Here is a 144179-nt window from a genome sequence, read left to right on the forward strand (position 1 = left end):
TATAGCTTTGGCGAATATCCCAATTATGGGTGTGGACCATAAATACTTCTTCCCTAATTGGTTTTGTCACTTGACTAATAAGTCATTGACAATTACATAAATGGTTTTGTTAGAATAATTAAACTTTTTTTAACCATCAATCAGCCAACAAACTAGTAGAAGAATAAAAAGGAAAATTTAAAGAAAAAGAGGAATATTAGTTGTTGTTAATTAAAAAGAAAAAATATAGAGAATTAATTTTAATTTATTATTAATATTAGCCAATTTTTTTATTTTAAAAATTTTAAATTCTTAGAGAATTTAAGATTTAGAATTTAGAATTTATAATTTAAATTTAGAGTTAAGAATTTATGATTTAACATCTAGAATTTAAGAAAAATAAAATAATTTCAAAAAAATTAATTGACATTAATTAAAAATAGTTGACAAATAAATATTATTTCTAAGAAAATGATTTTCAATTTTTTCTCAAATATTTTCACTAACGTATCATGATTTGAATAAAATTTTGAGTTGCATTGTGTTATTTTTGCAAATACAGAAGGAATTAAAGAAAAATAAAATATTGATGTGTGTTGACAAATTCTTGATTGTTGAAGGAAGGAAGGGTAGGAAATAGAGAAAGGACAAGAAAAGGGACATAGTACACGTCGTCGAATATAACGTCGGTGTGGGCCGCCCTGCTCCTTTGGATTTGCCAAAGGAATGAAGCGCTTGTCCCTAACCCTTTCCCCCTTCTTCGGCTCCTTCTCTTTATCATAATCTCTTCTATATTTGTACTTTTCAGTGAACAACTACAATAATAATCTTGATTTTCTTTTCTTTGTTATTGTCTTACTTGTTAGTGTTGCAAGTGTGAGGAGTGTTGAAGTTAGTCCCACATCTAAGAAAGCATGGAAGAGTGAGGAGTTTATAAGATGAGAGACCCATTAACTTGACACCTTAAGGTTTTGAGTTGGATGTGGCGTCATCTCATCTTATGTTCTCTCACTTGATTCCTCCCCGAATCTCCCCGATTGTCGAGAACTCCCCACGGTTGGCCCAACATTACTTCTATGGAGATACTACTACATGCCTACATGCATATTTTCTAACAAACTGGCTAATTAATTTAATTTGGTTCTATTATATTGGTACATATTATTTTTTGGTAGATCTATTTTATATTTCCTATTTTTCATATATAAAAAGTCTAGGAGCCAACAGTTTCGTTGAATTTTAGCCCCTAGCATTGCTCAAAGAAAAATATAGGGAAACAGTATATGGTAACTTTTCTTTTTCACTTGTGATTTTTGTAGGAATGTAGTGTGTTTTTATTTTATTAGACTAATTTTAAAGTTTATTATATTGTTCACATTTGTTTACGAAAATCATTATTTACATAGCAAAACCGAACATAAAATTGGGGCAATGGATCATGCATTCGTTATATGTATATATACATTGAGACATGTATATAGAATCTTTTGTTGGAAAAATTTTACTCTCTTCATAGAACTTGCTGAATGAATCAAATAAAAATGTCAAGACTTGTTGGTTACTCTCACGATATACTACCAAATCAGCATGAAAGTTTTATGAATTCCCATGCATCATGCTCCAGAGGTTTTTGGCTATCATAAGGTCTAAAGAGTTCACATAGCATCGTTCTTACCAATTGTTTCATGGTATGGAATTTGGTTTATCGTTTAGGGCTTTTTTTTTTCACTGTTTCAAACTTTAAAACACAAGTACCTTCTATATATGTAAGTTAAACCATCAATATAAAATGTAAGTTTGACTTAATTTCCAAGAAATTAAAATAAACGTGAACTAGAGGATTGTATAAAACAAGAAATGAATGATAACATTAGTTAAATATTTTATGAACATCATATTCAGCAAGCTAGGGTGTGTGTTTTCGGTGATTGAGTGATGATGCTGTGATGCCACCTAGAAAGGGAAGAACATATATTTATTAAGGCACCTACTCTGAATGAAGATACTAAAAATATTTTTTTATGAAGATTCTTGTGTTAAAAGTGTATTTTGTTTGTTTAGTTACACTTTAAAAAAAATTAACACTTTTATAATACATCAAAATCAAACCATACAATTTATGATCTGATGGTAAAAGAAAAAAAAAACATATTCATATGAAGATAATAGTAAAATCTTCATGATAGTATCCACTATTTATTAATAAATCCCACTAGAAATCAAACATTTCATTAACCAACTTTACAAATTTAAACATTTTTAAAATTTTTTTAATTCTTATATGTACCATCTTTATTTTTACCTCTTTTTTCTTTGTCCTCTGATCTCATCACCATTCTTAACAACATAACAACCTCACCCATTATCCCTATAGGTCACCCATTATGATCACTCACTCTAAATTCTAGACTTTAAATTATAAATCTTAAATTTTAAATTTTAAATTATAAATCTTAAATAAACATTAAAATTTTAAACTTTGTCTAATTCTTAAAATTTAAATCCTAAATTCTAAATTTTAAATTCTAAATCTTAAATTTTAAATAAATTATAAATTCTAAATATTAAACCTAAACTCTAAATCTTAAATATTCTAAAAGGTGAGAATCAAAAAAATATTATTAACATAAAGAAATAAGTTAATATTAACTAACAGAATATTGATTTTTCAGTAAACTTTCTTTGTTAATTTGTAAAGTGGAAAAATCCAAACCGTTATCTTCTAATTTATTTATTTAAATTTGATTACTTTTGTCGGCTTTTATTCTATGATATAGTTCTTTTTAATAATATAAATATAGGGTAATTTATACAAATAAATCATCTTGGAAACAATTTTGCGCAAATGTCCTAAATAAAGTTGCACTACATATTTGTCCTCTTTATTATAATGTAAATGGTGGGACTAAGCAAGGTTTTACATTTTTTCATAATTTCTATTAGGAGAAACAATTTACTATTACTTTTGAATACCATAAAACCTATTAAAACTTATGATTTAGTATTTTTTTTTTGGAGGCCCAAAAATCCATCCTAAACCCATGGTTAGCAACAACCACGAGCAACCACAAAATCCTAAATATCAGTAGCTTGGTGAAGAAGAGATCAAAGTATAAAGGGAGAGAAAAAATGAGCAGAGAGAACAAAAAAAAAAGAAAAAAACCACTACATTATAATTGTGAAAAATTGGTTACATGTGGGTACAATGCTGATATCTATAGCAGTTGAGTGATTTACAAAAGGTGTGATGATACAAGTTAATTGAGAATGTAACTAAGGCTGAGCTGGCATAATTACTTACTAATTAGAAAAAGCTTTATATAAACTGACATGTCTCTTCAAAATAAGGGTCTTTTATGACTCTGTATTAAAGACTCTTAATAAGCTTCTGAATTTAAGAAAAGCTACAGTTGAGAGAGGTTTAGTTAATGTGTTAGCTAATTAATCTTGAGTTGGGATATGTTGAACAAAATTTTGTTTTTTTTTTTTATTTTTTATTATATAGTCTCAAACAAAGGATTAATTAAAGGCAAAGTATTTAGACTTGTTATGAAAAATTGAGTTAGTAAAGAGAAAAATTGCACTTTGATTGTCATAGTACACCATAGATTTGGTAGAGCATGAAATTCTAATTTCAATAAGTAGCTTTTGCAGCTAAACAATTTTTAGTAACAACATATGCTATTTCTCTAAATTCAGCTTATGTACTACTTTTTGATGCTGTCGTTTGCTTTCTGCTAGTCCATGAAACTAAATTAGAACTAAGATAATCATCAGTGTTACTGGCCCAATCAGAGTCACAAAAGTCATAGATTCTAAAACTTGTGAACATACTGAACCTTAAACCATATTGTGTAGTGTCTACTAAATACCTAAGAATTCTTTTGACTGCTTTTCAATGGGACTCAAGACAGTTATGGAGGAACTATGCTACCTTATTCACAGAAAAAGAGATCTCAAGCCTTGTGATTGTGACATATTGTAGACCACCTACTCTGGAGCTACACAAACTAGAATTGTTAAATAGACCATCTCCAAAGGCAGACACCTTCAGTAAGGAGGTCATAGGGCGTAGCCACAGGCTTTGCATTACACATTTCAGCTCTTCTTAAAAGATTCTTAATGTACTTTGTTTGATTGAGAGTCACTATTCTATCAGGAGTTTTTACTACTTCAATGCCAAGAAAGTAGTTCATTTCACCCAGCTCCTTCAAGGAAAAGGTGTTGTGAAGTTGAATCATGAGTTTTTTAATTTTACTTTCTAAATCACCAGTTACAAGGATGTCATCTACATACACTAGGATGTATGTACCCGAATAGGAGATAAACTTTGTGAATAAGAAGATATCTGATTGAGTGCTTGTGAAACCAAAATTTTGAAGTGCAGAGCTGAGTTTTGTGAACTGGGCTCGAGGGACTTGCTTGAGTCCATAAAGTGGCCTCTAAAATTTGTAGATTTGATGAGTGTTTGAGAATGTGAAACCTTCTGGCTGCTGTATGTAAACATTTTCACGAAGATCCCCATTAAGGAACGCAATGTTAAAGTCAAGTTGATAAATCTTTCAACCTCTTGCAAGAGCCACACTGAGCATAACTTGAACTGTTCCAGGCTGTACCACAGCACTGAAGATCTTGTCATAGTCAACCCCTTGTTTTTGGTGAAAACTCTTGGCTACAAGCCTTGCCTTGTACTTTTGGATTGTGATATCAATGTTCTTCTTTATCCTGAAATCCCATCTACAGTCTATATGCTCAGAGTGCAAAGGGGATCAACTAGCTTTCAAGTGTATTTCTTGATTAATGTTGAATATTCCTCCTCCATAGCCTTTCTCCATTGTGGAGTTGCAAGAGCTTCAACAATTGGCTTTAGCAGGTTATTGACAAAACTTGGTTCCAGATTCACTACAACAGTGAATACTTTTGGCTTGAATATTCCATTTTTGCTTTTGATTTGCATGTGGTGCCTATTCTAAGCAACAATTAAAGTAGGGGTAGGTCTGCTGGGCTGAGAAGGTGATAGTTGTGGTGCAGTAGCATCAAAAGACTGAATGTTTAGCCCAATTACAACCTGCAATAGAACAGTTTCAAGAGAATTTATATTTTCAATATTATCAGTTCTTGTTTCAGCAATATTAGTGACTTCAACAGGTGTAAAAGATAATGAGATAGATACAGTATTAATATTAGTGGAAGGTATATCATGAATGTCTATGCAATGAGGGTGAAAGGTGTAGGTAACTGGAGGTGCAATGTTTGATTGTTGAGGTTGGTTGGTTTGTATTTGGTTATGGAAGAATGTTAGATAAGAAAACTCTTGTTTACAAAAATGACATTTCTGATGATGTATACTACCTGATGGGGATAGACACTTATAGCCCTTGTGGTTAGAAGTGTGGCCTAAGAAGATGCATTTTGTCGATCTGTGGTCAAACTTGTGTCTATTGTATGGTCGTTAGGTATAGCACAAACAATCGAAATGCTTTAATGTAGTATAGTTTGGTGTGGTATTAAAGAGTACTTCTAGTGGGATTTTAAGGTTCAACACTGGTGTAGGAAGTCTATTGATCAGATATGTTGAGGTCAGAATTACTTCATCCCAAAAGAAGAAAGGTGTTAAAGAGATATTCTTTCCCATTATCTATTTGAAGAGCTTTGATTTTGTGGCCAGTTTTGTTTTCTATCAGGGCTTTGTATTTAAAAAAGGCTGAAAAGGTTTGGTTTTGGTTTTTAGTAGGTAAGTGCAGGTGTATCTATTGGATGCATCAATGAAGCATGCATAGTATCTAAAGCCTGACTTGCTAGGTTATAGTGAAGGGCTCTAGAGATTAGAGAACACTAATTCTAAAAGTTGTGTGTATTTGGCTTGAGATGGAGAAAAAGAGAGTTGGTGAATTTTGTTGATGATGCAAGGATCACATGGAGCAGAGATTTTGGTGGTTTGAGAGAATGTAATTTTTTATTACCGATTATGGTTTTGGTGATGCTATGAGAAGGGTGGCCAAGTATCTTATGTCAAAGGACAAAGGTCACTGTGGGATTGAATTTTGAGGTTGAGATAGGTGGCAATTTGTTACTTTTTTTAGCATTTGATACATCAGATGTACTAGTGTGAGACTGATTTGTACTGGAGCTGGTATCAATATTAGTTAGAGCATCAAATGTGACATTTGTAAGTAGGCAAGAAATTTATTTGCAGTAGCAATATCAGAATGTACAATTACATCAGTGGGAGCACCAGAATGCACAATTACATTATATGAAGGCAAATTTACAGAAAATTCAGAATGCAAATTTACATGAGAATCAGAATTAGAATGCAAATTTACACAAGAATTTTTAATTACACTACACACATTGTTGTCAAATTCAGCTTGCAAATTTACACAAGAATCATCAATTGCACTGCACACATTGCTGTCAAATTAAGCTTGGCTTCTTTTACTATTCTTACTATTATTTTGCTTTTCTTTTTCTTGATTTTCTATCACTCTTTTGTTTTGTACTTTATTTTCTGTGCTTACAATGTTTGCATACACTCTCTTTTTCTGCTCAGCACCAAACACTTGAGCTTTATCATATTTTTAGATTGATCTTGAAATCTATATATCATCAAGCTTTATCAAATTTTAGATTGGTCTTGATATCTGTGTATCATCAAACCTATATAGACTATTGCTAAGCCTACCTTGGAGTAGAATCTTCTTGGATTCCTAGCATTTTACAACGCATAGATAAGACAAGAATTCAAAGAACACTCTATTGTTTAGTGCAAACTTTGAGACACTTACTAAATTCTTTGAGATAGTTGGTATATGAAGTGAATTTTGATGTTTGAAAAATTTTTTGGACATAGACGCATGCATGATAGAACTCCCAATATTAGCAATACTCATACCTTTATCATTACCTCCAAACATTTTATCAAAGGTGATGTGGAGTGAGGCTCCCGAGTCCAGATACCACCCCTGGTCAGAACAGTTATTAGTTGCAAGAAAGGCTTGAGGAGGGCCTTGACTGTTATTGCTTGGTTGCTAAATCGATTGATATGAAGGTTGAGAATGTTGAGTTTGCTGATGGAAGCTAACATTAGGTGGAGGAGGGCCATTGTTGGAGTTTTGCAATTGGGGATTTCGGTAATTCTAGTTGAACCTGTGAAAGCACTGCATGACTGTGTAACCGATTCTACCACATAATTGGCATTGTGGCCTACTCCCTTGCCACCAAACCTGCCTCCTCTTAAGCTTCTTCCTTTACCTCTTTTGCTGAGTTGCCCTCTGCCATAGTCTCTGTAGTTTTTATAGGCTTTCTCTGCTAAATATTCACTTCTGCCTTTGCTTGCATCCAGTTTTTTGTGAGCTAGGTATGCATGAACCATTATCAAATCAGTCTTTCCCAAACCTCTCACTTACTTCTTCTTGCACAAGAAGTTGTGACTTAAACTCACTGATAGTCATATGATCTATTATGGAATTAACCATGGTGATGAAGGCACTGAATTCTTCGTCTAAACCCTATAAAGCAGCTTTGATATGCTCCTCCTTTGATAGTGGAGTGCCAAGAGCTGATAAGAAGTTTGCTACCTTGTTAATCTTGGAAATGTATTCAATGTTGCACCTTGTTTCTTGATCATCTTTAGTTGAGCTTTTAGCATTCTTATCTTCAACTTGAGTTTGGCGGTGAAATACAAATCCATTACTTCCCAGATTTCATGTGCATATTCATACTTTACTAGCTTGTTCACAAAGACTTCATTTATGGCAAAAAGCATCCAAGCTACCAAACATTCATCTCGTTGTTTCCACTCTTCAAATTCTTATGACACTTTTCCTTTAACTCTATCTTGATCCACTATAAGAAAAACCCTGAGCACAGTCGGAATTACCGTAAAAAAAATGAATAAAATTTGACGAAATAAACCTCGCTAGTAATAGGATATCGGCGGATTTTTTGCATCTGACAGTAATTTCTGTCAGATTTAACGACGAAATATGGGTAGTAAGAAAATCGAATCTGTTGAGCGTTGCCATCGAAAATTTTTTGATAGTAATATTGATGCCATCTCACACATCTCCGCACCATCTTATCGGCGGATTAATCCAACGGTAATGCCGACGTAAATTTTTTTATATTTTTTCAAAAAAAATTGATTGGGCTATTACCGTCGGTATATTCTGATGGTAATTTCGACGGTAGTCTTTTTTAGTTTTTTAATAACCTTTTTCATGTCCATCTATAATGTACCTTGATAATTAATAATTGCAACAGTACTTTAAACCTGATGTGAAATATCAAACATATAAATTAAAAATATGGAATGATGGTAATTGAAATATTTGAAACAATGGTAATTATGTTACACTCTTCTCAAAGTTTGGTAAAGAAATGCATATCATAGAATTATATTTACATTAATCCTATTCTGATTCTTCATCTTCATCATCTTCTTCCTCTGGTTCACTATCCTCATCTTTTGAGGTAGTTTCCTAATTATCGAACTCGTCTTCCTCTTCTTTGTCGCCATCGACCCCGTCTTCTTATTGAAGATCGTCGTCCTGTAGCTGTAGTGCGTCGGCATCTATTCCAAGGTCAATGATGTCATCATTCATAACAGCCGACGTAAGGGTGATCGGTTCAACTGTATCAACCACCATTTTCGAAGGAGTTTGGTCATCAATCTGGTAAGGTTCCTGACCCTCTGTCCTATCATTAGACTCGACGTGGTCTCTTGGCTTAGTCTTAATCACAACCACCTAACTAGACTTGAATAAACTAGGATAAGGCAAATAATATAGCTGTCGTGCATGTTGAGGCAGAATAAAAGGATCGTAGTACCTATATTTCCTGGTTACATTAACTTCGGTGATATCATAGTCCTTGTACTTTTGTTTTTCTTGTCGTGAACTTGGATCGTACCATTCACATTTAAATCCGCACACCTTGTACATAGTATGACAGAAATACTCTTAATTCAATTATGTTGTGCAACATACCAAACCAATCAGAATGACCCCCACCTAAATTCCCATGAACCCAAACTCTGGTGTTATCTATTTTTTTTTCTAATCGACCACTATAAAGAATGAAACTGATATCCGTTAACATTATATATCGGGTAGCTAGTGCCCTTATTTATTGGGCCCCAACTAAGTGTAACTAGTTCCAATTCTGTTGTATTAGTTAGATGCACGCTGACGTATTCTCTAATCCAATGTAGAAAATTATTCAATGAGGTATGGGGATTTGCCTCTTGGAATAACCTATATGATTGAATAGGATAAAGAAGTCTTAATTAAATTAAGAAGTTAGTATCTTACTGATTGCAATATCTACGAAGACTTAAAAAACTCACCTGAGGTAGGGTGAAATCTGATCACAATTAAGCAACACATGCAAATGTGCAGTATCGATTTCCTTCTGCTCTAACCAGTAGTCACTCCCGCACCCATTATAGCTCCTTTGGGAGCAAAGATTGGATATGTTCCACTTGACGAGAATTCTCCCCTCTCATCATTCCTTAAAACCCTTGTTCTATGTGACTCAATATGTGGCTAAAAATAAATGAGCAAAATGCGGATGTTTTCTGAGCTAGGAATGCTTCACAGATACTGTCCTCAATCTGAGCTCTATTCTTCATGGTGCGCTTAAATGAACCAATCATCCTCTCAAATGGGTACATCTACCAAAACTGGACCAATCCACATAGTATTGTTTTGTACGGTAGATGGATTGCTAAGTGTCCCATAACGTCAAAAAAGGATGGAGGGAATATCCTCTCTAGCATACAAAGTATGATGGAAATATTTTTGTCCGTGACTATGAGATCTTTAATGCTAAGTTTCGTAGCACATAACTCCCTAAAGAAATTATTTACTTATGTGAGGGATTTTCAGATGTTGGTTAGAAGTTCTTTGAATGCAACAGGAACTAAAGACTCCATGAAGATGTGACAATCATGACTCTTCAGCCCAGTAAGCCTCCCCTGTGACACGTTTGCACACCTGCTCAAGTTAGAAGCGTAACCATCAGAAACCTCAATCATCTAATCCACTTACAAACATTTTGTCTCTGGTCCTTCGTTAGAGCGAACACCGCCTTTGGTTTAGCCACCGTCCGTTATCAAGTCTCCTTAAGTTTAGATTTGGCCGCCTATAAATGTCCAACAAATCTAACCTAGCCTTATTGTTATCCTTTATTCGCTCATCGTCCATTACTGTGTGCATAATATTATCGAACATGTTTTTCGATGTGCATCATATCAAGACAATGTCAAACCAAGTTGTCTTTCCAATAAGGAAACTCCCAGGATATACTCTGTTTAGTCCAATTATGCTTCCTGCCATATCCAGAAAGTCTCATACTTGCCCAGTTATCAACGATTCTTGGGATTTTGCTAACACGATGCCAAACTTGCCTACCACCCAACCTCATGGGTGGCTTTTATTGTTCAATTGCATTTCATTTTGAACAAGTCCTTGTTGTGTCAAAAAGGATGATCTATGTCAAAAAATCTTCGATAGCAATCAAACCACGAATTCTTATCGTCATTCAGCAACCAAAAGCCTTTGTATCCTCCATACAAATGAGACATGACATTCTGCCCCGAGTGGACCAACCTGACAGTATCTCGTATGTAGAAAAGTCGTTAATAGTTCACATCAATGTAGCACACAGTTAGAAGTTTGTCTTCGTCGAAATATCATACGTTTCTACACTATGGATCCACAACTCCTTTAACTCATCTACCAAGTGATGCAAGAAGACATCTATTTTGAATTATTAGATTAAATATTAGAAGTTATATATTGAATTTTCAAATAATTTTTTTAAAAAAATTAAAATTTAAGTTTACCATCGAATTTACCGTTAACTATTAATTTAATTATTAATAATAAATAATATATTACTATTGGATTTATCAGAAAAAAATTCTATGGTAACAAGCTACAGAATTTCACAGTTAAAGGTTTATATTAGCTAGTAATTAGCGGCAGACAAAAAAATCTGACAGTAAATAGTTACCGGTGAGGTTTATTCCGCCGCTAAATCCAACGATAAACAAGTTACCGGTGGATTTTTTTAAAAAAAATCTAATGATAAATCTGACGGTACTCAACATTTTTGTTGTAGTGAAATGCTGGCACCCCTTTGAAAATCCAATCCTATATCGTTCCATTGTTGGGGCAGTGTGCAACCATTACAAGACCTGATATTAGTTTTTAGGTGAATAAGCTAAGTCAGTTCATGTCTCAACCATGCCAAGAACATTGGCTTGTAGGGAAAAGAGTGCTCAGGTATTTATTGGTAGGTACTGCTAACTTCACTTTGTAATTTCATAAATGCACTTATTTAAGATTCTCTACCTTTTCAAACTCAAATTAGGCCAATGATCTGGATGACAGCAAGTCTACAACCGAATTTCGCATATACTATAGTTCGAATGGTGTCTTGAAAATACAACAAACAACCTATAGTGAAGTTCAACTAATCAAGCTGAGTATAAAGCTTTGGCAGCAGTGTTCATGGAGCTCATTTAAATCCAAAACCTTCTAGTTGAACTGCATCAATCCTGTTTTGCTCTCTCCCACTATTTTTTTGTGACAATATCTCTGCTGTGTTGTTGGCTTACAATCTAATTTTACATAATCAAACTAAGCACTTTGAGTTAGATTTATACTTTGTTCGAGATAAAGTGATAAAAAAATCTATTGCTATCACGCACATTCCATCATCTGAACAAGTCGTCGATGTGCTCACAAAGTCGTTGCTATTAGCTAGTTTTGACAAATTTAAAAGCAAATTCAGGCTAGCAGAAAAACCACTATGAACTTGGGGGGTAATAGCATATAATTATTTTAAAAGAAGAGTAACTAATAAAATTAGTTATCGTAGTTATTTAGATATTAGTGCTTTAGCACTTGTATATAAATAGACTCCACATTGTATAGTTCAATCAATGAATAACATTTTTACACAAGATTACTCTTCTCTGTTAATAGTCTTCTGTTAAAAAAGTTAGTTGTTTTCCTTCACAAGGAGCTATTCCATTAATTGTAATTATAGGTAGATCGATGATATGTTGGGAGAGTTAGAGGAGGTGGGTTAGGGTAAAATCTTGTTGCAAGTAAATTGGTCAAAAATACAATAAACTGATAAAAAAAATAGATAAACTAGTCGAGGTTTTTTTTATTAATTAATCAATTTAAAATAATAAAATATGTTAAGAAATATATTTCATATTTAAATATATTATATTGTTATATCAAATTCAACTCTAATTAATTTTTTAAAATATTTAAATCTTTGAACTCTTAATTTTTCCATTATAATGATTGATTTGTTTGTCAAAATCTTGCTTATAATAATGTGGCAAAGCTCAAACTCACACTTTATTAGCGTTAGTTATAGTTTGTTTTATGTTTTGGTTTGACGTTCTTAAACAGATTCTCTATGGCATTTGTTCTATATAATGGACTTTCTGAATGGAATGGCCTACTCAAAGTGATAGTTCAAATCAGCAGACATGATCCTGTATTATTGGACTATCTTTCAATAATTATGGCCAAGTCAAACTGGTTTAATTAGAATTATTTGAATTTTTCATCTCTGTCTCTACATATATACATTATTAAGAGGTTTAATTACTCTATTGATTCTTATAATTTTACGAAATTTTCAATTAGGTCCATATATTTTTTTTTCTTTTAATTAGGTTTTTGCACTAATTTTTTTTTTAATTAGGTTCCTTTTAATAGTAATTGGTTTAATTATATAAGGACTCCATTAAGAAAAAAAAGTTGGTGCAGGGAGTTTAGTGGCCGAGCTTAAAAAATTTTTTTGGAAAGGCCAAAAATCTTAATAAAAATTATATAATAGTATTTATATTAAAATAAAATTTATAAATATAATTATTTTATTTTTAAATTTATTATTAATATGTAGAATTATATATGGTTAAGATTAATAAAAAATAATTCTGATTTTAATTAATAAATTTTTTTGTTTAGATTAATAAGCCAATTTGATTTTAAATAAAAAATCAATTATAAAAAAATCAGTTTTTACATGGAAAAAAAATTAATTTTTGCATATAAAAATTTATTTTTATTTAAAAAATTAATTTTTTATCTAAAAATTGATTTTTCTTTTTAAAAATTGATTTTTTATTTAAATTATATACAATTAATTTTATTTTTGATAATATTTATTTCTCAAAAATTTTATGATTAATTATTTTTATTATTACTTTTATTACAAATTAAATAATATAATACAACAAAATAAAATCTTAAATTTTTAATAAAATAAAAATATCAAAATTTATTAATGTAAATAGTGTTATACTATAATGGCATTAAATTTGTAAAATTGATTTAAAAATAAAATAATAATTTTTTATTAATAACTAATATTACTATTAGTTATATTATAATTTTTATTATTTTAGAAATAAAATAATGCATGAAACTATATGAGTAGCTAAATATAATTTAGTGTTAATTTTATCATGATATTTAATTTGTAACATTGAATTAAAGATATGTCATTTGTTGTTGATTTAAATATATGCTATTTGTTATGTCAAATAGGATAGGATAAAAAGTTTGAAAGAATGATAAAGATGGACATAAAATTTAAATACATAAGTTGAAAGTATATAAATTTAATCAACAAACTAATTTTATTTTTTTAGAATAGAATTACTAATACTTTTACAAAAATTTGGGGGGCCATGGCCCCCTTCCCTAACAAAGCTCCGCCAATGGCAGGACCAAATAAAAGAAAAAAAAAAGTATAAGAACTAAATTAAAAATAAAATTTGGTATAAAGACTCAATTAAAAAAAAAAGTATAAGAATCTAATTAAAAATTTTACGAAATTATATGAACCAACAGAATAATTAAATTAAACCTTATTAAAATGACCTATTCTAAAGGATGAGGAAGCAAGAGAGACATTTTGTATTCCTGTCTCTACCTCTCCTAATTATGCTCTTTGTTTCTCCCACTTTGAATTTGGAATATTTATATGGAAATTGATTATGGCGGGTGCGTTTATTTTTTATTTCTTGTCTTTTTTGAAATTTTGTATTTCTATTTTTTTTATTTTTATATAGATATAATAAAATACTGTTTTTGGACAAAAACTATGGAACAAATTATTACAAAAAAATATTAATGGGAATTTAATTCATACAGTTGACCCATTTAGTAGGTCTTGAAAAATGAGGTTAAATCAAAATTTCTTAAAAATTTTGCACATTTAATTAACTCATCGCTATCAAATTATTCACGCAGTATCAATGTTGCAAGCTAGGGATTTTCAAACAAAGAAAAATAATGTTTCTCAAATTAGAAAAATAATAATTCCATTTCTATTTTTAATAATATCACTCTACATATGATTTTTTTTTTACCTTATATGTTATATAATTTGTGAAAAAATAACAGTGATGACCTTATATCCATTTCCCTCAATCTAATGAGCCAAAGTAGTTAAACACTTGATTTAGAGTGAAATTGAAAATATTGAACCTAATTAAAGAATTAAATATGATTAATAGAATGAAGAACACAACGACAACAATTTATCCCAATTTAATTCTAATGTAGAATTTACATATAATCTGCACTTAAAGGGAGACTTTTCAAAAATCAACAAACCAATTACCAACAAATCACAAAGGAATAGTTTTTATAAGAGCCTTTCTAATATCACAAAAGGGAAAAAAAATAACCAATGAATAATTTTCTCAAGAATTTTTCAAGCTAATAAGAACACCATAAATGCCACACTACAAGAAAATACCCATTTAGGTACATTTGAAAAGTGTAGCCAAAAGTGAAAAAAAATGATGCCTTAGGCTACGGCTACGCTTTTTGGGCTACGGCTACGCTTTTTGGAGTGATTCCTATTCGGCCGTTGCCTATTCTCAAAGGCTACGCTTTTCTGCACCAAGGGCTACGCTTTTAGCTTTTGAGAATAGGCTACGCTTTTCAAGTGATGCTGTCTAGGACCAAAAGCTACGCTTTTCAGCTTTCATTTTTCTAGAATAGGCTACGCTTTTCAACACTACTGCATCACTTATAAAGCGTAGCCACATTGTATACCATAGTTACTTTTTATAAGTGTAGCCTTAGGTCCCCTTTTTTTTTGTATACTATAGCTACTCTATATAAGGGTAGCCTTAGGTCCCTCATTGTTTTTTTTTTAATTATATATATATATATATATACATATGTATATATATATATATATATATATATATATATATATATATATATATACATATATATATATATATAATTCTAATAATTTTTTGTACAACATAATATTTAATAATATGATTATATATATAATTATGTATTTTTAATTAAATAAATTAAATATTATAAAATAAAATAAATACACAATTATATTAAACTAAAAAATATTCTAGCAAAAGACAGCAAATACATTCTAAAGATTCACAAACACTGTAATGTTACAATATATTAGTACATAAATCAATGGATCCAACTATCCAATTGAACAATCATTCAATAATAGAGTAAAAAAAATGAAACATGTCTAAACTACTACTTTCCATGTATCAATGAATATAAAGAGCATTACAAATTATTGTTGTATTTTGATACTCTGGATTCGCACAATGCTTGCTCCTCTATTTCAGGATATCTCGAATCTTTCTTGGCGGTACTTTTATTTGATGCTGCTGCAGCCATCTGTCAAAAGAATCACTAGTTGAGTTCTACAAGAACAATATCAAAAAAGTTAGTTTAGTTCATACCTCTTCAGATCGCGCTATCATACTTGGAGGACTAACAGCTAAATAAGCATAAGCCATTAACTCCAATGGCCAACCAGTAATCTGTATTGGAAAACATTGAGATCTGACCAAAAATAGAACAAAATAAGTTGGTAACAATTAAAGTTAAAAGTATTCATCGGAATAATATCTTAAAGGCATATCAGATAATATAAAGTCATCAAGAGAGAGTAAGAAACGAAAGGTTATGGGCTTATGGCCATTATGAAAACAGAAGCTATATCATTAAATAAATAAAATTCTACTCCAATGATGCCATACTGGTGAAAAATATCATGATCAAATAAAGCTTTAATCAATTAATAGCTTATCATTTTGTTTGGAACTTGTTTGCTTTGTGCTACTTTATCCTAAATAACAAATTCCAATCTTTCAATCTATGTTTACCTGCTCACCTAGTTGATACGGCTGATCTGTAGTAAAGACAATTCTCTTTGATAAATTATCATAATCCAAAAAGTTATCCACCTAAACCAATGAAAAGAAACTGGAGTTAGAAAATTTCATGGGCAAAATCATAATAAGGAAATTTTTTTGGAATAGACCGTACATACTCCTAATATTATAAATCGTACCCTCAAAACAGTTAAATAGAGCAGGTAGAACAACCCTCAATACTAAACCACCAAGCAACCCCATTTATTAGGATGACCAACCAAAAGACAGATCCAAGCCAACACTTGTGCATTTTAAGTAATTCAGAAAAAAGGGAAAAAAGCCACACACACACACACACACACACACACACACACACATATCCTTCAGAAAATCAGAACCCAGATTTCATAACCATAATAAAAAAAAACTATATGAGAATTATATGGGAGCATAACAGCAATAAAAAAATGTCTATGTATAGATTCTGTTAGGAGGAAGAGGTCATTTGTATGACCAAAAGAAGAAAAAAAATGCTTGCAACTGTATTTCCATTTCTGTTGTTATTGAACATAGATCAAATTTGATATCTGCCTTTTGCATGTACAAAGCAAATGCTTGCAAGTTATGGATATCTGTCATTATGATATGCTAAACTCCAGGATATTGAACCTATTATATACAAAAGAAATCATAATTGAAAAGTTCACTCCCTCTCAATTACAAACACAACATTTTGCAATCTTGATGTTAATATTCTCATCCCAACTATAAGCAGCGTATTGTAACACTGTCATAGCAAAATTATTTACCAATTCATATCATTTTCTGAAATCAATTCCACTAAATACTCCACAAAACCAGTAGATACAAGGAATATAGGATAACTTGATGTAACATTTGTACCTCAGAAGATGAAGAATCGAAGACCCAACCTCCTTCATCAGTATCTAGAGATGCCAGATTACCTTCTTTATTCAGAACAAGCAAACCATGTCCTATTATACAATAAAGGGGTCAACTTATGATAAGAACAAACAACAAAAGTTCTTTTAATTTTTGGACAGAAATTGCAATAAATTGAAATAGCAAAAAAATTGTTGTAAGCATAAGAACATTAGTAGAAATGGAAATTAAGAAGAGAAGACGAAAAAATGAATGAAAGTCATCACAAAGGCAATGCAAAATGAATAACAAAATACAATGTAAAATATATATCAGTATAACTCCATTGCAATTTGCAAATATAATAATGAGGGGATTCCTTGTCCACAAGCTTTGTGACTGATTTTCATTATTACACTATGAAAGTACTATCATTAAGGGGAAAGGAGAATGTAAAGGACTTCAAAAGCCCCAAATATTCCCTAAAGGCAATGCAAAATGCCTTCGTGATTGAATACCTGCCCACCAAGGAGAATTAAGGAGCTTCAGTGAAAGAAAAAAAAAACAAGTCTGAAGGTATAAATATGGAAGAAATAATTGCTTTCCTAAGTAAACATTGTGCTACTTGGTAATCATAAAGGCCTCAACTCAAAATTTGAAGTAGCATGTACTATACCCTGCATCAGGCCTTTTAACTTTGCAAAATTGTCTGCATTCTCCTGCAAAGGCATCAAAGTACCAGTGCGAATAATAATATGCATCCAAGTTACATTATCAAATTAAATCAATAATTGAAAAGTAGGATGATGCGTATCAAATATTTTTTAAAGCAGCCCAGACATCTTCTACCATAACGCTTTGTTTAATTCATCAAAAATAAATTCTGGAACGAAGAGTTTGACAATTTGCAGAAAGCAAGATAGAGACATTGAAATACCTGTGACATTGTTTCTCCAAAGAGACTCCAATTTTTCTCTATCTGATTATGGCAGAATGATTAACAGAAGAAGAAATTTTCAAATTAGCACACACAGCACACTGCATTGTTGTGATACTCTCTAAATAGAAATTGTCATAGAATAGAATAAAGAGAAGAATTCTATATATCTCATACCTCATCATCACTATCACAATCATACTCACCTTCAAACTGAAACGTGAGAGCGAGTTAGAGAATGAGAAAGAACAGGTTAAAACTTAAAATATTGTAAATTCACTCCAGCAAGTTATGATCAAATAATCAGAGTAGCATCATGAAGGTCAAGTTATGACTAGGTAAACCAATCTATCAATAAATATTTCATGATATCCATGGTACATGCATGCCATTCAGCGTGTAATTTAATCCATAATAATCAGTTTATCCTAAGAAAGTAATCCAGCTTCCTCAAGAATAACACTAATAACAAATACCAAACCTGTTGGTACTTGGTTTCCAATTAGAGAATAACACTAATAACAACTAACAAACCCTAACAAATCAAGATGCAAAATAATAAATCAAAATGCAAAATAAAAAAGCAAACCCTAACATAGTAAGAAGCAGAAATTACACAAGATTGTAAAACCCCAAATATCAGAACAACAAATCCTCAACAAAATTGCAAACCAGAAGTTTCATACACACCATTGATCTCTGTTCAGTGCTTATGTCTCGGTTCATCGTCACTACCATCTCAGTTCTCCATCGCGGTTCGTCATCACCAAGGCCAACTTGTCGTTCTTCACGGAGAACAAAGAATGAGCGGTTTTGACCCAGACCAACTGAGTGGTTACGAGAGGGATAGAGAGATTATGAGACAATAGAATGTTGAGCCGGAGTGGTGAGTGGTTCCGGTCACATCTTCGCATCTCCACCCCATATCAGTCACCGTCGCACCTCTTTCTCGCCGCAGCTTAGTTCCCGTCGCAGCTCGCCTCGCCTCCTCTGTTCTGTTGCTCTCTACCGGTCGTGGTTCCGTTACTCAATGCCTCCCTGCCATTAGCCGTCGTCTGTCCAGTGCCAGCGCTGTAAATGAGTGTTTGAGAGATTAGAGTGTTTGGTTTTAGAGAAAAAGGGGCAAGGGTTTTTCAAGAGGATTAAAAGGGGAAATGATTTTTACTTTTTAGAGACATTAGAATGGTTTTAGATAATTAGAAGGGGAAAGGGAAAGGGTTTCTGTGCGATGGTGCAGTGAGAGGGTTTATGCGCGATGGTGGGTGGTCAGTGGCGATAGTGAGTGTGGTGAGAGGGTTTCTTCACGGGTCAGTGCAAGGATGAAGGGGCTTTGGAGGGGAGTGATGACCTAGGAGGGAATTGACAAAATTTTCGCTAAGTGTAGGTTTCCTTTCGCGTAAAAGAGGAAAAAAAGTTACCAAGTGATAAGTATTTTGCTCAGGATACATTAGGCATCATTTTTTAAGTGCACCCAAAACTTAAAAAATAGGCTACTCTTTAAAAGCGTCTCCTTTGATACGAAAAGTGAACCTATAGATATCAACCTACGGCTACGCTTTATAAGTGATTTCTATAATACCTAAGGCTACGCTTTTTAAATGATGTCGCATTTGTGTATCCTTTTCTCTTATAAAAAGGCAACACGGAGAAAAGTGTAGGCTACGCTTTTCAAATGTAGCTTAAAAAAAGTGTGGCTGAATGGGTATTTTTCTTGTAGTGCCAATTTTACAATATATATATATATATATATATATATATATATATATATATATATATATATATATATATATATATTGGAGCCATAGCTTGGGAGTCATAGAGAGTCATAATGTATTTTTTGGCACTTTTTAATACATTTATTTTTTTTAGTTTGTATTTTCTAATTATTATTAAAATAAATAAATAATTTTAGATAGAATAAATATATAATTATAAATATTATATATATAAAATTATAAATATTAAATTAAATAAATTAACTTTGTGTTATTGTCTCCCTTTCATCACTAAAAAAAAAAACAACTCATGTTGACTTTTTTGGGTGTTTCCCCTCAACACTCTTAACCCTTTTTATTAGAGAAAATTTTCTTACAAGTGTAACATTCCCACCAAGAACAATTCTTTGCTCGAGTCCACACTAGGTAGGATGTTATTTCTTCAAACTCTGGTATTAATTATAAGCAGTCTAACGAGTCCTAAATTTAAAGCTAATCATCCATGTAAAACACACATAACAAAAACACTTTTTTATTATACCAGAAAACATCTACAAGAGTGAGTAACAAATGAAAGTAGACTGACAGACTCTTCATTATTCATATTTACATAAGCTTTATAATCCAGTAGGCAACGATTTTGCATGACCCTTCGTGGATCACCTCTTCTTAGTAGCTTTAATAACTAGAGCTATGCACACATTTATATTTCAATAAATATTGTTATATTTTTAGAATAAAAACATTATAAACTTAATTAATTTATTAGAAAATAATAACAAGCCATAAAATAAATTTTAATATTTAAGAATTCAAAAGATAATTACCAAAGTTGTGATAATGTTATACTAATATAATTATTATTAAAAGATTTATCATGATTCATAGTTTATTAACTTTTTTTAGACATACACTACTTGTAAACTTCCATCTATTTTATTGTATTCTCAAGCAAAATATAATAATAATTCATGCAATAATGATCATGAATATGTTATCCTATATTAACATATAACGTCAAGGATAACATAAAAATTCTTATTTCTAAAAGCATAAATGCATTTTCCTAAAAAATAAGAAATTAATTTTATAAGAAATGAATTTTAAGTCTTTTATTTACCTGTCTTGCATAAAAAAAATAATCAAGCATTTTTTATTATATTTAAATTTTAAAAATTAAGATGACCACGAGTCCACAACAACAACAACCACTATAAGAGAGACGAAGAGTTGCGATGAAAAATTACCGGCAGTTTTTGGAACCATCGCGAATTAACATAATAGCGGCAATTCTGACCATGTTTTCATGCTTAGTTGAAAACTGATGAGGATAGCGACAGTTTGGTGTTCCAACCGCAGTAAATAAAAAAAAATTCACAAACATGTATGCAAGCGTACGCATATATATTATCTATTATCCATTATTATTAGGTGAAAATTCAAGTGCAGTGGACTTCATGTGAAGTTGATAGTTGAGAGCCGTTAAATGATTTGATTGATTTGACTAAATTTTCATCTAACGGCTCTCAACTATCAACTTTACATGAAGTCGACTGCACCTGAGTTTTTACCTTATTATTAATAAATGAAATTATTCAATAGATAAATATTTTATTTATAATCTAACTTTTATTTCTAAAATACATCAACTTATTGTCTATTAGTTAAATTTCTTTATAAACCAATACTTATATTTGTTTACAAAATTTAAGTTTCAACATACAATAATGACATGTTTTTCAAATAATAATATTATGACAATTAAGATCATATACAAATAAATATTGTAAATAGTATTTGTTCCATAAATTGTACAGTTAAATAAACTTTACTAAAATCAATCATTTTAAGATAAGACCATTATAAATATTGTAAATAGTATTTGCAGCATAAATTGTACAGTTAAATAAACTTTACTAAATTCGTTGGATAACATTACTTGTAAGACATGCCTAATTTAAATGCTGAAGTTGTGGACAATATTATAGTAATTAGTAAGGAGTGTTTGGAATGTTAAAACATTTAACTTATTTCAAAAAAATGTTTTTAAATACAAGAATGTGACTGAGTTAATAGAATAAAATAATTAATCAACTTATAAACAAAATAATTTTATAATTATTTATGCAGTCAAATGTGATAAAATATTATTAAATCTTCAGTTTAATAATTTAATTAATAAAATGTTTAATTGATAATTTATTTAAATTAAATGGATACAAAAAAATTAATTAGACAAAAAAAAATTGCACAACATAAAATGACAATCTTGAAATCATAAGTTGACGTAGACAAATGTACAACTGATATGAGTGAATAAATTAAATTGACATACATAATGGTTATCAAATTAAGAAATGGAGCTGTTATGATTTTTAATAGCATCAATCCCAACACTCAGAGAGCTACAAAAGCCCATCGATCAGTTCATATGAATTATCAAATTGCACTTCAAGATATACCGAAGAATGAATAGTAAAATCGCACTTTCGGAATCACAGTGGATGATAATTAATTCGACATTTAATATAGCCCAACAAGAGCTGTTTCTTTGTTTGTTTGTATGTGTGTGTGTGTTTTTTTTTAAAAAATATTTGCAATGGTGGAACACGGGTGGGTGATGTTATTTTCATACTGTACATGCTTTAAATGCCACGCTTTTGATAAATAAATGACACAAATAATGCTATCGATAGTAAGCAAATGAACACAAATTATTTTCAACAATGAGATTTTAACAAAATCTTATCCACAAACAAATCTCCCCAGCCCCCACGCTTTCTCTGTTTCCTTTACAAGAACGGGACCAAAAACAATTAAATCCTTTACCACAGCTAATTTGAATCATTAAATACATTACACCATATAATAAAATTTCAATTTTTTTATTAAAAAGATTCTTTTGTTTAGAGAGAGAAAGTGTGTTATGCATGAAATTTCATCAATATACTTAGGATTGGAGTATAATTTATAATGTATTGATACATTTAATCTTGTCCCATTATTAAATTTCATACGAACAATTAACATATTAAAGGTATAATAATATTTGACTTTAGTACATAAGTAAAATTGACCTTCCAACGATCACTAATATAAATTATTTTTTTAGGTTTGAATAAGTGATGTTTGAGATTTTGTACAAAAAAAAAAAAATGAAAAAAAGGTGTTACAAAATAATTTTGGTTATATTTTTTTAATACCTAAAAATAAAGATGGGACGATATTAAATCCGTTTAAAATTTTTTGAGAGAAGCTTTAAAATGTTAGCTAGAGAAGTAAATTAATAGTTTAGTCTAATAATAATGTTGTTGTGTATATGTAAGGGAAAGGGACCATAGGAGTAAATTAAAATTTAGATTCACCTATTAAATGGCCTTGTGTAAAACGACACTTCGAATGCAATGGGGGCAGTGTCTTTCTCTTTCCCTTTCCCTGCTCGGAAGTGAAAGTGCACAAGAACGACATGAATGCCCTTTAGCCTTAACTTCACCCTCCGTTCCTCCCGCTTTATTCATGAATGCCTTACCCTTTGATTTCATTTCATGTAAGCAACAGTCGTAATATACACAGATGGATAATGAACTCAATCAATGAGAGTAGTAGTGTGGCTTTAATGCCTTCCACGCAAAGGTACATAGTCTCATTTATTTTCACATTGGGCTTTCATGGTTGATTTCCCAAAATATTGTGTTTTTTTTTTTAATTAAATTTCTAGAATACTGTGGATTGTTATGTAAAAAGACATTTTGCAGGACATTTTGATCTTTTTTTCAAATATAAATAAATCGTTATGGCCGATTTTACTTTATAATATTTTAACAAAAATGTTAGTAATTTTCTAAAATTAATTTTTTTAAATTTTAAAGACATTGAACTTGTTCTAAGATATTTTATTATTGTTTGAAATTTTTTTATTTTTTACATACTGAGACCGATTTTCATGTCTATTCACTCCTTCACTCATTCTTCTTTCTGCCAATGTCTTCATCGTTTCTTCCGCCACTGTTCTCCCACTCTCCTTTGTAAGGTCTAAATGTAAAAGCCTAGCAGTGAAAACAACACAAATATCCAACACAAGAATAATATGAAAGCACTCACAACATAGTATAGCAGCAACTATGAACAAACAAATATAGCAAGTAAAGCAATAATAAGAATACACCGAGATTTTAACATGGAAAATCCCCTCAATGTGAGGTAAAAATCATGAGTCGTCCAAACCAATGAAATAGCTGCACTATAATCAAATGAGGTACAAGAGAGTCTCAAATAAAATACAAAAACGTGCATATAAGTTATAACCAGCCAAAATATCAAAGCAGCAAAACTTACAAATGAGAAACAAGATAAAAAAAATACCCAAAAATAGAGCCGTTGTTCGAAACCTATTTCTCTTTCTACGGACCTTTAATCAACATCTTCACCATCCAGAATGAAGAACAAGATGAGAAGAACACGCAGTTTAAATTTTAAGTCGATCCAACGGTGAACGAATGAGAAAATATTATTTAAAATTTACTGCTTTGCATAAAAATAAAAATTCTGTTTTTTTCTCTTCTATCTCACTTTGATGGCTACACTCTCTACCTCTCAATGACCCCAAAATCTTATTAGGATTGTGATACAATGGGAGAAAAAGAAACACCCTAAAAATTGGGCTTAGGTCTCATAAAGAGAGGAAAAAACCCAACAAACCTCTCCCTTTTCGACTAGGTGGAAGCCCTCATCATTCCGGCGATCAAACAACATGTTTCAAGCTTATCTTTTGACAATGCTTTTGTCATCATATCAGCACCATTGTCATCAGTGTGAACTTTCTCAAGTTCTAACAACTTGGAATCTAACACATTCTGTATCTAGTGATACCTAACATCAATTGTTTAGATCTTGCATGAAAAGTAGAATTCTTGGCAAGATGAATAGCATTTTGATTATCACACAACAACACATAACGGTTTTTCTTGAAACCAAGTGCTACAAGAAACTTCTTCATCCACAACAAATCTTTACATGTTTCAATTGCTACAATAAACTCTACCTCTATAGTAGAAAGTGCAACACACTTCTATAACCTTGACTGCCATGAAATAGCTCCTCCTGCAAACTTGACCAAATAACCTGAAGTAGACTTTCAAGAATCAATATCTCCTGCCATATCTGCATCAGTAAAGCCAACTAGCAAACGTTTCTCACCACCAAAACTCAAACTCAAGTTAGTTGTACCTTTGAGATATCTCATAATCCATTTAACAACATTCCAATGTTCTTTACCTGGATTAGGGAGAAAATAACTCACAGTACCAACCACATGAGCAATGTCTAGTCTAGTACACACCATAGCATACATCAAGCTTCCAACAGTTGAGGCATAAGGAATTTCATTCATTGCTTATTTCTCCTCATCAGTGGTTGGACACTACTTGGTGCTCAACTTAAAATGAGGAGTAAAAGAACTGGCAACACATTTGGCATCATTCATGCCAAACCTTTGAAGCACATTCTTTATGTACTTCTCATGTGACAAATAAAGCTTCTTGGAATCTCTATAATGAGTAATAGTCATGCCTAAAATCTGTTTGCCAGGACCCAAGTTCTTCATAGTAAAGAACTTACTCAACTGTTTGCTAGGACCCAAGTTTTTTCAAATTATTAAACCTCAAAACATTCTTGCCCACAATCAAAATATCATCCACATAAAGTAAAAGAATGATAAAATTATCATCAGAAAATTTTTGCACAAATACACAATGATCTGAAGTTGTCTTACGGTAATCATGCTTCTCCATAACAGATTCAAACTTCTTGTACCACTGTCTTGGAGCTTGCTTCAACCTATAAAGACTCTTCTTAAACTTGCACACAAAATCTTCCTTTCCTTTAACAACAAAATCCTCCGGTTTCTCCATGTAGATTTCTTAGTCCAAATCACCATGAAGAAAAGATGTCTTCACATCCATTTGCTCAATCTCCATATCAAGAGAAGCTGTTAATCCAAGCATAGCACGAATGGATGACATCCTCATAACAGGAGACAAAATCTCCTTATAATCAACACCTTTTCTCTGACTAAAACCTCTAACAACCAATCTAGCTTTATACTGAGGCTTAGAATTGTGTTCTTCATTCTTGATTCTAAATGCCTATTTGTTGTTCAAAACTCGCATACCTTCGGTAGCTTCACCAACTCATAGGTATCATTCTCAAGTAAGGAGTTCATTTCTTCTTGCATAGCTTCAAACCATTGAGCTTTTCTTTCATCTTCAACATCCTCTTCAAAGTATTCAAGTTCTCTTCCATCACTTAACAAAACAAACTCATGTGGAGAATACCTTGACGAAGGCTTCCTCTCTCTTGTAGACCTTCTGAGTGCAATTGCAGGAATTTTCAAAGCTGGTTCTTCATCTTGATCATCATCAACAACTTCATCAAGTATTGGATCAATTGTTCCATCTTCACCTGCACCTGTATCATGCTCATTATTTTGAGCTTTAACTCCACTATCTTCTACCATAGGCATAGAGAGAGTAATATTCAAGTCAGAAAAATCATCACTAGGCTAAACTATTGGCTTATCCGCATTATCAACACCCTTCAATATTTGGTCTTCAACAAAGATAACATCTCTACTCCGAATCACATTCTTGTTAACAAGATCATAAAATCTGTAACCAATCTCATCCATGCCATAGCCAATAAAAATACACTGCCTAGTCTTTACGTCAAACTTGGATCTCTCATCTTTGGGAATATGAACAAAAGCTTTAGATCTAAAGACTCTTAAATGATCATAAGAAACATCTTTACCTGACCATACCTTCTCTGACACTTCAAATTGCAAAGGAACACATGGTGTCCAGTTCAATACATGAACAATAGTGCTCAAAGCTTCACCCCAAAAGGATTTTGTCAATCCAGACTGTGACAATAAGCACATAACTCTTTCAACCAATATTCTGTTCATTCTTTCAGCCAAGCCATTCAATTGAGGAGTCTTCGGAGGAGTCTTCTGATGTCTTATACTATGCTCTTTACAGTAAGCATCAAATAGACCTGAGTACTCACCACCATTGTCAGTACGAATGCATTTCAACTTTTTTCCAGTTTTTCTTTCAACAGAAGCTTGAAATTACTTGAACACATTTAAAACTTGATCTTTGGTCTTCAAAGTATAAACCCATAATTTCCTAGAATGGTCATCAATAAAGGTTATAAAATATATAGACCCTCCGGCTTCCTTGAAGGTGGATGACTCTTGAAAGAAACCCTATTTTATTTTCTAGCAAAGCAATGATTGCACTTTTGCAAAGCAACCTTGCAACCAAATAAAAGAATCCTTTTGGATAACATATTCATGCCTTTCTCACTCATATGACATAATCTCTTATGCCATAAAGAGTAGAGTGCCGTGTACCTCTAGCAGCATTAACAACATCTTTCAAAATCTTTGATTGAGTTAAATAAAGAGTAGAGTGTCGTGTACCTCTAGCAATAACCGTGGAACCTTTAGTGAGCTTCCAACTATCACGAGAGAATGAGCTATCCAAGTATTCATCACACAACGTATCAACAGAAAGTAAATTCAACCAAATATCTGGAATATGCTTCACACGCTTCAAAGTCAACTTGGTACCGTTGGAGGTTTCTAAGCAAATATGTCCAACACCGGCACATTTTGCAATACCTTGATGAGCCATTTCCACATCACCAAAATCACCAGTAGTATAAGATGTAAACAAATCCCTCCTAGATGTAACATGAATAGAATCACCATTATCAATCACCCAACTAGTGCTATTAAAAAAAAGGTTAACAAATTCAAACTCCTCAACAAGAAGAAAATCATCATGAGTTACATAAACCTTGTCTTCATTGCTACCACCATCTTTATTTGTGCTCTTGCCTTTACTTGCCTGACTTTCTCCTTTTTTAGCTGCCAAAAAAATTTCTTTACACGTCTCTTTTGACCACAATGATGACACTCAATATTTTTATACTTTCTTCGAGACTTACTTCTGCTTTGATCTTTACTTTTAGGACCTCAATTTTTATTTCTCCCCCTAGACTCAGAAACAAAAATATCTGAATGTGTAGTTGATGTACCTTGTGACTTTCTTCTCATTTTTTTATTCAAAATACTGCTCTTGGTAAGATCCATAGAGATTACACCATCAGGAGCAGAATTGGACAATGACATTCTGAGAATTTTTCACGAGTCCAGTAAAGAGCCAAGAAGTAACAATCCTTGAACATCTTCATCAAACTTGATACCCATGGAAGATAAATGATTCATTATTCTTTGAAAGTTATTCAAGTGATCTGTCATTGATGTCCCATCTGTATATTTCAAAGCCAACAACTGCTTGATCAAAAACATCTTGTTATTCCTAGTTTTTTGAGTATACAACTATTCAAGTTTAATCCAAAGGGTCCGAGCATGTGTCTCTCTAATAATATAGTTCAACACATCATCGTCAACTCACTGCCTAATATATCCACAAACTTGTCTATGCAACAAAGTCCAATCGTCATCAGATTTATCGTTAGGCTTCTGTGTACCAAAAATTGGTTGATGAAAATTCTTAACATAAAGCAAATCTTCCATCTTTGACTTTCATAAATTATAATTAGGAAAGAGTAATCATCCTACTAGTATTAGTATTAGCTTCCATTGTTCACAGAATTATAAGCCTAGAAAAATACAAACAAGCTCTGATGCCAGTATCTAAGAGCCTAGCAGTGAAAACAACACAAATATCCAATACAAGAACAATATAGAAGCACTCACAATACAGTATAGCAGCAACTATGAACAAGCAAATATAACAAGTAAAGCAATAACAAGAACACACAGAGATTTTAACGTGAAAAATCTCCTCAATGTGAGAGGTAAAAATTACAAGTCGTCCAGACTAATGAAATAGCTCCACTATAATCAAATGAGGTACAAGAGAGTCTCAAACAAGGTACAAAAATGTGCATATAATCCGTCAAAATATCAAAGCACTAAAACTTACAAATGAGAAGCAAGAAGATGAAAAATACCAAAAAATAGAGCTGTTGTTCGAAGACTATTTCTCTTTTTGCAGATCTTCAATCAATATCTCTACCATCCAGAATGAAGAATAAGATGAGAGGAACATACAGTTTAAATTTCAAGTCAATACAACGGAACCAATGAGAAAATACTATTTGAAATTTACTGCTTTGCATAAAAATGAAAATTCTATTTTTCCTCTTTCATCTCACTTTGATGGCTACAGTCTACTTCTCAATGATCTCAAAATCTTATTAAGATTGTGACACAATAGACGCAAAAGAGACACCTAAAAATTTACTTATATTAATTTTTTATTTGTTTAATGTTGATAGTAATTAATTATAGCAGGAGTATATAAAGAGTACATAAGGTTAACTACAAAATATTTTTGTTGAGAATAGAAGAAAAATTGGTTCTTATTATTTTAAAAATTTTAAAATGAATTAAAACAAAAAATTAAAAAAAAATTATAGTTAACCTTATGTACTCCTCATGTACTCTAAGTAATAAGGATAACATTAACTACGGGAGAAATTGCAAAAGCATTACGAGTTTTTATGTTGATGGACAATTTGTGGCCTTGATTTCATTCAATGAAAAAGAAATAACAAATCTTGACGCAGTCAATTTTACCTTCGATAATTAAATAGCAAATTCACTCTCCACAAATATTAGGATGCTTAAAATTGTTAATAATAATTTTCTAAAATAAAATTTTTTAAATTTTAAAGAAATTAAACTCGTTACAATATATTTTATTATTGTTTGAAATTTTCTAATTTTTTTGCATAATGAAATTATTGAGACCGATTTTTATGTCCATACACTCTTTTGTTCATTCCTCTTTCACGGCCTTCCTCATTTACGTTTCCACTCTCTTTTTTGAGGTCTAAACACACATGTGAATGTTGATTTCAACCTTTAAAAATTTTGGATGGTTTATAATTTCTGCTAAAAAACATGAAATAAGACTGCTATTTATATTATTTTTTATTAGTTTAATATTGATGATAATTAATTATAGTAAGAATACATAAAGAGTACATAAAGTTAACTATAATATATTTTTTTGAGAGTGAAAAAAAATTAGTTCTTATTATTTTAAAAATTTCAAAATGAATTAAAACAAAAAATTAAAAAAAAATATTTTGTGGTTAATCTTATGTACTCTTTATATATTCCTAGTATAATTAATTATCATTAACATTAAACTAGTAAAAAAATAATCTAAGTAATAAGGACAACATCAACTACTGCAGAGATGACAAAAGCATTACGAATTTCTATGTTGATGGACAATTTGTGACCTTAGTTTTTTCCACCGAAAAGAAAATTGCAAATCTTGATTGTGCCAAGCTTGCCTTGGATAATTAGTAAGATATCAACTTCACTCCCTAAAAATACTAGAATGCTTAAAAATGTTTAGCAGTCTGGTAGGATAAGTGGCTAGGAGATTTTAGCCTCTGAGTAAATTTTTGAGACTCTTTCTCATATCAAGTAACAAGAATGAAGTGATTGCAAATTGTGGTTGTTGGAATGGTCTATTATGGAACTGGAACCTTCGATGGAGGTAGGGCTGGCAATGGGTAGGGTACGGTAGGGTTTGAACTCTATCCTAATCCTATTCGCAGGTTGAAAATTTTTTTAAACTCTACCCTACCCGCGGGTTGAGAATCTCTCAACCCTAACCCTACCCGCACCCTAAAGTTCTAAACCCAACCCTACCTGTAGAAAAATAAAAAATTTTCAAGTAAATATAAAATTCAACCATTCTAAATTTTATACATATTAATAAAATAGAAAATAAAAAACTAAGTTCAAATTAAAATTAAAAATAATAAAATATTAAAGAAATCCAACATAAAATTACAAATAATATGATTATCAACTAACTTAGTGATTATTTCAAGTTTTTATAAGAAAAAGATTGTGAGTTCAAACTCACTTTCTTTACTACATATATATATATATTAGGGGTGCGGGTAGGGTAGGTAAGGGTATACCCTAAACCCGTACCTTACCCTATCCGCAGTGGGTAAGGTAGACAACCCTACCCGAACGGGTTAGTCCGGATTGGGTACCCGCGGGTAGGGTATATATTGCCAGTCCTAGATGGAGGAGAAGTTTTTTTTAGTGAGAGTGTAAACACTGTGAGAAATTATATTTTTGTTTGTAAAATATTTTCTTAAATGTAGGCACAGAGAATAAAGCAATGTGGACATTCACAACAGATGGAAGCTTCACTATCAAATCAATGATAAATGTTGTAGAGGAAAAATCCTTGATTTTGTCGAATCTAAACACTTCTTTGATAATATTTGGAGAGAAGCCGTTCCACCAAGGATGAAAATGATGGCGTGGTTTGCGATTTTAGGAAGGTTGAACACAAAGAAAAGGTTAATAAGGTTGAATATTATAAGAGAGAGTGAGACTACTTATGGGCTATGTGAAAGACATGAAGAAGATGAAAATCATTTCTTTATTCATTGCAAGTTGGTGAAATTTCTGTGAGCAAAAGCATTCCAAAAGGAGGGATACAGTGGGTTAAACCAGCAGAGCTAAAACAATTTTTAGAGGTTTGGTGCGATCAAGAAGCGACTATGTGCGGAAGGAGGAGATGGATCAATCTTTGGTTTGCGATTATTTGGATGGTTTGGAGGAAGAGAAATCAAAAGATATTACATAATAAAATAGATCAAGTGGAGGATATTTGGGAGGAAATAAAATATTATTGAAAAGAGTGGGATGGTTATATCAAAGGGAGGAATCAAGAGAGAGTACAGATGGAAAAAACAAGTATGAAGAGAGATATTACCCAAAGGAATAACTAAAATAGTTTGTGTTGATTTTATCTATGAAAAACAATTGGTAGCAATTGGAGGATATCTTACAAATGCAAATAATTATTTGGTGGCTTTTCTTTGTGAGTTTTGTGATGCAGATAATTTGGTAGTTGTTGAAATTTAGGGATGAAAAATGTGATACAATTTATTTTGGAAGAGTCAATTGATAAAATTGAAGACCTACAAATTTTGTCAAATAATCCAAATTTAGTGCATTAGGCATCGAGGAAAGACTACAAACAATGAAATTTTAACTTTGAAAGAAATAAATTCTTGAATTTGTGGTATAATTTAGAAAATTTATGGATTTATTTTGCAAAATTGATTGATTTCAAGCACTTCAATACTTGGAGAAACTTTGTAAAATCTGAAGATTGTCAAAAAATTTATTGGTGTGACCGTTCCAGATAAAATAGTTGCTGCTAGCAATACAGATTTCTTTAGATTGTGTGTGGTTCTATTATCTTTTTGTCTTGATAGTCATGTCGAAGGGACTTTAGAGATTGGGACAAGGCATCTCTTCTTTAGTGGAATGGGTAGTATTTTATTTAGAGCTGTGGTGGTTTGAGTTTGATAGAAAGTGTTTTGTTTTAGGTGTTGTTTTGTGCATAATACCTACTTTTTTATACATTGGTTATGGTTGTGTTGTTTGTTTAGCATCTATAATGATGCCATCTCTCCCTTTGTGGTCGAGAACCTGGCAAGAAATTGATGAAAAAATGTTAGCAGTAAATTTCTAAAATTAAATTTTTTAAATTTTAAAGAAATTGAACTCGTTCCAAAATATTTTATTATTATTTGAAATGTTTTACATAATGAAATTATTGAGACCGATTTTCATATCTACCCACTCCTTCTCCATCACTCTTTCTACCACTCTACTGCCTTCATTGCTTCTTCCGTCACTGCTCTTCCACTCTCCTTAATAAGGTCGAAACATATATGTGAATATTGATTTTAATCTTTAAAAATTTTAGATGATTTATAATCTCTACTAAAGAATACATAAGGTTAACTACAAAATATTTTTTTATGGAGTGAAAGAAAAATGAGTTTTTATTATTTTAGAAATTATAAAATGAATTAAAATAAAAAATAAAAAAATATTTTGTAATTAATCTTATGTACTCTTAATATAATTCTTATGTATTCGTAACATTAAACTAATAAAAAAATAGTCTAGATAATAAGAACAACATCAACCACAGGAGTAATGGCAAAAGCATTACGAGTTTCTATTTTGATGGATAATTTATGGTCTTAGCTTCCTTCAATGTGAAGAATATTACAAATCTTAACGCTGTGAAAATATGCCTTGGATAATTAAGATAGCAACTTCACTCCCTATAAATACTAAGATGCTTGAATTTTCTATTCGTATGGTGTTATGCAGATTTTTTGCAAAGTTGAATCAAAACATTTATTTGCTGCAACAAAGAATCTAAGTGAAATTGATTTGAAAATTAAAATACTTCAAAAGTAAATAAATTTGACTAAAAGTTTTTAAAAACTGCTTTTTGAAGATTTATTCTACACTTGGACAGTTATAACTCTATTATGAGAGAGTATGTAAAGATTTTTAAAGTTGGTTTTGATCTGCACATAAAACTCAGAATATGTAATTGCTTCTAAAGTGATTTCAATCTGTATTTAAATGTTGATCGAAGTCTAAAGTTGTCAAATACTGACCGGTCAAAGAATTCAATAATGTCTTGTTGAAAATATTATTTTTTATATAACAAATGTCTCTAAGTACTTATTTTTTGACTAGAAGAAAAAAAAATAAATACATAATATTATTCAATATTTTCGAGAATTTTAGAGTCATCAACTATTTCTCTAATAACCATTTTCATCATCAAATATCACATGCTCCTCTCTGTTAAAGATACTTTTTGATAGCTTGATTAACTTGACAATCATTTTTAATTAATTGTTTGATCAACTTTTACTGTTATCTTGTATAAACTTTCATAAATAATTTTACGTAGTGCATGACAAAATGTTAGTGAAGCATCATGTCATCATTGAAGAACCAAAAATAATAAAATGGATAAATATGATCCCAGGTTTTAACCATATTTTTCTATTTTCTTTTAATTTATCGAAAAAAATTATCTTCGATATAACAAATGCCCCAAGTATTATATTTTTAACTAGAAGAACAAAAGCATAAAAACTTATCATTATTGAATATTATTTTTGACAAACTCATACTCAACCATTTCTCTTTCTTTCTTCTTTTCTTCTTTTATATTTTCAATTTATCAAACTCTTTCAGCCAGATGAACAAGGTCAGGGATATGCACGTTAACTAACTTTCAACGCATATTAAAGCCAAGATCTTTGATGGCTACTTTGACGACCTTGCTTTCAAGAATCGACATATAACATCGATTGCGAGCATTTTTTTAATGGAATTATATAGTCATCTATCGATTCATCATTATCTCTTTTTAAAGCAAATAAGTCTGTTAAAGTTACTATCAATTCTCTTCTGTAAAGTTGACTATGAAAAGCATTTTTCAATTGAGCTCATGTTAAAATGATAAAATCGAATTGGACCTTAAATTCAAAAATCATATAAAAGCATTTTCTGTTAAAAAAAAAGGAAAAATTTTCATTTCCAAATCTTTATTATTTGCTAAATTTTCAAGTTCGACCAAGTATCGAGCAATAGGCTCGACAGTTGATTCTCCTGCTTCTCCAGTAAATTTCATCGTAATTTTGGGATTTTTTATCCCACTTGACACTTCATCCATTTGAATTGAGTTTGAAAATATAGACACAAAATAAGGTCGATTTATAAAGCTGATGAGCGGATAATTTATACGCTTTTTGGCATTGTTTTTAATATGTTTTTAGTATGTTTTAGTTAGTTTTTATTATATTTTTATTAGTTTTTAGTTAAAATTTACTTTTCTGGACTTTACTATGAGTTTGTGTGTTTTTCTGTGATTTCAAGTATTTTCTGGCTGAAATTGAGGGACCTGAGCAAAAATCTGATTCAGAGACTGAAAAGGACTGCAGATGCTATTGGATTCTGACCTCCTTGCACTCGAAGTGGATTTTCTGGAGCTATAGAAGACCAGTTGGCGCGCTCTCAACGGCGTTGGAAAGTAGACATCCTGGGCTTTCCAGAAATGTATAATAGTCCATACTTTGCCCGAGATTTGATGGTCCAAACCGGCATCCCAAATCAGCTCAAGAATGCCCGACGTTAAATGCCGGAACTGGCACAAGAATGGGAGTTAAACGCCCAAACTGGCACAAAAGCTGGCGTTTAACTCCAAGAAAAGTCTCTATACATGAAAGCTTCAATGCTCAGCCCAAGCACATACCAAGTGGGCCCGAAAGTGGATTTTTATGTCATTTACTCATCTCTGTAAATTCTAGGCTACTAGTTCTCTACATATAGGACCTTTTACTATTGTATTCTCATCGGGGTAGCTATCTTTGAGTAGTCTTATGCTATCTTAGATCATGGGGCTGGCCTCACGGCCATGCCTGAACCTTGTTCTTATGTATTTTCAACGGTGGAGTTTCTACACACCATAGATTAAAGTGTGGAGCTCTGCTGTACCTCGAGTATTAATGCAATTACTATTGTTCTTCTATTCAATTCAGCTTGTTCTTATTCTAAGATATTCATTCGTACCCAAGAACATGATGAATGTGATGATTATGTGACGCTCATCATCATTCTCACTTATGAACGCGTGCCTGACAACCACTCCCGTTCTACAAGCAAACAAGGCTTGAATGTTTATCTCTTGGATTCTTTAATCGGGATCTTCGTGGTATAAGCTAGAATTGATGGCGGCATTCAGGAGAATCCGGAAGGTCTAAACCTTGTCTGCGGTATTCTGAGTAGGATTCAATGATTGAATGACTGTGACGAGCCTCAAACTCCTGAAGGCTGGGCGTTAGTGACAGACGCAAAAGAATCAATGGATTCTATTCCAACCTGATTGAGAACCGACAGATGATTAGTCGTGCCGTGACAGGGTGCGTTGAACATTTTCACTGAGAGAACGGGATTGTAGCCACTGACAACGGTGATGCCCAACATACAGCTTGCCATGAAAAGGAGTAAGAAGGATTGGATGAAGACAGTAGGAAAGCAGAGAGACGGAAGGGACAAAGCATCTCCATTCGCTTATCTGAAATTCTCACCAATGAATTACATAAGTATTTCTATCCTTGTTTTATGCTTTATTCATATATCACCCATACCCATTTGAATCTGCCTGACTGAGATTTACAAGATGACCATAGCTTGCTTCATACCAACAATCTCCGTGGGATCGACCCTTACTCGCGTAAGGTTTATTACTTGGACGACCCAGTGCACTTGCTGGTTAGTTGTGCGAAATTGTGATAAATAGTTGAGATTGCAATTGAGCGTACCATGTTGATGGCGCCATTGATGATCACAATTTCGTGCACCAAGTTTTTGGCGCTGTTGCCGGGGAATTAAATGTCCTAACTACAGTTTCGCATTTGTTCCCTGCAATAACAGTGCCAAGTTTTGATCCGGCAACAACACCAAGTTTTTGGCGCCGTTGCCGGGGATTGTTGAGTTTGGACAACTGATGGTTCATCTTGTTGCTTAGATTAGGTATTTTTCAGAGTTCTTAAGAATGAATTCTAGTGTTTCAAGGTGATGTTCTTATCATCACCAAAGCTGATTGATTCTCATCAATTTAGCTCTTGAATGCAATGTCTTGCTGAAGCTTGGCTAGCCATGTCTAATTTCTTTAGACTAAAGCTTTAGACTAACATTGCATGATTCCTGGAATTCTCATTAAGAAGTTTGATATCTTTATTTTCTTTTCCACTTAATTTTCGAAAAATACAAAAAAAAATTACAAATTCATAAAAAACCAAAAATATTTTCATGTTTCTTGTTGAGCCTAGAGTCTCATGTTAAGTTTGGTGTCAATTGCATGTTTCTGTTCTTCTTGCATTCATTCATGTATCTTAAGTGATCTTCAAGTTGTTCTTGTTGATTTCCTTGCTCTGATCTTTAAATTCTCTTGACTTGAGTGTTTTGTTGTTTCTCATATGCATTCTCATTTGTTAGTGTCAATAGTATACAAACTTCTAAGTTTGGTGTCTTGCATACACTTTTATTTGATTTCAGTTGCATTTTGATTATTAAAAATCCAAAAATTTTTTAATTTGTGTCTTTTCAAGTCAACAATACAGAGAATTGAAGATTCAGAACATACAGCAGAGGAATTACACAGAAAAAGTTGGACATTCAAAACACCCAGTGAAGAAGGGCAAACTGGCGTTTAAACGCCAGCCAGGGTGCCTGGCTGGGCGTTTAACGCCCAAAAGGGTAGTGTTTTGGGCGTTTAACGCCAGGATGGCACAAGAGGGAAGATTTTGTTTTTAATGCAAATTTTTTTTTAGGTTTTCAAAATTTTTCAAAATCAAATCTTTTTCAAATCATATCTTTTCAATCATATGTTTTCAAAATCAATTTCTTTCCATTTTCAAAGATACTTGCTAACAATTAATGATTTGATTCAGCAATTCAAGTATGTTGCCTTTCTGTTGAGAAAGGTTAAATGTCTGAATCATATCTTTCTTGTTAGGCAGGTTATTAATTTTAAAATCAAATCTTTTTTTTAATTGTTTTTCAAATCATATCTTTTTAATCACATCTTTTTCAAAATAGTTCTCAATCATATCTTTTTAATTTCTAATTTCAAAATCTCTTTCAAAAAATCACTTGATTTCTTTTCCACTCTTAGTTTTCGAAAATCAATTAGTAATTTTTAAAATGATTTAAAAATTTTATTGAATTTTCGAAAATTTCTTCCCCTCTTCTCACATCCTTCTATTTATGGACTAACAATCCTCCTTAATGCACAATTCAAACTCCATCTTTCTTGATAAGTTTGAATTCTCTACTTCTTCCTTCTATTTTTCTTTTCCTCTGACACCTCAAGGAATCTCTATACTGTGACATAGAGGACTCCATATTTTCTTGTTCTCTTCTCTTTCATATGAGCAGGAGCAAAGACAAAAGCATTTTTGTTGAGGCTGACCCTGAACCTGAAAGGACCTTGAAGCGAAAGCTAAGAGAAGCTAAGGCACAACTCTCTGTAGAGGACCTAACAGAAATCTTCAAAGAAGAAGAACCCATGGCAGCCGAAAACAACAACAATGTCAACAATGCAAGGAAGGTGCTGGGTGACTTTACTGCACCTACTCCCGACTTCTATGGGAGAAGCATCTCTATCCCTGCCATTGGAGCAAACAATTTTGAGCTTAAGCCTCAATTAGTTTCTCTAATGCAACAGAATTGCAAGTTCCATGGACTTTCATTGGAAGATCCTCATCAGTTTTTAGCTGAATTCTTGCAAATCTGTGACACTGTCAAGACCAATGGGGTTGACCCTGAAGTCTACAGACTTATGCTATTCCCTTTTGCTATAAGAGACAGAGCTAGGATATGGTTGGACTCACAACCTAAAGAAAGCCTGAACTCTTGGGAAAAACTAGTCAATGCCTTCTTGGCAAAGTTCTTTCCACCTCAAAAATTGAGTAAGCTTAGAGTGGAAGTCCAAATCTTCAGACAGAAGGAAGGAGAATCCCTCTATGAAGCTTGGGAAAGATACAAACAATTGATCAGAAAGTGTCCCTCTGACATACTTTCTGAATGGAGCATCATAGGTATTTTCTATGATGGTCTGTCTGAACTGTCCAAGATGTCATTGGATAGTTCTGCTGGAGGATCTCTTCATCTGAAGAAGACGCCTGCAGAAGCTCAAGAACTAATTGAAATGGTTGCAAATAACCAATTCATGTACACTTCTGAAAGGAATCCTGTGAACAATGGGACAAATCAGAAGAAAGGAGTTCTTGAGATTGACACTCTGAATGCCATACTGGCTCAAAACAAGATATTGACTCAGCAAGTCAATTTGATTTCTCAAAGTCTGTCTGGAATGCAAGCTGCGCCAGGTAGTACTAAGGACGCTTCATCTGAAGAAGAAGCTTATGATCCTGAGAACCCTTCAATGGAAGAGGTGAATTACATTGGAGAACCCTATGGAAACACCTATAATTCTTCATGGAGAAATCATCCAAATCTCTCATAGAAGGATCAACAGAGACCTCAACAAGGTTTCAACAACAATAATGGTGGAAGAAACAGGTAGCAATGGCAAGCCTTTTCCTTTATCTTCTCAGCAACAGACAGAGAATTCTAAGCAGAACCTTTCTGACTTAGCAACCATGGTCTCTGATCTAATCAAAACCACTCAAAGTTTCATGACTGAAACAAGGTCCTCCATTAGGAATTTGGAGGCACAAGTGGGTCAGCTGAGCAAGAAAATTACTGAACTCCCTCCTAGTACTCTTCCAAGCAATACAGAAGAGAATCCAAAAGGAGAATGCAAGGCCATTAACATGATTCACATGGCCAAACTAGGAGAGGAGGAAGAGGCAGTGAACGCCACTGAGGAAGACCTCAATGGACGTCCACTGACCTCCAATGAGTTCCCTAATGAGGAACCATGGGAATCTGAGGCTCATAATGAGACCATAGAGATTCCATTGGATTTACTTCTGCCATTCATGAGCTCTGATGAGTATTCTTCCTCTGAAGAGGATGAGTATGTCACTGAAGAGCAAGTTGCTAAATACCTTGGAGCAATCATGAAGCTAAATGACAAGTTATTTGGTAATGAGACTTGGGAGGATGAACCCCCTTTGCTCACCAAAGAACTGGATGACTTGTCTAGGCAGAGATTACCTCAAAAGAGACAGGATCCTGGGAAGTTTTCAATACCTTGTACCATTGATGATTGGATTTTTGATGGTTTAGAATTTCACAAATGAATTCTCGTTGCAAGTATAGTTCCTAAACCAAACAATAATCTTCTCATACAAAAAGTTGTTTGTCACTAAAACAAACCCCTAAATTTATAAACCGAAGTATTGAACCTCGGGTCGTTCTCCCTAGGAATTACAATAAAGTGTCTTGTTATTGGTTAGAAATGTGTTTTGGGGTTTTGGATAAGAAGCATGAAAGTAAATGGCAATGAAAATAAACTAACAACTATAAAAGGCTCTTGGCAAGGTATGAAAATTAGAAGTCCTATCCTAGTTATCCTTCTCAATTGTGATGAGAATTGTTCATTGCTACCACTTAGTTAACCCTTACTAAATAAAGGAAAGTCAAGTGGATGAATTGACTTGAGCCACAAGTCCTAGCCAACTCCCAAGGAAAGACTAGCTTTAGTGCACTCCAAACCAATTAGCAATCTCTCCAATTACCAATCAACAAAGGAATTAGATAACTCAAGTATCACTAATTACTCCACCTAGGCCAAGAGGAACAAAATCTAACTAATAGCTATAAGAAACATTTTATCAAACACATAGAGTGCAATAGAAGTAAACAACATAAATTGCAAGAATTAAAGAGAGATCTAACTACAAAGGCAAGAGATCAACAATAGAAAAGCAAAGAAGAACAATTATTATGAATTACCTCTTATTGAATTGAAAGAAAATGGAAGGAACAATAGTAGATCTATAACAAAGTATAGGAACAACATAAAGGAAATCACAATAAAAGAATGGAAGAAGAATGAATGTAACAACAAAGAATTGAAAGGTAAAAGTAGAAGAAAGCAAAGATTAAAATCTAGATCTAAGAACTAAACTTAATCCTAATCCTAATTCTAGAGAGAAGTGAGAGCTTCTCTCTCTAGAAACTAACTCTAAAACTAAACTATGCTAAATGGTAACTAACATATGTTTCCCTCTTCACTCCTTGGGTTAAATAGCATCAGAAAATGAGTTGGATTGGGCCCACAAGGCTTTAAAATTCGCTGGCCACATTTTGCTTTAAGTGAACCAGGTGGCAGCAACGGCGCGTGCGCGCCACCATACTTGTAGCAACTATGGCAAATCTTATATTGTTTTGAAGCTCCGGATGTTAGCTTTCTAACCCAACTAAAACCACATCATTTGGACCTCTGTAGCTCAAGTTATGGTCGTTTAAGTGCGAAGAGGTCGGCTTGACAGCTTTCCGGTTCTTTCATTTCTTCATGAGTTCTCCAACTTTTCATGCTTCTTTCTTCATTCCCTTGATCCAATCTTTGCCTCCTAAACCTTAAATCACTTAACAAACATATCAAGGCATCTAATGGAATCAAGGAGAATTAGATTTAGCTATTTTAAGACCTAAAAAGCATGTTTTCACTCTTAAGCACAATTAAAGGAGAAGTTATAAAACCATGCTATTTCAATGGATAAATGTGGGTAAAAGGTTATAAAATCCCCTAAAATCAATACAAGATAAACCCTACAAATGAGGTTTATCAACCATAGGTACCATGACCTTTAAGAAGGCTCTGTGTGACTTAGGGTCAAGTATAAACCTCATGCCTCTCTCTGTAATGGAGAAGCTAGGGATCTTTGAGGTGCAAGCTGTAAGAATCTCACTAGAGATGGCAGAAAATTCAAGAAAACAAGCTTATGGACTTGTAGAGGATGTTTTGGTAAAGATTAAAAACCACTACGTCCCTGCTGATTTTATAGTCCTAGAGACTAGGAAGTGCATGGATGAATCCATCATCTTTGGCAGACCCTTCCTAACCACAGCAAAGGCTGTGATTGATGTTGACAGAGGAGAATTGATCATTCAAGTGAATGAAGAATCCCTTGTGTTTAAGGCTCAAGGATATCCCTCTGTTACCATGGAGAGGAAGCATGAAAAGCTTCTCTCAAAATAGAGTCAAACAGAACCCCCACAGTCAAACTCTAAGTTTGGTGTTGGGAGGCCTCAACCAAATTCTAAGTTTGGTGTTGAACCCCCACATTCAAACTCTAAGTTTGGTGTTGGGAGGTTCCAACATTGCTCTGAGTATCTGTGAGGCTCCATGAGAGCCCACTGTCAAGCTATTGACATTAAAGAAGCGTTTGTTGGGAGGCAACCCAATGTTATATTTATCTAATTTTCCTTTGTTATTTTATGTTTTCTGTAGGTTGATGATCATGAGAAGTCACAAAATCAATTGAAAAAGCAAAAACAGAATGAAAAACAGAAAGAAAAATAGCACACCCTGGAGGAAGACCCTGCTGGCGTTTAAACGCCAGTAAGGGCAGCAAATGGGCATTTAACGCCCAGTCTGGCACCATTTTGGGCGTTTAACGCCAGAAAGGGGCACCAGACTGGCGTTAAACACCAGGAAAGGGCAAGAAGTTGGCGTTAAACGCCAGAAATGGGCACCAGCTCGGCGTTTAACACCAGAATTGGTATAAAGAGCAATTTTGCTCGCCACTTGGTGCAGGGATGAATTATCCTTGACACCTCAGGATCTGTGGACCCCACAGGATCTCCACCTACCCCACCACTCTCTCTCTTCTTCACCCATTCACCAATCACCTCAACACCTTTTTTCCAAAAACCCTTCACCTATCAAATCCCATCTTTCTCTTCACCACTCACATCCATCCTTCATAAAACACCACCTACCTCACCATTCAAATTCAAACCACTTTCTCTCCCAAACCCACCCTTTGGCCGAACCACAAAGTCATCTCCATCTCCTTTATTTCTTCTTCTTCTACTCTCTTCTTTCTTCTTTTGCTCGAGGACGAGAAAACCTTTTAAGTTTGGTGTGGTAAAAGCATTGCTTTTTGTTTTTCCATAACCATTTATGGCATCCAAGGCCGGAGAAACCTCTAGAAAGAGGAAAGGGAAGGCAAAAGCTTCCACCTCCGAGTCATGGGAGATGGAGAGATTCATCTCAAGGGTGTATCAAGACCATTTCTATGAAGTTATGGCCTTGAAGAAGGTGATCCCCGAGGTTCTTTTCAAACTCAAAAAGAGTGAATACCCGGAGATCCGACATGAGATCTGAAGAAGAGGTTGGGAAGTTCTCACCAACCCTACTCAACAAGTCAGAATCTTAATGGTTCAAGAGTTCTATGCCAATGCATGGATCACCAAGAATCATGATCAAAGTGTGAACCCGGACCCAAAGAATTGGCTTACAATGGTTCAGGGGAAATACTTAGATTTTAGTCCAGAAAATGTAAGGTTGGCATTCAACTTGCCCATGATGCAAGGAGATGAACATCCTTATACTAGAAGGGTCAACTTTGATCAAAGGTTGGACCAAGTCCTCATAGACATCTGTGAAGAGGGCGCTCAATGGAAGAGAGATTCAAGAGGGAAGCCGGTTCAACTGAGAAGGCATGACCTTAAACCCGTGGCTAGGGGATGGTTGGAGTTTATCCAATGCTCAATCATTCCCACTAGCAACCGGTCCGAAGTCACTATAGACTGGGCCATCATGATTCATAGCATCATGATTGGAGAAGAAGTAGAAGTTCATGAGGTTATAGCCCAAGAACTTTATAAGGTGGCGGACAAGTCCTCTACCTTGGCAAGGTTAGCCTTTCCTCATCTCATTTGTCACCTCTGTTATTCAGTTGGAGTTGACATAGAGGGAGACATCCCCATTGATGAGGACAAGCCCATCACTAAGAAAAAGATGGAGCAAACAAGAGATCCCACTCATCATGAAATCCCTGAGATACCTCAAGGGATGCACTTTCCTCCACAAAACTATTGGGAGCAAATCAACACCTCCCTAGGAGAATTGAGTTCCAACATGGGACAACTAAGGGTGGAGCACCAAGAACATTCCATCCTCCTCCATGAAATTAGAGAGGATCAAAGAATCATGAGAGAGGAGCAACAAAGGCAAGGAAGAGACATTGAGGAGCTCAAGCACTCCATAAGATCTTCAAGAGGAAGAACAAGCCGCCATCACTAAGGTGGACCCGTTCTTTAATCTCCTTGTTCCTTATTTTTCGAAAATTATGCTTATGTTTACCAATGTTTGTGTCTTATGATCATTAGTGTCTTAGTGTATATGCCTTAAAGTTATGAATGCCCTATGAATCCATCACCTTTCTTAAATGAAAAATGTTCTTAATTGAAAAAGAGAAGAATTGCATGAATTTTAAATTTTATAACAGATTAATTATTTTGATGTGGTGGCAATACTTTTGTTTTCTGAATGTATGCTTGAACAGTGCATATGTCTTTTAAATTTGTGGTTCATGAATGTTGGCTCTTGAAAGAATGATGAAAAAGGAGACATGTTACTGAGGATCTGAAAAATCATAAAAATGATTCTTGAAGCAAGAAAAAGCAGTGAATATTCAAAAAAAAAGGAGAAAAACGAAAAAAAAGACGAAAAAAAGGGAAAAAGAAAAAGAAAAAGAAAAAAAAATAAAGTTTTGATCCAAGGCAAAAAGAGTGTGCTTAAGAACCTTGGACACCTCTAATTGGGGACTCTAGCAAAGCTGAGTCACAATCTGAAAAGGTTCACCCAATTATGTGTCTGTGGCATGTATGTATCCAGTGGTAATACTGGAAGACATAGTACTTTGGGCCACGGCCAAGACTCATAAAGTAGCTGTGTTCAAGAATCATTATACTTAACTAGAAGAATCAATAACACTATCTGGATTCTAAGTTCCTATAGAAGCCAATCATTCTGAATTTCAAAGAATAGAGTGAGATGCCAAAACTATTCAGAGGCAAAAAGCTAAAAGCCCCGCTCATCTAATTAATACTGATCTTCATAGATGTTTTTGGAATTCATTGCATATTCTCTTCTTTTTATCTTATTTGGTTTTCAGTTGCTTGGGGACAAGCAACAATTTAAGTTTGGTGTTCTGATGAGCGGATAATTTATACGCTTTTTGGCATTGTTTTTAGTATGTTTTAGTTAGTTTTTATTATATTTTTATTAGTTTTTAGTTAAAATTCACTTTTCTGGACTTTACTATGAGTTTGTGTGTTTTTCTGTGATTTCAGGTATTTTCTGGCTGAAATTGAGGGACCTGAGCAAAAATCTGATTCAGAGACTGAAAAGGACTGCAGATGTTGTTGGATTCTGACCTCCCTGCACTCGAAGTAGATTTTCTGGAGCTACAGAAGCCCAATTGGCGCGCTCTCAGCGGCATTGGAAAGTAGACATCCTGGGCTTTCCAGTAATGTATAATAATTCATACTTTGCCCGAGATTTGATGGCCCAAACCGGTGTTCCAAATCAGCTCAAGAATGTCCGGCGTTAAACGCCGAAACTGGCACAAGAATGGGAGTTAAACGCCCAAACTGGCACAAAAGCTGGCGTTTAACTCCAAGAAAAGTCTCTACACATGAAAGCTTCAATGCTCAGTCTAAGCACACACCAAGTGGGCCCGGAAGTAGATTTTTTGTCATTTACTCATCTCTGTAAACCCTAGGCTACTGGTTCTCTACATATAGGACCTTTTACTATTGTATTCTCATCGGGGTAGCTATCTTTGAGTAGTCTTATGCTATCTTAGATCATGGGGCTGGCCTCACGGCCATGCCTGAACCTTGTTCTTATGTATTTTCAACGGTGGAGTTTCTACACACCATAGATTAAGGTGTGGAGCTCTGCTGTACCTCGAGTATTAATGCAATTACTATTGTTCTTCTATTCAATTCAGCTTGTTCTTATTCTAAGATATTCATTCGTACCCAAGAACATGATGAATGTGATGATTATGTGACGCTCATCATCATTCTCACTTATGAACGCGTGCCTGACAACCACTCCCGTTCTACAAGCAAACAAGGCTTGAATGTTTATCTCTTGGATTCTTTAATCGGGATCTTCGTGGTATAAGCTAGAATTGATGGCGGCATTCAGGAGAATCCGGAAGGTCTAAACCTTGTCTGTGGTATTCTGAGTAGGATTCAATGATTGAATGACTATGACGAGCTTCAAACTCCTGAAGGCTGGGCGTTAGTGACAGACGCAAAAGAATCAATGGATTCTATTCCAACCTGATTGAGAACCGACAGATGATTAGTCGTGCCGTGACAGGGTGCGTTGAACATTTTCACTGAGAGAACGGGATTGTAGCCACTGACAACGGTGATGCCCAACATACAGCTTGCCATGAAAAGGAGTAAGAAGGATTGGATGAAGACAGTAGGAAAGCAGAGAGACGGAAGGGACAAAGCATCTCCATTCGCTTATCTGAAATTCTCACCAATGAATTACATAAGTATTTCTATCCTTGTTTTATGCTTTATTCATATATCACCCATACCCATTTGAATCTGCCTGACTGAGATTTACAAGATGACCATAGCTTGCTTCATACCAACAATCTCCGTGGGATCGACCCTTACTCGCGTAAGGTTTATTACTTGGACGACCCAGTGCACTTGCTGGTTAGTTGTGCGAAGTTGTGATAAATAGTTGATATTGCAATTGAGCGTACCATGTTGATGGCGCCATTGATGATCACAATTTCGTGCACCAAAAGCCTACATTTATCCCTACTCGATTGAGGACATCTTTCTCATCAGTATTTTGACCCGTTGAACAATGTGAGGAATAACCTCGTCACTACCATAACAGAATTTAAGATGGTAGGCATTTGTTGTGTTAGCAAATTTACCAAATTATAATTGCTTTCATCTGTGTTGTCGAAAGGAAATCATCGATCTTATACTATTTGATGTCGAACCACCTTGATAATTCCGACTCATGTCAAGAAAAAGAATGATGGTTGGTTATTTATTGCAACTGGGGCATCTCCAAATTGACTTGGAGGCACATAATTTTTCCTACTAATCGACTCTATGTTATCACTAGGAACTTCTTTAACCATGTTAATAATTATATCATTGCGCAACAACATGCAATAATGATAAAAAATATTATGCATGACACTATAAAGACAAATAATTTTGACACAATCAACAAAAAACTGTCCCATCAAATGTGCTAATTTCTTATGCAATTTTTTTGCAAATTTAAATTTATTTGCTGTAAGAAAAATTTAGGTTGGTTCGATATCTAATAATTGGGAACAAAATCTACTTCTCTTTTGTAGATATCAGTTTTACCATGTATCAAAGTCTTTTATTTTTTGTCAGGATCAAAAAGCAAATATTTTTTTATATTTTTTTTAAATAAAATCAAAATAAAATTGACTTGCAAATTGAAATACTTCAAAAGTAAATAAACTTGATTAAAACATAAAGTTTGTTGCAAATTAAAATAAAAGACAATAAAAACAAACTTTGAATATAAAATGACTAAACTTGAACTTGTTGGAAGAATAAATTACATAAATAAAAATTACAAAAATTGTAAAGAAGAAAGTATAAAAGATGTGGAAAGAACCTGTACTACAGAAAAAGAACTCATAATAGACTTAGAAAGTCGCTAGAGATATGAATGTCTGTGAGTGTTTTTTGAAGAATAATTCCAACCTTTTATTCTAATCATAAAACTCCTATTTATAGAGAATTTTAATAATTAAAAATTACAATTATATCTAATAACTTTCAAAAACTGCTGGTAGAAGATTTGTTCCACACACTTGGACAGTTGTAATTCCATTATGAGAGAGTATGTAACTGCGTAACCGTTTTTAAAGTTGGTTATAATCTGCACTTAGAACTCTAAATATGTAACCGTTTTCAAAGTGATTCCAATCTGTATTTGGAAGTTGATCGAAGTCTAAACTTGTCGAATACTGACCTGTCAAAGGTATTTTTGATATAACACCTAGAATGGATGGTTTCTTTGAGATTGAATAGCAAAACATGATTTAAATGAACTTTGTGATTAAAACTAAAGACAACATAATAACACACACCTGGTAAGTACACTTGCATTGCAAATGCCATCTAAGAAGCTCATTCTATGATTCCGGCCAATCTCTGTATATTGAAATGATCACCCTCTGCTTTACAAGCCAAACCTTTCTATAGGATGCTTTGTAGCCAAAGGGGATCTCAACAGATCCTTGAAAAACCCTTATGCTAATGGTCGGATCGGATTTCACCTACCATTGTGAAGATCACTTGAGCTATTACTTTCGAGTCAAACCTTCTACGATCTTGCCCCGCCGATGTTGGCAAACAAGAATGAGGACCATAATATCTCTTCAGCTCCTATTTTTCCAGCCTTTGGGATGTGAAACACGTATGCTTCATTGACAACCTGCTCCAAACTGAGTGCACTGAACTAAATACTTCAAATGGTCATTCTTTAATATCTTATACCCTACGGCTCTCCTGACGATATACGTCTTTATTGCCATAAGAACTTCTTCATTATTCTCAAATTGTTGCACAACTATAACTCATTGATCGGATCATTGATGATTGGATTTTTTGACGGTTTAGAATTTCTCAAATATAATCTCGTCGAAGTATAGTCTCTAAACCAACAATAATCCTTTCATACAAAAAGTTGTTTGTCACTAGTACAAACCCCTAAAATTTATAAACCGAAGTATTCAAACCTCGGGTCGTTCTCCCTAGGAATTACAATAAAGTGTCTTGTTATTGGTTAGAAATGTGTTTTGGGGTTTTGGATAAGAAGCATGAAAGTAAATGGCAATGAAAGCAAACTAATAACTATAAAAGGCTCTTGGCAAGGTATGAAAATTAGAAGTCCTATCCTAGTTATCCTTCTCAATTATGATGAGAATTGTTCATTGCTACCACTTAGTTAACCCTTACTAGATAAAGGAAAGTCAAGTGGATGAATTGACTTGAGCCACAAGTTCTAGCCAACTCCCAAGGAAAGACTAGCTTTAGTGCACTCCAAGCCAATTAGCAATCTCTCCAATTATCAATCAATAAAAGAATTAGATAACTCAAGTGTAACTAATGACTCTACCTAGGCCAAGAGGAACAAAATCTACACTAAAACTAAAAGAAACATTTTAACAAACACATAGAGTGCAATAAAAGTAAACAACATAAATTGCAAGAATTAAAGAGAGATCTAACTACAAAAACAAGAGATCAACAATATAAAAGCAAAGAAGGCACATTTAGTATGAATTACCTCTTATTGAATTGGAAGAATGTAGAAGGAACAATACTAGATCTACAACAAAATATAAGAACAACATAAAGGAAATTACAACAAAAGAGTAGAAGAAGATGAATGTAACAACAAAGAATTGAAAGGTAGAAGTAGAAGAAAGCAAGGATTAAAACCTAGATCTAAGAACTAATCCTAATCCTAATCCTAGAGAGAAGTGAGAGCTTCTCTCTCTAGAAACTAACTCTAACTAATAAACTAAACTAATGGTTAAAAGTCCCTAAAGTATGTTCATTCCCCCTTCAATCCTTGGTTTAAATAGCATCAGAAATGAGTTGGATTAGACCTACAAGACTTCTAAAATCGCTGGCCCACGGATTGCATTTGAACTAGGTGGCACAACGATGCATACGCGTATAGTGCGCGTACGCGTCCCTATCTTCGGTGCAACTAGGGAAAACCTTATATCGTTGCGAAGCCCCGGATGTTAGCTTTCTAACCCAACTGGAACCGCATCATTTGGATCTCTGTAGCTCAAGTTATGGTCGTTTAAGTGCGAAGAGGTCGGCTTGACAGCTTTCCGGTTCTTTCATTTCTTCATGAGTTCTCCAACTTTTCATGCTTCTTTCTTCATTCCCTTGATCCAATCTTTGCCTTCTAAATCTGAAATCACTTAGCAAACATATCAAGGCATCTAATGGAATCAAGGAGAATTAAAGTTAGCTATTTTAAGACCTAAAAAGCATGTTTTCACTCTTAAGCACAATTAAAGGAGAATATACAAAACCATGCTATTTCATTGAATAAATGTGGGTAAAAGGTGATAAAATCCCCTAAATTCAATACAAGATAAACCGTCAAATTGGGGTTTGTCAACCTCCCCACACTTAAACCAAGCATGTCCTCATGCTTAAGCCAAGAGAAAGCAAAGGGCATCAACATTTATTTAATGTAACCTATATATGCATCCTATCTACATGAATGCAACTAGATGCAAAATGGTTGTACCTTCTTGGTTAAAAATAAATCAATCCTCCAAGTCATACATGCACAAGTAGGGTCAAGATCATATAACGATTCATGAATCCTACCAATTCAAATATAAAAATTGAAGTTCAAATAGACTTGCAAGAAGAACGCTCGTGAAAGCCGGGAATCAAGAAATTGAGCATCGAACCCTCACCGGAAGTGTTTGCACTCTAGTCACTCGGTGTTTGGGGTTGATTCACTCAATTCTCCCCTAATCATGCTTCCCAAGATTTGTTTTTCATCTAACAATCAACAATTATTCAATGCACGCATACAATTATCATGAGGTCTTTTCCTTAGGTTGTAATGGGGCTAGGGTTAAGGTAGGGTCATATTTGGCTAGTGGACTTAGGATTTGAATCTTTGATTAACTGAAACTTTTCCACCTAACCTATATAATGACCTATGCAATTAAGTACTAATCTAACTACCCATTTCTCACTTTTTCACATACTCATGCATTTTCTTTTCATTTCACAACACTTATGCATTGATTCTTATTGAGCTTCACTTTGGGGCATTTTGTCCCCTTTATTGCTCTTCTTTTTTTTCTTTCTTTTTCTATATACATTTTTTCTTTTCTTTTCTTTTTTTCTTTTTCACTTTTATTTCTTTTTCTTTCAAACTATACACAAGAACATCAATGCATAAGGTCTATACATTTAATCAATACATGAGTATGTACCAATTCCCCAATATAAAAATACAAAACACAAACACCCTTTTATCCCAACCAATGTCCCAAAGTTTTCCCACACTTGGATGACACTCACACTCACTAGCCTAAGCCAATCAAAGATCCAAATAAGGACTTTTATTATTTTTTTTTCGCTTTAAGGCTTGTAATGTGCTAAATTAAGAACAAAGTGGGTTAATCGTAGGCTCAAATTTGGCTAACAAAGGAAGATAAAAGGTAAGGCCATTTGGGTAAGTGAGCTAATGAAATGATGGCCTCAATCATATAAATGCATGAATACACAAAATAATGGACATATAGATTCAAACAAATCAAAGATTACAATCATAGAAAGAGAATAATGCACACAAGAAGGAAAAATAAGTGGTTATAAGATGTAACCACATCATTAGGCTCAAATCTCACAAGCTTGTGTTCTTAGCTCAAAAACCATGTTCCAAAATACATTCTTTCAAGCAACTTCAACAAAGTATATTTTTTCAAATTGGTAGGGTGCCCTAAAACGGTTTCTTGGAAAAGAAATTATCACCCTAACCGAGTAGTCCTAACAAAAAGAAGTGGTAAAAATATGTACAAATTCTAACTAACATGCAGCCTATCATGCAATGCAATAGCAAATCTAACAAAGAAAATAAAAATTGGTGTTGAAAAGGAAATTGTTACCCATGGAGATCGGTCGAACGACCTCCCCACACTTGAAGATTGCACCGTCCTCGGTGCATGCAAAGAAGAGCAAGGTGGATGGGTTGCTATAGTTGATGAGCTCCTTCAAAAGGTTGTGCGGATGACTTGTTTGTTGCCCCCATTTAAAAGCTTTTCCTTTCTCCTCCGTATTGGTGGCCAACCTAAAAGGAAAGAAAAAGAAAGAAAGTTAAGCCTATAACAAGGATATCAAAGCAAATAGAATATAGGCGAGGGCTAATGCCAAATAAGAGTAAGGTTCTCACTACATGTTAGCTACGCATGTAAGTGAGAAAACAATATAAGCTAATGGCATATTAACTAACACTTGATGCAAGAGTAAAGTTAAAGCATGAAAAACATATTGAGCATCAAGAGCAAATAAGAATTGACACAAACAAGATTAGTGATAAGCATGAGGGCATTTGGTCCCAACCTAACTCAATGATGATGAAGCACAAAAACAAAGGATAATGAGTTAGGAAGGAAGGACTAAAGCACTACCTTGTGTGTGGAACAAACATTTCAATTAATGTTAAACAGGTCACAAAGCACCAAGATAAAGCAAGAGAGTCTCAATAATTGAGTATAAGAATCCAACACCATTATTGAAATGACACTTAGAAAAAAAAAACTGAAAACATGCTGTAGAAACAAAATGAAAATGGAAAGAGTAAAAGTATGCAAATGCAATGAACAAAAGAAAATGGAAGATGAGAAAAAAAAACTTTTTTTTTACCGACGTGTGCGCGTCATGCGTGCTTACGCGTCAATGTGCATATTGATTGAAGGACGCGTACGCGCCAGGTGCGCGCACGCGTGCATCGAGTTAGGCCGGAGGCATAATGTCGGCCCAAGTCTGGCACAACTCTCGGGTAAAAGTACCAGGAGTGTGGATCGTGCAATCGACGCGCGCGCGCACAGTGTGCGTCCGCGTGCATTGCCAATTTAAGATCATGTGCGCGTACGTGCCAAGTGCGCGCACGCGTGCATAGACTTATGCCTTAGGCCCAATGTTCGCACAGTGCAGGCCTAACTCTCGGGTTTTTGGCTGGAGTCGAATTTTTTTGCATTCACGCGTACGCGTACAGTGCGTATCCGCGTGGGTGGTAGAAAAAATGCTCAGGTGCACGTACGCGTTAGGTGCGCGCACGCGTGGATGGTGTTCTGTTTTTCAAAAAATATTTTTCTAAGTTCTTACACCAATCCAAGCCTTTCAATCCTCCAAACAGCTACCAAAACGCCCTAGAACCTTATTCAACATACTATACTACTAACTAAACTTGATAAAACAATAAAAATAAGAAATTAAACTAATTCTACCAATATTTACAAAAGATAAAAATGAAAATGAGAATCTACCTATAATGGCAACTCAATTCACTTATTAACAAACTAAAAGAGTATGGAAAGAGTTTACCATGGTGGGGTGTCTCCCACCTAGCACTTTTATTTATTGTCCTTAAGTTGGACTTATGGGGAGCTTCTTATCAAGGTGGCTTGTGCTTGTATTCATCTTGGAACTCCCACCAATGCTTGGTTCTCCATTGTGCCCCAAGATTTCTCATGGATTGAGCCAAGTGTTGATGGAGTTCTTCACAAGCTTGGGGCTCCCAAAGTTGATCCTCTTCTTGTGATCTGGGGTCCCACACTTTGTTTTTACACCCGTCTTGAGGTTGATCATCATTATTAGTCCAACCGGGTGGTGAGTAAGGTGAATTCTCTATGAAGTGCCCAACAATCCTTCTAGACCCATCTATTTGAGCACTACTCCATCCTTTATATCTCATGTTTGATGCATCAACCATAATGAGCCTTGATTTGCAACGCCCACCACAAAACCTTTTCCGCTTACGCTTCATCCCACAAACTTCCCTAAGTTGGCCATCCGTTTCAAGCAAACCGTATTCAAGTGGGATAATAAAGCTAATAGAAATGAATTTCACCCACTCAAATGAAGGTGTAGATGGCAACCTAGGCAAAGATGCTTCCAAAGATCTTGACAAAGCATAGCCAACCCTCGTTCTTCTATTTCTAGGGACTTCCACCTCTTCACAAGATCTCTTAATCTCAATCCTTTGTTTAACAATTTTATCTAAACCTTTTCCTTTACTCAAATCATAATAGGGAGGGTGAGAAAAATTTACCCCCTTAACGCTTTCAAATCCAACCGGAGAAGGTTGTTCATGCTCAAAGGATTCTTCACCACTAAGACTTGATGCTTGATCTTCATCACCAAGGGAACTCAATCCTTGCTCTATCCCATCCAAGTCTTCATATGGAATATGCCTTGGAAGGTGTGCACTTTCCTTCCAAGCATCAATTTCAATCATCTTGGAGGGGTTTTCTTCAACTCTATGTTCCCATGGAGGCTCCGCATCTCCTAAGTCTTCTACCACTTCTTCCTTGTTTTCAACAATTAAAGCTTCCTCCAATTGTTCCAATACAAAGCAACTTCCCTCATTTCCCACCGGAGTTTCCAATCTCTCCTTCATTCTATGTTCTCTATTTGATTCTCCACATGTAGCCATGAGAGTTTCTTGAGTGTTCAAGCATTGGGAGGCTAATTGATTTGTTACCGCATCCAAGGCGGCCATGAAATTTTGCACATCCCTTTTCATCTCTTCTTGCCCTTGAACAAGAACACCAAGGGTTTCATCCATTAGAGATTGGGGTGGTTGGAAGGATTCATCATTTTGGGGGAAGGGTTCATAGTAGGAAGGTGGTTCTTCTTGGTAGAGTTGTGGTGGTTCAATGTTTTTCATTCTTTCCACTTGTTGCACAACACACTCCATGGTTGCTTGAAATTGATCCAATGCTTCCTTGAGATGATCCCTTGACTCTTGTTCCTCTTGGATAATATGATTAGGATCATGTGGCTCTTGGATCAATGGATATGAGTATTCTTCCATGGGAGGTTGCGGTGGAAAGTAGTATTCATCTTGTGGTTGAAAATTTTCGTATATTGGAGGTGGTTCATCTTGGTAATAATATGGAGGGGGTGGCTCTTGAAAACATTGATGGTGGAATGGTGGTGGCTCTATGTGTGGTTCATATGGCTCATATGGTTGTTGGTAGGATGGATATGAGTTAGGGTCATATGAAGGTGGTTGGTAAGAAGGGGCTTGTGAGTATGGTTGAGAGTTATGTTGAGGATATGGTTCATAGGCATATGGTGGTGGTTCTTGAAAGTCACAAGGTGATTGACCATAGCCATTGGATTGATATGCATCATAGAATGGCTCTTCTTCATAGTGCATTGGTGGAGGTTGTTGCCATGAAAATTGATCATATGCATATGGCTCCTCCCACCTTTGGTTATCCCATCCTTGATACATCTCTTCATTATAGTCCTCATTTTCTACAACATGTTGATAACCAAACTCAAAGCCAAGGTAAGAATTCATGATAGCAAGAGAGGGCAAAAAACAAAAAATAGGAACAAATAAAGAGAACAAACTAAAAGCTAACAAAGAGGCAAAAAGCAAACATATTCACAATATTCACATATATACAATAACCAATAACACAACACCATTGCAATTCCCCGGCAACGGCGCCATTTTGATGATTGGATTTTTTGACGGTTTAGAATTTCTCAAATATAATCTCGTCGAAGTATAGTCTCTAAACCAACAATAATCCTTTCATACAAAAAGTTGTTTGCCACTAGTACAAACCCCTAAAATTTATAAACCGAAGTATTCAAACCTCGGGTCGTTCTCCCTAGGAATTACAATAAAGTGTCTTGTTATTGGTTAGAAATGTGTTTTGGGGTTTTGGATAAGAAGCATGAAAGTAAATGGCAATGAAAGCAAACTAATAACTATAAAAGGCTCTTGGCAAGGTATGAAAATTAGAAGTCCTATCCTAGTTATCCTTCTCAATTGTGATGAGAATTGTTCATTGCTACCACTTAGTTAACCCTTACTAGATAAAGGAAAGTCAAGTGGATGAATTGACTTGAGCCACAAGTTCTAGCCAACTCCCAAGGAAAGACTAGCTTTAGTGCACTCCAAGCCAATTAGCAATCTCTCCAATTATCAATCAATAAAGGAATTAGATAACTCAAGTGTCACTAATGACTCTACCTAGGCCAAAAGGAACAAAATCTACACTAAAACTAAAAGAGACATTTTAACAAACACATAGAGTGCAATAAAAGTAAACAACATAAATTGCAAGAATTAAAGAGAGATCTAACTACAAAAACAAGAGATCAACAATAGAAAAGCAAAGAAGACACATTTAGTATGAATTACCTCTTATTGAATTGGAAGAATGTAGAAGGAACAATACTAGATCTACAACAAAATATAAGAACAACATAAAGGAAATTACAACAAAAGAGTAGAAAAAGATGAATGTAACAACAAAGAATTGAAAGGTAGAAGTAGAAGAAAGCAAGGATTAAAACCTAGATCTAAGAACTAATCCTAATCCTAATCCTAGAGAGAAGTGAGAGCTTCTCTCTCTAGAAACTAACAATAACTAATAAACTAAACTAATGGTTAAAAGTCCCTAAAGTATGTTCATTCCCCCTTCAATCCTTGGCTTAAATAGCATCAGAAATGAGTTGGATTGGGCCCACAAGGCTTCTAAAATCGCTGGCCCACGGATTGCATTAAGTGAACTAGGTGGCACAACGACGCGTACGCGTATAGTGCGCGTACGCATCCTTATCTTCGGTGCAACTAGGGAAAATCTTATATCGTTGCGAAGCCCCGGATGTTAGCTTTCTAACCCAACTAGAACCACATCATTTGGATCTTTGTAGCTCAAGTTATGGTCGTTTAAGTGCGAAGAGGTCGCCTTGACAGCTTTCCGGTTCTTTCATTTCTTCATGAGTTCTCCAACTTTTCATGCTTCTTTCTTCATTCCCTTGATCCAATCTTTGCCTTCTAAATCTGAAATCACTTAGCAAACATATCAAGGCATCTAATGGAATTAAGGAGAATTAAAGTTAGCTATTTTAAGACCTAAAAAGCATGTTTTCACTCTTAAGCACAATTAAAGGAGAATATACAAAACCATGCTATTTCATTGAATAAATGTGGGTAAAAGGTGATAAAATCCCCTAAATTCAATACAAGATAAACCGTTAAATTGGGGTTTGTCAATCATCATCTGGACCTCCCTGACCAAAAGACCAATCCTGGTCCATTGCATCCAGATTCAATATGATAAAGTGAGTCGGATGATGTAACACTTTACCACGCTGAGCTTTATGCCTAGGTCGTAAATTAAAGGTAGTAAGACGCTACGACCTATAAAAATAAAATATATACGTATAAATATAACAAAGATAATATATCTAGGAGCCTTAAAGAAAAACGTTAAGCAAAAATCAAGACCAGACAAAACGTCACACTCGAAAAGCGTTAAGCATAAAAGAAACAGATAATTGCGTAAGGAATCATAGGATACATATGATATAGAGTGCCAAAGATACAAATAGCGAGCTCCAGACTCGACCTGTGAAGCAAAGGCCAGCTAGAGTATAGATATGCATATAAATATATATAAAACCCAACCATATGCAAAAGAACAAATCCTAGTTCTCCAAAGTCATCCTCTAAGAGGGACAAAACATGTTTTTATACAAAATCGAAGAAGGTACATATATAGCTAAGTACATAATATAAAAGGTCCAAAATACAAGTCTTTGCTTCGAAGAAAGCAAACCTAGCAGGTTCAGTGAGGCGCGTCATGTCCTGCATTTGAAAAATAACAAATACGTATGGAATGAGAACCGAGGGTTCTCAGTATGGTAACGGTGCCCACATAACTAACACATAAGATTCCGGGAAAGCCAGAGGTGATCTTAGAACTTCCGATATTTTATTCAAACTTATAAAACACAAACTAAACCAGAAATTTAGGCGAATAGCTAAGGATTTTCCTTCTAATCTAACACTCTCCTTTCTGACTCATCCGAACCTCCCAATCACCGGTAGAACCACCCTCGGCATTAACTCCTTTCTCCCGAGGAATTTCTCAGTTACAATCACAAATAATGCATAAAAGAAATTCACACATAGAAAACAGATACAACAAGTAAAACAAGTAGCTGGTAGGCATATATATAAGCACTTAGGCATTCCAAAGCGAAACACGCCAAACAAATGCATAAATGCATACGATGTATGCCTGTCCTATGGCTGATGAGTCTCATCTGTCGGTTATAAAGCCAACTTGATATGTTCTGGTATCTAACCGTGGACAATCCCTGCATGCGTGTATCCCCAAGCTCAAAGTAATATCCATGGAGTCAAACTCCAAACTCAATAATATAATATTCCATGGAGTCAAACTCCAAGTTCAAAGAATCATAATCATTCACAATCATTCATTACATATATATCCATAGGGGAGAGCTCGTTCGGAAAGGAATAAGTGACCGGCCACCCTTACGACGCAGGGTCAATAGAATATTGGGTCTCAACCTGGAGCAAGTGGTGGCAAGCCACTGCATCTATCCAGGAAAACCCATATCTCAGATATTTTTGAAGTGTATAAGCCATATGCCCATCAAATTTCAATCATCCAATCATCATACATTACGTATTCAGCCATCAATCATAGCATATATAATATCTTAGCACTTCCTTAATCATCATCATCCACTTTACCTCTTCCTTCACCAACAAGTTATCTTCTTCAACAGTTCTACTCACACTCCATTACCCAAAAATCACCTACCAGGCTTTAAACAAGAGTTATAAAGGTTTAAAAAGTTAGAGAAATGGTTTAAAACCATAAAATTCACATTTTCGGAAAACATATGGCCGCGTACGCATCCTTGGAAAAATTTTTCATCCTGCGTACGCACCACCTTGCCGCGTACGTGGGCTTAGCAGCAGAGGCAAAAAGCTGCTAAGTCCAAAATTTCCTATTTTGCACACCTAACTTTAGACGCGCATAATTTTTTTGTTTTAAAATATTTTTCCTTCGTTCTTCGAACGGAATAAATTTCACGGACCCAATTTTTATTTAAAATAAGTTTGACAAAAATTGAGGATCCGAAAGCCGACTTATAGACCACCAAAGTTGGTCAAAAAACAAGTTTTCCTAAAATATTATCAAACCTCAACTTTCAAAACATTCCAATCTGAAACCTTTCAAAACTTACCAAAATTGCAATAAACCAAGTTCAATCATATCTCAACCCTTCTCATTCATCTTATAACACTCTAATTCACCATTTTCATCAAGTTCTAATTCAATAATTCACATTCAATACAACTTACATATAATCCTCAAAATACATTATTAATACTAAAAATCACTATTGCACTAGTAACATCATCTCCCACACCAATAACCATCAAGCCAACCATACACATCAACTTAACATATCAAACACCAAATACACAATTCAACCTATCCTAGGTCATCTAGCCCAAGTTTTCACGTTACATTATATTTTAATTATGAAAAATCGAAACCATACCTTAGCCAATTTCTCCCTAAGTTCAAAATGCCACAATTCAAACTTCTAAGACACCAAGTCACACCCAATAATTCTTGCCATCAAAGATTTGTCCCAAGAGCTCCAATTTGTCACTTCAACTCCAATTCAACATAAACTCAAGCTAGTTCATACAATTTACTCAAATTAGTACTAGGGCACACCAAATTGGACAAACCACAAGGATTTAGAGTTTTCTTACCTTATTCATTGATGATTGGGGCAAAATCCAATAATTATCTAGTGTTAGATGTATCTAAACCACCAAAATTATCAAAATTACTCAAAATTCATACTAAAATCCAAATTCAGAAAGGGAGAAGAAACTGGGCATAATTTACAAAGTTTCTTACCATTTTGTTCGGATAGAAATAAAGAGGACACCAAAGCGAATATGTGGTCACAAACGGCTCGTCAATCGAAACTCCGAATTGAAAGTTATGGTCGATAGAATGAAGCTTATATACATGGGTAAGTGTGTGGGCTTGGGCCCAGTTCACCCGATTCAGTTTGTTGGTCTAATTTTGGGCCAAAATCTTTAAAATTAGTGATAAAATTCATATTTTTAATATTTTTACTCCTCTAAACTATAAAATTTTATTTTCTAATTTCTCTGCATGATAGTTAATTTATTAGATAATTATTTATTAATTTTGCAGGATCTACAAATGATCATCTGATTGGAAAATAGCAAGCTAAGTCAGTACGAGTTGCGAGTTTGTGAATTAGTTCATCTCAACATCGTCCTCCTCCTCTTCATCATCAAGTATATTAACTGGTTCAGCTTCTACCTCCTCACTATCGGATACAGGGTTAACTAGATATAAATCAATCATTAGATCTCCAATAATTGTAGAACCCTCATGGCTTTTAACATCTGCTTGCCGTATGTCCTCTGACTGTATATTCCGATCTTCATGATTTGGCCCATCATTGCTATTCTGAGTGGCATGTTTAGATTAATGTCTAATCCCATAATATTCTTTTTCAAGGTCCCACCTGACTAGGTGTCATCAATTGAAGAACTCCCCTCACACAGATTAACTAGATAAACAACAATTCCAAAATATGGATTATGGAAAAATAATTTTTCCAGCCCCTGATTAAGTTTACGTTATCATCATCACCTAGTCAATACCTATGACAAACAAATAAAAATAACATTATCAAACAGCAAAAAAAAAAAATTATTAATTAATTGATATTTATTTAAATAATACCTTTTATAATAAAAGTATTATCTGTTTCTACTAGATATTTGTAGTAAATTTGTTTACCAGCTTTCTGTATTGCTAATAAATAGTATGCAGAATAAGATCACTCAACGTTGTCAAATATCTCATATTTGGGAGCACGTCAATAAATATAAGATGAGGAGAATTAAATATAACAAATTCATTATGATCTATTAATATTTTTCCATCATAATAAATTGTTAATACTAATGTTTGAGCCATTTTACAAATACAAAAAGTAAAAGATAGAAGTAAAAGAAATAAAAAAGTGAATTTTTAGACGGTAGTATGAATGAATTCACTCACACCTGCTGTATATATATATGATTGGAATTTGTGACATGGTGTGCAAGATACAATTAGTCTAATATTTAGGCAAATTGAAGTGATCGCCTAATACCTAAACAAACTGAATAACCTGTAATGCAGTTTGCCTATACATCAGGCGAACTAAAAAAAAAAAAAAAACACTAAAATTTACCGCTAAACTAAAGCCTCAGCTGCACAAAAGTTGGTTCAAGCTTACCGTTATTGCACCAAAAATTTATTGCATCAAAACAGATAAGTGAAGAAAAATGTGATATCCATAACCCTTTTTCAGTTTTCATTAACTCCACAGCCCACCTTTTTTATGAGCCTAACTTGTGGGAGTTTTTTACTCATCTGGCATCTCTCTATTTAAGGTGCTACTACATACAATCTCACCCCAAAAACACAAACAGAAATAGAGAATCTAATTACCCTTTTCTCTTTCCTACTCATAAACTCCACATCATGCCAAATAACATTCACATGTCTTTGTTTCTTCTGAAAAAGATAAAAATTATTCACAACTTTTCTTGCTTCATCTTCATGTTGGTTCTCCACTAACACCCTTAGCTACCTGCCCCCTCTCATCTTCATTCGTTCTTACTAATCTGCTAAGTTTATTTTTTATTATTTATCTTTTTTCTCTGAAAGCAAAGTTATAAGCTGCTGGTGCTGGTTCTGTAAATTGTCAATCAAATTTCTCCAAAATTTGGTGCCATGAATCCCATAACACTCTTGGTTATTCTTCTACCTTTGTTTGCGCAGTTCTTGGGAGTTGAGCCTTCAAGGCCCAAGCTTCCAGGAAAATCAAGATCATCAGTGAAGTCACTAACCTCCCAAATCAGTGTTATGGGTTTTGTTTATTGTGATATATGTTCTAACAACACCTTTTCCAGACACAGCTACTTCTTGTCAGGTATAACCAAAACCTTTCACTTGCATTCTTTTTTTCCAGTTTTCTTTTTGACTTACTAAAAGAATGGAAAGCTTAGAGCAAAGATTTAGTTATTTTAGTGTGACCTTTGTGTGTGACTATGATTTCAATAACAATGTTAATGTACTAGTAGTGTATTTGTTAGATAGATATTAACTACTATCTGGTTAAACTTTGATTGAAATTACTACCATTATCATCATTTAGTAATTATTGAATATGACACTTTTTTTTATATATATATTTCTTTTAGTGTATGCATATTTTTTAATTCTCCAAAGAGAATTGTCTTTATGTGACCTCAAGGTTACGAGTTCAAGTAGTGAAAACAGCTATCGATGTAATTATCAAGTTAGGGTGCGCATACGACACCCTTTGTGTGCGGCCCCCTTTTTAAACCTGCGTTAAGGCAGGATGTTTGTGCATTGGGCTGTCTTTTTTATATATTTTAATTCTGTGAATAGAAGAATAAAAGTGAGAATGGCAGGTGCTGAGGTGAAAATAGATTGCATGTTCAAAGCAGTGTCATCAAAGACAGAGGAACAGGTTTCAGTCTCAGCAAACAGAACAACAAACAAGTATGGTCTTTATAGGTTGGAAATCCCTTCAGTTGAAGGTGTGAAATGTGCACAAGACTCTGAAGTTTTTGTGTCTAATTGCAAGGCAACTTTGATTGGAAGCTCAACCTCTTCATGCAATGTTCCTGGTTACAGAACCACTTCTGATCAGATTTCAATCAAAGCTAAGAGATCCAATCGCTGCATATATAGCCTCAATGCTTTGAATTTCAGACCTTCCAAGAGGGACATCAATTTGTGTGGTCATTAATTAATTAATATATTATATAGTATGCTCCAAGATTTGGTGTTACACAAGTAGAAAAGCCTAGTAATATATTTGACTACTTGTGTAATGCAATTTCCAAGAAACTAAAGTTTCATCATGTGTTCTTTATTTCTTCTTCTTTTTTTTTTTTTCTTCTCTCCCTCTCTCTCTTTTGATTGTTTTAATGCATTTTATTTGTTTGGTTATGAAGCAATTTACACTATTTTCTTATAATAATGTTGTGCTTAAAGCATATCATGCATGAAGATTTACTTGTAGACAATAGTTTGAAAGGAGAAGGGTAACCTGTTAAATTTAGACATATATATATAACTTGAATTTAACTTTAATATACTATTTGTATAAAATAATATTATACATATATCTAATTATATAAGTTATAATGTTACGTCAATAAAAATAACTACTTTTTTTTATATTGATTGCATATAAAATAATTTTACTATTAGTCTATCATAGGAGTGTACATGGCCTGGCCCTACTCAGACACGAAAGGGCTAGTTTGGTGTCAAGTCTAGGGCTGGTACGAGTTTTAAAAATAGACCCGGTCATTATTTAGGAGCAGGTCTGGATCAAGACGAATCCGACTTCACCAGGTATATGTGCACCATAAAGAAACTAAAAAAGGTATATATATTTTAAATTAATTCAATATTATGTTATTTAATTATAAGTTTATTGTTTTATTTTTAATCACACTTGTTGAATTAGAAAATAAATCAAAGAAGCATCAAATTAGAATTTATAGACGGGGCCTTAGGCCCCGTTTAGTATAAAAAAAAGAATTTATAGACAAATTCAAGTTTAAATATGGATACCAATTTATCGGTAACAAGTTTTTATTTTATAAATAAGTACATCATAAATAAATTTTTTTATAAATAAGTTTCTTTATAAATTATTGTTAAAGTCTTAAAGGTTCAGTTTTCACTCGGTTGGACCCGGTATAATTGTGACCCGAAAATGTTTAGGTTTCATCGAGTCTAAAATCGAGTATCCGATTTCACCCGGCCCATATACACCATAGTCTATCAAAATTAAACTCTTTAAACTCATCTCATGTGAAATTGTAAAAGCAAAAGTATAAATAATATTTGGTTAATGTTGTGGTATATTATTTTCCCAAATAAAAAATAGACATTTAGCAAAATAATCTGGAAGATCTTCAGTACTGTACACACGAGTTCAATTGGACATAAATTATTTTCCAAAAAATTATCTAAATATCAGAATGTTTGGTCCATTATAGAAGGACCCTTTGAGCATGATGCAAATTGGCATCTAAATGACAAAAGAGTATGTCAGATACTCATCACAAATTATCTCTCTGGTCCTTTTATTTGATCCACAGTAGAAGGTTTCTGCCACTAAAAGGTTGTTCCTGGTTTGCATCAATAGGCAATAGCTCACAATTTCTGCAAGTAGGTTGGTGTGGTCTAATCAATTAAATAAGAACAGTTAAAGAAAGGAAAGTAAAATAACTTTTAAATTGGCAAGATAAGAAATGAAATAAGGATTTCGGATTTCCTATAAATATGATCCTCATTGTGTGTTTCTCATTTATGGTGATGACAAAATAAAAGAATAAAATGTGGAGCAATTGCACAAACCTTGAACTAATTGAGTAGAAATTCTAACAAGTACAGATAATTAGTTGAGTTATACTGTTCATGTGTTGGGCATGATGGGAATAGCTCACAAGCCTATGTTTAGACTTTAGAATGAAAAATCTATCTGATTAGTCAGCCATAAAACCCTTAAATAAAGTTTAGATTCGTGACGGATTATTCTTTAGTTTATTTAAAAAATATTGTGATTCGCGACGAATTCATCTTTAGTTTATCTGAGAAATATTGTGAATAATCCAACCAGACGCACTCAATCCATTTAAGGGACTTATTTTTTTTGGACATGTATTTTTTATTTCCATTTGTCTTAAAAGAAGGAAAAAAGTTAAAAAATGTGTTGGACCAGTTTGATCACTTGTAATGTCCAACCGTATTTGGGCCCTCTAATTTTCTAATACGATTTGAACATTGAGTTAGATTTCTAAAATAAGAAAAATGAAGCAATTTTGAAAAGAGAATGGTGTTTTAAAATTTTAAGCGTTGGTCCTGTTTCTATGTCAAATCTCAAATGCTTCATAAAAATCTTGAAATCATTGTTCCCTCTTAAAAAGCTGGAAGTAGTTGCAAGTTATACTGTAACAGGAAGCAAAAGAGCACATGCTTCTATGCTAAAGTTGTACTTACTAATTAATGAATGAACTTTGAAGAAGAAATTTACATAGCCAGTGAAAGGGAGGTTTGAATTAAGCTCATTTTTAATGTTTAAAATAATTTAAGGTTATTATTAAATTATTTTTTTATTTATTATATATGTGTAAAAATTGTTGAGTTAAGAAATTAACTAAATTAATTAGTGATTATAAACATTATTTTTGGCAAAATAAATAATTAGTGTTGATTAATTAATTAATGAGTATATGTTGCTAATTATTTATTATTATGTTGCAGGCCTTAATTAAGTTGAGCAGCCCAAATAAAATGGAAAATAAAACAAGAGGTGGTAGGCTGAAAGCAAAAATTGAGAGCCCAAGGAAAAGTAAAGAAAGAAGCCAAAGAAATCATAACGGGCCAAGCATATCACAAACTGATCCAAGCCCGAGTTGATTTTAGTTCCCTCCAAACTTGATCTCACACCACAAGCAACGTTTTTCTCCTCTCTGACCATGTCAAATCACAAGCTTCAGAAAAGTAAGAAAGAGAAAAAGAGAGAGCTTCTTCCATAAGCTTTTCACCAAAGAAGAGAGAAAGAGAAAGATTAAGCTAGAAAGGCAGAGATCAAATCACTCAGTTCAAACCAAATCAAGCTTAGGTTAGAGGTAACCCATTTCCTCTTGCATGCATCAAATCTTCATCTCTTCTTCCCAACACTCTGCTCTATCTGAAATGGGATAGAATGGAAAGATGATTTCTGTTCTTCTCTGCTGTGTATCTACGGTCTTAAACAAGACTTGGGGACCAAGTTAGTTTTCAAGGGCTCAGATCAAGTTGACCATTGGAAGATTTCTATGGTTGCTGTTTTATGGCTTTCGGCCAAGATGAGGAAGTCAGAAGGAGAGTTTCTACTCTGATGATTAAGGAGAAAAAGTGAATCTGTGGGTTAGTGAAGCTCAAAGCTCAAGCTGTTGACCTTGGAAGAGGAACCCAGCAACATGCAAGGAGATAAAAGAAGCTTGATGATTCATTCAGAAAGCAAGGAGAAAAAACCAGAGAGTGAGAACAGTGTTTTGTTAAGAAGATCCTCTACTTGGATAATGCTTTCTTTCAAAGAAGCATTCGGCCAATACTGAAGAACTGCATCTGAGGTTTGCGAATCTGGTTTTGCAAATAGCAAAGAGGCTGCTGATGAAGTTAATCTCCTTCATGTTTTACTGATTGTAATGAACTTTTCTAAGTTTATCTTTCTGTAATTTCTTGAGAGAAAAGGCATTGTGAGAAAGTTCAAGTAAAAGCCATGAGTGGAAAAAGGCTGAGTGATACACTTGAGAGAAAAGCCTAGAGTTATTTTCTGATTTCTTTAGGTTGGTTAAGTGTCTTGTATCTTGTACCTGTTTGGTATCCCTTTCTTAGTTGGGTTAGCACTAAGAGTGAATAGTTAAGTATTAGCATAGCCAATGACAAGTTAGGTTAGAACTTGAGTGTGAAAGGATTGGATCAATCCTGTGAAATTGGTGTATGTAATACTGTTAACTATAGTAAAATTCTTCCATAGTTGTGGAAGAGACTGGATGTAGGTTGCATAGCACAAGGCAACCGAACCAGGATACATGCTGGTGTTAGCTTTTCTCTTCTCTGCTGAGTTCTGTTTTCTGATATTCTTGAGACAAAAATAAATTGTCTCATAAATTTCCGCTGCTGAGTTCAAACAGAACCTGAATTGAAAGTTTGTTTAAAAGGGTAATAACTACAACAAAAAGGGAAGGCATAGATTCAACCCCCCTTCTCTAAGCCTACCACATCCTTCAATTGGTATCAGAGCTAAGGTCTCAAGAATCAAGCTTAACCGCTTAGAGTAAAGATCCAATGGCGAACAACTTGGGCACAACCACAGTTGCCTACACCCTCTGAAGGCCAGTTAAACAACCGGCCACCTTTCTTCAACGGAAAGAACTACTCCTACTGGAAAGAAAGGATAAGGATTTTCATTCAATCCATTGACTACAACATATGGAAGATTGTCATGAGCGGTCCAAAGATCCCAACAAAAATAAGTGCTGATGGAGTGGTGACTCCAAAAGAATAAGCTGAATGGAATGAGGACGACAAGAAGAAGATAGAGCTGAATGCTAAAGCAATCAACCTTCTTCACTGTGCTATCAGCTTTGAAGAGTACCGGAAGGTGTCTAGATGCAAGACAGCCAAAGAAATCTGGAAAAAACTCCAGGTTACACACGAAGGCACCAAACAAGTAAAAGAAACAAAGATTGATATGCTTCGAAAAGAGTACGAGATGTTTAGCATGAAGGATGGAGAAAGCATTGATGAAACGTTTGAGAGATTCTCAATCATAATCAACAACCTTGATGCTATGGGTACAAACTATGCAGAACAAACCTTGGTGAGAAAACTCCTTAGAAGCCTCACAAAAGAATGAGAAAACACTGCCACTGTCCTAACCGAGAGTAACAACATAAGTCCCATAACCTATGTGAGCTGAGAGGAAAACTCCTTGCCTATGAAGCCACACACACAAACACAGACTCAAAGAAAAAGGGAATAGCCCTCAAGTCACAAATAGAACCGAAAGAGAGTGAGTCTAGTGATGGTATTTCAGATGACGAGCTTTTGTTTTTTGCTAGGAGATTTAGAAGAATGATGAAGAACAAGGACAAATACAAAGGTTCAAGTTCAAAGGAGCACAAGATCGACTTGAGCAAAGTGACGTGCCATCACTGCAAAGAGGCTGGACACTTCAAGCTAAACTGTCCAAAGCTCAAAAAGGATGACAAAGGAAAGAAGTAAAGGAAGAGAGTACTCATGGCAGTTTGGGAGGATCTTGAGAATGACTCAAATGAAGAAGAAGAATCTGAAGGAGATGACAAAGACTGCTTCATGGCTGGAAACAACAATCTTGATGAGATTTTCCTAGCATCCAAGAACAAAAAGGACATGTGGTACATGGATAGTAGATGTTCAAGGCACATGACGGGAAGGTCAACCTACTTCATCAAACTAAATAAGTATGATGGAGGTTTTGTGACCTTTGGAGATGATGGTAAAGGTAAAATCATTGCTGTTGAAAAAGTAGGTAATGAGCAATCTACTTTCATTGATGATGTACTTTTGGTATGTGGTTTAAAGCACAATCTTTTGAGTATAAGTCAGCTGTGTAATTTAGGATATTTAGTTATTTTCAAAAGGCTTGAATGATGTGTTGTTAATGAAAAGACAAATGAAGTGATGTTTGTTGCCAAGCGTTTCAATAATATGTATGGACTTACTCTTGATGAACTAAAGGATCAAAATGTAGCTTGTCTTCACTCTAAAGAATCTGAAAAGTGGTTATGGCACAAGAGATTGGGCCATGCAAGTATGTTTCAAATAAACAAACTTGTAAAGAAAGAATTAGTAAGAGGTCTTCCCTTGATAAAGTTTGACAAAGACATCACTTGTGATGCTTGCCAAATGGGAAAACAAACAAAAAGTTCTTTTAAACCAAAGGAAGACATCTCTACTAAAAGACCACTTGAGTTGCTACACATTGATTTATTTGGTCCAACAAGAACTCAAAGCCTAGGTGGTAAACATTATGGTTTAGTGATTGTGGATGACTATACTAGGTTTGGTTGGGTTTTATTTCTTGCACACAAAAATGAAGCCTTTTTGGTGTTTGAACCTTTTTGCAAGAAAATTCAAAATAAAAAGGATTTGAAAATCTCTTCTTTAAGAAGTGATCATGGAACTTAATTTGAAAATAATTTGTTTGAATCTTTTTGTGAGGAATTTGAAATATCTCACAACTTCTCTTGTCCAAGAACACCACAATAAAATGGTGTTGTAGAAAGAAGAAATAGAAGCATACAAGGGATGACAAGAGCTATGCTTTGTGAGAGTAATGTTCCAAAATTTATTTGGGCTGAAGCGGTTAACACAGCTTGCCACATTTTAAATAGAACAATCATAAGGAAATTTTTGAAGAAAACCCCTTATGAACTTTGGAAAGGGTACCCACCAAACTTAGACTACTTACACATCTTTGGATACAAATGTTTTGTTTTAAATAACAAAAAAAATCTAGAAAAATTTGATCCAAAGGCTTATGAGTGTTTGCTTGTAGGATATTCCACAACTAGTAAAGTATATAGAGTTTACCATCAAGATGTTAGAATTATTGAGGAGTCCATACATGTTACATTCTGTGATACTAACTTGGTACAAAGCATTTTGGAAGATTGTGATGCAGGAAATCAAGCTCAAAAGGAAGTTGAAACTGTGCAAAATCAAGAGAAAGGACATTCTGGTAAAAATGAACCAGAAACTGCAACTGTTGAAAATTCTAGAGACAATTCCATTTTGTCTCATGAATCTGAAGGAAATCCTGAAGCCAGCAGCACCCAGAATCCCTTGGTATCTCAATCTGCATCCAAGTCCACCAGACCTCGTGAATGGAGATTCTTGAAGAATTATCCTGAGAAATTTGTCATTGGGGACGTCTCTCATGGAGTGCAAACAAGGTCTTCCACTAGAAAGGCAAATGAAGGATCAAACATTTCTCTTCTTTCACAAATTGAGCCTCAAAACGTCAAGGAAGCACTCAGTGATCCTTCTTGGGTTAAAGCTATGGAGGATGAGCTTCTTGAGTTTGAAAAGAACCAAGTATGGACTTTGGTTCCAAGGCCAAGTAGAAAGAAAGTGACCGGCACCAAGTGAATTTTTCGGAACAAGTTGGGAGAAGATGGTAGCATTGCAAGAAACAAGGCAAGGCTAGTGGCACAAGGATATGACCAAGAAGAAGGAATAGACTTTGATGAATCCTTTGCCCCTGTTGCCCAAATGGAAGGCATAAGACTTCTCTTAGCTTATGCTGCATATTGTGGTTTTAAATTATATCAAATGGATGTGAAATGTGCATTTTTAAATGGAGTGATAGATAGAGAAGTGTATGTGGAGCAACCTCCTGGTTTTGAAAATAAAGAGCATTTTGACCATGTTTTCAAATTATCTAAAGCTCTTTATGGTTTAAGACAAGCTCCTAGAGCTTAGTATGAGAGACTTAGCTCTTTTCTTTTGAAAAATAGTTTTCATAGAGGCACCACTGACACAACTCTATTTATCAAGAATTCTAATGATTCTTTTATTCTAGTCCAAATATATGTTGATGACATTATTTTTGGATCAGCAAATGAATCCATTTGTTCTTAATTTGGAAAACTCATGACAAGTGAATTTGACATGAGTATGATGGGAGAATTTAATTTTTTCCTTGGGCTACAAATTAAACAAACTGAAAATGGTATTTTCATTCATCAAGAGAAGTATGCTAAGGAATTAGTTAAGAAATTTGGTATGAAAAATGCCAAACCCATGGGAACTCCCATGCACCCTAATTCTACATTATAAGGGAGAAACTGAGAAAGATGTAGATGAGACTAGGTATAGAGGAATGATTGGTTCTCTTATGTACTTAACATCCTCTAGACTTGACATTGTGCAAAGTGTTGGATTGTGTTCAAGGTTCCAATCCAAACCTAAAGAGTCACATTTTTCAGCAGTTAAAAGGATCATTAGATATGTTCATGGCACATCTAATCTTAGTCTTTGGTATCCTAAGATTGATGATTTTTCTGTAGTTGGTTATTGTGATGCAGATTTTGTTGGTGATAGAGTTGATAGAAGGAGCGCTTCAGGCCTATGTTGTTTTCTTAGGAAGTTCTTAAATGTTTGGTCAAGTAAGAAGCAACCAACAGTGGCCTTATCCACTGCAGAGGCTGAGTATATAGCTGCTTCTTCTTGTTGTTCTTAGCTTTTATGGTTAAAAACACAGCTTACTGATTACAAATTAAATGCTAAAAATATTCCCTTGATGTGTGATAATATGAGTGCCATCAATATTTCTAAAAATCCAGTTTTGCACTCTAGGACTAAGCATATTGAAGTGAAATTTCACTTAATAAGAGAACATGTCCAAAAGGGGGATATTAGTATCCAATTTGTTAAATCTGAGGAGCAATTAGCAGACATTTTCACAAAATCATTAGCTGAGGACAGATTCTGCATACTTAGGACTTGTCTAGGAATTTTGAGTTATGATCCTTTATTTGAAAAATGCTTATGTATTTGCTGGAGCTTTTTGTCTCGTAAACAGGTATGAGACAATTCTAGGCAGGTGATGAATGTTTCCCTCAAGTTAGCGTGTTCTGGGCTTGTTTCAAGTGAATAATTGATCTGGACCAACCTCAAATCAGATCTGAGTAGCCCTATGTGTTTCACTAAAATCACATCACCTCAAGGCCCAAATATGAATGATACATTTTTGTTTGGTTGATATTTTTGTTGGGCTGTGTGCCTTAATTTTTTTTAAATGTTTATGATCCAAAGATTTTTCAGTTTGATTTTTTGGTTTTTCAAAATTTAAAATTAATTTCCTGTTTTTAATTTTAAATCAAATCAAATTTTCTTTTATGAGTTCAGGTCTTTTCATGTCATTTCAAAAGGTGATGCAGTTGCATGGTTTTGGAAATCCACTTTTGGGTACGGTTACCAACACTCCTTCTCTTCCCTCCATAACTTCTCCTCAAACCCTTCAATTTCTTCCCTCTCACTCCACTGCCTCTCTTCCTTCAAAAGCCTAAATCTAACCAAAATGGGGAAGAAAGTTATTGCTAAAAGAGAACCGCGTGAGAAAATACATAAACTTTCAGGATATCCTAGACCATCAACTCGTTCTCAAGACACCACTTTTACTCCCTCACCTTCTCCTCCTACCTCTCCTCCTCGCACTACTCCCATGGCGCGGACCAAGACTACGCCAAGGTACCCTGCCCCTGCCAAGCCGACACCACCACCGAAGGCCACAACTTCCAAGCCAGGCTCCTCAAAACCTGGTTCTGCGAAGCCTAGCTCCTCCAAGGGCAAACATCTGGCGCCTGAGGAACCTGTTCCTGAACCAACTCAACCCAAATCCAGGTCGGTTTCAGTGCACTCACAAAGAGGTAACCCTCATCGCCCTCTCAAATCTGTTAGAGAACCAGACACTGATCCTTTTGCTCACAAATCACACTTCATGACATCTCACTCAAACTATAACCCTCATCGTTTCAAATCAGCCATGAACCACGATTTTTATGATGGAGTTATTAAGTATCGTACTCTGTGTCCCTCTTTTCTTGTGGATTTACCTAGCTTGAAAAAGAAAGGTTTCCCTTTTTGTTGAAAATTTGGAATTTTTAGACTGGAATCACCTTTTCAAAATCAAAAAACCTGTATATCCTCAGTTAGTCAAAGAATTTTATGCAAACATGACTTATCATGAAGGAAGTGTGCATTCTTATGTTAAGGGCAGAGACATAATCTTGAATAATGAAACTATCAGTGATTCCTTGAAGTACACTGATGTTGGGCCATGTGCTTATACATCTGTGAAGTGGGATGAAAGTGTTGGTATCTCTTACCATGATGCTTTGGCTCACATTTGTGAACATGTTTCCTTAATTGATGGCATCACACCCACTCACAATGCCCTAGGATATGAACGTGCTCAATTGCATCGTATTGTCAACCACATCTTAATTCCTCAAAGTGGTTCATATCAAAGGGTTTCTTACACAGACACACTTATTTTGTATGCCCTAATCACTAAAACAGAAATCTCTTTTGCCTATTTGATGGCTAGATACATGTTTGATTCTGTTAGAAGTGTGAAAGATAAAGCACTACCTTATGGCATATTTTTAACTTGCATATTTGAGAATTTTGGTGTTGACCTGTCAAATGAGGATTATGAAAACATACATTCATATCTAAAAGGGGGTGGTTCAGTGAAACAGCAAAAAGGACCAACTCGATCTGAGAGAGTGGTTCTAGATGATGATGATGAAGAGTTCATTCCAGATGACTCTCCTCCTCCTTCCACCGAAGGTACTTCCATTTCCACTGGGAAGAAATCAGCTCTGCTAAATGTGGTCAAGGATGTCGCTCAAGAATTTGTTTCCCAATCAAATCACATGATTGCCATGAGTAAGGAACAAAGGAAGCTAGCTAGCAAGCATGAGAACTTCCTGAAGAAATCAAGGGATAGGGTGGCTGTGCTCATGACCTTCATTGATAACCTTCAAAATGATGAAGACATTGCCACTGATGTTGAAGAGGAAGATGCTTCGGAGGGGAATGGTTCTGATGCCTAGGATTTGTCTCATAAAAAACTGCTACAACTGCTCTCCTTTTGTCTTATGAACTCTATTTTATTTTGCTACTGTTTGGCCTACTTTTGTTGTCTCAGATTACTGTAATAACTTTGGATACTGATGCACTTATGATAGTATAGTTAGTCTTTTGGACTGTGCACTAACCTCTTGATGAGCGGATAATTTATACGCTTTTTGGCATTATTTTTAGTATGTTTTTAGTATATTTAGTTGAGTTTTTAGTATATTTTTATTAGTTTTTAGTTAAAATTCACTTTTCTGGACTTTACTATGAGTTTGTGTGTTTTTCTGTGATTTCAGGTATTTTCTGGCTGAAATTGAGGGACCTGAGCAAAAATCTGATTCAGAGACTGAAAAGGACTGCAGATGCTGTTGGATTCTGACCTCCCTGCACTCGAAGTGGCTTTTCTGGAGCTACAGAAGCCCAATTGGCGCGCTCTCAACGGCGTTGGAAAGTAGACATCCTGGGCTTTCCAGCAATATATGATAGTCCATACTTTGCCCAAGATTTGATGGCCCAAACCGGCGTTCAAAGTCACCTTCAGAATTCCCAGCGTTAAACGCCGGAACTGGCACCAAAGTGGGAGTTAAACGCCCAAACTGGCACAAAAGCTGGCGTTTAACTCCAAGAAGAGTCTCTACATAAAAATGCTTCAATGCTCAGCCCAAGCACACACCAAGTGGGCCCGGAAGTAGATTTTTATGTCTTTTACTCATCTTTGTAATTCTTAAGCTACTAGTTCCCTATAAATAGGACCCTTTACTATTGTATTTTTCATCTTGAGATCTTTGAATCTTTTGATCATTGGGAGGCTGGCCTCACGGCCATGCCTAGACCTTGTTTTTATGTATTTTCAACGGTGGAGTTTCTACACACCATAGATTAAGGTGTGGAGCTCTGCTGTACCTCGAGTATTAATGCAATTACTATTGTTCTTCTATTCAATTCAGCTTGTTCTTGTTCCAAGATATCACTTGTTCTTCAACTTGATGAATGTGATGATCCGTGACACTCATCATCATTCTCACCTATGAACGTGTGACTGACAACCACCTCCGTTCTACCTTAGATTGGGTGAATATCTCTTGGATTCCTGATACACGATGCATGGTTGATCGCCTGACAACCGAGCGCTCGCCTGACAAACGAGCCAGCCATTCCGTGAGATCAGAGTCTTTGTGGTATAGGCTAGAACTGATGGCGGCATTCAAGAGAATCCGGAAGGTCTAACCTTGTCTGTGGTATTCTGAGTAGGATTCAATGATTGAATGACTGTGACGTGCTTCAAACTCGCGATTGTGGGGCGTTAGTGACAGACACAAAAGAATCACTGGATTCTATTCCGACATGATCGAGAACCGACAGCTGGATAGCCGTGCCGTGACAGGGTGCGTTGAACATTTCCACTGAGAGGATGGGATGTAGCCACTGACAACGGTGAAACCCTTGCATAAGCTTGCCATGGAAAGGAGTAAGAAGGATTGGATGAAGACAGTAGGAAAGCAGAGAGACGGAAGGGACAAAGCATCTCCATTCGCTTATCTGAAGTTCTTACCAATGAATTGCATAAGTATCTCTATCTTTATCTTTTATTCATATTTCATCTATAACCATCTGAGTCTGCCTGACTAAGATTTACAAGGTGACCATAGCTTGCTTCATACCAACAATCTCCGTGGGATCGACCCTTACTCGCGTAAGGTTTATTACTTGGACGACCCAGTGCACTTGCTGGTTAGTTGTGCGGAGTTGTGATAAAGAGTTGAGATTGCAATGAGCGTACCATGTTGATGGCGCCATTGATGATCACAATTTCGTGCACCAAGTTTTTGGCGCCGTTGCCGGGGATTGTTTCGTGTATGGACAACTGATGGTTCATCTTGTTGCTTAGATTAGGTATTTTTCAGAGTTCTTAAGATTGAATTCTAGTGTTTCAAGGTGATGTTCTTATCATCACCAAAGCTGATTGATTCTCATCAATTTAGCTCTTGAATGCAGTGTCCTGCTGAAGCTTGGCTATTCATGTCTAATTCCTTTAGACTGAAGCTTTAGACTAACATTGCATGATTCCTGGAATTCTCATTAAGAATTTTGATACCTTTATTTTCTTCTTCCACTTAATTTTCGAAAAATCCAAAAAAATTACAAAATCATAAAAAAACCAAAAATATTTTATGTTTCTTGTTTGAGTCTAGTGTCTTATTTTAAGTTTGGTGTCTTGCATGCATTGTTTATTTGATCTTGGTTCTATTTTCAAGTCAATAGTACAGGGAACTGAAGATTCAGAACATGCAGCAGAGGAATTACACAGAAAAAGCTGGGCGTTTAAAACGCCCAGTGAAGAAGGACAGACTGGCGTTTAAACGCCAGCCAGGGTGCCTGGTTGGGCGTTTAACGCCCAAAAAGGTAGTGCATTGGGCGTTAAACGCCAGAATGTGCACCATTCTGAGCGTTTAACGCCAGGATGGCACAAGAGGGAAGATTCTGTTTTTAATTCAGATTTTTTTCAGGTTTTCAAAGTTTTTCAAAATCAAATCTTTTTCAAATCATATCTTTTCAATCAAATCTTTTTCAAAATCAATCTCTTTCCTTTTTCAAAGATACTTGCTAACAATTAATGATTTGATTGAACATTTCAAGTATGTTGCCTTTTCTGTTGAGAGAGGTTTAATGTTTGAATCATATCTTTTCTTGTTAGGCAAGTCATTATTTTTTAAAATCAAATCTTTTTAAAATTGTTTTCAAATCATATCTTTTCAATCATATCTTTTTAATCACATCTTTTTCAAAATAGTTTTCAATCATATCTTTTTAATTTCTAATTTCAAATTTTTTTTTAAAAATTACTTTATTTCTTTCCCACTCTTGGTTTTCGAAAATCAATTAAAGTTTTTCAAAATGTTTTTAAAATCTTTTTAACTTAATTTTCGAAATTTCTTCCCCTCTTCTCACATCCTTCTATTTATGGAGTACCATTCCTCCTCAATGCACAATTCGAACTCTATCTCACTAAGTTCGAATTCTTCTACCTCTTTCTTCTATTTTTCTGTTCCTCTGACACCTCAAGGAATCTCTATACTGTGACATAGAGGATTCCACATTTTCTTGTTCTCTTCTCTTTCATATGAGCAGGAGCAAAGACAAAAGCATTCTTGTTGAGGCTGACCCTGAACCTGAAAGTACCTTGAAACGAAAGCTAAGAGAAGCTAAGGCACAACTCTCTGTAGAGGACCTAACAGAAATCTTCAAAAAAGGAGAAACCATGGCAGCCGAAAACAACAACAATGCTAACAATGCAAGGAAGGTGCTGGGTGACTTTACTGCACCTACTCCCGACTTCTATGGGAGAAGCATCTCTATCCCTGCCATTGGAGCAAACAACTTTGAGCTTAAGCCTCAATTAGTTTCTCTAATGCAACAGAATTGCAAGTTCCATGGACTTCCATTGGAAGATCCTCATCAGTTCTTAGCTGAATTCTTGCAAATCTGTGACACTGTCAAGACTAATGGGGTTGACCCTGAGGTCTACAGACTTATGCTATTCCCTTTTGCTGTAAGAGACAGAGCTAGGACATGGTTGGACTCACAACCTAAAGAAAGCCTGAACTCTTGGGAGAAGCTAGTCAATGCCTTCTTGGCAAAGTTCTTTCCACCTCAAAAATTGAGTAAGCTTAGAGTGGAAGTCCAAACCTTCAGACAGAAGGAAGGAGAATCCCTCTATGAAGCTTGGGAAAGATACAAACAACTGATCAGAAAGTGTCCCTCTGACATGCTTTCTGAATGGAGCATCATAGGTATTTTCTATGATGGTCTCTCTGAACTATCCAAGATGTCTTTGGATAGCTCTGCTGGAGGATCTCTTCATCTGAAGAAGACGCCTGCAGAAGCTCAAGAGCTAATTGAAATGGTTGCAAATAACCAATTCATGTACACTTCTGAAAGGAATCCTGTGAACAATGGGACAAATCAGAAGAAAGGAGTTCTTGAGATTGATACTCTGAATGCCATATTGGCTCAGAACAAGATATTGACTCAGCAAGTCAATTTGATTTCTCAAAGTCTGTCTGGAATGCAAAATGCACCAAGCAGTACTAAGGATGCTTCATTTGAAGAAGAAGCTTATGATCCTGAGAACCCTTCAATGGAAGAGGTGAATTACATAGGAGAGCCCTATGGAAACACCTATAATTCTTCATGGAGAAATCATCCAAATTTCTCATGGAAGGATCAACAGAAACCTCAACAAGGTTTCAACAACAATAATGGTGGAAGAAACAGGTTTAGCAATGGCAAGCCTTTTCCATCATCTTCTCAGCAACAGACAGAGAATTCTAAGCAGAACCCCTCTAACTTAGCAACCATGGTCTCTGATCTAATCAAAGCCACTCAAAGTTTCATGACTGAAACAAGGTCCTCCATTAGAAATTTGGAGGCACAAGTGGGACAGCTGAGCAAGAAAATTACTGAACTCCCTCCTAGTACTCTTCCAAGCAATACAGAAGAAAATCCAAAAGGAGAGTGCAAGGCAATCAATATGGCCGAACTTGGAGAGGATGAAGAGGCAGTGAACGCCACTGAGGAAGACCTCAATGGGCGTGCACTGGCCTCCACTGAGTTCCCCAATGAGGAACCATGGGAATCTGAGGCTCAAAATGAGACCATAGAGATTCCATTAGACTTACTTCTGCCTTTCATGAGCTCTGATGAGTATTCTTCCTCTGAAGAGGATGAGTATGTCACTGAAGAGCAAGTTGCTAAATACCTTGGAGCAATCATGAATCTAAATGACAAGTTATTTGGTAATGAGACTTGGGAGAATGAACCTCCTTTGCTCACCAAAGAACTGGATGACTTGTCTAGGCAGAAATTACCTCAAAAGAGACAAGATCCTGGGAAGTTTTCAATACCTTGCACCATAGGCACCATGACCTTCAAGAAGGCTCTGTGTGACTTAGGGTCAAGTGTAAACCTCATGCCTCTCTCTGTAATGGAGAAGCTAGGGATCTTTGAGGTGCAAGCTGCAAGAATCTCACTAGAGATGGCAGACAACTCAAGAAAACAAGCTCATGGACTTGTAGAAGATGTTCTGGTGAAAATTGAAGACCATTACATCCCTGCTGATTTCATAGTCCTAGAGACTGGGAAGTGCATGGACGAATCCATCATCCTTGGCAGACCCTTCCTAGCCACAACAAAGGTTGTGATTGATGTGGACAGAGGAGAATTGATCATTCAAGTGAATGAAGAATCCTTTGTGTTTAAGGCTCAAGGATATCCCTCTGTCACCATGGAGAGGAAGCATGAAGAGCTTCTCTCAAAACAGAGTCAAACAGAGCCCCCACAGTCAAACTCTAAGTTTGGTGTTGGAAGGCCACAACCAAACTCTAAGTTTGGTGTTGAACCCCCACATTCAAACTCTAAGTTTGGTGTTGGGAGGTTCCAACATTGCTCTGAGCATTTGTGAGGCTCCATGAGAGCCATCTGTCAAGCTACTGACATTAAAGAAGCGCTTGTTGGGAGGCAACCCAATGTTATATTTTATCTATTTTCCTTTGTTATTTTATGTTTTCTGTAGGTTGATGATCATGAGAAGTCACAAAATCAATTGAAAAAGCAAAAACAGAATGAAAAACAGGAAGAAAAACAGCACACCCTGGAGGAAGAACCTACTGGCGTTTAAACGCCAGTAAGGCTAGCAGTTGGGCGTTTAACGCCAGAAAGGGGCACCAGACTGGCATTAAACGCCAGAAAAGGGCAAGAAGCTGGCGTTAAACGCCAGAAATGGGCACCAGCCCGGCGTTTAACGCCAGAATTGGCTCAAAACGCATTTTTGCATGCCATTTGGTGCAGGGATGACTTTTCCTTGACACCTCAGGATCTGTGGACCCCACAGGATCCCCACCTACCCCACCACCCTCTCTCTTCTTCTTCACCCATTCACCAATCATTTCAACACCTCTTCCCCAAAAACCCTTCACCTATCAAATCCCATCTTTCTCTTCACCACTCACATCCATCCTTCATAAAACCCCACCTACCTCACCATTCAAATTCAAACCACTTTCCCTCCCAAACCCACCCATAATAGCCGAACCCTACCCCTCCCCTCTCCCCTATATAAACCCATCTTCACTCCTTCATTTTCACACACCCTAAACACTACTTCTTCCCCCTTTTTGGCCGAACCACACATCCTCCTCCATCTCCTCCATTTTCTTCTTCTTCTCCTCTATTCTTTCTTCTTTTGCTCGAGGACGAGCAAACCTTTTAAGTTTGATGTGGCAAAAGCGTTGCTTTTTGTTTTTCCATAACCATTTATGGCATCCAAGGCCGGAGAAACCTCTAGAAAGAGGAAAGGGAAGGCAAAAGCTTCCACCTCCGAGTCATGGGAGATGGAGAGATTCATCTCAAGGGTGCATCAAGACCACTTCTATGAAGTTGTGGCCTTGAAGAAGGTGATCCCCGAGGTTCCTTTCAAACTCAAAAAGAGTGAATATCCGGAGATCCGACATGAGATTCGAAGAAGAGGTTGGGAAGTTCTCACCAACCCCATTCAACAAGTCGGAATCTTAATGGTTCAAGAGTTCTATGCCAATGCATGGATCACCAAGAGCCATGATCAAAGTGTGAACCCGAACCCAAAGAATTGGCTTACAATGGTTCGGGGGAAATACTTAGATTTTAGTCCGGAAAATGTGAGGTTAGCATTCAACTTGCCCATGATGCAAAGAGATGAACATCCTTACACAAGAAGGGTCAACTTTGATCAAAGGTTGGACCAAGTCCTCACTGACATTTGTGAAGAGGGCGCCCAATGGAAGAGAGAATCAAGAGGGAAGCCGATTCAATTAAGAAGGCATGACCTCAAGCCCGTGGCTAAAGGATGGTTGGAGTTTATCCAACGCTCAATCATTCCCACTAGCAATCGGTCCGAAGTTACTATAGACCGGGCCATCATGATTCATAGTATCATGATTGGAGAGGAAGTAGAAGTTCATGAGGTTATAGCCCAAGAACTCTATAAGGTGGCGGACAAGTCCTCTACCTTGGCAAGGTTAGCCTTTCCTCATCTCATTTGTCACCTCTGTTATTCAGTTGGAGTGGACATAGAAGGAGACATCCTCATTGATGAGGACAAGCCCATCACTAAGAAAAGGATGGAGCAAACAAGAGACCTCACTCATCATGAAATCCCTGAGATACCTCAAGGGATGCACTTTCCTCCACAAAAATATTGGGAGCAAATCAACACCTCCCTAGGAGAATTGAGTTCCAACATGGGACAACTAAGGGTGGAGCACCAAGAACACTCCATTCTCCTCCATGAAATTAGAGAAGATCAAAGAATCATGAGAGAGGAGCAACAAAGACAAGGAAGAGACATTGAGGAGCTCAAGCACTCCATAAGACCTTCAAGAGGAAGAACAAGCCGCCATCACTGAGGTGGACCCGTTCTTTAATCTCCTTGTTCTTTATTTTCTTGTTTTTCGAATTTTTATGCTTATGTTTATCTATGTTTGTGTCTTATGATCATTAGTGTCTTGGTGTCTATGCCTTAAAGTTATGAATGTCCTATGAATCCATCACATTTCTTAAATGAAAACTGTTTTTATCACAAAAGAACAAGAAGTACAGGATTTCGAATTCATCTTTAAAACTAGCTTAATTAGTTTGATGTGGTGACAATACTTTTTGTTTTCTGAATGTATGCTTAAAACAGTGCATATGTCTTTTAAATTTGTTGTTCATGAATGTTAAAGTTGTTGGCTCTTGAAAGAATGATGAAAAAGGAGACATGTTACTGAGGATCTGAAAAATCATAAAAATGATTCTTGAAGCAAGAAAAAGCAGTGAATACAAAAAAAAAAGAGGAAGCGAAAAAAAACACGAAAAAAGAGAAAAAGAAAGAAAAAGAAAGAAATAAAGTTGTGATCCAAGGAAAAAAGAGTGTGCTTAAGAACCCTGGACACCTCTAATTGGGGACTCTAGCAAAGCTGAGTCACAATCTGAAAAGGTTCACCCAATTATGTGTCTGTGGCATGTATGTATCCGGTGGTAATACTGGAAAACAGAGTGCTTTGGGCCACGGCCAAGACTCAATAAGTAGCTGTGTTCAAGAATCATCATACTTAACTAGGAGAATCAATAACACTATCTGGATTCTGAGTTCCTAAAGAAGCCAATCATTCTGGATTTCAAAGGATAAAGTGAGATGCCAAAACTGTTCGGAGGCAAAAAGCTACTAGTCCCGCTCATCTAATTTGGAGCTAAGTTTCATTGATAATTTGGAGTCTATAGTATATTCTCTTCTTTTTATCTTATTTGATTTTCAGTTGCTTGGGGACAAGCAACAATTTAAGTTTGGTATTGTGATGAGCGGATAATTTATACTCTTTTTGGCATTGTTTTTAGTATGTTTTTAGTATATTTAGTTGAGTTTTTAGTATATTTTTACTAGTTTTTAGTTAAAATTCACTTTTCTGGACTTTACTAAGAGTTTGTGTGTTTTTCTGTGATTTCAGGTATTTTCTGGCTGAAATTGAGGGACCTGAGCAAAAATCTGATTCAGAGACTGAAAAGGACTACAGATGCTGTTGGATTCTGACCTCCCTGCACTCGAAGTGGATTTTCTGGAGCTACAGAAGCCCAATTGGCGCGCTCTCAACGGAGTTGGAAAGTAGACATCCTGGGCTTTCCAGCAATATATGATAGTCCATACTTTGCCCAAGATTTGATGGCCCAAATCGGCATTCAAAGTCACCTTCAGAATTCCCAGCGTTAAACACCGGAACTGGCACCAAAGTGGGAGTTAAACGCCCAAACTGGCACAAAAGCTGGCGTTTAACTCCAAGAAGAGTCTCTACACGAAAATGCTTCAATGCTCAGCCCAAGCACACACCAAGTGGGCCCGGAAGTGGATTTTTATGTCTTTTACTCATCTTTGTAATTCTTAAGCTACTAGTTCCCTATAAATAGGACCCTTTACTATTGTATTTTTCATCTTGAGATCTTTGAATCTTTTGATCATTGGGAGGCTGGCCTCATGGCCATGCCTAGACCTTGTTCTTATGTATTTTCAACGGTAGAGTTTCTACACACCATAGATTAAGGTGTGGAGCTCTGCTGTACCTCGAGTATTAATGCAATTACTATTGTTCTTCTATTCAATTCAGATTGTTCTTGTTCCAAGATATCACTTGTTCTTCAACTTGATGAATGTGATGATCCGTGACACTCATCATCATTCTCACCTATGAACGTGTGACTGACAACCACCTCCGTTCTACCTTAGATTGGGTGAATATCTCTTGGATTCCTGATACACGATGCATGGTTGATCGCCTGACAACCGAGCGCTCGCCTGACAAACGAGCCAGCCATTCCGTGAGATCAGAGTCTTCGTGGTATAGGCTAGAACTGATGGCGGCATTCAAGAGAATCCGGAAGGTCTAACCTTGTCTGTGGTATTCTGAGTAGGATTCAATGATTGAATGACTGTGACGTGCTTCAAACTCGCGATTGTGGGGCGTTAGTGACAGACGCAAAAGAATCACTGGATTCTATTCCGACATGATCGAGAACCGACAGCTGGATAGCCGTGCCGTGACAGGGTGCGTTGAACATTTCCATTGAGAGGATGGGAGGTAGCCACTGACAACGGTGAAACCCTTGCATAAGCTTGCCATGGAAAGGAGTAAGAAGGATTGGATGAAGACAGTAGGAAAGCAGAGAGACGGAAGGGACAAAGCATCTCCATTCGCTTATCTGAAGTTCTTACCAATGAATTGCATAAGTATCTCTATCTTTATCTTTTATTCATATTTCATCTATAACCATCTGAGTCTGCCTGACTAAGATTTACAAGGTGACCATAGCTTGCTTCATACCAACAATCTCCGTGGGATCGACCCTTACTCGCGTAAGGTTTATTACTTGGACGACCCAGTGCACTTGCTGGTTAGTTGTGCGGAGTTGTGATAAAGAGTTGAGATTGCAATGAGCGTACCATGTTGATGGCGCCACTGATGATCACAATTTCGTGCACCACCTCTCTTGCAGGGTTTATAGTGATGTTTTTGTTGATCTTACTTATTATCCGCCCTTGATGACAAAAGGGAGAGTAATTAATAGCTATTAAGTTGATTAAGTTGATTGATTGACTTATACTGTTGAACTTTGCTTTGCAAATTGATTTTTTTTTTTGTAAAATGCTTTTGCTGCTGTCATGATAAGAAAATATTGGGCAAATAATGTGATGTTGCTTGTGTGATATCCTTAGACAAAATTATTGTGCATAGCTCTCTATAGTGTTCTCTTTGAGTACTATGGAAAATAGGAATAAAGAGGAAAGCATAAATCCAGGGGGAGCTAATCTTGAAAAGGAAAGGGGGAGCAACATAAGAGCAAATGACAAAAATCAAAAGGAGTTTCCATACCTTACTCAAAATTTATTTCCTTTTGATTATTGCTTAAATCATGTTTGTCATCAAGGGGGAGATTGTTGAGTTAAGAAATTAACTAAATTAATTAGTGATGACAAACATTATTTTTGGCAAATAAATAATTAGTGTTGATTAATTAATTAATGAGTATATGTTGCTAATTATTTATTATTATGTTGCAGGCCTTAATTAAGTTAAGCAACCCAAATAAAATGGAAAATAAAACAAGAGGTGGTAGGCTGAAAGCAAAAATTGAGAGCCCAAGGAAAAGTAAAGAAATAAGCCAAAGAAATCATAACGGGCCAAGCATATCACAGACTGATCCAAGCCCGAGTTGATTTTATTTCCCTCCAAACTTGATCTCACACCACAAGCAACGTTCTTTTCCTCTCCGACCATGTCAAATCACAAGCTTCAGAAAAGTAAGTAAGAGAAAGAGAGAAAGCTTCTTCCATAAGCTTTTCACCAAAGAAGAGAGAAAGAGAAAGATTAAGCTAGAAAGGCAGATATCAAATTACCTAATTCAAACCAAATCAAGCTTAGGTTAGAGGTAACCCATTTCCTCTTGCATGCATCAAATCTTCATCTCTTCTTCCCAACACTCTGCTTTATCCAAAATGGGATACAAGGGAAAGAGGATTTCTGTTCTTCTCTGCTGTGTATCTACGGTCTTAAACAAGACTTGGGGACCAAGTTGGTTTTCAAGGGCTCAGATCAAGTTGACCATTAGAAGATTTCTATGGTTGCTGTTTTATGGTTTTCGGCCAAGATGAGGAAGTCAGAACGAGAGTTTCTACTCTGATGATTAAGGAGAAAAAGTAAATCTGTGGGTTGGTGAAGCTCAAAGCTCAAGGTGTTGACCTTGGAAGAAGAACCCAGCAACATGCAAGGAGATAAAAGAAGCTTGATGATTCATTCAAAAAGCAAGGAGAGAAAATCAAAGAGTGAGAACAGTGTTCTGTTAAGAAGTTTCTCTACTTGGATAATGCTTTCTTTCAAAAAAGCATTCGACCAATACTGAAGAACTGCATCTGAGGTTTGCGAATCTGGTTTTGCACATAGCAAAGAAGCTGCTGATGAAGTCAATCTCCTTCATGTTTTACTGATTGTAATGAACTTTTCTAAGTTTATCTTTCTGTAATTTCTTGAGAAAAAAGGCATTGTGAGAAAGTTCAAGTAAAAGCCATGAGTGGAAAAAGGCTGAGTGATACACTTGAGAGAAAAGCCTAGAGTTATTTTCTGATTTCTTTAGGTTGGTTAAGTGTCTTGTATCTTGTACATATTTGGTATCCCTTTCTTAGTTGGGTTAGCACTAAGAGTGAATAGTTAGGTATTAGCATAGCCAATGTCAAGTTAGGTTAGAACTTGAGTGTGAAAGGATTTGGTCAATCATGTGAAATTGGTGTATGTAATACTGTTAACTATAGTAAAATTCTTCCATAGTTGTGGAGGAGACTAGATGTAGGTTGCATAGCACAAGGCAACCGAACCAGGATACATACTGGTGTTAGCTTTTTTCTTCTCTGCTGAGTTCTGTTTTCTGATATTCATGAGACAAAAATAAATTGTCTCATAAATTTCTGCTGCTGAATTCAAACAGAACCTGAATTGAAAGTTTGTTTAAAAGGGTAATAACTACAACAAAAAGGAAAGGTATAGATTCAACCTCCCTTCTCTAAACCTACCACATCCTTCAAAAGTAATAAAAATAAAATTTGTTGAAATGACAGCAGGTTATTTAATTTAATTAAAAAGTATTTGATTTGGGTTTTAAACATAGTAAACAGAATTATTTTTGTATAAATTATATATAATGAAGATTATTTTAAAAAACAAAGTTATACACCAACTCTTTTTATATTTTCATTTATAGCATATATATTGTTTTGAGATGTCTTTTTAGTTGTTGTTGTATACAATATCTTTCAGCCCTGCAACAAGTGAGTTAACCACTGTTTGTGAAAATTGGACCTGCATTGATTGTAGTCCTGTTTCTACTAATGACCTTTCTAAAAAGATTATCAGAACACCAATCAGTAGAATAATAGAGTATGACAAATTAGTTTGGTCGTATAGAGAAGATAAAAATTACACAATCAAGATCGGGTATTACATTACAAAAAAAAAGGAAAAAAATGCAAAGATTAATCTCCCAACAAACTCCTCATTAAAAGATATTTAGATAGAAATATGGAACATATAAATTTTTCAAAAAATTAAGATGTTAATGTGGAGAATTACAATATTTTATCAGTTAAAGCCAACTTAATAAAAAAATAACTAATTATAATCTTTGTCCTATTTATTTACAGGAGAAAAGGATAATTGAACGTGCACTATTACTATGTGACTGAACAAAAACTGTATGGTTTGGCTCAAAAATGCAGTGAACACTATACAAAGAGAACGTCAAATCGGTAGGATTATGATTACAAGAGATGTTCAGGAAATGCAATCAAGAAAACAAATCAGAAATAAGCAACAATGGAACTAAAGAACAAATCAAAATAAGCTTAGTACCTCTCATATGGAGAACACCTCCTCTCAACTTGCTCAAACATTAATACAACCTTCTTCAACAGATCAAATTTTGGAGTAGTAGCAACTGTCATCAGAGACTGCAATGGATCAAATAGGGAAAAGATGATAGTTGTGATTTATACAAATTCTAGTTTTACTGCAAAAGTAATTGCAATTAGAGAAGCAATTATTTTAGCAGATCAAAAAATCTCAATATTAAAAATGTAATAATTGAATCAGATTGCTGTCAGTTAGTTCAAATTCTCAAATCAGAGAATAATTTGTGGGAAGTGGATTCAATTATTCAAGACATAAAAACAATTCAGAAGAGACTCTCAAACTGTGATTTTACCTAGATTCTTCGAGGGGGAAATCAGCTAGCTCATAATCTTACCATCCTAAAGTAAAAAAATCAACTTGTCAGCAACTAGCCAACATGCCCATCTATCCATATTGCACAAATAATCAGAAAGAAAAAATTGGACATACCTCTCCATCTCCACAAGCAGCGACCGTTTTCCTAACGATAGCCAACATCGCAACCTTCACTGGCGGCAGCTCTCTATTCATCTCCTTCTCCAAGAAGGGAAGGTTCTGTCTTCAGCCTCGCAGCTAGGACTGAAAATGAGTCAAGTCAGCTCATGAGTCAGTTTGATATTGATTCATTAATAGTTCGATAAGTTGAGTTCGTGAGCTGATAAGCTGAGCTTAAGTCTGAAATTGAGTTCATAAATTAAATAAGTCGAGTTTGAATTTGAATAAGTTCAGTTCATTAGCTCGTAAGCTGGCTCGATTATATATATATATATATATATATATATATATATATATATATATATATATATATATATATATATATATATATATATATATTTATATTTTTAATATTTTTAATATTATATATATATATATAAAATAATAATATATAATTTTATATATATTAATATTTTTATTTAAAATTTTATAATTATTTTTCATATTTTTTTTATATAAGACATAAATAAAAAAATTCATAATTAATAGATACACAATATATAAAATTAATATTTTTTAATATATATAAATTATAATTTATTGATATAGTATAGATTATGTTCCTGTTATTTAAGTCAGTTCGTGAGTTTGAATCGGTTTATGAATTTTCGATGAATCAAATTTGAGTTTAAGAAATAGGTTCAATTGTTAATGAGTTAAGCCGTGAGTCAAGCACCAATTTTTATGAACCAAAATTGAGTTTGGTCTAATTCGACTCAAGTAGTTTTCGGCTTTACTCGCAGCGTTACTCAGTCTGGTGTAGCAGCGGTCCCTTTCACAATCGTGCCTGGCTACTGCGAAGAACTTCTTTCAAGTTCTCTCTCTCTCTCTATCAAATCTCCATCAAGTCTTTAAGTGCACATGTGCAATGTTAATGGGTTTTAATTTCAAAATGACATTACAGAGGAGGGAACTAGTCTTAAGATAGTCAAAGTGATGGGTAAAACTAGGAATTGTTGTTTTGGTATCGGATTGAGTTTTGGCCCTTGTGGATTTTGTGACCCTCGACCCGTCCAAAAAAATTGACTAATGACAAAAAAAAATCTGACTCAAATTTTTTGTCTTAGTTCATGTAAAAAAAAATTACACATATATATATGTCACCAAAATATATATAAATATATAGGGGTGGCAAAGCGGGCCGGCCCGCCCCGCCCCGCCTAGGCCCGTCTCATAAACGGGGCGGGCCGGCCCGCCCCGCCAACTAAAATGGGTTCAAAATGCTAGCCCGCCCCGCTTTATGGCGGATTGGCGGGTTGGCGGGCTAGCCCGCTTGACTCTTTTTTTTTTTTGAAAAATAAAGTTCATTAAAATTAACCAAAAAATAATAATTAAAAAATAAAATACAAATAAAAAATAGTCAAATTATAATATAATTTGTTTACTATTTTTTTTTTTAATTTTTAACTTCAATAAAATTGTTCAAAATAATATTTGTCAATAAAATCATCTTTATTTTAAAAAATAAGTCACATAATTTGAGCATATATATGAAATTGTAAAATAAAATAAATAAAGTTAATAACTAAAAGAAGAATAAAAACAAAAAATGAAAAAAAAGTGTTTAAAAATTTTATAATTATTAATTTTATAATAGTAAACATTATTTTATTTAATAAAAAAAAAGGAAAAATATAAAGTTTCGGCCCGGCGGACCGGCCCGCCCCGCCCTGCCAAAACCCGCCAATTTTGCGGTGCGGGTTTGGCGGGTTTTTTTAATTTGGCGGGCTCGAAATCCTAGCCCGACCCGCCTTTTTTAGCGGGTTTTGCGGATCGGCCCGGCGGGCTCGACCCGTTTTGCCACCCCTATAAATATATGAAGTAAAAATGGAATCAAATTAGGTAGCTTTATAGTGATTTAAACAAGGAACAAAGAATTCTCAATAATCTCCTAAAAACTGAAAAAAAAAAGGAAAAAAAAGAACACCTAGGCGTGAAACATGCTTAGCAACAACCCCAACTCTCAAAAATGTCTCTTTAACAATCACCCCAGTCAAAAGGCCAAACGGAACACCGATCCAATTGATTATGAAGTTCGCCACCAATTCAATGAATTTTACTCACGTACACCCAAGGAATGAATGCTACTTTCTTCAACTCTTGAGGTAATGATCGTCTATAGGAGTGTGCAGATTGAATACTATGCAAGCATTAATTAACGATGTATGTCTATATTACATACGTTAGAGTAGAAATGCCACTTTTAGAGGTATATGCTCAAGAAAGTTAACTTTCTTTTTTCGTCAACGGTGTCTTCATTCATTCGTTTGCTTCATTTCACTTATCATTTCTGAATATTTACCACATAAATGCATGCAGATATGATATTAATGAGACCTAAGGCCTAAGGGTAGCAGGATATGCATTATTGCTATCGATGTAATACATCATCCATAAGGTAAGTCTCTCATTTCACGCAAACCAATTGAAAGTGAAATAGTTGCCGGTTTTTGCTCATCGTCCTTCTTAGTTCGTAGTTCGTAGAGAAGAATTGGAATCCATTAAACACGGACACCTGGCTCATTTGTGGTGTCCGTATACTCATCCACACTCGTTTAATACGTGTGTTTTTTATTTTCAATTGTCTTAATAAGAGAGAAAAAATATTTTTTTATATCTTTACACACTTAAATATTATCATATATCAACATGTTTAGTCTTATTTTTAATATATATTTTTAAAATGAGTTTAGAAATAATATATATTATTAATTATAAAATAAAAACTATTTTAAATATTTTATATAATTAAAAATAAAAATAATTTAAAATTTTTGTGATTGTATATTTTTTATTGTATTGTATTTTATGTCTATATTAATATTCATGCATTATAGATTGATGAAATTATTGTAGTTTTGACTTTATAGCTCAAAATTAATAAGTAATGGGCTCTCATGGTCTCCAATAATTATAGTTTGTGCTGGAATCAGATAATTTAAATAATGAGAGGAGAAATATATTAAAAAAGAAAAAGAGTTAGAACTATATTTAAGAAATTCGTAGCATTTATTAATTAATTTCAGCAACAAATACAAATATAAGGAAGGCTTCATTCAATTACTATAAAACAGAATAAGGTCACTACTCCCTTAAAACAAATAATGACACAATAATGATATTACTAATTATAGGGAACAAATAAGCATGAGAACAGAATGATATGTAACATAATATAAGATAAGATAGATGAACATTTAAATCTGCATCATCAAGTCTTGGAAGATCTTCATGACAGGAGCAGGCAAACCAAGAAGGACATTGATGTTTCTCCTTTCAATGCCATGAGAGAGGAACAAGATGACTTCCTTCTCAGGCAATGAAACTGGGCCTGAGAGAACAGGCTCACCCCAACCAAAATCAGTGGTGTGAAATGACAACCTTGACCATGTTGTGATCAAAAGGGTGCATGCCAGTGATGGCCTTGCCCTTGTCACCTCAAAATAATCTATTGCTGATCTCATGTAACTGTCTGTCACCATCTTTATTGCATTTTGAATTAGACTCACAGCATATGAGAAGGGCTTTTCTGTAAGTTCACCTGTTTCACACATACAATTTTTTTTGAGTTAATTTATTGAAAACAAAACTGTTATTTTAGTTTCAGAACTAATTTTATATTTTTATAAGGTTAAAATAATCTTTAAAAATAAATCTAAGCTAATCAACATTAACATTTTAAAAAAACAAAAATACTATTTGTATATCAAAATCTGCCACTAAAATTAGCCACTAATATATTTGTGTATAAATACATATGTATTTTAATTTATTTTTAATGTATATTTATATTCCAACATATATTTTATATTAATAACTGACTTTAGTAACTAACTTTAATATACCATAACTCTTAAAAAAATAATTTGAATAATTTTAAAAGATAAATACCTAATATAAAGGATCAGGTATTGATCGAGTGGAAGTTAATAATAATAATAATAATACTTCTGACAACCTCCTTCCAGAAAGTCTTTCATAAAATCTTACTCCAAATCTATCATTAAATAAATTCAACAACATAACCTTAACACAGTGGAAGATATAAATTTTAGAATGGTATCTAGATTCTTCAATTTTATCCAAACCTATTTCTTACTCCAAACCTACTTCTCTAACAATGGATGCACATAAATCTGGACAATTCTATGAAATTGTAAGGTTAATTTTAGAGATTAGAACTTACTCATACTACCACCTCTGTAAGACTGTAACCATCTTCACGTTCATTCATACAACCAATGCTATTTTTATTTGGGATAAATGGCTTCTTTCACTTTGTATTTCTAAGATTTACAGCTTCTTTAGTTGTTTTCGTCTTTCTGCTTCTTAACATTATTGGGACCTAACTATTCCCTTTGACTTTTAAAAGTACGCTACTGATTTTTTCTTTTAAGGATGACAAGACAATTAATGAAAAAGGTGGTAAATACTAGATACATTAAAGAGAAGGACGGATTTGTCTCATACTATGTAGGTTTAAAGACTAAGTTGATAAAGATTAGGGATTAAAATAATCATAAAAAAATTCCTAATTCAAAATTTTGAACCATACTCCAAATTAATTTTTAAATTTTTATTTCAATGGATAAATCAATTTTTTATAGTGTTAAAGGGGGACAGATTTTATGATTTATAGTCATCAATTAATTATTATTAATATTTTTAATAATGTAAATTTTTTTTTACTGATTAAATACTGGCCAAATTTTAATAAAGGTGATGGTCTTCTAGACTTTTTTTTAAAGATTGATATCAAAATTTTAAATTTATTTTAAAATGATTATATCTTTTATTAAATAACAATAAAGATTTATTTGATTAATTTTTTGCCAAAAGTTAACATAAACTAATTTAGAATATTAATCTAAAGAAAAAGTATAAGTAAATAATGAAAATATTAAATAATGTGAATAATGAATATATTAGATATTCAATTTACTAGGTGTGATTATTCTAATATTAAGATTTATGTGAGTAATTTAGAGTATAGTGTGTTTTACTTGAATTGGACTAATTTTAAAATCCGTTATTTATATTGTTCAAGAAAGTCATTGGTTACCTAGCATAACACTAATATAAAATTTGAATCCTTATATTATAGATACCTGCTTGGCAGACAGAATTTGTGAGCACAATTCCATTTCCAAAATATCCTTTGGGAAGAGGAGGATTAAACTTGGCCCTGCCATCAACAGCAAAGAGAAGCTTAGTCTCTTGGTGAGGCAACATCTTGAGAGCCTTGGTTCTTGCAATCCACACAAAGGCAGAGAGCACTTCAAAAGTGGTGCAAGAATCAAGAACCCCATCTTCCATTGCCTTAGCCTTGAGGCTCTTGAGCTTCTCAGGGTCAAAGCAGAAGGACCTATAAACCATGTCATCTTCATACAAGGTGTTGGTGCTTGACTTGTCTTCTATGTCAGCGAATTCTTTGTGAATAAACTCTATCTTTGGTGGCTCCCTTGCCTTCAGAATGCTTCTGTCTAGGAATGGAGGAATTGAGAGTGGAAGCTCTCTTGCTACTTCTCCCCATGAGTTCACAAACTCCATGGCTCCTATTCCATCAAACATGCAGTGGTTCATGCACAATCCAACAGAGAATCCTCCACACTTGAACTTAGTCACCTAGAATAAGTAGAGATATCTCAACCATTGTTCTTAAACTTTTCTTCAAGTTGCATAAATAAATAAATAAAGGTGAAAACTCAGGTCATGAAGTTGATAATTTAATTGATTTAACTAAATTTTTATTTAACTTGACTCTCAGTTTTTAGTTTCACGTGAAGTTGATTATACTTAAGTTTTTACCATAAATAAATTTAAATAATAATATAAATAAAAAAAAACCTGGGCAACCAAAGGAGGCATCTGAAGTATGTGCTTTGCATCAGGTATGTTATAAACCAACATACCAAGAGTGGCAGGGTCTGGCTTTGTGATATCACCAATCTCTTCCATTTCACAGTTTGCTTCAGCTTCCACATAGAGTGCACCCTCACCAGTGCAGTCCACTATAAGCTTCCCCTCTGAACTTATGCTCAGCCTCCCAGCAAGAGGGTAATACTGTACAAGCACCTTCTTCAACGCGTTCTTCATCACAACCGCCGCCTTCTCGTTCCCCCTCTCCGCGCTTTTGAAGCAGTATACGGTTCTCACGATCACCGCAATGTTCTGGTCAAGGTTAGATAGAAAATACATTCCTTTCTTTGTTTCTTCTGCTGGAGCAACTAGACTTGGTTCACTTGTTAGCTTCACGCTTACTTTGAAACCGCCGCTGTTTCCATTCGTCATTGCCATCTCAATATAATAAATAATCCTCTGTCAGATATTAAAACAAAAAATTATGTTAAGATTCTACGCAGTTCTTGCTGTTTTTCTAGATATACATAAACGAAATTTTAAATAAATATAAGAAAGAACACATTGTTTTATGAACACATCTTTCGATAGTTTGATATGTTTGACCGAACAAGTTTGACTAAACTATGGAACGGTTCATAATAACATTCTCACAGGAAGATATCTTCATAACCACCTTTCATAAAAGCAATGGTATTTGTGTGACTATAATGCATAAGTCGTGTGTTTTTTCATACCTGAAGCTGAAGGTGTGCCTCACACAAATATGATTTATGTCTTTAACTCTTTATGATGAGCCTCTTGGGGAGCTATAGAGAGAAAGAGAGAGAGAAAGTAATAAGGTGTTGTTTGAGAACACAGCAATGGCAGAAAATAAATATAATGTGAAGGTGAGAGGTAGTTGTTTATATGCAACGGTGCAAGCTAATAAGGGAAGATGATGCTTGTTTTAATGCTTTTAAGATTGAATATGATTTTAGTAATTTTTTCCCCTTTTTTTTATAACAAATACGGGTGAGGGTAGGCCACTAGTAAAAGAGACCAAGGACACAAGGAACCAAGACAAATTAAAGGAGGCGAAGCATGCAAAAAAAATAAAATAATAGGTCTCTGTGTTTGGTGTGGTTGGTATCCCACATTTGATAACCTAATATTTTTGCTTCATTAGTTTTTCCCTTCCTGTTACATCATCATTTTCCCCAGTAGACTCAAAAGTTTCATCACCATGTCTCACTAGTCACGTTTCATTTTAACTAAAGATGTCCTTATTATATATATATATATTGTCAATAATGTTTCTTTTCTTTTTTAAAAGATTTTAACTAACTAATATTTTGAATAGCTTATAGAAAACAAAAACAAAAGATAAAAAAAATACATCACTTAATTCTAGCAAGCATATATATATGAATAATTAATTAGAAGTGGTTATTGTGAATCAAGAGACCTATCACAAATGAATAATTAATTTGAAGGGCTGAAGGGGTTATTATCACTCAAGAGACATATCACAAGGGGCATTTGATTTTGTTCCATAAGCATGTAATCAAGGGTTCACCAGTAACAAAAAAGGTTCAGACTTCCATAGTGTGTATGAATAGACTTTCTTGACCAGTTTTCGTGTGTGTTTGTATGATAGTTTGCAAATGAGAATTTATATAAAAGTGATTTTGTAAACTTTATTTTGATGAAAATGAAGTTTGTGTTGATGTGGTTTATGTTTTGCAATTTTTATATCAAAATGAATTATAGTAAAATAAATATTGTTTAAATTATATTACTCAAAATTATTTTTAAATGAAAAAGTTACTAAAAAAGATATCAATTTAAATAATTTTTTATATTATCCTCTTATTTTACTTTAGATATTTGAATAAATCTTATTAATTTATTTTATAATAAAATTAATATTTACTTACTAAATTAAAGTAATATTAAAAATTGATAAAATATATTTTAATACATAAAAACACTAAAGGGAGTACTTTACATTTTATAATGTTAAACAAAAACAAAATGTTCTATATTATTTTAGTATCGTTACTATTTTTTAATTTAGTATCATTTTAGACTATAAATTTTTATAATTAGTATATAATAAAAACAAAAATAAAGTACAATAAGAAGTACAATAAAAACAAGAAAAAAAACAAAAAATTATGTACAAACATAGAATATAATAATTACAACTAACAACGTATATCATATGAACAAAAAAGTAAATAAAATTTATACGAATAAAACTAAATAAAAAAATAAAAAATTTTATACACAACATAAATATATATAGTATAATAAAGGATAGAAAAAAAATTTATATAAACAAAAAATAATAAAAATATCATAAAAATTAATAAAAATAAGAATTTATATCAACAATAGTTGTCATATGAATAAAAAATACAATAAGAATATGATATTAGAACACTAAAAAAATAATATCAGAATACAAAAAAAATATAAACAAATATTTATATATAAATAAAAAAATACAATAAAAAAAACATAAAAATTAAAATATGAAAGAGAGTACTAAAAGTGATTAAAAAAATTAAAATATTTATCTTGGCAGTGATTGTAACAAATCTAAAAGATTTTGATAAAAAAAATTGAAACCAAAGAACATACACAAAGAACTATTGTGAAAATTATATGGTTACTTACATCATTTTTATAGAAGAAAATAAAGAATAAAATTAGTAGAAGAAGAATAATTTTATTACTTAATTTCTCAATTGTAATTAGCATTCTCCAATGTAAACACAAAAGCTAGAATAGCTAGAATTTTTAGCTTCTTGTAAACTTACGTTTACAGACAAAATCACTTCTAATTCAGTGTTTTAAATAGTACCAGCTTCTTTCTTCTCCAATGTGAGCTCCAAATACACCCGAACATATCCTTCATAAAACTTTTGATATAAAATAATGTAATTATTACTATAAGAATGGATATCCTTGCCAATTTACCTTTCCTAATTGATATTAATGAGTTTTTTATTTCATAATAAAGATTAAATTGAGATGAATATTTTATTAAAAAAAAATAACAATAAATAAATAAATAAATTATTCATTATTATTATTATTACGGATATTAATACTAATAGATTTAAATAAGTTTAAGTTATCCAAGAGCCCTCATCTCTTCACTTTATAGAATCCAAATCCTTTGTCGGAAGTCGGAACCTTGAAACAAAACAATCTTAATTCTAACTATTCATCATCAAGCCTCCTAGTCAATTGTCCTTGCTCTTAAAAAATATGATTGAAACAATACGAAAAACGAGATAAAAACATTTCTTCTAGTAAGGGTGTAAGCGTGAATACGCTTTTACTAAATGAAGAACACTAAGAACATTTAAATTATCTACGTAAGATGGAGAAACGTGCAGAATTCAAGAAATTATAGTTTACTATATTATTACGCAAGTAATACAATTAGGTATTGATTGTGCATCATAAAAAGATCAGGTAACTGAAAAATGAAAATTTATTCAGTGGCCCCAGTCAACTATGGTTAGATCAACAATAATGTCTACACTAGTGCACTCTTTAAAATTTTCTGGATTCCGAAAAAATCCAGGAGACGTTGACCATATATACCCATATAATATTGAGTGAATACCCAATACAAAGTAATTACACTAAAGAAGAAAATATACACAAAATACAACAACAATTTCCTTTGATGGATTATGTAACCGATTAAATTGCCAATTGCCGACATTCATAGATGTGTATTACAATCTCTCTCAACAAAGTATGAATGAAATTATATAATTTTAAAAAATTTACAGACGACGTGTATTCCTTACTTTATTTAAACATCCTTTTATGCTAACAAAGTTACAAATCTTGTTGGAAAAGATAACAGGATGCATGGGTTTCTTCTTGTCTTACCTATTAAGAAACATGATTGCAAAATGCACTATAACAGCTAGGCCTCCAATATAGCATTGGAGAACCTATACAAGGCCAAAACCCAATCAAATGCAAATCTATTAGAGGAAGCAGTTTTAAGAGCTTTGAATATTTTTTACATCACATGGCCTCTTTTGTGCTTTTGCTTCTCAACAAGTGATCTCCCACATTCAGTGTGGTCTCGCAGACCTTAATGGCCTAACCTACTTAGACAAGCAACTCCTTCTTCTAGATAATGTTCCCTTTCGATCCAAAAATCGTTGGAATCCTGTTTTTTAATCGCAAGTGTAGAGTTAATGAAGGTTGTTTGAAATTCAGAAAATTCCCAATGGCTTACACAAGCAAAAGAGCTAGAGAAGGTATAGACAGACAAAAGGAATGAGAGTTTGACACAAACCTTCATTATCCCTGCTAGTACAGCACCTCCAAGGTACACCATGTGCTTTCTACGCGGTGGATCCTCAATTCTTAATCGCAATTTCTGATAATCACCAGAAAAGGGAAGAATAATAAGTTTATGGAAACAGTGAGTTGGCTTAATATATGACTGCAGTTCGATAGTCTGTCCTTCCAAAGGATCAGGTCTACATAGAACTTAAAACACATTTTTTCCTGATACAAAGAACTCTAACAGAGACAACATACAAAAACTCGTAAATTTAAAATTTGATCTGATGTTGCTCCAATGTTATAGTATGTTTTTTCTTGCAACTCTAAATAGCAAATGCAAGTTGAACCAAATCTAACTACTAGTTCATATACCTAAAAGCACATAAATACTAAGATCTGATGCAGTTTTCTACATAAGAGTTGTTGTTAAAAGGTAACTTTCCCATTTACCGTGCACTTTCAAGTAGTAAGAGCCAGGTTTGTTGTTTCTGATATCAACAGTAAGGTTAGATTGGGAATTTCAGAGATAGTTTAAGAATGCCAACAAGGTATGGAGGATTGTCCACACTAACTTTGATGTCAGCTACTTGAAATGAGACAAATAGGTCCTAAACTAAAATATCAAAAGAAATATTTGCTTCTTTTCTTTCTTTTCTTTGTTCCCAGGACAAGATTTTTCACCTATTGATGAAGTAGCAACCAATTCACTTCTATATGCATTTCTCTTACTTTTTTGAAACAATGTATTCCTCTGATTCGACAATCACTAGAAGCTTTCATCATCCTTAAATGACATGATGAGAAACCAAAAGGGAAAGTGCTTAATAAAGCAAGGGACTGAATAAAAGATTCATATTTTAACTTTTCTTGCCACATAACATAGGGCAATTGATATTTTGATCCAATTAGGGTTCAAAGTAATGAAAAGGGAGTTCTCGTAATTTGAGGCAGGGTACATATTGACCAAATTTTATTCACAGCTCCAGCCTTTTCTCCAGTAGTTTTTTGAAACAAAAGCAATAACAATAAAACAACCAAACCTCTTCTCACACTAAATTACAGGTTGGAGAAAAATGGATCTTAAGGAATCAGCAGAGCAAACACATCTATAAGTGGAAAAATAAAAAAGTCGCAACTTACCTTCAATCCATCTTTGTTACCCTTCAGAACAACATCAAGATAACGATCAAGTATTTCCTTTTCCAATCTGAAAAGGTACAGAGACTTATCAACTTTAATCTTGAATTTCATTCAAAGCAAGCATGAAATTATTGAAATATACTTGATGCATACCATAAACAAGAAACAAGAACTTTAAAATGGTATATACTTAGATAAGTAACCTAGCTTGCAATAGCACTATCTTAACTGCACACAAAATGTTTTATGAAATCTACTAACAATAAAAGAAATCCCTAAATTATGTGTGAACCTTGGCACAACATTAAGATTGCTGTTTGTGGCTTGAAGGAACAACCTATCCACTTGCAGGGTTAAAGTAGAATATATCTACCGTTTCCATACCCTACCATGTTGAACCCTTGTGTATTTGGAATGCCCCTTACTAAAGGAATCCTTAGTCATTAGTTTTTGTATAACCAATAGCTAAGTCAACTAGGGTTTTTTTTTTTTTTTTTTTGCCCGGGGGGTAGAAAAAGAATTTCATTATGAGAAGAAGGATCCCCTATACAAAAGCCAAAAAAAAAAAACAACAAAAGATTTATCTATAAAGCATAGCTTTCCAATCTCTCAAAATGTCTTGAGAGGGAAAGTCCCCTATAAAGGATCATGAGCTTTACACCAGCTACATGTTAGGAGTCTAATTCCATCCCATATAACATGCTTGTTAGAAAACTGTCACTGAAAGTGTGCGCATTATGCTCCAACCAAATAGTACAGTGGCGAAAACAGCACATTGCCACAAAAATGTTGCCTCTTTTCTACTACCAAACTCAAAAAACCCAGCCAAAAGAAATTGGTCTAGGGTTGCAGGCATATCCAACATTCATCTAAGATGCTAAATAAGTTGTTCCATAAGAAAACAGCTATTGGGCAATGCAAAAACGGATTTGACTCTGAATTTGCCTCCACACACAACACATGCATCAGGGGAGATAACCTTATGTGGCCTTTTAACCTACAATAAGTCATCGGTATTAATTCTTTGAGCACAGCTGTCCATATATAGATTTGACTTTAGAGGGGACTTTGGACTTCCAAATGGGTTTGCTTGGATGAAAAGAAGGTATGTTAGAGGAATGAGTGAGAAAAAGGAAGAATTTACAATTAAAACTACCCGAGTGGTCAAGAGGCCGTATCCTTTTGTTAGGGTTAGAAGACAGAAAAATTGTTAATGAGACCTAAGAGAATTAAAAGTTCACAGGATTCTCTATCATTATCATTAAAAAAGTGGAAGTCCCAAGAGAAAGAGGAACCCTGTCTAATGTAAAAGGACCAAATTGGAGAATTATAGAAGATAGATGATAAAGAAGAGGAAAGGCTAGGTTGAAATGAGACCCATCACCTACCAAAAAGGAGAACAAGGGTTTGAGAGTACTGTAACCTTGAGAAATGATCCAAGGGCTAAAAGCATTAGCATCCCACCCATTCATGTCCGTACCATATTAACTTCTGATAACTAGATGCCAAAGAGATTGAGATTCTAATGGAATAGGGCATAGCCATTTTGCCACCAAAGTAATGCCTTTAGCACGACAACAAACTTCCCAAACCTCCTTCCTTTTTAGGACGAAAACAAACTTCCCAGTTCTCGAAGTGATCCTGCTTCGTATCCAAAAACACTACGCCAAAGAAAATCCTTCATAATCTTTTCAAAAGTGTTTGCCACTCCCACTGGAATACAGAACAACGATAAGTAAAGAGGAAACTTGAGTGGCAAGACTGAATGAGAGTGATTCAACCACCTAAAGAGAAATAGGCCCGTTTCCAAATTGCCAACCACTGAGAAACCTTCTTAACAGCAGCATCCGAAAAGGAGATAGATGTAGGATTGCCACCCAGCGAAGCATAACTAAGAATTCAAGAAGATACTTTCAAGTTTCAACCAATGAATTTGCACTTGGATTATAAGGTTCGGAACACTGGACAACGGTCAATCACACATCTGTTATGGCTGAATGCCAAGGATCCAACATAATAGGAAATTGAAGGGTTGCAAGAACCTAATAAAACATCAGAACATGCTATATGAATATGCATGCTTATCTCTACTATATCTACTTATGCTATTCTACTATATATAAAGAGGATTTCCCTTTTTGGTGTCTAGTTCTTTTTTCCCTAAAATACCCTTTTTCAGATATTAAAATATCATAAAATATTGTTGTAACTTATAAGACTTGAACCCAAGACTATTTATTATACATATTGAAGAAAGATAAGGTTAGACTAATAGGCACTAAATGTGCCTATTAATTCACCAGTATATATACAATAATGGCAGCAATAAAACCTTCAGCAGCTCAAATATTAAGGACAATTTGAGCCAAAGTAAAGAAGAAAGAACAAACTACCGGCTTGGTAATCCAGGATACATGGTGCTCCCTCCACTTAAAACTATGTGTTGGTAAAGCTGCAAAACAAAAATTTACAATATTATAGACAATAAATTGTAGGGAATAGGTAAGGGCACAATTCTCTATATAAATTATAAGGAAAAATTGCAATGGTATAATTATCCAGTAAAAATAGTAAATGACAATGTAATTTAATTATAAACCATATGTCATCGGATGTTCCGAGGACATGAAAGAAACATAAGATATGTAAAACTTCAGGATTTACTTGATTGAGTGGTTAAAAATGGACAGCAGAGAAATTGAGGACAGAATGAAAATGATTCTCAACCAAAATAAGGCCCAATGTAAAATTGAGCTATATTTTCATTTCCACTTTCCATATCATTTTTTCCAAGAAAGGAAGTTTTCCTTCCAATCATGAAGCCAAAAGATTCAATGAAAGGCAAAGAACTGCTGTAATAATTTAAATGCTTCTTTAGTTATCATTGACAGAAAACAAGAGGAAGTCTTAAGAGTGGGACAATATCAATCACACAGCAACCCTTCCAAATTCAATTAGAAAACATAAACGAATCTTCAATAATATAATTCCCAAGATGACCACAGGAAAGGCAGAGGAGGAATGGGAAAGGGACAGGGAAAGGGAAAGGGAAAGGGAAAGGGAAAGGGAGGGGACAGGAGAGGGGAAGAGAGAGAATTGAAGGGTAAAAATGAGTTAAATATTTTGTGAATAAATTTAAGGGAGAAGACATAACAAACTCTTAAATCGCTTTGTTTGATCTGACAAAAAACTTGCTTGAAAAGGCTTGAGACAATAATATCTAAGGCTGCATTTGTTTCTGAGAACAGGACAAGACACTGAAAACAAGACACACATGATAGAGACACAAAATTGTGTGTTCTTATATTCTGTTTGGTAATAAACTAAAACAAATTATGAAAATCTAATTTATTCTCATTTTTTTCATTCAAAAAATTTAAGAAAAATATAATAATAAAAAATATAATTATGAAAAATTAACAAGAATAATGAAAGAAAAAATGAAAAATAAGTTGTGTCCCTTGTTAGTGTCGCTGTGTCCTTCCTGTCAGGATAGACACAAAATACACTAATTTAGTGTCTCTGGACACAATGTCTCTGTCCATGTCTCATCTGTCAAACACGATTTTGTGTCCATGTATCCCTGTAAACAAACGCAGCCTAATAGTTCTTAAAATATTTGAAATCTAAGTCATCTTTGCCTAAGAAGATTTAAGGAGAAAAATATCCTGTAAACCCTTATTCAAACAATGAAACTTTCAACGTAATTGAGGAGTGGATGTAAGGCAAATTGTTGGCCAAACCAACACACATCTTTGTGCACTTCCCAAATCTATCTCTTTATATTTACCATTTCATTGTTGTCTATATACCTCAAAAATCGGTTTTAAAACTGACCTAAAGTCCTTGCGCACCTCAAAAACTACTCTCTCAATTATATCGTGTTTTTTTGAACTAACGTTTATCTTCTACTGCACACAAGTACAAGAAACTTGATAAGCCTTATGTCTGTTTTTCAGAAAAATTATATCTAAGCTCGATTCAACCTCCCTTCTCATGCACAACTAACCATTTTAATTGATACCAGAGTTGATCCTTTAAGGGGTTAAGCATCCAAACAGTTGCAAAGGAAAAGGTCTTACAAGTGGCTGAATCTTTAAGTTATAGTGAAGTACTCTCTCTCAATCGTCTTCCTTATTTTGATGGAGAAAACTACTGTTGCTTGAGAGACAAGATGAAACTCTTCATGCAACTCACTAGTTTGGATATGTGGGAGATTGTTGAACATGTCCACAGCACTACTAGGAAAATGGCAAAGTTGTCAAAACAGTCATCCCCAGAGATGGGGTAAATTGATAATCACAAGGCTAAAGTTTCAACTGCACTTAAAAAGCCAAGTATATTATGATATCTCAACACGTCTGAGCATGACAAGATAGTATCTTGTGATATAGCCAAAGAAATACGAAATAGATTGAAGATATTACATAAAAGCCCTGAAGAAGTGAAAGAAATCAAGATCAACATCTTGGTGCGTAGATATAAAGACTAATATAAAAGAGGGATATACCATTTCTGACATGTCTACCAGATTCATGAATATAGTCAACTCGTTTAAAATTCTAATGGTTCTTAAATCAATTGTGATCTGAATCATCTTAGCATGAGAAAACTTAAGGAAAAAATATCTTGTAAACACTTATTCAATAGTGGAGTTCCTAACTTGGTCGACGATTGAACGTAAAACAAATCTTTAGACGAACCAATAACCAATATACATATGTGTACTCCTTAAATTTGTTTTCAGAAAAAATTATATCTAAGTACGATTCAACCCCTTTCTCATGCACAATTAGCCATTTTAGTCCGTTCCACTAACCTATAGATGGGAGGAAACAAGAAATCACACACGAAGTGATTCTTCTAATAGCTGTCATTTGTTTTATCTCCGAAGTAGCTAACCATTCAACTCATTTTCGACATTGCCAATATTGTGTTTTGGCTTATAGAATCAAATTTCAAAAGATGGAAAATGTTGTCAGCTTTCAAGCCTAAAATGGTGATAAACGGAATCATTATCTATTTACTTAAGATAAGGATCCCAAATAGTATAAATTTCAAATGGAATATCATACCATCATCCGATTGTCAATATCCATTTCCTGAATGCATCTAAAGACCATGTCAGCCATTCCATCACCTTCAACATCTATAAGTTCCTGCTTAGCAAGGGAATCATTAGAAACTACAATGGCACAGGTACATCACAAAGACACGAAGGTCGTGTTCAAATTTTTTCTTTTTCTCGTTAAAAATTCATCTCATGAACCATAATCAATCTAACAAGATTTGATTTGTCTACCGGAGTGAAAAGAGCCTCAGGAGCCTGGAACCTTTCAGTGCCCACTTTAATGACCCGCCCGTCTGGAAGCTGATATACAGAGAGTAAATAATTAAGTAACACCAGCAAATACGTTAAACCAAAGACGACCAAGAAATAATAATGACAACACCATTTATTACAAATTCATATATGCATTAGGGCACAAAATTCAAATTGGATACAGAAAGGCATGTGAAAAGAAACTGAGAAAACAAAGTAAACAAAAACTGAACCCCTGCCTGTATCTCCAAGCAATCTATTTCAACTAGAATTGCTAACAAGATCAATCATTATATGCGTAGCATACTAGTCAATCTCATGGGATCTCGGCGTCCCATCGCAACCCAGCATACATCGTTTTTTTTTTTTTTCATCCCAGGTGTCCTGGCCAGATCCTGGCCAAAACCCCAGCCTTGGCAAATCCCACTGGGATCTTATGCGGGTGCTGAAACACGATTTCGCCCCCTTATAACCAACTTCTACTTTGGTTTTAAAGGGGCATTTAAGTCATTTCACTATCCTTCTATGGTGATGATTGATCATTGACAACCTAAATTAGGATTTATGAATTTATGAGTTTTATTTCGTATGGGTTATGGAACTATTATAAAATATAGAACTTTAAGATTTTGGATTTAGTTATGATGCCTAATACATAGTTTATTTTTAATTACTTCTTTTTTAAAAAACAAATATATATATATATATATATACACACACACTAGAATTTTCCTCTACCTCTGTTCAAATCTCAGCCATCCCATGCCCTGGGATCCCAACATCCCAGTTTTGGGGACTTTCAGGATGCGATGTGATTTGAGATACTACAATACACAGACATAGTCCTCAAAAGATTCCAAGAAATTCAGCGTATCAACTTACCGTATAGTTCTTGACAAGGATAGTGGTCTCAAGCCCCAATTGATATTCCCTCTTGTAATCATAACTGTGGGAGAACAGAAGTGGCTATTAAGAAAACCTCAAAGACCACAGGAGACTAAAATATATCATGAGATTGCTTCCAACCTTATGTAGCATAGTTTCTCCTTGATTTCCCTAACAGTCTCAAAGTCAGCAGTCCTATTCAGTGCATACCTTGAGAAAAGAAAATATTGTTTAAGCTAGAACTGAAGTGTAAGATAGAAAGAGTCAATTTGGCGTCATATCAATATTAGGACTGATATGAAAAGAATTAGACCTCACCCCCTTCTTGAAAGCAAATCAACAAGATAGGATGTTATGTGTCGACCAGCTACATTCATCCGCTTTGTTAGATGAGGGAACGAATAGCCATCAACAACTGGAACCTGGATCGCAACATTGATTATTAACATTTTTGGAATGAATAGTTATAATAGTAACACTATCAAATTTATAACAGGTGCTCAACTTGTTAGCCCATTTCTGCTTCCTTAAATTAATGGTGCAACATATTTTAAACCAGGATGATTGATGATTAGTGATGATCAGTCAGTATATCTCTCCTATATAAAGCTTTTGGTCTGAATACTTCTCCTGGTCAATTTTTCATTTTCATTGCCTTATATGCGCCTTATCAGAAACCATATTCAAGTTAGTTATTGAATCACATCTAATTGCTGGAAACTTTGTTAATTATTTTTCTCAAATTAAATACTATATTTTCATTTAAGAATATTTAAAAAAAAAGGCTAGGTGAAGTGCTTATTGTTTTGCTAGTCCTGAATTATGCTATAATCACTATGAAATAAAATGGATACCCAATAAGAAGGATAGACAATGAATCACAAACTGCAAGGAACTATGAAGGATGGGATGGAAATGATATGAAGACACATTCATAGATTCACCATGAATTAGCACAAAGGATAAGAGTAAGTAAATAAGTTCAAACAATCTATTGTTTCAAAGGATGAACTCACAAATGCACCATTAATTTTCAAGCTCTCATCAAATAAGTCATGCTTATCAATATATTTTACAACAATGACAACAACAACAAAGCCTTATCCCACTAAATGGGATCGTTATCAATATATTTAATGACAATAAATTAGCACTCCATCAATATCACTACCTTAGACAAACGTAGCATTCAAATGGTTGAAAGGGTGGTAGTTATCATAATTATGAGTATCAAATTGGTATGAATTGAACCAATTCATTAAATGCCAAATGTGTTTTCGACTGAGATTGCCAGGAAATGTGCTATTTTCTATGCCAATATTTCTTAGGAATAACACACTTTTTTAAAATGTTTGATTTAGCCATTTGGGTACCGTACTCAATTCATTGGATACTTGTTATTTGTTATAAAAGATCAACACAACAATCAATAGTAATCAAACATTTAATAAAAGGTATACGTTAAATGGCTTGACTCTGTAATCATATGCAATTGGCATGGATTGTTAAAACTGATCGTTAAAGACAATCAAGGAAATTTAAAGAAAAATAACAATGAAAACTGGGAGACTGAATCTAGCAGTTACACCAATCTATTATATAGAATCTACTATATATAATGGGGATAAGAGGAAGTTTGATGCACAATTTTTTTCCTAAAATATCCTTTATCATATATAAATCATAAAAAAATGTTATTTATAAGATTTGAACCCAAGCTCTCTTAGTTATAGTATAAGTTACCATAATGTGCCTGTTAACACACTAGTAATAAGTAATAAGCATAAAAATTTAGGTAGTGTAGCAGATAATTAGTTACCACATGAGTGACACCATCACCAGAGTCAATAACTAATCCAGTCAACAAACCTGTGGCAAGTAACAAAATGTTGGTGCAAGATTAAAAAGTTAAAAGTAAGAGAGAGAGAGAGAGGGAGAGAGAGGATATCTTTATTTCACCAAACTAGTGTGTAACATTGTATCGAAAAATGAAATATTATGGTTTATAAATAACTCTTTGTTATGGATAATAGGAGTGACAGGAAGCATAACACAATTAGACCATAAACAGATAAGAGGGATTACGGAAAGCAAATTATGATTAGGATGGCTTCATAATAAAGAAAAAACAAAGCTTCAACCTTCACCCATCCCTATAAGCACCTTGAGCATATAATGTCAGAACAGCTTGAATTGAGATATATGCTCCAGCATAATTGTACTTCTCAAACAGCATCTCAATCTGTGAAGTCAAATGGTTAATAAATAATATTTAAAACTTAAAATCATTTACAAGAAATTCACTATTTTATTTTTCAGAAGAAAAGGCCTCAGGGTTGGTTCACACAAACCATTTTTTCACGATTCTTCGAGGGATTAAGCGGTGGATCTGTGAGTAGAATTTTACAGTCAGGCGGGTTAATCTGTCAAAGCAGATCGCATTAGATAGTTAGCCATGAAAGAACTTTTTTTTTAAAAAAAAAGATGAAAAATCGGATTTGTGTACTCCAAATTTTTTTAATTTTTTAAACACAAATTGGATGGTCAGATTTGTGTACTCAAAAATTGGACGGTGATTTTTGCTCCTGACACCACACTTTGCGTAGAATACCTATACGTTCCATATCTGCGTCCTACAACATTCCCCTTCCACATCTAAATTAAAAAGTGCAGAATTACCAGACAGTTACTTACCTTTAATTCATTGTAAAATGCATGATCCCAAACATGACACATATCATCCCAGTTTTGCACGATGCCATTGTTAACTGGGTAAGATATATCAAGCTGATGCCGCAAGTTTGCGCACCCTTCTCCAACAACAATATCCTAAAACCACACACAAATTCAAACCCTTTTTTCAGGAGCACAAACTAAATTGCACATATATATATATATATATATATATATATATATATATATATATATCATAATAATCAAATTAACAACAACACACCTACTGTAAAAAAAATAAAGAAATAAATTAAAAAAAAAAAGCACCTAGCTAATTTTATTTTCATTTAGTAGTAGTACTGTAATAGTGAAATAGAAAATGCACCTTTAGCGATTGCTCAGTGAGCGATTCTTCGTACCGAAGCATTGGCCTTCCCACCACGCAAGGGAAAACAGACGTGGGGAAATTCTCCCCAGCGAAACCGCACTTCACATACTGCAAACAAAAATTCACATATAAATAAATTAATTTGAATATTAAAAAAAAACACGCTTGTGAAATCGGGGTATATAGGATCACTTAGATCGGTTGCGGAATGTATGTGATTTGGGAGTAAGTGGATCGACGGTGACACTGGACGGATCAAGAAACGTGTGTTGTATTGATTATGTGAAATGGAATACAAACCCCAGTTCCGTTGTCGCAGACGACGACGTTTCTGTTGTCCATTCTGCGCTTCTTCTTCTTCTTCTTCTCTTCAGTTACTGTTCAGTGCGCTCTTGCTTTCTTTCGCTATTTCTTTCAATTTCCGTTTGGGTTTCAATTGGTTTGTTAATTTGGCTTCTTTTCATCAACTGCAGATGACGTACAAAAGCGGCAAAATGAGGTCTACACCCTACAGACTACAGTCTACTTTCCTCTTAAGTTGCAGCGATGGACAATTTGGTCTATTAACATTTTCCGGACAAGTTAGTGTGTGTTTGGATTTTAGTTTGCAAAGGAAAATTTGCATAAAAGTGATTTTGCAAAATTGATTTTGATGAAAAGTAAGTTTGGGTTAACGTGATTTTTATTTGACAATTTTTATATTAAAATTGATTGTAGTAAACTAAATGTTGTTTGGATTATACTACTCAAAATCACTTTTAGATGAAAAATTACTAAAAGAGACATCAATTTAAATAATTTTTTTATATATGCAAAATCAAAATACTAACAAAAATAATATAAAAATATTTATCATATAAATAAAATAAATATAATAAAAAAATAAAAATATAAAAGAGAGTACTATAAATTTTATAATGTCAAACAAAAAAAATATTCTATAATTTTTTACTACTATTAGTACTCTTTAATTTAGTATTATTACTATAAATTTTCATTATTTATGATTTTGTTGTTACTTATAATTAATTTCTTATTTATTTTGTCCTTTTTTAAGGATCATAATTTATATTATACAAAATTTTGATAATAAACGTAGTATATAATAATTACAATTACAAATTTTACAAAATCAGAATAAAAAATAAAAAAATTAATAAAAAATAAAAGTAAAGTACTTCAAAGAATAGAAAAAAATCATACACATAAGAAATAATAAAAATTCCATAAAATTAACAACATATATCATATGAACAAAAAAATATAATAAAAAGTAAATAAAATTCGTATGAATAAAATTAAAAAAAATAAAAAATTTCATACACAACATAAATATAATGCAGTAAAGGATAAAAAAAATTCATATAAAAAAATAAAAATATCCTAAAAAAAGCCAACAACATTTGTCATATGAATAAAAGAAATACAATAAAATAAATAAAAAAGCCAAACAAAAATAAAAAACTTTCATAAAAAATATACATATAAAAAATAGTATAATAAATAATTAAAAAAACTCATAAAAACATAACATGAGAAATCAGAACACTACACAAATAATATAAAAATATTTATCGTATAAATAAAAAATATAAGTAAAAAATACAATAAAAAACATAAAAATTAAAATGTAAAAATGAGTATTAAAAATAATAAAAAAATTAAAATATTTAATTTGCTAGTGATTAAAACAAATTTAAACTATTTTAATGAAAAAAATTTGGAACGAATAACTATGAAGAAGTAAGAAGAATTACAAAAAATTATTATGAAAGTAATAGTTACTAGTATCTTTTTATAGAAGAAAATGAAGGGTAGGGTTAGTAAAAAAGAAATAAAATTTCACCTAATTTTCTAAAGACAACAAGCAACCATGAAAGTGAAACGCAGAAGCTACAAATTTTAGCTTTTCCTGAACGTGCGTTTAGAAGCAGAATCACTTCTGCGTTCAGGAAGATAAAAATGGCCAAACAAAAAAGTGAAACTTTCAAGAAGCTCAAACGTGCTTCTCTCCTCCCTGACGTGTTTGCCAAACACACCCTTAGATCCTGGAAAAGAAAATTATAATAATTAGGGTGGTGAAAGGAGGATAAAATAAGACATTAACAACAAGATAAAAAAATAAAGATACAAAATTTTGTGTTTTTAGATTTTGTTTGGTAATAAATTAGAATAAATTATGAAAATTTAATTTTTTTATTTTTTTATTTAAAAAATTTGAGAAAAAAATTAATAAAAAATATATAATTATAAAAAATTAACAAGAATAATGAAAAAAATAAAAAATAAATTGTCCTTTGTTAGTGTCTTTGTGTCTTTTCTGTCAGCATAGACACAAAATACACTAATTTAGAATCTCTAGACACAATGTTTATGTCTATGTCTCATCTGTCAAACACGATTTTGTGTCTCTGTATCCATGTCTCAGTGTCCTGTCTCTGAAAATAAACATTACTCAGAAAATGAGGTGTTGGACACATTACATCTTTTAATCCGTCCATGTAATAAAACGAAACAGTTATTTTACTGTTTCATTACATGAAACCGACGTGTCCGTTTTTGGCACATTTGCAGTTAGACGACATCGTTTTGTAAATTCACTTCGTTTATATTTGTTTTACTTTGCCTTTATCCTCTCGTTATTCTGTTTTTACTTATTAACCCTAAGAGAGAAGATGAAGTCAAAAAGTCTTGGTTCTGCAATAACAAAAGTCACAATTCTTTCTTCAACGTACTAGTAAAAAAAGAAGACGTCGTCAAGAGAATCGGTGTTAGCGGAGACATCCTCGACTCAAGTAAAAAATGTTGATGCTTTTGTCCATTAGTGTATCTCTTTGTCAGTTCCTTTCATGGTAATCTCATTGTTTGAAACAAATTGTTTAATCTTCTGCAAAGCATGGTGGTCTCATAGTTTTCAACTTATTTACATACATATTTTGCCACATTTAGAATTATTTATGCATTTGTTATTATTTTTGGGGCTTTCGTTTATTTATTTATGATTGCTGAAATTAATGATTAGTAGAAAGACTAGTATCACTTTATATCATAATCAAAAAAAGACAAACATGTTCCTAATTCTTTCGTTAACTGTTGTCCCAATTGATTCAAATGATAACTGTGTTTCAACTTAGCAGATGGAGGAATTTTCTATTCCTATGTTCAACCGTGGAAAAAATTTTGTGAGGAACAAATGGAGAAAGTTGAGTTATGGGATGGGTTAGTTGAGAGGTTTCTGGAGATGGATCTGAACCTTATGAACTTATTTGACTTGAAGGAATTGTTCAAAAGCTTGGGATGCGATGATTACAAAGCAATGATGTGGTTTAATCTGAATGCTATTAATTTTGAAGCCGGTTTGCATCCTATTTTTGGAGATTTAGAGATCAATGTTTTAAGGGAGCACAAGATGCAAAACAATGAGTGTGAGGAGTTCTATATATATTTTGAGCATCATATTCTTGGTGATGAAGATACTATAGGGTGTGATGAAGCTGGTGATCCCCCTATTTCTGGTGAAGATTGTTTCCAAATTAAGACTTTGTTTTCCTGAGTATACATGCAATCGGGACTTTGAAAGCAATCAGACAGATGTTAGACGACTTACTAAGAAAATCGAAAAGCGATTATGGACACAGCCAAAGCTCACCCGAAAAGAAGCATTAGAACATATAAAGCATGATTATAACATGCAAATTCACTACAAGAATATGCAAAGGGCACTTAAGAAGGCAAGAGAGTTAGTTATTGGTAAGAAAAGTGAACAGTATGGCAAATTAAGAGATTATCTGGCTGAGATATTGAAAAGCAATCCTGGCAACACAGCCTTGTTAGGAGTTGAGCCAATTCCATAATCCCTTCCTCTATTTGATAGACTTTACATTTGTCTAGATGCATGTAAGCAAGGTTTCAAGGCAGGATGTCGCCCATTGATTGGGCTGGACGGGTGTTTTCTAAAGGGTTATTATGGGGGACTATTATTATCTATTGTGGCTCAGGATTCAAATAATCATTTCTATGTGGTGGCTTATGCTGTGGTTACATCGGAAACCAAAAAAACATGGAAATGGTTTCTGACTCTATTGCTAGAACTCCAACTCAAGTCCAGTTAAAATTCTCTGCTGCTAAGCTACTGAATCCATCCTTATTTAGAAAAAAGCAATCAATTGTAAGGCTTGAATAAGTTCCACCACAACAATCAACAACAAATTCAACTGATGGTATTTCTGCAAAAACTCTGGCTGCAACAAGTTCAGAAACAGATTCAAGAATATTCCAGTTCATTCCCACCCCTAGATTTAAGTCTTAGTTGAAGTCTTGAATGGATGAAACTATAGTATTTTAGATATGATCGATTGTGTATTTTGGATATGATTGTCTAGTATTTTGTGCAAACTTTCTTTGGACTTACATCCTGTTTTGAATTAGGCACAATATATTGTATAGTTATCATAATATTTTCATGTAGATTTTTTTTATTTAGTAATACAGACAACTGTTCAGTCTCTTTTTGGATGAACTCCTGTAGAAACAATATTTTGAAAGCTTAGATAATATAACAATACTCTTATGCCTATTATAGTTATGTGATTTCTTTTTTTTATTTCATCGATGTGAACATCATATTCATTAACACCAACATCCATCATAGATCATACAATGATTCAAAAATACTTATTCATTACTGCATTCATAATAATACAATTATAAATACTACTATATTCATGGCTGAGCTATCTAATTTAACTCACCCAGCATCTTTGCTCTACACATTCACAATAATTGCAATTAAAAAAATAACCATAAAATACACAACATTCCTAAATCCACTATTAGTAATTTTGCTTGAAGTTTTCTAATTTATACAATCCATTTTCAATCTCACAATTCTCTCCTCCAAATCAATTAATCTATTCTTCATTCCCTGTTTAGAATTTTGAACCTCCACATCTCCAATAACATCATCCAACCATCTAAAGAACTTGCAGTATAGCAAATTGTCCTGTAATAAGAACCAAAAAATATACCATGAAAGACAAACATGAATTTCAATTCAATGGAATACTCAAAACTCAAAAAATAAAAATAAATTGAATTAACAATTACCCTCTAGTTTGGACACCCTAAGAATAACCTATTTGGATTCTCTACTGTTCAAGATTTGTATATTGTTGCATATAGCTGACAGATACACTTGGGAGTGATTTTATTGCTGGAGCCTCTTCCATGTGTTGAGTCAGCCCTATAATTTCAATCGTTGCCTTCATTCCTTTCCCTTTGGCGCCTCATGCTTCTGGAGCTTCCAGTGCTATTCATTCTGTGTTGAGCTAAGATTTTGTTTCAGGGTGAATAATTGGAGATTTTGGACAATTAGGATTTGGGACATGTTAAAATCAAATAACATAAAAGGACCAATTTATCCTCATCATTTAGGTAGCGTTTGTTTTTTGAGACAGAACATAGAGACATGAACAACAAATGTTTAAAACGTATTTGGAGGCAGAGACATAGGCACGGAACACATTGTCTCCAAGACACTATTTTATATTTTTGTGTACACTCTTGTACGAAAGACAATGATGGATACGGAATTTGAGAAAGTGGACATGGACTTTTCTATCAAAAATTTTTTCCTTTCTATCCATAGATATTTTTTTATTAATCTACTATTATCTCTTCTTATTTTAGCTTCTTCTCTACATCGTAGTTCTTCTTTTTTTGCGTTCTTTTTTTAAATACTCTCTTTTTTTGGTAGAATTTCTTACTTAACTGGATAATTAATTTATTCCTTTTTATCGTTTATTCTCTTCTCTATGGCATGTTGTATTAATAAAGACTTAATTCACTCTTCTACTTTATGTTACTTTATTTATTCTTAATTTTGTTACTTTAATACCATTTTTATCTTATTGGTTCATAAACCAATTCTTCTTGTAATTTTCTATACTCCTACACACTCTTGTTTTTTATTAAATTAATTTGTACTTGATGTAAAAAATTTGGAATTACAGGGCTATTTTAGTCATTTCGCATAATATTTTAGTTTTGTCCATGTCTATCCAAACATAATACAGGACATTACATTAGTGTCTTGTCCATCGTATCCAAACACAATACACAAAAATAATTTTTAGTGTCTCCGTTCTATTGTCTCTCTCTTAGTGTCATGTCCTGTCCTGTCTCCAAAAACAAACGCAGCCTTAGAGTAATTCCAATGTGGCAGTTAACGGACACCTCAATCACATTAACAGTCCACGTCAGAGGTGCTGTTAGTCTTACTAACAAAAAGATGTAATGTGTTCATATTTCATTTTCTGTAGAATCTAATTGTTACTTTTTTTTTCCTCCGGGTCTCACTTGTCCAAACGCGAAATCCTCAGGGAACTAATTATCACTTTACTTGGATAAATATTTAGCAATAGACTAAGAAAAAAAAGTGAAAAGAATATTATATTATTTAAATATTTGTTATAAATTAATTTTATATTCGAATTTTAACTCTGGTCTCTTATTTATAGTCATTTAATTTTTTAGTTGATGGTTATAATGAAATATAATTAATGGTTTAAATTAAGTGTTCAAAATTTTTATTACAAATATCTTATTTATCATATTTTTTAAATATATTTAGATTATTCTACACTACTCTTTATATTTTTATATATATCCACACTCTTCTATAATATTTTATAATTTTTTAGTCTTTCAGAATTTTTTAAGACATTTCAGGATCTTTTAGGACATTCTAAAATATTTCAGAATCATCGAAAGCAATCTCAAACACTTTAAAATATTATACAAATACTGTTAAATATAACATCCTAAAATTTACCATGACATTCTCTCTCACTTATTGCGTAGACGTTTTTGTTACGTTCTGTGCATAATAGCGCTCTAAGTGTTCTTAGAATTGCCACAGATCTTCACAAGCTTCCTAATTAGCCTCTATTATTGGGAGTCACTTTCACTTGATCAAATATTGGATACTTGGTGTTACTCCTCTTTGTCGCACAACTTGATTAATTAGGATTTTTTCGATCTCTTTATCGAATGATCTAATTACCACGGGTGGAGTCCGATTCTAGTCACCTCTGCTCAGTTCCTCTTGATCTCCATGATATAGTTTCAGCATACTTACATAGAATACTGGATGGATCTTGATAGAGTGAGAGAGTTGTACTTTGTAATCAACCTCCCTAACACGTCCAATGATATCAAATAACCTTTCATATTTGCAGATCAAAATTCTTACGAACCTTATGAAAGGCTTTGAATTATTGTGAAACAAGTTTAATCATTATCTTATCTCTCACTTGATAGCTTGCATACCTCCTCTTCTTATCTATCCATTTCCTCATCCTCTTTGTAGCTTTGTCGAGATAACAACGAGAGACATCTGTTTGCTCTTCCCAAGACTTAATCATATGATATGTTTCAAGTCTCAGGGAAGAAACTTAAAAAATGTGAAGACAAAATAGATCATGCCCAAGATCTATAATAGTTGATGCAAGAACAGAAAGGGAAATGGAAACACCGCAACCATGGAGATGGCCGGCGTGGGAGATGGCGACGATGATGCAGCAACTCATCATCATCATGGTGCACGCACTGTCAGGTAATTACAACTTCTCATCTCCTTTAATCACGCATTCACATTCTTCTTTTATTGATTGATTACCTTAATTTGAGAAGATTTTGAAAAATAAATCGGAAAAAAAATCTACAATTAAGAAATCAAATCAATTTCTATTAATGGACCGATTATGTCATATCTCTACTGATATTGAAAAAAAGTTCGCAAAGATGATATCAATGGATTAAAGGAGTGTATATGACGGGATCTTACAAGAAAGGAGTTTGTTCAGAGACAAAAAACTAGAAGGAGAATTGCTCTGATCAATGGCAACAAATAATAGCCATAGGTAAAGGCTACACTCAATTCATTACTTTCATTGTTATTTTTTCTACTACTATTAGTTGAATTATATCTTATTATTATTATCATTATTGGTTCAGTTTACCCGACTCGTGTGCACCACCAAGTGTTCTGATGAACTCTTTTGAGAGAAGAGTTATGGCTGATTTAGAGGCATGTAAGACCAACAAATATTTGTGTCTTATTTTTAAGTTTCAATGCATTTGTGTTTTAAATTATCTATGTTGTATCTGTTACCTGCAAGACATCAAAAGAGCTAACAATAGTATTCTATTTATGTCAAGCCTGAGTTGAAGGAGAGTGAAAGACTTCTGAAAAACAGCAAGACCAATCCTATCGCCACCCTTCATAAGACATGCAAAAGTACGGAAAATCACAAAAAGAGTGACCCAAGTCAATATTTAATATGGATATGGATTCAAATATATGCCTTGATGTGTCAGATGATGAGGATGATGTCATGGAACTAGATTGAACAACTATAACCCGCCAAGATCCACGCAAAGTTGCTGTCCAACAGAGCAATTCCTCTATGAAACGCCAAAAAATATCACCCCAGCCAAATGAAAAAGGGAAGGCGAAACCAATATTAAAGCCATGGTTCCCTGGACCTGGTGAAAGGAGAACCAGGTTCCAAAATACGGTTGAGGTAAAATCATTGCACATCCATATGAATTTATATATTATTGTAAAAGGGATCAGTTTATAATGCCCGAATTTTGTATGTAGGCGTTCAAAGGTGTGCAACGACCACGTCACATGTCAACTTCTAAAATGGATGCATAAGTATCCCGTGGAGAAGCAGTATGAGTATCAAGCATGCCAGTTGCTGCACGTGTCCCCGCAAAATCGAAACCGCTATCTATTTTGAACAGTAAAATTTGGTAGTGCAAAGGAAACGAAAGGTCAAATATTATTTTTTATTTTATTTTCCGTTTTTTTCTAACTATTGTGGTTGATAAATTAGAATTTTTAATTTTGAATGATGCGAAAATAATGCTTTAATAGAAATTATTTGAGCTCGAACAGGGAATAACAACTTATTTCAAAATGGGTAGCGAGATTATTAGCCTTAATCCATGAAATTATATTTACCATGAAAATATATTGGTTTAATTATTCTGTTGGTCCCTATAGTTTCGCAAAATTTTTTAATTAGGTCCCTATACTTTTTTTCTTTTTAATTGAGTCCTTGCACCAATTTTTTTTTTAATTGGGTCCTTACACTTTTTTTTCCTTTTATTTAGGTCCCTATACCAATTCTTTTTTTTTAGTTGGGTCCCTATAAAATTAAACCAATTACTACTAAGAGGGACTTAATTGAAAAAAAATTAGTGTAGGGACCCAATTAAAAAGAAAAAGTATAGGGACCTAATTGAAAATTTCACGAAACTATAGGGACCAACAAAGTAATTAAACCAAATATATTTACTAATGCATCTCATGATTCATTAAATAGATCCCCTTTTAGGCACCCTTCGTTCATAGTTTGTTTACACCAATGTGTCAAACATGCACGCCAACTGATAGCCAAGGAATCCTCCATTAAGCCACCTATGTCATCATATCCATTAATGTCTTCCTTGCTTTTCTAGTCCATCTTCGCAGAACTAATGATTTTGGCAGCTCCACAATGTCTAGAAAACCCAAAACAGCAAGTATATAATATTGGAATAAATAATTTTATTAACCCAGATCATCTATATTGAATCACCAAAAAATATAACATAATGCGGAAGCGTACCTTTACTCATAAGAGTCAGAAATTGATGGAAGGATTTGGATCTTGTGGTTCTTTCAATCTTCCTCAACCAAAGCCTTCTGTATCCCTAGGCAGCTGAATTGTGACTCTTCTAATGGGGAAAGAGCAACAAAGGCGGCTTTGCTATATTGGGGACCAAAACCCTGAAGGCACTATTTATATTTGAGCATGACACCCATTAAACCCTAAAGCCCAAATAAAATAGTATCTAAAATCCATAAGATAATTATCTAAAGAACAAAAGATAATATCTAGTTTTATTCTCATTTAATTTCAAATAAAAAGTAATAATGACTTATTCAATTTAACATTTATAACAATAAATGAAATCACTATTATATAAGTCATTAAATTTGAAATAGCATAATTTGTGATTATAATTAATATATGTATTGTCCACAAACAAATTAGGAAATTAAAATAATTTCCTAACAATCTCCCACTTGGGCTATACATATATTCTTTCTTGACATAATCACATCTTATAAACTTTATGCGCGCATCTGAATGTTATTACTCTCATTACTTTAACAATCTAGTCCATCTCATACATTAGACATGGAACTACCGCAGCTTTTATCACATTAATGTCATGACTAAACCACGACAATCACCATCCTAATATACTTAACGACATAGATCAAATTTGGATGAGTAATATGGAAATTACATGCCAAGTGATCTCATGCATGTCTATTTCCAGCTGGTCCAACTTTAAAACTTTATTGAGACTAAACACAAAAGAAATGTTGTAAAATGAACATTTTACACAACATGAAATAAATCATCAACATAATTCTACAGAAAAATAATTCAATATCTGTCATAGAGCATATAACATAAAATAAACTCCCACTAAACTAAGGCATCACAAATATTGATACCCATCCGAGCAGTGTGCTCATGAAAGACTTTAGGGATAAATTCATTGGTTATTGAATCTGCTAGTATATACTCTGTTCCTATATGTCCTATGAAAATCTGTTTTTCTTAAACTTTCTCCTTGACAACTAAGAACTTGATGTTTGTATGCTTCGATTTTGTCAAGCTCTTATTGTTATTGGAGTATAATACTGCTGACTTATTGTTACAAAATATCTTTAATGACCTTTCAATATCATCTACTATACGAAACTCAGTGACAAAATTTCGCAACCATATGCCATGAAATCGGAATCAAAGTACCCAATGATCTCCAAATTTTTTTAACTCTGATACGTAAGCATGTAATCTTTTATTCTCTTTAGATAACGCATTATGTGTTTAACATCTATCCAATTATCTATGCCCGGATTGCTCAAGTATCTACCCAACACTCCCACTATAAATGATATATCAGGATATGTGCAGACTTGAGCATACATTAAATTCTCTAATGCTGATGCATAAGATTTCTCATGCATTGTTGTCTTCTCAAGATCATTTTGGGGCAGCTTGAGACTAAACTTGTCTCCTTTAGCTACGGGTGTGTCCATTGGTCTACAATTTTTCATGACATATCTACTTAAAATCTTTTTTTGATATAGTTCTTTTGTGATAATCCAAGAATACCTTGATAGTGATCTCATAGTATATTGATTCTTAATACAAAAAAGGCATTACCAAGATCTTGCATTTCAAACTTGTTCGATAAAAATTTCTTAGTTTCATACAACAAGCCTATATCGTTACTAGCAAGTAGAATGTCATCAACATATAAGACTAAAAGGATGTATTTACTCCCACTGAACTTGTGGTATACACATTCATCTATGATATTTACCTCAAAACCATATGAGGTAATGACTTGATTAAACTTGTGATACCATTGACGGGAAACTTGTTCGAGACCATAGATAAATTTTCTCCTTTCTCTATTGGATCTCCTTAATGATATTTCTTGAGGTTGTTGAGCTTGCTATATGGGTTGAGGTTGAGGAGGATTCTCATTATTTTTCGGTACTGTAGTAGTATCTTGAGCAACAACAATATTCTCATTGTTCTCTTGTACTGTAATTGGATCTACAGCAGGATTCTTATTGTGCTCTTGTACTATAACTATATCTTGAACAATAATAGGCACAAGATCCTGATCATTGTCAATTATATAATCATCATCAAAAGCAACATTTCTAATATTTTCTTCCCCCCAAACTCAACATCCTCAAGAAATCTCGCATTTTCCGTTTCAAAAATAGACCTTGATGTAGGATTGTAAAACTTGTACTCCCGTGAACGCTCAGTGTAACCAACAAAGTAGCAACTGATTGTCCTTGAGTGTAATTTTCTTTCATGCGGCCTATAAGGTCGCATCTCAGCTGGACATCCCCAAATATGCAAATGCTTTATACTGGGCATTTTCCCAATCCAAATTTCATATGGTTTTGTTAACTGCTTTGCTTAGCACCCTATTAAGGATGTACACTGCGGTCTTTAAGGCTTCTCCCCGTAGTGATTCAGGCAAGGAAGAATGACTAATCATACTTCTCACCATGTCCTTAAGAGTTCGGTTCCTTCGCTCTACAACACCATTCATGCTAGGTTTGCCTGGCATGGTGTATTGCGGAATAATACCACATTTCTTTAGGAAAAGAGCAAAAGGCTCGGGACGTTGTTTACCTGAACCATCATATCTTCCGTAGTATTCACCACCATGATCAGATTTGACATCTTTAATTTTCTTTCCAAGTTGAAGTTCAACTTCATCTTTGAAAGACTTGAAAACATCCAAGACTTGGGACTTTTTATGAATTAAATATAGATACCCGTAACGAGAGAAATCATCTATGAACGTAATAAAGTACCGTTGTCCATTCCAAGAGACAATAGGGAATGGACCACATATATTGGTATGTATCAGTTCTAAGACATCTTTAGCTCTATCGGCACCTAATTTCTTTTTGTTTATCCTTTTTCTTTTTATGCACTCAATGCAGACTTCAAAATCCGCCAAATTTAGGGGTCCAAGAATTCCATCCAACATGAGCCTCTGAATTCTCTGTTTAGAGATATGACCTAGGCGTTTGTGCCATAATGATGCCGAATTCTCATTTAGTTTTCGTTTTGTACCCGTTTACAATATTTTATTATTATAGGAATTTAAGTCAAGCCTATATAGATTATCCACCAAATGACCAGAGCAAATATTATTCAAATTATAGAAGAGACGGACTTTGTTGTCTTCGAACGAACAAAAAATAACCTGATTTGTCCAAACAAGAAACAGAAACTAAATTCCGTCTAAATGACAGTACATAAAATGTCTCTAATAAATCCAAGTAAAATCCACTCGTGGAACATAATCTAAAGGTTCATATAGCTTCGACTGCAACTATATTGCCGTCTGCCACATAGATGTATCTTTTAACATTACTTGGCGGTCGACTCCACAAGCAACCCTACATAGTAACACTTACATGAATAGTAGTAGTAGAATCTACCCACCAAGTATCAACATGTGCATAACTTAAACTAGCATCAGAATAAACAAAAGTAAGAATTATACCCTTCTTTACACGTCAAGTGGCATATTTGGTACAATCTTTCTTCATGTGTCACACCTTCTTACAGAAGAAACAAGTTGAAACTTGATCTTGTTTCTTAGCTTTTTTTTCTGCTGAGAAGGCATATCCGCAATAGTATCACGCTTTCTTTTATACTGAGAAGATGAAGCCATGTGAGCACTTTCAGTCTTATCTTGTTGTAGCCTCTCTTCTTCTTGCACACAGTGAGATATAAGCTCATTTAAGGATCAAGTGTCCTTCAGAGTGTTATAACTCACTTTTAATTACCCAAAGTGTGCAGGAAGGGAAATCAAAATGAAATGCACGAGTAAGTCTTCAGACAACTCTAACTTTAGTGCTTTCAATTTTGAAGCAAGATGAGACATTTCCATAATGTACTCCCTTATGTTCCCTTTACCTTTATACCTCATGGAGACAAGTTTGCTCAAAATACTACTTGCCTCCGCCTTTTCATTCTTAGTAAAGAATTTTTCAACATTCTTTAAGAACTATTTGGCATCTTTATCCTCAGTAATTGAGCCTCAAAACGCCTCAGGAATTGAGCGTTTCATGATCATAATGCTCATTCGATTGGATCTTTCTCACTTCTTTATTTTAACCTCATTAAGGTTTTTTGGAGTGGAAGTAGGTTTCTCTTCTCGAAGAGCTATATCTAGATCCATACAATCGAGGACAATCTCCACGGTATCCTTCCAAACTTTAAAGTTTGAACCATTCAGCATAGGAATACTGCTAATTTGTGCAGAAACCTTGGTAGCTAAAGCCATAGTTTCTGGATTAGAACAAAAAAAACATGCAGTAAACATTAGTTAAATAATGAGAAATGATCCAGATTTAGATATCTAGAACAACACTAATTTTCAATATTTGGATAGAAAAATTAACTACAAGTGATACTCTCATTGCAGTAATAAAATATTGTCAACATTCCTGTCACACATGAAGCCTTTTTTTGGACCGACTTAATGCGCATATGGAGACTTAAACTTCGCAACCTATTTATTACCGCATATATTTTCTATTAATTGGTTAAACAATAACCTTCCTTTGGACCGATTATTGACCGCATAATTAATAAAAAATAAACAAAAGTGTGCAATGCTTATTATTTGGCCAAATAATAAACTTCCTTTGGGCTGATTATTGTTCGCATAAATAATTACTTTATTCTTAATTAGTTACCCAAACTTGTATTTACCATCAATATGTGTATGTAATTTAGCCAAATATAGATTTTTCTTTGGACTGACCAATATTCGCATGAATTACATATCACCATATTCCTAATGTTTTGAATAAATTAATTTTCACAAAAGAGGCTACTTTGGAAGCATAATGTTTAATCAATCTATTTCAAAACCAAATCTTTATATAGATGGTATAATAATCCAAATTGTTACTAATTTCTTTATGTAACAACAAAAAAATATTTAAATTTCAAAAAGAATTAAATTTTAATGGTATCTTTTGAGACCTTAAAGAAAAAATATAATTATAACTCATGTACCAAAAATTTTTGATCCGTTAGGATTAAAATCAATTCTTATAAAATTAGTACGGTAAATTATATCCCAAAAGGATAATTAATTAATTTTATACCAAATTAATAGCACTCATAATTAAAAAATGAGACACTTATAATAATACTTTGTGCTAATGTTTTAGAATAAATCAATTACTATATAAAAAAAATCGATACGGTAAATTATATAAGCCGAAAGTATATATATAAAGCAATCCAAATGGCAGTAATAACATTTATTCTGAAACAATACTAAAATCACACTATATATATATATATATATATATATTCCTTTATATGCATTGTCATAACGTAAAGATGTTTAAAATATATATATAATTTTACAGCATAAAAAAAATTCCAAATGTATATGATGTACGCATATACATATATTAATTCAAAAGGAATAATAAATTGAATATTTTGATGATTAAATTATGAATAGCTCTAATACCATTTGTTGGAATAAATAATTTTATTAACTCAAATTATCTATATTGAATCATCAAAAAATATAATATAATGCAGAAACGTATCTTTATTCATAAAAGTCAGAAATTGATGGAAGGATTTAAATCTTGTAATTTTTTCGATCTTTTTCAACCAAAGTCTTTTGTATCCCTAGGCAGTTTTGGTATACTGGGACCGAAACTCTAAAGGCACTATTTATATTTGAGTATGGCACCCATTAAACCCTAAAATCCAAATAAAATAGTATCTAAAGTCCAAAAAATAATATATTTAAAATCCAGAAGATAATTATATAAAGAACAAAAGATAATATCTAGTTTTATTCTCATTTAATTCCAAATAAAAAGTAATAATGACTTATTCAATTTAGCATTTATAACAATAAATGAGATCACCATTATATAAGTCATTTAATTTGAAATAACATAATTTGTGATTATAATTAATATATATATTGCTCACAAACAAATTAAAAAATTAAAATAATTTTCTAATATATGACTACATGGAATACTTATGGAGTCCATTCTCATGCATGAGCATTTAATTTCATCTTGCTCTCCATGAAAGGACACATGTCATATCATGTTAAACTTGTAAAATTTTGACACCTGATAAATCTTGCAAGAACTTGTTTCCTTTTCATATATTACCTTCAATGTGCTGGCCTTGTGGAGCATTGAACGAAACAACATAAAAATTTGTCGGGTATAAATGATAGCTGCTGACCTTTCTAATTGTTGAAAGTGTGTCAGCATCACAGGTTGTCCAGTTGATGATTTAAAGTCTGCCAAATCCTCTCTGTACCGCATGTAGCTCAAACAACGCTGGAAGTGTTGAACAAATTCTGTCAAATTATGGCGTGATTTAACATATCTTTTGAGGACAACATGTAGAATTTCACACCTTGAAGTCATTCTAAACCCAACAAAAAATTTTCCTCGGATATGAGCGATAGTCCACATGTTTTTTTTTTCCCATACTTATCTACTATTCATTCTCGATCTTCCACTCTAAAGCATCCAACCATTTCCTCCCACTTTTGTTCGAACACACCAACTTCGTAATCACCTAGCATTACTTTGTAAACATTTTCGTAAACTGAGGTTTGTGAATATTTCTTGTTGCATTACGCATCAAGTGCCATGCACGTAACCTATGATGTGCATTCGGAAACACTTCCTGAATAGCGATAGTCATCGATGGATGACCATCTGTAATTACTGAAATTAGTGTCTTTCCCTTCATTGCTATGAGAAGCTGTTTTAGTAACCACACATATGTGCTTTTCCTCTCATTCGAAACTATTACAACACCAAATACAACGGTTTGATTATGGTGGTTAACTCCCGAGAATATTACCACCAGCAATCTGTATCTATTCTTCTTATATGTGGCGTCAAATGCTAGCACATCCCTGAACAGATCGTAGTTCAACTGACACCGGCCATCACACCAAAAAATTTGCCGAAACGCTCATTCTCTGCCCTTCTCAATATTATAGAACAAGTTTTGATCCCCTGTTGCTAGCATTTTCAGGTAAGCCACTGCAGAGGTTAAATCATCAGGTAATTGTCTTCTTCGCTTCGCAACTTGATTATGCATATCCTTAATTGAAAAATTAACGTTCTCGTACCCACCACACTGGCTAGCTAATGACCCAAATATGTTTGGCATGCTGATCCCCACTACTTTCATATGGTTCATTTGACTAATATCAGGCTCAGTCATTTTTTTGTGAGATATTAACATTCTTGCTAATTTTGGAACAACAAGCTCATGGTTGTGTTCATCACAAAAATCTCTCACTATCCAACTCTCAGTTATCGCATCGAAGAAAACATGAAGTTTATTCATACAACCACATCTTGTCTCTGGTTTAGGCTCCCTCACTCGATTTTTCAGATGGTTCTATTTTTCTAATCCATACCTTTCACAAGAACAAACATATGCTTTTTCTCTAACTTTTCCATCACCTATTCTAATCCTACTCTTTCGCACACTGAAACCCCTCGTCTTGGCATATGAATCATAAAATTCAAATGCCAAGCCAAGATCAACAAAGTACAATTGACAAATATTTTTCATAGATAGACATGAGAAATCGATCTTACCAATATCATCCTAAGAGCTTATACGATATTGATCCATATCTACCGCATCAAAAGTTGCGTCTTCATCCACATGATCACTAACATTATGCGCATTTTCATCACTTGTGTGTCTTTGACTATTTGGTGCTTCCTGTAATTTATGGTGACAACCGTTAATTACCCAACAAAATAGCACAAATTAGGTACAATTTATAATCAAATAAGCAAAACTAATCAATGACCATTGAATTTTCAAAAGGAATCACAGTACTAATTTCTGAATTTTCAAACACACTAAAAAATCAAACAACAATAACAAATAAAAAATAGAACAAAGATTAATAAAAACAAATACCAAAATTTAATAGAAACATAAATCCAGAAATTGAAACCGTCATCAGAAATCAAACAGCAATAACAAATAAAAAATAGAACATCATGAATAGAGACATAAACCCATAAATTGAAATCAAAATCATAATAACAAATACCAAATTTGAATAGAAACATAAACCCACAAATTAAAATTATAAACAGAAATCAAACAGTAATAACAAATAAAAAATAAAACATCATGAACAGAGGCATAAACCCAGAAATTGAAATCAGAACCATAAAAACAAATACCAAATTTGAATAGAAACATAAACCTAGAAATTGAAATCATGAACAGAAATCAAACACCAATAGCAAATAAAAAATAGAACATCATAAAAAGAGACATAAACCCAGAAATTAAAATCAAAATCATAAAAACAAATACCAAAATTTTTTAACCCTAACTCAGAAATTTCAAACAACTAAGTAAACCGAACAAAATCACTAATTGAATGAAATAAGTAGAACAAAAAAAATAATTGACTGACTTCAATGAAACAGACTCATACAGCAGAACATAAAGAGATAAAAAAAATGAGCTAAATGAAACAAGTTCGTACTTGATGCTGAAGCTCCATTGAAACTCTTGAAGTGTAGTGATGAAGGGGGAGACGGAGCACCACGGCGCTGACGATGATGCTGGCTCTCTGAGACCCACGCCACCACTGTCTGTTGAGGACAACGGTGCTGACCAGTGAGAACGATGATGCTGAACGGCGACGAAATGACGCAGTGTAGGGTAAAGGCAGAAAGAACAATGACACTCTAATGCTGAAAAGGAAATTCTTAAATAAATTAGCAGTAGAAGTAGATTCTGTGAAAAGGAAAGAGAAAGAGAGGCTGATGGTAGTGGGTAGAGATTGTTGCTTATGGCAATGGGTTCTGTGAAAAGGGAAGAGAAAGAGAGTAGAGAGTGTGTTAGTGGGTTTGGTTACTGAGTGAAGGTAGCAAATTTAGGGTTACCTAAATGAATTTTAAAAATATTTGTGGTAAAGGTAAAAATTTAATAATTATTATTAAACCCCATGTGAGTTATATTTATAAATTATTTATTGTGTTCATCACAAAAGCTCAAAACACTTGAGCTTACTAAAGACAAACCCTACCTTAGAAGTTGATTTCAAACTATATTCTAAAGTGGTCATACATGTCAGAGAAGCTTCTTTCTTAAACTTATATTAACACTACGGTGGATGTTATAATACTTCCCTATTATTTAGAATTTTAAAACTCCATGATATTTTATTAAAAAAAACTTTATGAAAATTTCATTTTAACTCTCCTTTTCATTTTTATTTTTTGTAAATTCCCATTAATCTCTTTTATCTAAAATGTAAAAATCTTAATTTTAACTACTGCTATAATTTATTGAATAAATGCCCCCTTAATCACACCTACACGTTGTCTTTCAAGTTGTTGTCTATTCACCACATCTATTTCATCATACCTCCTGCTCTTTCTTTTTCATCATTGTGTCACTGCTTTACAATATTAATGTTGGTAAAAACAAAAAGTTCCAACAAACTCAGAAACCCACAACAGCGTCCGCGATGACAGCAAATGTAACTATCAACAAACTCCACCACCCGAAAATGAGCATGTCATAAACTCACTGGCAATCCCTGAAGCTATGACATCTGCGACAACAATGACAACTGCGATCAATTACTATACCAAGTTCTATTCCTCTCACAATTTCAAACCATAACCAGTTTAAAAAATTAGAACTCATTGATTCAAAGAAAATCTGTTGATAATTTACAAATAATTTTGGAAAGAACAAAATTGATTTGGGCATTGTTCTGGGTAAATAAGATCATAACGGACTAACAATTAAGTAAGAATCCGACATTACGAAAATATGTCGGGAACGTCATAATGACTGTACCACTAAAGCCAAAATCGTCAAATTCTGAAAGTAGTAACGTGACATAAAAGCATTAGAGACTGAGAAAATGGCATCCCTAAAGGGTAGGTATAAAGGGAAGGATACGCAGTATGTAAAGACATTTGTTCCATGTCACCAAAAAGCACTACTGACTTTAGTATCGAAGTGTTTTGCAGGTTACTCACTCGGCCTGGTTCTGTGTATGCTAAAGTCAGAATTTCCAATCTTCTCACTTCACTAATTCATAAACTCACCTCAGGTACGAACATGCATATAGCAATTGCAACAATGATTATTTAAAAGATATGGAACGCCTGGAACTTGCTGATTTTTTAGAATAAATCTTCATTGTCGGATGTCATTCACGCTTCTGCCATGGAGCTCGAGAAAAAATGCAGAGAAAATTCTTAAGCTAAGTACAATAGAATTATTTTGTGCCAATAAAATATTTAAAAAAATCCACATTAGATTCACTTTAGACTGTCCAAATATTGGACTCACCCTTATTGTTTTCATTCTATTCCAATAAATAAATTAAATCACTAACTTAGGAGAAAACCTAAAAAAACCAAAGAAATTAAACAATTTAGATTTAGCCAAAACAAATTTAAAATATAAAAAATAATAATATACAATAACTTTTCTTCAACATTTCATATGGAGTTTTCAGTGCTCTAAAATATATTAAGAGCAATGAATCGGGCGCCTAACATTATTTCTAAACTAACTTATTATCTTCCATTGCTCGTAGTCGTAAGTTTAAGAAAAAATTACTAAAAATACCTATTAGGAATATATATGACTATATGGGACGGGTAAAATTGGATTTGTCTTAATTTAGATTTGACGTTAAATATATACTGGGTTTGTTTTTTAGACCATAACCCGACTCTAGACTTGATAAAACCTAAACATTTTCGGGTTACAATTATACTTAGTCCAAAATGGGTGAAAATCGAGCCTTTAAAAGCTTTAACAATAATTTATAAAAAAACTTATTTATAAAGAAGAAACTTGTTACCGAGAAGTTGATATCCATATTTGAATTTGAATTTATCCATAAATTCTAATTTGATGCTTTTTTGTTCTATTTTAATATTTTCTAATTCAACAGTGTGATAAAAAAATAAAACAATAAACTTATAATTAATATAACATAATATTGGAATTAATTTAAAACATATATACCTTTTCTAGTTTTCTCAGGGTGCACATGAGCCGGGTTAAGCCGGATTCACTTTGACCCAGACCGGACCCTAAATAATAACTGGGTCTATTTTTGAGACCTATACCCAACTCTAGACCCGGTGAAATCACACAAATTAGTCCCTAAATTGTTTGGGTCCGGGTCAGATCTTCGGGCCGGACCGGGCCATGTACACCCCTAGTGCCTATGAAGTTTATGAACGTTGACAAAAGTACCCATAAACTAAGGAAATTAACATTGTACCCATGAAAGATGGGTTTCGTATGACAAAAGTATCAAAATCCTAATTTTTTGTTAATTTTTTAATAAAATTTCCAAACTACCCCACCCTCAACCTCAACTCACTTTTTCAACCTGCATCTTTAAAATCTTTGCCATGGAGTCCGAAACTACTCCTATAACAAATCAGGCCAAAATCAATGGTGGTAGTGGTGAAGATTGGACCTCAACCGGTTCAATCATAAGTTTACAATCCATACCCAAACTGAATCAATCAAACACCAAAAAATACCCAAAACAAAAAAAAAATTCAAATCTATTCATCCAATTTCAATTCACTTTAGCAAAACTAGAAGCAGAAACAGCCATCAACCATCGAAAATCAACAAATCTATTCATCCAATTTGAAATTTACTTCAGCAAAAATCAGAAGCAGAAATAGCCATCAACAGAATCTTTTATAAATCAGTCTCTGCTTTCATAAAAATAGAAGAATATTTAAAAAAAAAATTAGAACAATATCTTTTTAGTAGTAACTAAATCAATTTCTGAAAAAAAAGAAAAATAAAATAAAAATGTTAAGAAAAAAGAGAAATACATTTTTCTTTGCCGGCTGTAACATCGTCGACGACAGAACCTTCATCAGCAGCGCCACCACCCTTTTTTCTCCAATTTCTTTTTACTGAACCCTCTTTTTGTATGCAGCAGCGCCACTACCCCTATCTCTTCTCAGGTGCGTGACGACGATGTTCTTCTCGATTGGGACAAGCGCGTCGTGGCGACATTCTCCTCAGGTTGGGTCACATGTATACGACGAAGGTGTTGTAGTCATCTTTAGAGTGAGAGGGGGAAGTAGTGAGAGGGGAGATTGGCGGTGACGGGATAGGTGGGTGGCAGACGGTGGTGAGGAAGTAGGACGAGAGTTCTGTGACTCTGTGAGGATTTTTGAGAGAGGGAAAAGTGAGGAGACAGGAAGAAGTGAGAAAAGAGGGAGTGACAGTAGAATGGGGTTATGGTGGGGTAGTTTAGGAATTTTATTAAAAAATCAATAAAAAATTAAAGTTTGAATACTTTTGTCGTACGAAACCCATCTTTCATGGGTACAATGTTAATTTCCTTAATTTATGGATATTTTTGTCCACGTTTGTAAACTTCATGGGTTCTTTTGGTAATTTTTTCTAATTTTTGACTATTCTAGATTTATATAAGTTATTTTTTTAATTTCTAAAGATGATACTTTTAAAAAATTTGTTGAATTCTCTAAGAAGTAAGATGAAAAAAGACTTGCAATCTCTGTTATTAGATTTGATTATGATAGTAAAATTTTTGAGCTTAGATTTTAAATTTTTTTTAAAGAAAACAACATTGTTTCAATTCCTAAAATACTCTAACAAAAATAAGGTTATTGAAATAAAAAATTATAAATTTGCAAGAAATGAGAAGAACAACAATGCTTTTAGAAAATAAAAATTCTCTATAATTAAGTGATTTACCCAACCAAATCAAACTAAGTTGTATAACTTTTTTTTTTTATATTTATGCGCATTCTTCTTCTTTCATTATTGTTGTTGTCGTTATTATTACTATCGCCATCTCCTCTTCTTCTTCCTCCCTCCTTTTTATTTGAATTTCTTCTTCTCCTTCCTTTTCCCCCTCTATCGCCATCGTCGTCATTGTCGTCATCGTTATCATTATCGTCACAGTGTTCCTTTTTTTCTTTCATTCTTTTTCGCTGCAATGTAAGATTTCAATCCAATAAATGTACATTCAAGTCTAATATGAGAAGTAATACTTCTAAAAGAAGAAGTAAGAGCAACAAAAAAAGAAAGAAAGAAGAATAAAAATAAAAAAAGAAACATGCGGCTTTAAAGACAAGATTAATCTATGTTTTTATAGCAAAATTTCAGTGTTAAAATTAAGAAATTCGGTGCTATTTTTGTTTATGGCAAGAATTCAATTCAATAAGTGTAAACCTATATTTATTAAACTAAATAAGATTGTAATACAATACAAACATGTTCATTCAAATCTAATATGAGAAGTAATACTCCTAAAAGAAGAAATAAGAGCAACATAAAAGAAAGAAAGATATAAAGAAAGAATAACAAAAGTATAAAAATGCAGCATTAAAGAAGAAATTTCAGTGTTATTCTTTAGAATTTCAATGTTATTTTTTAATAAATTTTGCATAACTCAAAACACCTCCTCTCCTTTTTTTTTTCTTCCTTATCATCATCATTTTCTTCTTTTTTTTTTTTTGTTTCAATCTCATAATTCTTCTTGCTTTACCTTCATAATAAGAATAAAAACAAAAAAAAAGAAGAAAAAACCAAACAAAAAAATATAGCATTAAAAAAGAAATTTCTGTATTTTGTAACAAAATTTTGGTGTTAAAATTATGAATTTTTGATGCTATTTTTATTTATGGTAAATATTTAATCCAATAAATATAAAATACATTCATTCAACTAAATAATATTTTAAAATTCTCCTTCTTCCTTCTCATCATTCTCCTCTTTTTTTTCTTCTTCTTTCACATTTTTATTTCACCCATTTAGTGTCATAGTTAAAAAATTTTAGTATTAAAATTAAGAAACTTCTATGTCACGGTAAAAAAAAGTTTAGAATTATTTAATGATAAATTTTATATAACTCAAAACTCCTCATTTTCTTTTTTTTTTTGTTTCAATTTCTCATCATTCTTTTATTTTACCCTCATAAAAAAATAAAAAAAAGAAAACATACATAATGCTATAAAAATTACTAAGAAGAGAAGAAAAAAATACAATAATAACAAAGTAATAAAAAATGACGATAACAAGATAAAAAGAAACACGAAAAAGAAAAAAATATAAAAAAAGAAAAATACGAATAAAAAAGCACGAAATATAAAAAGATAATGTATTTACATACGTTAATAATAAAACTAATTTTTATTGAACTTAAATTAACTTAATTAAATTTAATTATCAAAAAAAATTTAGATGTATAGCACCATTCGTTAGATCAGCGATTATCTTAAAGCATTTTGGGTTGAGACACTAAAGATAATATCTCAATTCAAATTAAAATCTTTATTAGATCTATCATCATATTAACTCCTTATAAGATATGGGCATGAGGAAAATCCAATATATCATATTTTCATGTTTTCGATTTACATTATTTTGTACTTTATACAAAAGACAAATTTACTTAGTCTAATCCCAAATCATATACGATGTTTTTTTTTTTTTTTTTGTCGGTGTCCAAAATTTATAGCATAATACAACAAAAAGACACAATGTGTTGGAAGAAATTATGGAAATGAATCATCTTAATTTCTTTTAATTGAGGGTATAAGTATAATTTTTAACTTTTTAATATTTTTTTCATAATTTTTTTGTCCCACCTATAAAATATATTATGAAAAATTATATTTTACTCTTTTAAATAAAAAAATTGAGAGGATACAATTTCAAAAAAATATATATCTAAAATTTAAAGAGATAAAAAATAATTTCAAAAAAAATTTGAGAGACCTTGAAAATAAGATGGATCATCTAAATAAATCACAACATAATAAGTTTCTCTAATATAATTGGTTCCCTTGAATTGGACTTTCCAAAATCACCACCATATTGTACTTCATCTTCACACCTAAATTATAAATTATAAGCGTACTTAATTTTTTATTATGTCACGTTAGAATTGACAATACACAAGTAAATTTTATTTAGTAGATATATTATCCAAAAAAGATAAATAATCAGGACATATAAAAGGGAGAGATATTATTTATTTAAATTTTGTCGTATTAATAGACCTTTTAAATACCACGATATGTATAATTATGTTCATTTTTCATTTATAAGTGTTAAATAACGTCCATTTGGAATTTGGAAAAAATGGTAGAGATGACATTGCATAACCATATCATGCATACTACAAGTCACCCAAAAGAAAAAAAAAATATCATGCATACTACAAATGACTATACAAAGGTAGAAATGTTTAAGTTTTAGCCACGGAAAACAAGTTCAAATTGTTATTGCAATAATAATATTGCATAACCATATCATTTGTTTTTATTCTATAAATAATTGTAAGTTTAAGAAATTTGATGAGTTGGATTTTGAGCTTGAAGGTGAAAATAAATATGGAAAAGATGATGCCAAATTTTGCAAAAGTATGAAAAGTATTCACAATAGTATAACATCAAGTATGGAAAGTGTTTTTAGATAATAAATATTTAAGCTTTATATGAAATAAAATATTAAAGTTTCAAAATATGTAGTGTCCCAAAAAAACAAAGGATCTAAGTTCCTTTTCTTCTTCTTTTGCCATGATTTCTTTCCTTTACTATTGCTGTGCTTTCATCTTCTCTTCTTTATATTCTGTTATTTATAAAAAAAATTTATGTTCTTTCAAATATTGATGTTTCTTCCCCAAAAATATTTGTTATAAGAATGTTCTCTGTTTGGTTTTATAGTCTCTCCATTTCTGTTATATTTTTAAAAAATATTATAACTTTTTGAAAAATTGTGATTAAAAATTGATTATCAAAACATTTATGTACCTAATATTTAATACAATTGTTATAGTGTATGCTAATTGAAAGTTATTTTATTTTTATTTACAAAATATAACTACTACAACTTTTAGAAACGATCTTTATTGATAAACTACTTTTGAAAAAAAAAACAAATTTTACCAAATCTATATCCAACTAGTTCTACCACCTTCACATAAGAATTTTATTTAGTATTTTTTTGAATAGTTGAAATATCATTTTTCTTTTAGAAAAGGCAACCCAAAGACACACTAGACTTTTTATTATTCAAAAAATGTTTTTATTATTTTATAAAATTTATGAAAAATACTGCATATTAATCTTGACAAGAAATATGTATACAAAAATACATATTTAACATTTAAAAGAATTTTATTATGCTATAATAAATAATTTTATTATTCATTATTCTTAAGTTTGATTATTTTACTTCTTTATTATGATATGTTTAATTTTTTGTTGATTGATTATTTAATTGAAATACACACACATAATATATATATATATATATATATATATATATATATATATATATATATATATATATATATATATAATTGGTATTTTTTTACGCATAACGTTTTTTAATCTTTTATTTACAGCAAACACCCACTAAAATGGATAGAATTCACCCCCTAGTTGGATAACGATAATTACGGATTTTTTATTTAAATTATTTAAATATTTTATTTATTAAAATATACACGCATAAAATATTTATATTTTTATATATATATTTAGGATGCACAGAACAAAAGATAAATAAATACATCTTAAAAGAAAATTTAAATGTATCGAGTTATGTTATATTTGCGTAGATATACATATTTAATATTTAGAATAAAGCAAAAAAAATTAACCTAGTGTATTTGAAATACGTTATGATTTGATTTAATCTTTTTATTTATCTAATATTATTTAAAATTTAAGATAATACAAATAAACGTACTCATATTTAAAAAAATTAAAAATAATTAGATAATACTCATCTATCTTCATTGAATTATAACTCAAATGACAGAATCTTCTCATATTCACTTAAGAGGTTGCGCGTTCAAGTCTTCTTATCTTTAATAAAAATATATAAATTTTAAAATAAAAAATTTTATAATTTTAAAATTTTAAATTATTTAAATAAAATTAGATGACATAGAAAAATAAAAATAAACTAACACAATATGATACAAAATATTATTTAAACTTATCAAATTCTAAGTTAATTTTACATATATTTTAGATGTATTTAAAATTTTAAATTATTAATTTTTTTAGTTTAAAAACTTTAAATTATTTTTTTAAAAATTAAATATATAATTATAATTAACCCAATATAATAATATAAATAAGTTTATTTGTCCTGAATTAATTTAAATTATATTTATCAAAATTTTAAATTAAAAATTTGTAATTTTAAAATTTTAAACTATAGATATGTAACATATCCCATATGCACTCGCATTTTTTTTAAGATGTTATACATTTCAAGTATATAGTATCAAATCTCTGTAGCTATTTGAATATTTGTTTTTTACCGTGAGTATTCAATAACAATATAAAAACATAAATACACTTATCATAAATACACTTATTATGGATTTAAATTTTCTAAAGTTTAAATTTTACTTTAAAAAATAAAATGTGATTTTTTACCATTGATTTCATAAGTGAAACCAAAAATAAATATAAAAAAAAAATTATTTAAAATTAGAAAATCACACTTTATTCTCTAAAGTAAAATTCAAACTTTAAAGGATCTAAATCTCTTATTATAAGTTATTGGGTTAAAAAATCATGAGTTCGAATTTTTATATTTTTTGTAAAAAAAGAAAGAAACTTATCATAACAATATAAAAACATAAATAAAATATTTTTTTTACAAACAAAAACAAATTCTAATCACTTATCATAATCTTTTTTGGAATTAAAAAAAAAAGAAACCAGAGAAAAAAAAAGAAGAAAGAATAAAAAAAAAAACGAATAATATATCGCGCAGTCCCTGTGGCTGTTTGTGATGTTACACACCCAAACCCTCACCCCTCTTCTCTCTTTCTCGTTCTCGTTCAGACTCTCTCCTCTTGTGTTCTCTATCTATCTAATCTTATACCCTGCAATTAGCAAACCCTACACACCTGTCTCTCTCTGAATCTCGGAACCCTAGCTCCTCCCATTCCCTTCGCCCTTCGCCTTCCAAACCACTCCTCACAATCTTCTTCATCTTCTTCTTAATCTTCATCTTCGTCTTCATACTCTTCTCTTTCTCGTTCTTCTTCCGTTCTTTCTGGATCTCTCTGTTCACCTTCGAATTCCACCAATTTCGAGCTCCACCAAACATGGGCGACGGCAAGGTCAATCTCCCCGACGATCTCTTCTCCTCCAAGCCCTCCGATTCCAAAGGTCTGATCGATTTTCCGCTTCCAACGCTTCTTATTTTTTTTATTTTCTCGATTTTTTCCGTTGTTTTTACTTTTAGGGCTTTCCCTTTCCATTTTGATTTTCCTCTAAATCGCTTTCAAATGCTCGCTTCTCGTTTCGTTTTTGCAATAATTGTTCGCTTTCTCTCTGTCTTGATCCGTTGAATCTCAATCCCTGATTCGTTCTCTCTGTCAATCGCATGCTCAACACGCATGTTCCTTCTTGGTTAATTGATAATGGATACCTAATTTTGAATGTTGTTTTGTGTGTTTTTTGGGGTTGACTTTACTGTGAAATGAAGATTGATCTACATTTTCTCTTTATTTTTATTTGTTTATTTATTTATTTTTGGTTCTTGGTTCCTGTCAATGCTTTAGCTAGTGCGAGTGGGTTATGTGTTGTTTTCTCTGAAGCTGTGTTGGGATGGATGGAGTGAGATTTCTTATTAATCTGAATCCGGATATTTGTTCTATATATTTTGTTAAAAATAGTAAGCTGATTTAACTGGGTTTGAGGGGGAGGGGGTTGTCTTCTCCAGATGTTGAGGGTTGATTTGATTTGCTTGTTCACTATTTATCTGTATTATGTAATTTGCCAGCTGTGGTGGACGATATAGATCGCGTCATTGCTTGTTGCTATGTTGAATGAGATAGTTAACATTCGCATTTTTGGTTGTGTTAGATGAAGCATCCGCGGTACATGGCACGGAGAAAGGGATTGCTGGGCTACTTGATGATTCGAAAGGTAAGATGTTGATATATGTCAGAATTGAAGTTAAAGCTAACAGCTAGTTGCGTTGCCCTCATTTATACACTGTGTGGTAGCTGTTGGTGTTGACACAAAGCTGGTTTCACTTTCAGATCAAGTTTCATTGGACAGCAGCATCCCATTATCCCCGCAGTGGCTTTATTCCAAACCTGTTGACTCAAAAGCAACTGCCAACCCAGTGGGGGTATGTAATACTCACTGCTTCCTTGGATTTGAATTTCATGAGCTAGATTCCTTTTTCCTCTGGTAAAATATATTGCTATCTGGTGGAGTTTGCTGTTGCTTTGCTTTATCATGTTGGAGACTAAAGAATAAACATGTCAGTTTTGTTCACGGAAATATTTTTCTCCCCTCGGTCACATTGAATTTTATAACATTGCATTTTCTTGTATTGTTTTGTAAAATTGATCTTATCTATTATGCAATTTATTGTACATCAAGGGTCAAGGGGGAATGTATAGTAGAGCTGTGGCTGCTAGTTTGACATGTGTCTGTATGGTATTTGTAAGAGCATCAGAGTGGTTAAGTGATGAATAAGTGGTCTTTTCAGTAATTCAATCACAAAATATTTGAAGAAAAATATGATTTTCTCTTTTGGATTTTCCTGCCTAGTGTAAAAGGTTTTGTATCTGTTGTGTCTTTTGAAGGCAAAATGGATTTTTAGTCAATCTCAAGACCCTGTTTGATTTTTTATTCAATGTAACAGCTAAGCTTTTGTTTAAATTTTGACCTGGTACGAATGTTGAAAGACAAAGCAATGGTGATGTGTCTTAATTCTTAAGATTTTTCAGATTCTCCAATTATTTTCTTTGGTTGATGAGGCAGTTTCTCAAATTCTTATAGAAAATGATTGCGCACTCAATTATCATACCAAGAATTGTTGTGTGTTCTATATTTGTAAAGAGTGATATTTCTATATTAGAAAACAATAACATAACGGGATCTTTGGTGCCCCTTGGGGGGGGGGGGGGAGAGACGAGCTCTTCTTTGTTTCTTTGCTTAATCATATCAAATCTGTTGGTTACCGTTTCAATTATGGGCTAGTGTTAGAATATTTTGTATGCATATGCTTTTTCAGTTGAATTGGAGTCTTTATTCCCATTGTATTTTTGTTTAAAAACTTGTTTCTTTTAAATTTGTGACTTTCAAAGGATTTGCATCATCGCAAAATTTATATAGATATATCGGTGCTTTTGGTTCTTTGCCACAGGCGAACCCCACTGATCCCATACTGAAAGATAGTTGGCGTTTGGAGGGTTCTCAAGACAAGAAAGATTGGAGGAGGACTGCTCCAGATGTTGACATAAGTCGTCGCTGGCGTGAGGAGGAAAGAGAAACAAGCTTGCTTGGTAGAAGGGATCGCAGAAAAGAAGAGCGTCGTGCGGAGATTACGTCAACCTCAGAGAACCGATCCTTGCCTGCTGATCGCTGGCATGATGGCCGTGGTTCTGGTCATGACTCTCGGAGAGAGAACAAGTGGTCATCAAGATGGGGTCCTGAAGACAAAGAAAAGGATTCTCGAATTGAGAAAAGGAATGATGTTGAGAAGGAAGATGGTCATGCAGAGAAACAGTCTTCTGGTGTTAGCAATCGACAAGGGTCTGATCGTGACACAGATTCTCGTGATAAATGGAGACCACGTCATCGATTGGAAGCTCAAGCAGCTGGTGTGGCCACATACCGTGCTGCACCTGGATTTGGGATGGATAAAGGACGTACAGAGGGAACAAATGTGCGATTTTCACCTGGAAGAGGAAGGGCAAATATAAATGGAAATCTGCAAATTGGAAGGCCTCCCTTGGGATCTAGTGTGGGCTCTGCACTTGTGGATAAGAATAGAACTATACTGGGGAAGTCTAGCCTTGGTGTCGAGTCATATTACTATCCCAGGGGTAAGATTCTTGACATATATCGCAAGCAAAAGATTGATCCAACTTTTGACAGTATGCCTCCTGAGTTGGAGCATACTTCACCCATAACTCAACTGGAATCTGTAGAGCCATTAGCATTTGTTGCTCCTGCTGCTGAAGAAGAGGTATAATGAACAGACGAGTTGAATGGCCAATGTTATTATGCTATCATTTTGTCTTCTTTCTACCTCAAGTATTCAGCATTGATATAGTTTTGTGTACTCCTTTCAGGCTGTCCTTAAGGATATATGGAATGGAAAAATTACTAGTAGTGAAGTTTCGGGATACTCATTTAGAGGAAAGGATGGAGGGTTGAATGATGATATTTCAGGTTGCAAGTTTTCTGTGTAATGTGTATTATAGTTTGATCAAATAATCTTCTAATCTTTAATTTCCCCCGCTCTCCCTCACTATGGTCCCTCTTGACTTATTTCAGGTCCTGGTACAGCCTTAAGTGAAGGAAAACAAACTTTAATTGACGGTGGTGGAAAGGTTATCTCGGGAATTGAAATCTCAAATGATTCTGATCAAATTGCTGGTTCATCTAGAAATGCAGTTAATGGTGAGAAAATAGTATTTGATTTTATATTTATATGCTATTGATTTATTAAGTTGAAATTAAGATCTTCTGTTTTCTATACATATAATGGATTAATGATGGTTACAAGTCACTATTGTTTTTCAGATGTTGCAACTTTCCAACTAGGCAAGCAGAAACATATGTCATCAGCTGTTGTGCATGGGAGAGTGGAGAATTCTGACAACAATAACAGGGAGGGAACTATCACCATAAACAAAGTTGTTGAATCAGAAACCTTCGATGGCGATAAGGGGCATACCAATCATGGTGTTGATTCATTTTCTGCGTCAGAACTCAATAATAACCTGCCTGATGCATTTGGATTTTCGCCTCTTGAGCAAAATCCAAGTATTAATCAACAGGACCTGAAATTTAATGAGAATGCATATTCTTATGAAATTGCTGCTGTTCCTGAGGAGTTAAGTTTGTGCTATCTGGACCCTCAAGGGGCAATTCAAGGACCATTTCTTGGGATTGATATAATTTTGTGGTTTGAACAAGGGTTTTTTGGGTTGGACCTACCAGTTCGCTTGTCAGATGCACCTGAAGGTTCACCTTTTCAAGAACTTGGTGATGTCATGCCTCACCTGAAAGGAAAATCAGGATTCAGTTCTGGTACGAACCTGGTGGCTCAATCAGAATCATCAGATGCCATTCAAAGGAACCTAAAAGTAGATGTGCCTAATTTTGACTTCAATGGGTCAGCTGTTAATGATGATCAACTTTGGTCTTTATCCCGTCCGGATGTTAGCGCGTGTGTTGGTGTTCAGTCTCAAATACGTAGTCAAAATTATCGCTCTGAGGTCCAATTTTCTGACGATCAGGCGTTCAGTAATATTGTTGCGCCAGAGGAGGGTAATATAATGCTTTTCCATCTGCCATTGTCACTTATTTGATATTTACTATTCTGCTTATGAAATTTGTGTCTTCATGTTGCATATGTATTTGATTCTAATTCTAATATCTATTTATATATGCTTCTTTGTAGATATGTCATTATCTAAATTTGCTGGAAGCAGCAATGACAACCCTTTGATGAGGCCTGTGGATGTTGCTTCTTCATATCCTCATCCTAACAAACCTGTCAACAATGATGTTTTGGGGAGTGATGCTCATAATGAGTCTGATAAGTTGCATCCATTTGGTTTATTGATGTCTGAACTCAGAGATGGTACTCATTTAAGGCGTGCACAATCTTCCAATAGTTCTTTGAGATTGGGCGATCAGGGTCACTTTGTAGATCCATTAATTGATCGGGATGCTCCTTTTGCTGATCAAAGCTCTATTGGGGGAATGATTAATCAGTCATCTCTCCGGGATACATGGCCTGATGAATATGGGATGAATAGGCCTTTTAACCCTAATATGCATGTAGGTTCATTGGAAGACCAGTTCATGTCCCATATGGGGCAACACTTTAATAATTTTGATGCCCCCGAGCGGATGATACTGCAGAAGCTGCAGAAGGAACGCTTGCAGCAGCAGGCTACTGTATCTAATCATTTTCCTGCACATCTTACTGGGTCTGATTTAGAGAGATTTCCAGGTTTTCCTCACACTCAAAGCAAAAACCCCAATATCCAGCAAATGATGCAGAACTCGGGGTCAGATTTTGAACGTCTTCTGGAACTTCAGATCCAGCAACGCCAACTTGAGCTTCAACAGCAACAAGATATGCATCATCAACAATTGCTTCAACAGCATATGAAGCTACAACCCCAGCAACAGGCCCAAGTTCAGCAAATGCTGCTTGAACAGCTTTTGCATCAACAAATCTCTGATCCCAATTTTGGGCAGTCAAAGCATGATCTTTCTAGGGATAACATGATGGATCAGGTACAATTGAGGAGATTTCTGAATGACATGCAGCAGAATTCACATTCTTTAAGACACATTGATCCATCAGTGGAACAGATTATCCAAGCAAATATGGGCCTCAATGCTGTCCAAGGGAGGCAAGCTGATTTATCAGACCTTTTGTTGCAAGCGAGGCATGGGAGTATCATGCCTTCTGAGCAACAGCTTCACTTTCAGCAAGATCAGCTGCAGGCACAGCACCAGATGTCAATGGCTCTTAGACAGCAGCTAGGATTGGAAGGGGAAAGACATTTTGGTAGGTCTTGGTCAATCAATGAAACAGGGCAGTTGGTAAGAAATCCACCAACCCATCAACTGGGTCATTCAGCAGGATTTAATGTTTCAGATATCCACAACCAGCAACAGAGGCTTTTAGCACAAGAGGAGCAATTAAATTATCTAGGAAGGAATCTTCCTGAGCAGAATCAGAGAGGGTTCTTTGATACTAATCCAATGATGTTTGAGAGGTCTGCACCTATTTCTGTCCATGGAAGGGAGTTACAAGATCGTCGTCGTTATATGCACCCAACTGATCCACTGGGTTCTTTATCTTCTCACCACCTACAATCATCTGATGATATTTATGGTCATCACTCAGATGCATTCAAGAGTTCCCTCTCTGGCAACAACGGACATGTTGAGAACAGCTGGATTGACCCACGGATGCAGCTGCAACACCTTGAAGCTATGAGGCAGAGGAGGGAGTTAGGGGATACCATTGTATCAACAGATTTGAACATTTCTGCATCTATGGGAGCTCATGAAGAGAGTTCAGCACATGGTTATATGGACATACTTAATCAAAAACTGGGCCTTCATTCTGCCCAACCTTCAACTATTGATAAGTGGCATCCTCTTTCATCAATAAGTCATGAAAAATCTTGGCAAGTGTCTGAGGCTGGCTCAATAATTCATCCTTTTGAGATTCCACCTGATCAGCAAGTCCATATTAATGATCCATTTTTAGAAATGGCTTCGAGTGCTAAATCCAATTCCCTACTGAATGATCATTTAGCCAACATGCACATTACTGAGCAATACAATAATATAGGGAATACTGAGAGAATGCCTCTTCGGTCGAGATCTGGATCATTACTGGAAGAGCAATCTCTGTTATCTGGTAATAAGGATACTTTAAATCCCAATTACAGAATTCCTCTCATGATGGGTAAATCTATGGAAAAAGATTTACTTGAGTTGGAGACAAATAAGGGGCAGAGGCATGAATTTGTAGGTGGCACAATGAGCAAGTCTATTCCTGGGATGTTAGACTTGTCCGATCAAGTGGAGAGTACGATGAATTCCATGGAACTGCCTGTTATGGCCCATAGTAGACATAGCTCACTAAGCAGTGCAGGTAATATATATTGCAAATGCATAAATGCTTTATTTTATTTGTTTTGTGCTTTTATATAATAGTTGAATATACTGTATGGTACTATGCAGGAGGTGATGGGGGCTCATTTGGTCGTGATATGGGTTTGAATAACTCACGTGCAGATGAGGTTTCTAGTGACAGGTAACAATATTCTTAGAATATTCATGCTTTGGCTCATGTTTTAATTAGTTGTACACTAGTAAATGTAAATGTTATATTCTTAGAATATTCATGCTTTGGCTCATGTTTTGATCTGTCTGCTGGCATTCTATAAGAAGCTTTCAATTATTATCTGAATCACAGCTTGTTGAAAAATGGTATCTTGGATATATCTGATGCTCATGTCTGTCATCCTCTATCTTAACTGAATGCATTGGTATAAATGGTTTAATCGTCACAGAAAATGCTGGTTATGACTGATGTAAGTTTGATTTGTTGTTGATTTTCAGAATCGCTAGTTCAACGAAACAGTTTGATAATGCTTTCCATAAGCGACCCCATGTATCTCGTGTTTTATCCTCCCCTGATGTTCAGTCAGACCAACCAACTGGATCCCATACTAACCCGAACAATATAATGAATGCTGCATCTGGTGAAGGTATGTAATTTTCAACTGCCTACATTTCCTTTCTGTTTTTAATATCTTGGCTCAGTGAAAATAACATTTGTTGTAGGACGACGAGAACCATCTGGAAATTCGTCAATGAGTAGCATGATGGATGCTCAGGCTTCTGCAAAGAAAGAAGTTCGATTTAGAACTTCTTCCTTCAGTGAAGGTGCTGTGGCGGAAACATCTTTTATAGACATGCTTAAAAAGCCTGTTCTTCCTGAGGTGGATGCACATGCAGCCAGTGGAGGTGCCACCGAGCCATCTGATGGTGGGTTCCAGGCAGCGCGAAGCGGCAAGAAGAAAGGAAAGAAAGGGAAGCAGATTGATCCTTCTCTACTTGGTTTCAAGGTCTCCAGCAACCGGATCATGATGGGTGAGATTCAACGCCCTGATGATTGATACTTTATTGCTTGCAAATGTAGATTAGTTTGTAAATTTTTTCAATTCTATTTTCTTCGAAATAGTTTTTCCTTTCTTTTTTTATTTGGGAGGGGTTTTTAGGGTTTAATGGTGTACAGGCCGTTATATAGCATAGCTATAATATTCAATACATCTGTTTTTACGATAGGTGCAATAGATATTTGTATTTCAAATCCCGTTTGGCGATGACTAGTGTGTACAGTCTCTGATGAGTGTATATTCGAGGAAGCTATGCATTCTCGTATGACGGATGGTTCAGCGATTTTTGCGGGACAGTAGAATTAATGACAACTAATTACTTTCTTAATCCCCTTGTTTTTTCTTTTCGCGGCGGATCGTTTATTTACTTGCTATAGTTTTTCTTAGTTTCAGTACAATATAAGTCACAATTATGTTCAATTTTAAGCCATTGTCAGTGCCAAATGAATAATGTAATATTCGATTGTTCACAGGAATTTTTAGATTTGTTATCGTATAATGTTTGTAACTTGTAAATTAATGTTATCTGAAATAAAATTAAGGATGTTCGTATTCGCATTTGAAAGGATTGCACTGCATACTCGGTTGGGGCAGAAATCCTAAAACGTAAATTCTATCTATCCTATCCTCTTATCGCCTAATAAAGCCACACATTATTTAAACAGAAGAGTAATAAGAAACAGAAGAGTAATAAGACTAAGAGTACTAAGATCTAAAAATTTTACTATGAATTTGTAGGTCCTTGAAAGAAAAATAATTACCAAATAAATATTGGACAATTTATAATGGCTTATAGGTTTTCGAAGAAAAAAAGTACTCAGTCGGATATAATATTAGACATAATTTATTATTAAAAGATTAGAAGATAAAAAAAAGCCTGCTATTTTGGTATACTTTTTTTCTTTTTCTTTTTGTCTTGTTTTATTTTTTGTTTTTGTTTGTTTCTCATTTTTTTGCCAATATTGGCCTTGTACGAAAAGTCTAGTAGTTATTTCTGTGCTGTCAACCTACCTCTAGCTAGTTAAAATTTCTTTCCAAACAATGTTGCTGTAATCCCAGAATTCAACCACCATAATCATCTATGGTACACATCCTTCAAGATGTCCTTTATTTGGGAAATTTAAGTCTTGTATTTTTTGCAGTAACTGTAATATTGGCTCCGGAAATGTAGCAGAAGAAATAAAAGCTAAGAGTCCAGCACATATATCTTGCAACATTAAAGGTGACTTTTGCTGAATCCACTTCAGGTGCTCAATGGCTATTGGAATTTCTTTTGCCTCAGCCGAACATTTCAGCAAAACTACATGGGCCTCTGTGTTTCCTATATCATTATTGAGGCTGCAAAGTAGTTTGGAAGCATCCATAAGATGACCTGAATGGAAAAGAAATACAATATGAGCATATGTTTATGATGGAGCAAAGCTTACAAAGTACAAGCCAGGCTTTCAATTGTGAACTTCCATTGGGCAAGATAGAACATTGTTAAGTAAGAAATATCTGTGCAATTGAATAGTACCTTTCTTGCATAGTGATGATACAAATGAGCTTAATATATCTCTTGCAAGGATAATGTCCTGTTTTACATGCTTGTTATAGAGCTCAAAAGCTGCTTCAAGTTTGTCCTCATAACAAAGCCCTTCAAGAAGAGAGGTGTAACTTGTGTGATCAGGTGTTAACCCTTTGTCCAACATGTGCTGAAAGAGCTTGTAACCCTCTTCAGTTTGTCCCACTTCAGAGAACTTCTTTATCAGAATATTGTAGGTCTTCAAGTTCCCAGAACATCCACATGAAAACATCTCATCCCAAAGCTTCCTCGCTGGGCGCAGCAGATCCTCCTTGCAACACGCTTCCATCACATAATTATAAGATGACACATTAGGAATGATCCGTTTCTTCTTCATCTTTTGGAGAACAGCATAGCCCTCTTTCACTCTTCCGGCTTCGCACAAGAACGACACCATCACATTGTAACCCTCCACATCTTTGAAGTAGTTATGAGAATCCAGAACTCGGAACACCTCTAACATCTCATCTACCTTCCCATGCCTAAAAAGATTTCTACTCAAATTGCTAATAGTCAAAATGGTAGGAAACCTCCCTTTACGAATCATGAATTCAAAAAAGATAATTGTAGCTCCAGGATCAATACTCGAAACTGATCCAATTAAGGCATTGAGAAGATCATCATCAATGGGGAAATTGGCACCAACAATGATCTCCCCGAGTTCTTTCACCACATTAATCCGCCCCTCAGAAACCAATTCAAGTATCAAGTCCTTGTAATCACCAATCCTCGGTGCCACCCCTAACTTCCTCTTCATCTTCAAAACCTTCACTTCCTCAGCCACATCTCGCATTCTTCGCAGTGCCGAGGCAACAACCCAATAAGCAATGAAGTCAGGTTTCCATCCCTTGCCCCTCAGCTCACCTAACATCCCTAAGGCCTCGGACACCCTGCCAGCACGACACAACCCATGAACAATCAAAACTGCCACAACCGACCCATTAATCCCCAAACAGCAATCCTTAATCTTATCCAAAACA

At 33.8% G+C, this 144179-nt stretch overlaps 6 protein-coding genes across 7 annotated transcripts in view; 3 read left to right on the forward strand and 3 right to left on the reverse strand.

The window, feature by feature from the left end:
• Positions 1–60323: 60323 nt before the first annotated feature.
• Positions 60324–61867, forward strand: LOC130936206 (uncharacterized). The gene is made up of 2 exons (XM_057866242.1): positions 60324–60821; positions 61327–61867. The coding sequence occupies exons 1-2, from the start codon at positions 60623–60625 to the stop codon at positions 61665–61667; spliced, it is 540 nt and encodes a 179-aa protein (XP_057722225.1). The 5' UTR covers positions 60324–60622; the 3' UTR covers positions 61668–61867.
• An 8686-nt stretch (positions 61868–70553) lies between these two features.
• Positions 70554–71123, forward strand: LOC130934562 (extensin-like). The gene has a single exon (XM_057864121.1). It carries the CDS (start codon positions 70554–70556, stop codon positions 71121–71123), a length of 570 nt encoding a protein of 189 aa, XP_057720104.1.
• A 17593-nt stretch (positions 71124–88716) lies between these two features.
• LOC130932855 (omega-hydroxypalmitate O-feruloyl transferase) lies at positions 88717–92422 on the reverse strand. The gene is made up of 4 exons (XM_057862298.1): positions 92208–92422; positions 91459–91929; positions 90720–91236; positions 88717–89152 (listed from the first exon to the last, which is right to left on the reverse strand). Exons 2-4 carry the CDS (start codon positions 91906–91908, stop codon positions 88809–88811), a joined length of 1311 nt encoding a protein of 436 aa, XP_057718281.1. The 5' UTR covers positions 91909–91929; positions 92208–92422; the 3' UTR covers positions 88717–88808.
• Positions 92423–95135: 2713 nt separating this feature from the next.
• LOC130935438 (actin-related protein 2) lies at positions 95136–106711 on the reverse strand. Its single transcript, XM_057865186.1, has 15 exons — positions 106491–106711; positions 106188–106298; positions 105824–105958; positions 105481–105552; positions 105293–105371; positions 104949–104998; positions 103448–103551; positions 103271–103339; positions 103127–103190; positions 102224–102292; positions 101997–102080; positions 99315–99373; positions 96922–96988; positions 95789–95872; positions 95136–95659 (listed from the first exon to the last, which is right to left on the reverse strand). Exons 1-15 carry the CDS (start codon positions 106530–106532, stop codon positions 95582–95584), a joined length of 1167 nt encoding a protein of 388 aa, XP_057721169.1. The 5' UTR covers positions 106533–106711; the 3' UTR covers positions 95136–95581.
• Positions 106712–133755: 27044 nt separating this feature from the next.
• LOC130936657 (uncharacterized) lies at positions 133756–141963 on the forward strand. The gene is made up of 11 exons (XM_057866769.1): positions 133756–134115; positions 134815–134877; positions 134994–135085; positions 136112–136936; positions 137043–137142; positions 137248–137373; positions 137497–138246; positions 138380–140605; positions 140695–140767; positions 141076–141224; positions 141301–141963. Exons 1-11 carry the CDS (start codon positions 134052–134054, stop codon positions 141633–141635), a joined length of 4803 nt encoding a protein of 1600 aa, XP_057722752.1. The 5' UTR covers positions 133756–134051; the 3' UTR covers positions 141636–141963.
• Positions 141964–142450: 487 nt separating this feature from the next.
• Positions 142451–144179, reverse strand: part of LOC130935719 (pentatricopeptide repeat-containing protein At5g14080) — a 5255-nt gene continuing 3526 nt past the window's right edge. For both annotated transcript variants that reach the window (XM_057865595.1, XM_057865594.1), the window contains 2 exons: positions 143152–144179; positions 142451–143007 (listed from right to left, as the gene is read on the reverse strand). The exon at positions 143152–144179 is cut by the window's right edge. In XM_057865595.1, the coding sequence (XP_057721578.1) occupies positions 142715–143007; positions 143152–144179 (1321 nt within the window). In that variant the 3' untranslated portion in view covers positions 142451–142714. The remainder of the gene's footprint in view (positions 143008–143151) is intronic.

Source organism: Arachis stenosperma, chromosome 6 (genome assembly GCF_014773155.1).
Source record: "Arachis stenosperma cultivar V10309 chromosome 6, arast.V10309.gnm1.PFL2, whole genome shotgun sequence".
NCBI lineage: Eukaryota > Viridiplantae > Streptophyta > Magnoliopsida > Fabales > Fabaceae > Arachis > Arachis stenosperma.

Coding starts and splice junctions, on each gene's coding strand:
- LOC130936206 (XM_057866242.1), top strand. CDS start 60,623: ATGAATCCCATAACACTCTTGGTTATTCTTCTACCTTTGTTTGCGCAG. Junction 60,822..61,326: donor ACACAGCTACTTCTTGTCAG/GTATAACCAAAA, acceptor TGAGAATGGCAG/GTGCTGAGGTGAAAATAGAT.
- LOC130934562 (XM_057864121.1), top strand. CDS start 70,554: ATGGGGAAGAAAGTTATTGCTAAAAGAGAACCGCGTGAGAAAATACAT.
- LOC130932855 (XM_057862298.1), bottom strand. CDS start 91,908: ATGGCAATGACGAATGGAAACAGCGGCGGTTTCAAAGTAAGCGTGAAG. Junction 91,237..91,458: donor TGCCTCCTTTGGTTGCCCAG/GTTTTTTTTTAT, acceptor TACTTATTCTAG/GTGACTAAGTTCAAGTGTGG. Junction 89,153..90,719: donor AAATTCTGTCTGCCAAGCAG/GTATCTATAATA, acceptor TGTGTGAAACAG/GTGAACTTACAGAAAAGCCC.
- LOC130935438 (XM_057865186.1), bottom strand. CDS start 106,532: ATGGACAACAGAAACGTCGTCGTCTGCGACAACGGAACTGGG. Junction 103,340..103,447: donor GATTTGCTTTCAAGAAGGGG/GTGAGGTCTAAT, acceptor TCTTTTCTCAAG/GTATGCACTGAATAGGACTG. Junction 95,873..96,921: donor GTAACAAAGATGGATTGAAG/GTAAGTTGCGAC, acceptor GGTGATTATCAG/AAATTGCGATTAAGAATTGA.
- LOC130936657 (XM_057866769.1), top strand. CDS start 134,052: ATGGGCGACGGCAAGGTCAATCTCCCCGACGATCTCTTCTCCTCCAAG. Junction 135,086..136,111: donor CAACTGCCAACCCAGTGGGG/GTATGTAATACT, acceptor TCTTTGCCACAG/GCGAACCCCACTGATCCCAT. Junction 137,374..137,496: donor ATCTAGAAATGCAGTTAATG/GTGAGAAAATAG, acceptor ATTGTTTTTCAG/ATGTTGCAACTTTCCAACTA.